Raw genomic sequence first — 139,650 nt, forward strand, 5'->3', positions numbered from 1 at the left:
GCTCTAGTATAATGCCTGTAAAGTGTGGTGTAAAGTGTGCCTCGAGGATCAGTTTTAGGCCCCTTACTGTTCTCGATATACATGCTGCCCCTGGGGAACATTATTAGAAAGCACGGGGTTAATTTCCACAGTTATGCAGATGACACACAGCTATACATTTCATCTAAGTCTGATGAGTTATCAAAAATGTCTAAATTAACAGAGTGTGTTAAAGACATAAAAGACTGGATGACTAGAAATTTTCTTCTATTAAACTAATAAAACAGAGGTGCTTCTTATCGGCCCAAATTCATGTTTACAGCAAATTTCTGAGCTCAAACTACAATTAGATGGATGTGATATAAACGTTACTCCGACAGTTAAAGACTTGGGTGTGATATTGGACAGCAACCTGTCCTTCGAACACCATATCACTCATGTTACAAAATCTGCCTACTTTCATCTTAGAAATATTGCTAAACTCAGACACATGCTCTCTCTCTCAGATGCAGAAAAGCTAGTTCATGCATTCATGACATCTAGACTGGATTACTATAATGCGCTGCTCGCTGGTTGTCCAGCATCTTCAATAAACAAGCTTCAGTTAGTGCAGAACGCAGCCGCTCGAGTTCTTACCAGGACAAGGAGATATGAACATATAACCCCAGTTTTATCCTCCCTGCACTGGCTGCCTGTTCATTTCCGAATTGATTATAAAGTACTGTTACTGACCTACAAGGCTCTAAATGGTTTAGCCCCCATTTATCTGACCAGCCTTCTGTCTCGCTACAACCCGTCACGCTCTTTAAGATCTCAAAACTCAGGGCTCCTGGTAGTTGCTCGTATAGCAAAGTCCACTAAAGGTGGTCGAGCATTTTCACATTTGGCACCCAAACTCTGGAATAACCTTCCTGCTAATGTTTGGGGATCAGACACACTCTCTCAGTTTAAGTCTAGGCTAAAGACATATCTTTTTAGCAAAGCATACTCATAAAGATTCACATAAACCTATGCTACAGTACATTGTGATTCCCAATAGTATGAATGGCCGCTACGCTAATTATCCTTTTGTCTCCACCTCGGGATGCACATCCCGAGGCATCTAGGTACCGAGCCTCTCCAGTGGACCCAGTGAGGAGATGACCTTCCTGCGATGACGTCGAGGAAAACTCAACCTTCCGTCTGGACTAATTCTATCTTGAATTTTCTTGTATTGTAATTCATCCTGTTGTGTAGTGATTTGCTTTTGTTGTGTAATGATTTGCTTTTGTGCAGCTGCTTTGGAACAATAGCCATTGTAAAAAGCGCTATACAAATTTATGAATTAAATTAAAGAGTTAGCAAATCATGGCAGTTATCTTGCTCTAATTTTTTTCATATACACACATATCAATGACAAACACATTATATATGATGCATTATACATAATTTACCTAGAATATTGTTAAATATACTTAAGCACTAAAAATCTAGTCACAGCCACGCAAGATGGTTGAATTTTCACCATATACTGATATGTACTAGTTAAAACAATGGCTTCCTTTTTGCAGAACGTTATTTAAAATTATTTGTCCAATACTAACTAGTTCATTAACCAAACAATTGTTAGTAGCCATTCACTCCAGAGAAAAAAAAAATATATATTTCGCTACGAGCAAAAACCCTAAATATAAATTTTTCAATAAACTCAAAAATACAGGTTTAGTACAGGGTGTACAGCAACAATTTTTATTTTTGGGTGATCTTTCTCTTCAAAATTAACAGCCATTAGGGATACAGTAAAATTTAACAGTACAAATACTATATTATAAATTCAATGTGCATAAACCCCACTTTGATATAAAGATACAAGTTCAAAATGGAGACCAATACAAATGTCACTGAAAATTTATTACGAGCTTCGAACAAGAGAACATATAAAATATTTACAAGACAAAACAACATGTATAAAAAGCAACAACGAACAATGTAATGTGCAATAATATAACAAAATAAACTACAAAACCTGTTCACACAAATTTTAGTTTGTTATTGATCACTTTAAAAACAACGACCAACATAAAACAGTCTTTTTGCATGTATAAGCATCTAAAAAAAAAAAAAAAACCAACAACATCTAAGTAACTGAGTCTCATACAAACAGGCTACTTTAAGACATTTAACAGTCATCAGAATCAGAATCAAGAGTGTAGGTCACAGGTTTGGTGGTACGTGCAGCTCGGCTCCTGGGAGCTGCAGACGTCACAACTTTCTCTTCCAGCTGAAAGCTGTCATCGTCTTCCCAGCTCTTTGCTTTCTGGAATAGAAAATTAAATCAGGAAAAGCTTGTGAGTTTGATCAAAATTGAAAATTACTATAATTTGGCTACAATTCAATAAAACGTATTGAAAAATTCCTTGTACTAAAATATCTGTACAGCAGTTTAATATTGAATGCAACTGCATTACTCCGTTTAACTCCTTTATCTAACCTTTGTAAGCATTTATTGATATTCAAATACTTACCAAACACTGATATTGAAACATCAACTTCAAAGTAAAGTAAAGTGTCAAATTACCTTTCCAGTGGTGCTTTTGCCCTTGAGGCGAGCCATCAGATTGCCACTGTCAGAGTCAGAGCTGTCTGATTGGTCACTGCTCAGAGCGGTCTTCCTCTTTTTGGCTGGTCTCTTAACCGCAACGGCGCTTTCGTCATCCGAGTCAGAAGACTTTTTGACAGCAGCAGGCTTCTTGGTGGCTTTGGTTTTTTTAGGACTTTGCTTCGAGAGCACATCAAGGATTGAGGGCTGCTTTGAATCTAGAAAGATAAAAGCATAAATTAAGAAACGGCTATACTGACACTCATTACAATAAAATGTGGCCATTCATTACTAAAGTGTAGTTAATAAATAAATACAAATATCTTTACCATCCATGGAACTTTTCCAATGCAGTTTTTATTGTTGGGGGGGGGGGGATAATTACATTCACATACCTGTTGCTTTTTTCTTAGAAGCAGCACTTGTCTTTACGGGCAGTTTCTTGGTGGCTCCTACGGCTGTTTTTTTCACTGGTTTAGGGGCCGGTTCTTGGCTGGTCTCAGCTAGTTTAACAAGCACAGTGAACAAGTAAACCAGCTGACAAGCAATGAAGATACAGGCAAAGCTAAAGAATGATCTGTGATTGGCACACAGTTGTGTGGAGCTTACAGCCGGACTTGCTACTGGCTTCGGGTTTCTCTACTTTTGGTTTGCTGGCTTTTGCTGGGGCTTTTTTCCTGAAAAAAGAAAATAAATGTTCTAGAAAAATACAGATCACTATAGATTGTTGAACTCAGCATGCAGTACTAATCTAATTTTTATATTATTTTCTTTGAACACATTGTTCTGTTCTTACAAGATTTCATCCGAATATTACACATTATAATGAAATGCGTTCACTACATGTATTGTGATGTGTATACATGTTGAAATACTAAAACCGTTTAGTCTTATCAGATCTTAAAACCACATAAATTGCCTTGTCTCATGTGGTTAATGTTTCATGCTTCAGAAATGTGACCTTTCCGGTAAGGAGCATAGTGAGCACCAATGCTCCCTAGTTTTTGTGAAATTGTGTGTGTTTTTTTTTTAAGGAGCAAACATTCCAGAGCACTGGAAAGATTTAACGATTGAGACAGCACTTAAATGGGTGACTTCCTCTTTAGTACCCCAACAACTGACCAAGGGAGCTGATTGAGAAACAATAGAGATAGTCATAATAGAGAACAGATGACATCTGAAGCAAAAGGAGAAGGGTTGTCTGTCTTACACAACAGGTGCGGGAGGAGGAGAGTCAATGTCACTATCAGGTGCACCGCTGGGTTCTGGGAGGAAGGACTCGTCATCCTCAATGATAGCGCGCTTCTGTTTAGAGCTCTTTGTCCAGACATCAAACTCATCTTCACTGCTCGACAGACTGTACTTCTTTTCCACCGCAGCTGCAAAGAAATTTTTTTGGGGATAAAGCCTCAACTTTATGCAGTTGATATTGATATTGACACGGTCTAAAGGATTAAAACATGCATCAAGATTGTCACCTTTACGCTCTCTCTTTTCTCTTGGAGCCACTTCCTCAGGGATGAGCTCACTGTCAGACTCAGACTCTCCCTCATCAGAAGACCAGGGGTTTTTCTTCTGGACCGGTTTAAAGGAGAGAGTGGTCTGCTTGCCTGACTTTGTTCCTGGCGCAAAAGAAAAGATGAAACTTTCAAAAGGTCATCTGACGCAATACCAAATTCTTTTCTCTTTAGGTGTTACAAGCTCTTGGTGCATAGAGATCTGTAAAGTTTCGAGGCAGTTGTAAAACCAAAGAGATAGTCTATAAAAATGATGACTTGTGCACCCGACCAAAAAAAGCTAGTATAAACACGTCTCCGCCTTGAGACATCACGAAATATTTATAACTAGAAATCAGTGGTTAAGTTGTATTTACAACACTGTTTCAGAACGTTTCGCAAATATTAGTGTGTTCAAGGCATTTAAGGAGGACTATTTCGAACCTAAGAGCAGTCTATGCTAGCTGGGCCCAGAGGCTATAACGTGTTAATCCACAAAAACATTGCAATACAAAGATCAGAATTTGATGATACTGCATGAAGGCATCTGATAGTAAAAGAAATGGCACATTACAGAACTACAATATAATTCTTAAAGGAGATTTTAATTTAAAAGAAGAATCAACAGTTGATTAACCATTTCAGAATCACTGTCATGTAGAATGAGGGCATTTGAAATTCTGTATCAACTGCGTGAAGGTGCATTTGTAAGCATTAAAAGACTGAGGGTCATGTTTTTTCCAATGTTTTCATGGCAATTCATAAACCGTTTTGATGAGATTATGGTCAAAAATCATAAGAATTTGTATAATTGACTTGCATCCTACTGAGGATTAGGTTCAGGGGGTAACTTTAAAATCTTACAAAATCCTGTAATAAAATGGTTATGATAAAACTCTCTTTTTTCATATAGCACATAGTTGTCTTACCTTTTGCTTTGGCTGGCTCTTTCTTGACCTTCTTAGTGAGTCTTGCAGTCAGTCCCATCTCAGAGCTATTGACTGCTGCATCTGCTTCATCATCAAACTCCATCTTCATCACCACATCAGCCTCTTTCTAAAAAAAAACACAAGTACTCTTTCAAGATGTGCTAAACTTATAAAATGTCTGGCTATGAAAACAAGACTCAATTTGCTTCTGCAAAAAAAAATAAATAAAAAAAATAAAATGGGAATAAACCGTAACCTGAAGTGCAGAATGGTGACCAACCAGAGATTTACAGACTGTTTATGCATGCAAATCTCATTCTGCACACACATACCTTCACAGCTTTGCCTCGTTTGGCTCCCTCCTTCTTAACAGCCTGGACCTTCATGGTGCTGGTGATGCGGGGGATGACACGGCGGCCCTGTGGAGTGGGCATGGTCTCGTTCTTCATCTTCACCACCTTTGATTTGCCCACTTTACCCTTCACCACAGGCACTGCATTTTGTGACTCCATCTCTTTCTGTTCCAAACGCTACATGCAAACGACCATTGGTGACTTTAGAAATCGCACAGAAATTATAGTTTTGAAAATGCTAATTTCATTAAACCGACTAATACTTATTTTTTCAGACAAAGCAAAAGCAGTTCAAGATTGGTTCAGTTTGTTTTATCAGCTTCAAACTAATCCAAAAAAGGAACATAAAAAGCGTCTTGTTTACCTCAAGCTCCTCTGTAAAGTTTGCCAGATCCTCTTTCCACAGATCAGCAGGGGCTTTCATCTTGAGCGTGTTCAACTCGGTCATCTGCACAACAAAAGCATAAGAGCCTTTGTAAACTCCACTGCAATACTAAAAATCACAAGCCGGGTTTCCATCTATCACAGACTGATAGTCACCTTAGCATCTCTCTGTCGGCACAGCTCATCTTTCTTTTCTTTGGTCAGGTACCACATGGGCATGCTGAGTAGATAGTTATAATCAGGGCCAGATGCCTCCTCTTTATCCTTCTCCTCCTCGTCGTCATCCTCTTCTGCATCCTGCCAAACAAAATGAAAATTATATTGATGCATGTAACAAGTCAAAGGAAACCAAAACTATTTAAATTTCAGAAATGAGGCTGTTGTAGGGAGTACCTTCTCTTGAGCATCTTTCCAGCCCTTAACAGGGTCTGAGTCATAGCCCATCTGCTGAAGCATGCGGATCAGCTCCTTCTTAGGTTTATTTTCTGAAAATAAAAATAAGCTGATATCAAACACAAACATGCATATACACACACACACACACACACACAACCTCTGCGCTATATATATAGCGCCGTGGTGACTACGGATGCAATGATAGCGATTTCAGTAAATTATCCGATCCCAAAAATACTGATGCAATCTGATACCAGTGCAGTTTCTTTTAACTTAGTGTACAATTTCTCTGCTTGTGTTGACCTGATCGTCACACGTGTTAAACAATCTACTACATTGACAACACTTAAAGGAAATAAATAAATAAATAAATAAATAATATATATATATATATATATATATATATATATATATATATATATATATATATATATATATATATATATATATATATATATATATATATATATATATATATATATATATATATATATATATATATATATGACAAATATAAAAATGACCGGTCATTGCTATTAATAATGATATTAATAAAACATACAAATGAGCAAACAATATTCCATATGAAATATTCCCGAACTCCACAACAGAGATTTGTGCAGACGGTTTGTTCTGAACCAATATCTTCATTAATGTTCTATCAGCTTTTACATAGTCAAGTCTACGTATTTTTGCTATTTATCCCTGGCAGTTTCCTTATTATTTAAGGACTCTAAGGACTTCTGCATGTGGTGTAAAACCAAAGATAATGAGAGAAAACGCATTACTCACCAATGACCAGTGTGCCCTGGATCTTTTCCAGAATGAATCGGGCCTGGTTGGAAAGTTTGGCACTTTCAGCCCCCAGCATGCCTAGCAGCCAGTCTTTTCTGAGGACATAATACTTCATTCTGAGCTCAAAGAAATCCTTCAAGATGTCCTGAACAGACTCATACTTTTTCAGACTGCCCACATGATCAAACAACACCTGCATGAGAATGATGGAAAACAGAAGACAACAAATGACTTGATTTGGCAAAAAAAAAAAAGGTATGCATGTTGTCATAAAGAGTATGTGGTGTGGGATGTTCACCATGGAGTGACAGGTGAGCAGATTCTGTAGTTTGAAGACTTTATGTAATCCAGCTGCCTCAGCCTCTTTTAAGCGCTCCTCAGTCATCTTTATGACGAAACGCACCGTGGTGTCTGTATGATACTCTTTATAGTCTGTGATCAAAGAAGGAACCTTCTCCGTGCCATTCAGCATTGCCTCCAATACATTCTCCTTGTAGATCTAAGAAACGTCATGTTATTCATCATTTATTGCATAGAAAATGTTCTCCACCGCCCAGCTTTACACCAAGTTTCACAGATTTAAGTTTATACAGCACAAAACATGAATTTGCATTGAAGGAAAGATTGGTATAATCCCTAGAAGACACTGCTGAAAGTTTTAAAAAGGATGTAGTTACATTAATCTTACCAGCTAATCATGTTAGCTGAATTTCCAACCACTACAAGTCCTACAAGAAATCACGAACAAACTTTCTGAAGTAGTATAAAAACAGACTTCACGCACCTGTGTCCAGGTTTTGATTGGCAGTTCAGTGATCTCAATAGTAGTAGAGTCAATGATGGCCACCTCTCCATTATTCACATACTGATTCTTTGCCAATTCATCAATGGTGCCTTTGAAGCCCTTATAGCTTGGCAGCTAGACATAAATGGGTAAAGAAAGCATGTTAAGCATTTCTGATTTAGAACAACATGCATTATGACAAAAACGATGCATTTATGGCAATTACATTTAAAACATGAATTTATTTGTACCATGGGAAGTGGATCTTCTCCATTGAGCATTCTGTGAATATTGTTGATGATCTCCCTCACGTCATAGTTGGGGATGCGGCTGGCCCATCCTGTGCCGATGCCCTCACCTCCATTAGCCAGCAGCAGAGGAATGATGGGCATGTACCACTCCGGCTCCACTCGCAAATTATCATCGTAGTTATATTTCAAAAGGTTATCGTCCACAGCAGGAAACAGAAGACGAGCAAGTGGACTGCAAATAACAAAGATTTTGTTTAAAATTACTAGTTATGACATTGTATTTGTAAGCCATAACCACAGTGAATCTGTGTACCTGAGCATGGTAAAGATGTATCTGGGGCTGGCAGAGTCTTTGCCACCATGCAGACGTGTGCCAAACTGACCCATAGGCTGGAGCAGGTTCAAATTATTACTGCCCACAAAGTTCTGAGCAAGACCCACAATGGTCATCATCAGAGAGACCTGAAGAAAAGAAAAACATTAATAGTTGTATCATGTGAAAGCTACCAGGTTCACTGGTTTATATTAAATTAATGACAGTAGTTTGATAGAGACTTATCAGCACAAGTTTACTTTTGAATGTGTCTTTTCATATTTATAGAGGGGCAATGTCTTGCTAAAAACGAAAGCAATATGACAACATTTTCCATATACAGACTACATGACATCAAAAGTCATTATATACCGTTTGATAGAGTCCTCACCTCTCCATGGTGGTATGCTGACATCTCAGCCACTGATCCTGCCAATTGAGCCACTTTCACCTCCCTTTTATCATTCCTCTTAAAACAGCAGAACAGTACTTTCCTTTGGCCTGGTTTTAGACCTGAAACAGACATACATATTACTTCTCTGCATCTTTGTTCAGTAGTTCTCTGCTTGTATTCTGGAATTGTATTATGAATGCATGCAATGCTAGATATCGGTTGAGGTTATAAAAGTAGCATAATTGCATTATTTTAGCAACCACCCTTTGTCAGCCTTAAACTATACTAAACATAATTCAGCGATGACAACTGTAATGCTCGAGAAATTCAGGTTTCTCACCGTCCACCAAGCAGGGGAGTGATCTCTCATTGTCAGAGTTGGAGAACAACACAAGCTCTTTATTGATAAAATCATGGTAGGTGAGGGATGTCGTTTCCTGTCCGTACAGGTACTCCTGCACAGTAGAAAGTAGAAACAGGATCATGCTTAGTGGCACACTACTGTTTGAAACTATTTCCTATTTATAAAAAAAATAAAAAAAATTATATACTTTAAATTTTAACTTTTCTTTTTTAAAAAGGGTTATGGCACCTCAGGCAGGTTGTGTTCTCTGCGCTGACGTCTGTTGATCATGAAGCTGGTCAGCCATTCCTTCCTCTCATCTACCATTTTCTTACTAAAGGCCTGATAGATGAGAAAAAAAAAAAAGAAAAAAAAGTCAGAAATAACACTTTCAAAAATTAATATTAAAAGTTGTTCAATTGTGTCCACCACAAATTCAAACAAAGACATGGTTACCAGGGTGATAGCTTCATCATCAGCTGGCCCAGAGTACTTAAAAGGGATTCGGTGTCTTGTCATATCCGAAAAATACTCTTTGGCCTCCTTAGATGTGCTGGTACCCAAACCTGGAGAGAGGTAGACAGAAAACTACATTAGATATCTGCAAACGATTATGTATACAAGCATGTTTTAGAACCACTTTCAAATGTTACTGTTAACACAAGTGATGTACTTTCTAAATAAGGAAAAGCACTAATAGTACTGCTTACGTTTGCCAGTGGACTACCACAGGTGTTTGAGACAAACCTTTGTAGTATTTGATCTTCCAGGATTTTATGCTACTTTGTTTCTCCTTCCACTCATTGAACTCTGGGATACTGTAGAAAGAAAGCTCCTGCTTCTTATTGGATGCCTAGAGAGCGACAATACTGGCAGTCAATAAAATGTTCTCACAATTTCTCTCTCTCTCTCTTTTTTTTTTTTTTTTTTTTTTTTTAATACATATCGACCACAAGTACAAATCTGGAACCTACCTTGATGATAGGTGTGATAAACTCTTCTAGGAAGTTGTGGCGCAGCAGTGATGGCCAGTTATGATGTATGAAGTTGATGAGAAGACCTTTAATGTGAGATCCGTCTTGATCCTGCAGAAGTCACCCGTCATTACAAACTACACCCTATATGCTCTAATGGGTACATTGTTTGTAGACTGACCTGATCTGTCATGATCATGAGCTTGCCGTAGCGCAGGCTCTTGAGTGACTCAGGTGCACTGTAGTTCTTATTGTACTGCAGACCAAGGATCTTTATGATGTTGTTGATCTCAGCATTCTCCATGATCTGTATAAAAAAAAAAAATAAAAAAAAAAACCCTCAAAGTTAGCTTTTGTGGGGTCTATAAATTGATACAACTTCATAAAGTAGGACAGGGTGAAATTACCTAAACTAGACTTGATTAAAAAGGAAAACAAACGTTTCTCAGTGAGTGCACTTTTAAATTAAAAGTTCTTAAAAAGGTGATACATGTAGGATTGCCACCAAGTGGTTGAACTAGGTAACAATTCTAAATACTGAATACTTTTTTTATTTTTTGCTCCACCTGGCTTCTCCTCCGAATTGACGCACATGCAGGCTGCCAGACTGACGACACCAACAGGAACGAGCGCACATGGCAATGAAATTAAATATGCTATGTATTACGCCAACTGGCAAGCTGGGATCCAAAACGTTATTGGGTAAACTGGAAGTGGGCCAAAATTGTTTTTTTTTTTTTTTTTTTATTAAAAAGCAGTGCAGAATACCTCCGCCCTGTTGTAAAACAAAGCTTGCCAAGCAATCTGCTACTGTAAACAAACTCAGAGCTTGCCCCACCTCCGGGGTCTTCTGCTTGTAAAAGTCTAAATTATTTTAATGTGCGAGACATGTGGGCGCAACAGTCATACACACATGGTAAGTACCTTTTTAAGGGGAAGTATTAATAGGATTAAAAAAAAAAAAAAACACCCTGAAATAACTAACAAAGTTAGATTGTTAGAGGTTCTGAATTTCAGTTTTGCTTTCTTTTTAATTAACCCAGCCTTACCATGAAGCAATCAAAATGCTTTTTATTTACTGACCTGTTTATGTGATGCCTCTCGAACATTGAGAATTTTACCACGCAGAGGAAAGACACCATAGCGGTCACGTCCCACAACACCCAGACCCGACACAGCCAGAGTTTTGGCCGAGTCTCCTTCTGTCAGGATCAGAGTGCAGCTAGTGGAGTTCTTCCCACCTAAAACAAAGCAGCAATCCTAAAATTAGCTTCCAGGCTGATGGCGTTTTGATATTTTAACAGCACAACAAACCTTGTTACCTGCATCATTGGCGTCATCCAGCTTGGGTACTCCTTTAATCTTAGTGTGTTTGACAGCAGAGCATTTCTTATTGAGCTGAGCCTGGGCTTTAAACTTCACCCAGTTCATAATGCTTTCCACGATTCCACAGTTATTAGCCTACAAACAAGACCAATGCATATATTGGTATATCATCAATTTGGAATTATTTAACTACAACTAAATCATGGCAGCAGCAATTCACCAAATATTAAAAAGAGGAGCATTGAATCCAAATTATACAGCATCGGTAAGGCAATTCAAGATTAAGAGTCACCTACCTGTTTAACAAACTTGTCACTCAGAGAGCAGGTGGAGCCAAAATTCTTATGCTGTAATGTCATGTTCTCTTTGGTCTGAGAGTCAAAGCTGGGGTTCTCAATCAGACAGTTCACAAACAACCACATGTGGTTCTTCACCTGCATACACAGTCCAACCAGCACTTTACATCCGACCACAAAATTTGAGTGCCATAATCCTGAGACCTATAAGTTTTTAAAAAACATCAGGATGTACCTGAAAAGGTTTGACAACCACTCCAGCCTTGTTCTTCTTTTTCACAACTTCAATCAGTTTGGACACGATCTGGTCCGCAACATAGTCAGTATGTCTGCCACCCTGAAACGCACAACTACATATTTAAAGCACTTTCCACTGTCAACTAACCAAGGAAGATGTGTCCAACCTTGACTTAATAGTAAGAGGATTTTGCTTTTTCGGGTGGATTAACACTTTAATACCAGTTGGAAGCTTGTTTTGGAAAGGTTTGGTTAATGCACAAATATTATGCTGAACATAATGCCATATTGCAAACCTGAAGATGTTTACCTTAGTCGTGGCGATGCTGTTAACGAAGCTGACTTGCTGGAACCCTTTATCACTAAGGGTAAGACACACCTCCCAGCGTTCATTTACGATCTCATGGACTATTGTCAGGGGAGAACCGGTCTCATCCACCCTTTCCTTTAGGTACAAGTCCACATAGCTACGGAAACCATTAACCTGAAAAGGTAAATAAAAATAAACTTAGGAAGATGCAGTGATGTAAAAACAAAATGTAATGGAGATAAGACCAAAAAAGTCATACTCACAGCCAGCTTTTTGCCATTTAGAAAGACACGGACACCCTTAGTAGCCCCAGCGATATCATACGCTCTTCGAGTCAGCAGTGCGACAGTGTCTTTATCTAAAACTTGCATCTTAAACTTTGCCAGGTCCGGCTGGAAGGTGATGCAGGTATAGTCGTCGCCATCAAAGGATTTGATCTTGCACTCGCCTGCTCGGCCCATGTTATCAAACCATGTCTTTGGGGAAAAGATTAAAAGGTTCGAGATAAGGCACATCAGTACGGATCAATGCTTCCACTATGAAATCACACTGACTGTGCAATAACTGAAGCATCTCAATCTGACTGGATTGCTCACAGAATTCTAAACTACAGTAGTGTTCAAGTGACATTACTGCATTTTCCAACCACCAGAGGGCATCCTCTACTGACAACCAACATTTCTACCTAAAACTACCTGGTGTGCAATTGCAGAGGACTTAGCATTTAGGATTTATGCATGTATTGGGACACATGAGTCACAGCCAATCACCCTGCTACACTGCTATAACGAGCTTGAGAATTTAAAGCAGCAGACGTACATGTGTGGTGGTAATATAGTTATCTTTATGGTTATCATTCTGGGTGAAAACAGGGTTTATGACTACATTGCAAATATTACATCAAGCTAAAGTATAAATGATCGAAGTCTATACAGCCAGCATTACTCTGTAATAATCAATCTGATCTTTAATCGATCAGATTTCTTGTCATGAACTAACATAATGTACAAATTAAAGCAGTATATTTTAACAACTGCAGTCCCATTTTTTTAATTTCATTCAACAAAATGTGCAAAAAAAAAAAAAAAAACAGTATGGCAGCATGGTGGTATCACATGAAATGGCCAATCTAGTTTGTTATAGATCAGTGATAACGAAAATGACTACCATGTACAATACCACTCCCAGTGTCAATATGAATATTATACCTAATATTCAAAACAATAATATAGTAGTCAACATTTGAAGTAGGTCCTAAGACAAGACATTTTGGTTTTAGGACAACTCTGAAAGACTGCGATCCACTTCAAATGTTGATTACTGTATATTACTTTATATTAAAACACATTTGGTCAACATGCAAGTATCAAGCTTACCTGTTTAAAACAGTGTCTTGACTCTCGGCATGCAGTCTCCACTGTAAACTTGGTGCTGAAGATGTTACACAGCTTTGCACCATATCCGTTACGGCCGCCTGTTGACCACACACACACACATATTACAATCAATTCAAGTCCATTCATATCAATCCACGAGTTTCCAGCTCAACCTTACCTGTGACCTTCTTCTCATCATCATCGTAGTTACTGGAGGTCAGGAGTTGGCCAAAGATCAAAGCAGGAACATATACTTTTTCCACCTTGTGCTCAACCACAGGAATACCCTTTCCGTTGTTCCACACACTGATGGTGTTATTCTCCCTGCACACAGAGACATGCATCACTTTAAATGACTTCCCAATCTACAACAGTGAACAATCAGAGCATGGAAAGTACTTACGAGTCAATGTTGACCTTGATGCAGTTCATAGTTTTGTCCCTCTGTTTGTTATCAGCAGCATTCACTACGAAGCAAAGAATCAGGGTATTATACTCAAGCAGCAGCCGCGAGAGCACATCATCCCTACATAAGGTCCGAAAACAGAGTTGTCTTTCAAATGTTTGACCTGCATTTAACTATTTCACAACCTCTATGTATGTGCATTGATAAATGTTTATGTGAATAGCTTACATTAAATCTCTTTGGACTTTGAATTAATGCTGCAATATTATTTGTGATTTATGAAAGTTTTGGATTCACTGACTTTCAACAAAAGGGAAAGTAAATAAAATTAAATGTCAAATCTTCATTTATGTTATGAAGATGAACAAGTTTTTGGAGCGACATTTGAAACTAGTGACTCATGACATGGCAAGGACATTTTTAAAGATTATTTTCATAATACCATAAACTCACCGAGAATCTCGTCGAAGATCTTGTAGAGTCCTGGGACAAACGTGATGTCTCTGCAGTTCATTCCCATAGCCTCATCAAATACCCACATTTGCTAAAGGAAAGGAACATTGCGATATTCTACAGTTGTGATTTCATGATTTCTCAAGAAATTAGGTTTCTTGAAAGAATAAAAGATACCCAAACTTTTTTTGTATAGTTCAGCAAGTATTCTTGCCTTAATAAAAGGGGTGACCACTTTAGAACAACCATTGATTCTACTAAAAACATGTCATGGCTGGAATGCATTAATAAGTGGGTGCCGATAGCAAAAAAAAAAAAAAAGCAGCACATTTGTAAGATCTTTACCTGGGTAACAGGCTCCACAGAGCCTATGTAGGTGTCAGGCCGGAGCAGAATATGCTCCAGCTGGGTCTTCTTTTGATAGATCCTTTCCACAGACAGACGCTTATCATCTTTCTTGGTCTTACTGAGAGCCTTATTTTCAAACAAACTCTAAAAGAAGACACAAAAACAATATTACAGCAAATGAGAAGCATGGTAATATTGTTAAAAGAAACTAAAGCACTTATGGAAGTCAAGACATTTTGGTTGATGTGGGACAAAGAACTGAAATTTTGAAAGTTTAACTTTAAAGATCTGTATTCATTTTTTGAATGAGTTTGTGGGTTGTTAAATTCTATTTTGAAAACAGAAGGCTCGGGAGCTGTTATGGTGAAGGCCAGTATTAATCTATAAAGGGTTTTGGACAAAATTTACATGTCGCCATCAATACTGTGGACAATTTCGTTTGACAATTCATCGCCAAAATGTTGCAGTTCAACTTTCAGAAGTACACTGCTTACCTCAATGCTAACGAACATGGCAGATTGACAGCCAGAGTGTGCAAATCTTTTAACATTAAATCTAACTGAAAAAATAAAGCGTAACACTTCCTTTCTCTGTGACCTGCACCACGTTAGCGGTATATTGTAACTTGACCGTATGGATCTGTAGCGTAAATAATGGCTATCATGGTATGAAATGGTAGCGGAAACTATGGCTACTTCTTCGCAATGGTGAGGAATCCTAAGGAATTCGTGGATAAGATTCAATATCAGCTAAACTTTGGCAAAAGTATAGCCGTGAGGTATACTACAGTAAAACACTTAATATTTCAACCATAAATGATCTACTTATACTTAAATAACGATACTTGAACAATAATAACAAAAACGCAACATGACACTGTATCCCACAGAAACATCATGTGTTCTTTCAAATATTTTTTATACATAAAACAAACACAGATTAGACATCATTAAGGGTTCCGCTCCTTTGACGATGGTGTTGTAAAAATTTAATTTACCTTCAGAGGTCCTTCAGTTCCAGCCATTTTTTACTGTTTACCTCTCGCACGACCTAAGCGAATGAAACTATAATACGAACAAATATGCCTTCAACTATATCAAATCACTAGCTTTCCTAATTAAAGTTGTTTCAAACTATCTGAACTAACCTTACGAACACACGCGCGATTAAAACGAAGCAGTAGTAACCGATTTTCAAATTTCAAATCACACATGTGTCCTCCCGCCAAGGACACTGGCCAATCACTGTTAGGAGTGCGTTGAGTTTTTGGTTTTCTTAACCAATGATGTTATAGATTTTGAGCAGCGTCCCGCCTACTTATACAGGTCCAATAACAAAGGCGATAACACTTGTTAAGCCAATGATATTTTTGTTCCGGTCTCTCTCACGGTCGAACGGTCAAAACCTTAGATATATATATATATATTTTCTATGTCTATGGTCAAAACATTGGCATTATTGTAAACAGAAGAATATTTGCGTTGTTGTTATTATATTTCTGCACGGCATAAAATACAATGAGAAAATGTTCAGAAGAATTAGCGTTTGATAATGAAATATACTATATTATATGCTATAAATGTTTATAACGTTTATTCTTAATTCTTTCAATTCTAATTTAAAAACAACGGTAAATATAGTAAGGCACAAACATGTTTACTCTGTAGTCATATATTAAAATAATTTAATGAAAATAATACATTTATTGAGACAACAAATGCTGTTATTAATAGTATTCGTGTTTAAATTATACTTTACATGTATTTATTGCATTTTTTAAAGATTATCCACGTTAGTTCAAATATTGTCAGATTCACCTACGCCTTTTTAATTTAAATGTACTTGTAAGTGAAATGGAGGCAGACACACAGACAGATTTCCTCTGTGATGGGGTATAAAAGCTGATTGGTTGTTGGAGTGGTAATAACATTGATTCATGATGCACATGTGCCTCTACCTCCCTCCCCTTTCTGTCTCTCCCTTCCTCTCTCAGCCTCCTTCATTTCATCACTGTCCTTGGGTGTGTATAGCAGTGTCTGACATTCTGTTGCTGAGGACTATGTATGTGTGTGTGTGTGTGTGTGTGTGTGTGTGTGTGTGTGTGTGTGTGTGTACGCAGAGTAGCCCAATGACGTTGTAAATTTGTGCTCATCCAGGAACAGAAGTCCTCCAGCAGCATCCCGTGAGCAGGGCAGAGGAGCAGTATGTCAGTCCATCTCAGCAGCTGAGCTTTGCTGTGGGATACGCAACTACATAGAGGTGAGTCTGTTTATCCGTCTTTTTTTTTCCATCCTGTCCCCCTTCCATCCATTTGACTTAATGAAATATTCATGATTTACAGCCTCTGTTTGCCCTGATTGTCATCTGCGGCTATTATAGCAGAGGTGAGCTAGGTTAATGCTTTCTATAAAGAATGTAAGTACTTCTTTTCACACGTTTTTCTTGATCAGGCACTGTGTGTGTTGAATGCAAGGTTATGCATCTCTGCGTAGTCAAGGAAATGTTGATGAGCATGTATACCGTTTCTGTTGTTTTAGCCCTGCAGTGAAAGTAAGCTTTATTTGCTGATATGTGCACACAGGTCAGATTCGTCCCCTCCCATCTCCATATCGATTTGTTTGCTATTGCCATTCCCTGCCTGTCAGCTACTTAGCAGCCCTACCCCCCTTAATTCTTATAGATGGGATAATGTGTGTGGGGGGCAGTTTTATGGCCATTAGTTTCATATCTCCATCACAGTGAGATGACTTGTGAAAGCGAGGCCCTTAAAGTCATACAGAGTGTGTCGATAGCCTAGACGGTCAGATTACAGCAATGTCCTAATAAGTTAAATGTTTGTTGTATGTCGTAGTCCTGTCTTGTGTTTATTCTGTATTTAGTGCCCCAAAAAAGGAGCAAAAACTGTCACTAGGGAAGAATCATTTTACAAGGTACTAATACGTACCTTCTAGGGGTAAACAATGCATGAAAGCGACAGCTTTTTACCTTTTTTTCTGAGCGTTTAAAGAGGCCTCGGTTAATGGATCAGAGGTTTGAACTCAACCACAGGGGAGGTGAACCTTTTTCCACCACCTCTCCTTATCACAATTCTTCTCTACACACTATTCCATCACTGTTAAAAAGCTAAAAACCTTTTAATTGGTAAGTTATTTGATTAAAAACTATAATAGATCTAATTGGGCATTTTGTGTAATTTTAGGAAGTGAAAAAGAAGTAAATTTAAAGAAAACTGTGACCGCTCACGTTTGACGGTAGTCCTTTAAAATAAGTGTTTCTACTTGTGTTTTTATCAGTTGTGTATATTACATTTTATATTAAATAGAGATTAATGTTTGTTACCATGATGGTGTCTTGCGGAATACTTACTTGTGATGAGCTTATGCCTTGTGTTTTTTTTAAGGTGGTTGTCAGTATTTTGTGAAGGTAAAGCATATTTTAGTAATATCTTATAATATAAGATTTTTTTTTCCACTGTATATTTAATTTCAATCTGTAAACCTTAAAAATGTTCTAGGCTGCCTTTTTATTACCACAAAGGTTTGTGAAAGTAAAAATACAGATAAACATTTGCAGATCAGCCAGATAGATAGATAGATGTAATGAATGTTATGGTAAGGGCACTGACCGTTTTAAGGTGCTGGGCAGCAGATGGCAAAGTGGCCTGTTGCCTGGACACTGTGTATGTGGCAGCCAAATCCAACCTGGCCAACTGGTCTTTGCCGTTTATGCTTGTGTTTGTCTGCCCCTACTAAAAGAGTTTAAAACATAGCTGTAATTATTTTTAAAAAAGTTCTGAGCTCGGTCAATTATTTCCGGTTAATCTCATTTAGTGGTAGTTTCAGGAGCAGATTTTCGAATCAGCATGGCACACACAAAAACAACAGATTTGAATATTTCAAATGATCGGTGACTTGTGTGCTTCCCCACTTGTAATGCACAGACTGCCGCTGCTCTGTTTGTGGTTTTCTCGTCCATATGCAGTTAAATTTTATAGTTCCATTCTTTCAGATTGAAGATGTCCTCCACTCCGCTGGCCGAGGCAGAAGAGGATGTGTTTGGTGAGTGACCTCTCCCGTCTGCCCATTCCCCTCCCCCTTCCATTAATGTCCAGATCTTCATTTCCACACTCCCAATACACTGAGCGCATTACAGGAGAGAGCAGCTACAGTCTGGCCTCTAAAAGCACCAGGGGCTGTGATTCTCTCTGAGCGTGTGCTCTGGTTGGTTTTAGAGTCATTAATATTTTATTAAACATTTTTGTGAATTTTTTTAGATCCTATCTATCATGGTTGAGGAATAATGGTAGATGTAATGGGCACATTCAAAAGTTTGGCTTCACAGGATTTTTGTACAGGCTTTGAAGGTACAGCTTGCTGAGTCAGTGTCTACGTCACCGCAGGAATTAGTGCTGAGATCTGAAAACAAGTTGGGAGAAGAAAGGTTGCTATGGAATAGAGTAGATCTGTGTGACAAATTTTTATAAGCATGTTCCCTCTCCCCATAAGCAGCCTACAACAGAGAATGCATTAGTGCCCACACACTTTTTCTGTGGCATTGATTCTGGAAGTATTTTTTGCATTTATTTATTCTATGGGGATTTTAAAAAAGTCTGTTAAAGTGTTATAAGCCGTGAACCGAGCCAACCAGCTACAAGGTGAATCGCAATATTACATTTTTTTTTGAAGCAAAAATGACAAAAACAAATGACAAAAAGGCCTAGGTGCAAAATTGTGAAGGGGTCGTTCTTAAAGGGATTCTTCACTAAAAATTAAGTTTCTTCAATAATTGTATTAATTAAGATACATTTTCTAAGTGTATGAGTTATTATGTTGTAAATTGTGTATATTAGTACCTTTTTAAAGGTCAGCGACAGCTATTCTACTATCTTTTCAGTGTTTTCTTGCAATGTGGTAATCCTCAGTCCAGTGCTCTCAGTTGACCTTGACCATGTCATTTGACTACTTTTGGCTGCTTTTACTGCCTTTACCTGCCACTCACAATTAAAAATTCATTGTGATGAGGTCATGTGACAAACAGTGATGTAATGTGCCAGCAAAGCTGTATACTGACGTAGTACTAACTAAATGAATCATCTGTGACATGCACATATTATTTAAAAAGTACATTTTCCTTACAAAACACAATTCCTCTACATGATAGAATACTATTTTTTTTAAATAATACAGTACAGTATAAAGAATCCAAATTTTACAATTTATTTATTGGATTAACAGAGACCTGCTGATTAACAGAGACCGTAATACTTATGAATATAATCATGATTCATTTTTTTCGCAAACACAAAATATTGTAATATGAATACTAGTGCTGTCACAATGTTACATTGTCATTCAGTGTAACACAATATTTATGTAAAAATTCAAACAACATACTTATTCTGACTTGTACATATTAAAATATATAAAGGATAAGGAAGCATATTAAATGTTAATGTTTTAGTAAAGTAAAGAAGTAAAGAAATCTTACGGACTAATGGGTAAAATCTAGGATACTGCGCAATAATCATTCTGCCTAATCAGTATCTTGATATGCCACATCTGTGAAGTGGAGGAGAAGTGGTCAGATTTAGACAGATTTTTGAACAGAAAAATGGGCTGTACATAGAAAAAGTCTTTAAAAAAAATTGGGCAAAACCAAAAGTGCATTTCAAATTTTGTTGTGTATTTATATATAATAATATAAATCTCTAAATGTGTGTGTGTGTGTGTGTGTATATATATATATATATATATATATATATATATATATATATATATATATATATATATATATATTTGTCACGCATGTGGTAGGCAGGAGAGCTCACAACAAGAGTAAATGAAAATAAACGCTTTAATCCACATTCGGAGATGAAAGTAAACGATACAAATACAGCCAGGCAGAACAAAACCACACGAAAATAAGGCGAGATCGGACCAACGGAACTGAAAACACAGGACTTAAGTACACAGGTTAATTAACACGACACAGCTGAAGACGATGAAACGATTAACACAAACTAAAAGGGCAGGGCACACAGAGCACATGGCACACGACAAAAACAATAACAAAGTCCGGAGAACGTGACAATATTATATAAACATTTTTTTTTTTAGATGCGATTAACCACGACTAATCATTTGACAGCACTAATGAATACTTACATGAAGTTCTCGTTGATGGAGCCAGACTCTAAAGTGAGAGAATGGCACTGGGCAGTGTGTATTTGTTAGTGTGTGTTTGTGTTTGTACTTCCTGTTTCATTGACCCCTCACACACACACCCCCAGGGTGTACATGAGGAATGGCCCCCCATCATTTATATAAGTAATCTAGGCTGTTGACAGCTTAATAGAGCTTCAGGCCTGCTTTACGGTGTCACTGCATTTTATGGATTGTTACGAGAACACTAATGTGTGCATGAGTGTGTGTTGAGAGCAGTCCAGTACTCTTTTATCAGGATTTTCATCATATTCGTGGTGTTTGTCTTGGGCTTTTGTCTCCAAATGCTCAATTTCAAATGAGCTCAGGGAGTAAACATACATCTGTGTGTTTTATGCCACATTAGATCTGACGGAGGCGGTTCCAGAGACCGAACGGCTTGACAGCAGTCTACAGAAAGCCAAAGCACAACTGTCAATCAAAACCAGGAGACATCGGCCCTCCCGAACCCGTCTGAGAGACAGCGTGAGCTCGATAGATGGAGATGACAGCATTGATAGAATGGTTTGTGTATGTTATAGATTTCATGCATGTGTATGTTATGAATTCCAACGCAGTCTCATGACCAATTCATATGTTTTTCACGAGGTGGCTAATTCGTGCTTATTCGTATATCCTCACTCGTACGATTTTGTATGATTTGTCTAAAAACCCAGTTACGGGAAGGTTTAGAGGCAGGGTTAGATGTAGGTCATTCGTACAAATTCATACAAATTGGCAACTCATAAAATACATACGATTTGGCAAAACTCATATGAAATCGCATGAGAAAGGTCATACAAATTTGTACGAATTAGCCACATCGTAAAATATGTACAAATTGCAGTGAGATCAGGCTTGTAGTTCACCTAAAAATGATAATTTTGTCATGTGTCATATTATTTACTTACCCTCTTGTCATTCCAAGCTCATGATCACCATACATTTTATTTTCCTGACAGTCATGATTCAGTTAATGTCCTATAGGTGAGAAAATAATTGAGATACACATGATAAGCTATTAGATATAAAGCATTTCTTTGCTCAAAAATACACACAATTATAGGATATTACAATTTAAACATAACTGTTTAAAACATTTTTTTTTACTTATTCCTGGCAAAACTTAAATTCTGATCAGCTATTACTCCAGTCTTCAGAGTCACATTCTGAGCCATTGATATGGTGCTCAAGAAACATTTCTTATCATTATGTTAAAAGGGAAATATGCGATTTAAAGTTTTCCTTACTCTTTGGAGTGTCACAAGATGTTAGTGCATAGAGATGATTCCAAAAGTTGCAAAGACAAAATTCTCAAAAACAAAGAGATGTTCTTCATAAAAATGTTACGACTTATCCAAACTCCCCTAAAACAGCTCGTTTAAACACGCCCCCACTTTTCTAAGTCACAGAGTGGGTTTATTTTATAACACCACCCAAATGTGTACACAAAAAAGAAGACAGAACTATTATTCTAACTGTAGTTTTGCTGCAGTTTGCTTTAGATGCAGTGTTTCATTGTAAAAATGAAACTACTTTATGTTACCAAAAGTACACAAGAGTACACAAATAGAAATCAGTAGTTAAGCTGTATTTACAACACTGTTTAAGAACACAAATATTAGAGTGTGTTCAGCTCATTTACGGAGGACTATTTCCTGAACCTGGGAGCATCTTAAGCTGATTGTATACAAAGACTATATGGACAACCTGGCGCTTCTGACTCACAACCTTTAATCAGAAAACTTAAACGTAACTTATTTAAAAGAACCTGCTATTTACTATTTAAACGCGAGTTTTGAGCAGCAAGCTGTTGTCGCTTGTCATTTCATCAATCGTCAATGCAGAAATGGTGTTATGTTTACGAGACATGATGCAATGCGACACGTACAAAGACAGTACTAAATCATGATAATCAGTAATTATATCTCCACTGAAGGCAACAATTGCCTTGTTTGTAGTGTGTGTTATTGCTTTGGTGTCATAGTGCCAGAACGTGGCATCACGCTATGATAAGGGGCGTAACATTTCCGTCAAACGCTTGAGGTATTTGGCCAATCACGATGCACTGGATAGCTGGCCAATCAGAGAACACCTTGTTATGCTACATCATATGACCCCTTTAAAAGTAGTAGGAAACCATGATACCTTTCTAAGGAATTTTTGATGAGTAGAAAAAAAAATTACACTTTTTATCTATTTAATGCCTCCTTGCTTAATAAAAGTTTAAAACGTTTTTATTATTCACTAAAAACCTTCCCTTCTGCTAAAGCTCTTTATTTGAATTATTCATGGTGCTTTCTGGTGGTAATTTTCAATTAAAAAAAATAATTGAAAAGATCTGGCTTATTTATTTATTTTAAATAGTTTGTGTTCCACAGAAGAAAAAATAACAGCATATACATCCATTGTATTTATTTCATTAATATTTATTTTAAGTTTTTTAAGTTTTTTTTTTTTATTTACTTACTTGCTTATTTAGTTAGTTAATTTTAGGTTCAGTTGACCCTAAAAGCACACATTTTAGGCTCATAGGACATGATATGTCACTGTCTTTGTGCCTGCGCTCTAGAGTTTTGGTGGCTCTGTGCAAACCTCCTCTTCTCCAGTCCATCCTTCCTTTCGCTGCTCTTCTCCCTCCTCTGACCTGCTCCTTTCCTCCCCTTCCTCACGGAGAGACCGAACATTCACCTTTGACCCCTACACTGTGGTTGGAGAAAGGGAGGCACAAGATGAAAGACGAAGCTACAGGCACCTCCTGAACACCTCTTCTCAAGAGGCTTTGCCTCTCACCCCATCTAAGTCTCCCTCCAGACCCTGTGTCCATTCAGAGACATCTTCCCCAGCCCACCTTTGCCAGGCGGACCACCTCAAGTCACGTGAGGGCAGCCAGCCCCTTCTACATTATGGAGAATACTCACAAAGCGAAGGTTTGAACTGTGATCACCATCATTCAGATACAAAATGTACAGATCATTGAATCTAGATTACCAGTGCCCTAAATGGGACTACATATCACAATGTAGGAGCTATAAAATTTGACATTTTGTTTCTGAAATCCACCACAAATCCACCCATCTACTGATATCAACATAATCCAGATTTTTTAGATCAGAACTAAAAAATAAACAACACACACTAAAGGTTTGATACAGATCAAAACCAAGACTGGATTATGTGAACTAATTAAATTAAAGAATGTTTTTTTTCGTTGCATGAAATGTTTTTCCTTTTACAGAATACATCTGTATTATTCTGATCTATATTAGATGTTTCAAACACCTGGTCCAGATTCTGATGCTCATTTTGTTGATCTGTTTTCAGACGACAGTCATGACACAGGCCCTGATGAACCTGATAGTCCAACGGTGCTGCTGGACAAGAAAACCAGGAGACGTTTTCTTGATCTAGGGTTAGTATCCTACAAGTTTCAAGCAACAAAAAGCTGCAAATAATAGTTTTAGATGAAGATTGGATTTATCCTGTCTTTAACTACAGACTTTGTTGTGCCTCGAGTTTACTAACTATGTCTTTAAAAATGTTTGAACATTTGAAAGCATTTTGTAGGTATACCCTGGTAAAAAAAAAAAAAAAGTAATTTATTAAAAATAGATTTATTTCACACTAAGTATAGTTCAAATCTATTAGCATATTTACTGACTTATCACTTCGGACTTACTTTTATATAAAAATCATAATTAAACTGCATTTGGAGTACTACTTGTGCACAATGCATATTTCTTAAATATTAAGTCTAAAATGTGTTTTAATGTCACTATTGATAAAGATTGTTTAATCTTTGAATAATATTGGTCTTTAAATGCAAGATATTCAAATTGAACCTGAAAAAATATTTGTAATAGTTCTACTTTAGCACAATATATTTCACCGTTTCTTTAGTTGGACCTCAGCAGCACTACTTCTGTACAATTAATTGCATTAAGTACAAAATAAGTACCAATTAAGCATACTTTAAGTATACCAGTGCAGTATACTAAAAGTACAATTGCACAGTACATAACATGTAAATGTATTTATAGTATACATAGCATGACATAAATGCATTTCAAATCCATTTTAGTAATTATAATTATATATATCATATTTATTTTTCACTAGGGTACTTTTTGACAACGCAAACACTGTCCACACAGATGCTGTAGTAGCGGCCAGGGTTGTGCTTTAAAGGTTATCTGCTTGTTTTTCTGTGGGCAGGGTCACTTTACGTCGCACATATGGAAAGGTCAGGAAAGACAGATCCAACAGACTATCAGCAGGAAATCGGTATGTGTGTGCGTCTGTCCTGCATTTATTCAGCTAGTGCCGGAAACCGGACAACAACGATTCCTTGCATGCCTGTACAGATATTGTGTGTTTGCGTCCAGGGATTCGGAGAGAGCAGAGAACCGGTCCTCACGTTCCTCTGGTCCACCGTTTGTGCCTTTCTCCTGGTTTAGCGAAAGATTAAGAGGTTCTGGCTCCCCCAAGAACGTCCAGTCCCCCTCCAGACCTTTCACCCAGGTAACCTAACCTCAACTAACAGATTCTGTTCTTGTTGCATGAGGAACAAGAAAGTGCTGCAGTGATGATGATTCATACGGGCCAACCCGAGAGTAAAAACATAGTTCTTTGACCAACAAAAGTTGACTTTTTATGAAAACATTCACAATGAACACAACTTTTATCAAGTTAGAAACCTAAATACAATTGTCAGAACTTACCACCATTAAGCTTTCAAGTACAAATGAAAATAGAATTGATGCTCGCAGTGATGCTGTAAAACTAGTGAGTAAAAACCTGGAGCCGGTTGCACCAGCTGTACATAAATTACAACTTAGCCTATTTTGACGTAAAAATGTACACGCTACTAAATAATTTTCCCATTGCACCATTACATTTAGTTGAAATGTAACTCTCAAATAAATTAAATATTTACAGACTTGTCTGGTCAGGAGTAACGGTTGAAATAACAAACTGAGTGAACTACATTAATATGCTTTTCTTTTACCCAACAATCTTCAATCTTTTAGGCATTTATTGGCCTTTACACTGAAGAGAGAACAATGTAAATAAACATACTTTGATTCGTTTTTAGCAAGTCTTCTACAACCCATCTGCAGTGCCCCTCTGCATGCTTCGGTCTGTGTTGCACATGTCAGATGATAAATAAATGGCATTGCATGTGTTTTTTTCTTTTAGTATTTACGTTTAAAAATAGCTTGCATATAAACTAGTAAACTTGTTTTTACCATTAGCATACATGAGGCAAAGGAAATTAGAATGAAGCATAAATTAAAATTCAAAACAAACTGATTTAGGTTGATGGATCCAAAAGTTTATTATATTAATATAAATAGTTTAAGCAGCACGTTTGAAAGAATGAGGGTTTGAGCAGTTACAATATTGGTTTGATTACAATCCCACAGCCTCTGTGTATACAGTATTTCTCATTTCTCAAAAATTTGGTGTTTACGTAGAAAGTTTTAAAGGGGCAGCTGCAAAATAATTAAATGCACAGGTCAGAGAGACGTTAATGAAAAAATATATTATCACTGGTAGACCTCAGGGTAAAAAATAGGTACAATGAGTGAAATAACACACCGCAATTTTGATACATTATGTACATTAACAGCCTCTTTGACAGAGATGAATAATTTATTTTAAGCAGGCGATTATGGAGTATTACGGCACTGTAACACTCATTCCTCTTTCTTCAAGGGCTCCAGTACTGAAGAGGATTTTGATTCTTCAGTGGGTTTACTGGAAGACTGCAGACCCTGCAAAACTGAGTCATCACAACCTTATCAGACCCTTCCCGAGCATTCAGATGGGGTGAGAAAACAGAACCTAATCTCTATTGTACAAATTACTCATTCAAATGTTAAAAAGCAGCCATTACTCCAGTATCCAGAATGACATGATTCTTCAGAAATCATTACAGTATGCTGATTTGATGCTCAAGAAACATTTTTAGTAGTGCTGTCAAAAGAGTTATTGTGATTAAGGTTTTGTTTACATATATGTACGTGTACTGTGTATATTTCTATGTATATATAAGTACATATAAGTAAGGTTATGTTTATATATTAAACATATTTATATAAAATATAAATGATATGAATATAAATATTGAAATGCATGTAAATATACACTGTATGTGTGTGTTTTTATATATACATAATACATATACACAAAACACATATATTATGCAAATGATGTGATTAATGTTTTTGTAATTTTTTGTTATTATCGATGATGAAAACAATTTGTGCTTTCTTATATATATATATATATATATATATATATATATATATATATATATATATATATATATATATATATATATATAATGCATTTATTTATTTATATATTAAAACCTGGGATACCATTTAAAAGTTTGGGTTCAGTAGATGATTCAACAATTATAGAATTATTAATTACTTTATTCAGCAAGTACACATTTGGACAAAGTGACGGTAAAGGCATTCATAATGTTACAAATGATTTCTTTTTCAAATAAATTATGTTTTTTGTTTATCAAAGAAACTTGTATCATGTATCATCATGATCAAAAAATGTATCATCATTTCCACAAAAAAGACAAAAACAGCTTTCAACATTGTAACTAACTGTAAATTAATAATGATTAATATTATATGATCCATAAATCAGCATATAAGAATGATTTCCAAAGGATCATGTGACACTGAAAACTGGAATAATTAAGCTGAAATTTTTACTTTGCAATCATAGGAATAAATTACATTTTAAAATATTTAAATGTGTTAAATATGGATACATATTGCTGGATAAATATAAGTTCAGCTATTTAATGCTAATCCAAAAAAGGGCCAGAAAGGTTGCATAACTGCTTGCAAGAACATCTAATATACAGGTAGAACATTAATATAGATTTTTCATGTAGTGCTGGTTCAATCCTCTCAAATGCAAAGAGGAACATTTGGAGATCAATGACGCTGACACACTGCTACACAGCATCGTTCAGAAGGACAATCTTATTATTTTGAAGTGAAACAGATTCACACAAGCTTAATCATATTAAAGATGAGTTTGTGCCCAGTGAATCAATTGCTGTGTTGTTTCAATATGCTAAATTAAAGGTTTGCCATAGCGGTCATTCTTCGAACATTGCAGCTACACCAACAAATATATTTTGAGCCTTGTGTAAAAAAAACTATTGGTCTAAACCATTCTGTGTCTATTTATTCATTCATTTATTTTAGAATGACTGTGACAGCAGCCGTGGCACAGATTTCAGTTTTAAAAAGAAAATGCTTTCCGCTGCTGGTAAAGATAGGACAGAGAGACAGAACGGAGTTCACGGAAAACGGGACAGCGGGAAAAATGGACACAGTGAAGATGGACAAAAATTACTGACCACTTGATGGCGATTCTGAAAGACTGAATACAATACGCTGCAGGTGCCATTATTAATGTCAAACGTTGCGTGGGCTTTCACAATGTATTATTGATGGATATAGTAATAAAGAAAACTTGCAAACTTTGTTCATCTATTTATTTTATTCAAATGCTGATTCAGGAACGTGTACTAGGTGTCTGAAGGTAAAGTGTGACATTGTTGTTTCATTTTTTTGTAATTTATGTAATTTATTGTACATTAATGAGATCTCATCAGCATATTTGTCCTGAAAACATTCACAAAACAACAATTTTGACTTTTAAATATTGAGTTGATATGATATGTTTGAATCATCTGGATTATGGATAACATCTTGACCATTAAGTGAACCTCTTCAAAACCAGGCTTAGCACTTACACTTAACAATATAAATGACAAACTACAAGAAGTCATATTCATCAGAATATGTGAATATTCATATGCGACTTGTCATTACAGATTATTTAAGTGTTCTGGGATGGCATGTGTGGAGTGTTGTGGGACTGTAGGAAAAAAAATCGATGTCTTGGGAACCTGCTTCTGAATCTACAAGCTGACATACTGTAGCACGAATGGTTGATCTAGAATGAATCAGAAATATTGACATGACCAGTGTATTGTAAAAAATATAATTTGTCAATTAATGATCTATCGTACCTCCTCCTCACCCACTGAGACATTTTGCTTTAGACATCAAGATCTTCTGATTCAGCCGATTCAGTTGAACTGGTTCATAAAGCGAACTGGGACCAGTTGCATTTGCTTAGTCTTAAAGTTTTGGACTGGTCATAACTGTCTAATGTTAGTTACAAAGAAGTACATTTACCTTAATCAGAAAGTGAGACTGGTTATCTCTGGGGTAAATTCTTGGACAAGTTCTTAGGATACAGTACCAACAAGGCCTTTAACTAGCTCCAGAGTGAGGCATTTTCTAAATAAAAAAAAAAAAAAAAAAAAAAAAACGCTTCAAAAACGCTACAGTATTTACTTTAAATGACTATAGTATTTTTTCATGTGGGAATGCACTTAATGCAACTAATTTTGAGTTTTTATTGATAAAGATCATTGTTTATCATTTAAAAAAAAATATTTATCGGTGGGAAGCATTAAAATGACATAATTGTATTTACAAAATAGCACTGCGCTTGAAAACCTTTTTTTAAGAGTGTGGAGTATACTGATTTTTTTTTTTTTTTACCCTGAATCGTAATCACCAAATACACGTATCATATGTTTTTACATCAAAGAAAACCGTGGTATCGTAATGATGTCGTGTCAGGACATAGGAAAGTAAGTTGTGATATTACATATTTGATGATTAATGAAAACTTCTACATTTATACTTCGAGCATTTCTTCTAAATCAAAAGTGCAACACAATCTCCCGTCCAATCAAGAGACGCTACATCAGACCACCCAATCGGATTGATTTGTACTGACGCTCTCACCCAATCGGAAGACGTGTTCTTACAGACCAACATGGCGGCGTTGAGATGTAGGGAATTGTAAATGAACAAAAACCTGATTCATTTACTGCACAAACTGGACTGTTTTGTGGTAAGCAGGAGTTAAAAAATAATAAATAATTAATTCGCATTTTACACGTCATCTATATACAGTATAATACAAATATGTGTGTTTTTTAAATAAGATAAGAGATTACGAATATCATGAGCTGATATCTGACGTTCTCCTGGCATACACTGGGATGTGACTTTAAAATGATTTTGTTGGTGATTAATTAATCTTTTGATTCACAGTTTAAAAAACAGACAGAATGAAGGTGGTGAATTTGAAGCAGGCTATCCTCCAGGCGTGGAAGGAGCGCTGGAGTGATTATCAATGGGCCATTAACATCAAGAAGAACTGTCCTAAAGGAGCCACATGGGACTACCTCAATCTCGCAGGTAATATCGAAATGTCTCACCTAATATTTAGTAGAGAAATAACTGTATCATGTTATAAGCAACCCAATTTTAGCCATTTGAGAGCAATTTATTTTGTGAATACATGCACATAACAATGTCATAAGCTGTGGAGTATTTTACTTAATTAAACGTACAGTTTAGTGAAACGTATAGTGTGAAATACTACCAACAAATTAAAATGATTGTTTCTGTTTTTAAAATGTAGTTCACTTCCGTGGTAGCAAAGCTGATTTATCACTCCAGTTCTAAAATTATACATATACACATATGTGTATGTGGGTCAAAGACATCTGCATTAAAAGAAAGTGTCTACCTTTAATGTTTAAAATAGGTTTTTGGAGATTTAAAATGTAAAGTTGTGGTTGAAATAATGTTATATTGTCATTCAGTGCGACACAAAATACTGTCATTGTGTAAATTCAAACAGCATGCTTATTCTGACTTGTACATATTAAAACGTATAAAAGAATAAAGAAGCATATTAAATTTTTTTTCTTTATTAAATGAGTAGAACAAGCTTACTGACAGGTGGGCAAAACCTAAAACAGTTATTTTAAATTGCAATAATATTTCACAATAATACTGTTTTCACTCTATGCTTAATCAAATAAACGCAACATCCGTGATCATGAAACAATTTTTTATATACCCAATAACTACCAGGTGCTGAAAAATATAGAAAATTATTACATCATAAATTATTTCAAATCTAATGGGAAATTTCTTAAATCGATTTGCACATTTTTATTATTTTTCTTTGCTGCCCAAAACCCTGTCAGAACAGATTTCTTAGTCGCTGTGTTAGATAACACTCTGTGATACATGCAACCTGCCATGTGCTGTAGTTCTTAAGGTGTATTTACTGTTTCTCCTGATACAGAAGCTCTTCTGGAGCAGGCTATGATTGGCCCATCACCTAACCCTCTAATCTTGTCCTACCTGAAGTATGCCATCAGCTCACAGGTGAAAACAAGTCATATCAGTAGCCTATTTCTTCTTCTTCTTCTTCTTCTTCTTCTTCTTCTTACCAATACCACTTGCTTGACTTATCATAGCTTCTCATTTACTCAAATAATAAATACTTTAATGAATAGCAATTTTGTACAACACTGCCAGGAATTGTAATCTTGTGTGCCACAACACCACTAGGTGTCAGTGTATGTACACTATAGGTCCTGCACAACTTGACATTATATTGATGATATGATATCCTCTTTCCCGCCTGTAGATGGTGTCATATTCCAGCGTGCTGACCGCAATCAGCAAGGTTAGTGTTTTTTTTTCATTTATTTTTCATTTTAAACAAAGATTTTCTTAGCTGAAATGAAATGCCCACAGTATTTTCATTTATTCACCTACAGTTTGATGATTTTTCACGGGAACTGTGTATCAAATCACTGCTCGAGATCATGGACATGTTCTCCAACCGACTCAGGTGCGCATCCGTCCGTTCGAGAGTCAGTGGGATGCAGTTTTTCTAGAACGCAGGTAACCTGTTTTCTCTTTTGTGTTTCTCTCCTGTAGCTGCCATGGAAAGGCAGAGGAGTGTATCGGGCTGTGCCGTGCCATGCTGTGTACCGTGGTTTGGCTCCTGCAGGGCTGTGCGTGGTACTGTGAGAGACTGCGGGAGTCCGGCGCTCTGCCTGCATTGGAAAACAGTCTGAGAGCCTGCCTGGATCGCATGACCAATCTGTTACACAGTACCAAGAACAGAGCCCTGGTGCACATCGCACGCCTGGAGGAACAAGGTGTGTGCATTTACTGAGGATTATCTTTGATAACTACCTTTGACGTATTTACAAAGATTCTAAAATGAATCAACGTTGTTAATAATTCTGCTTATTCGTTTCATACATTTATTTGAAGGTTAAAAAACATTGTAAAACAAACAGTATAAGCTGTAGCAGGGATTCACAATTTTTTTTTTGTCAGTTGAACAAAATATTTGCTTGAAGCATCTATGTAAATAAATAAAAAAATAATAGCATGTTTACAGTTCTCTGATGTTGGTGATCACATGACATGCAATTTTTCTTTTAGATCATCTTGTTCATAAATACTCAGTGAAGACAAGTGTATAGATAGTTACAGATGCAGAGAAATACCTTTAATTTCCTTTACTGTAAAACTTTAACATTTGACTGCTGTCTCTGTTGGACAGTGTAGATTAGTATTAGTAATTTACTGCTTAATCTTATATTTCACGATATGACGCTATTTTTGTTTTATTTTGTCATCCGTTTTTTTTCCTACTCTGTCAATTGCAACATATTGAGACCATGTGACACTACAGCGTACTGCTGATTATTGCATAACGTCTGCTGTTTTTCACTTACTATTTAAAAAAAAAAATAGAAATCGTGTCCACATCACAGGGTTAAGTAAGTAGTCATCTAGTATTTCATTCCGAAGAAACTGCTTATTAATTCAGTGTGACTCTAAATAACAGTTGAGGAGTCTGACTAATGTTCACAAATCATTTCTTTTAAATGCCGTCTTTCAGAGAATCAAATTACCAATAAGTCAATCTTTTTGCACTGACACACAGTACACGCCTGTACACACACATATCATTATATATCGTTATATCATTATAATAATAAATTAATTAATAAGTTATATGCCAATTAAACTTCCATGTCTTTCTTGTCTCATAAGCATCCTGGACCAATGTAGAGCAAGCTTTGTTGAAGTTGTCAGAAAATCTCAATGCTGTGACCAATCAGACGCTAAAGGAAAATCTCGAAGAGTGTGTTTCATTGGTCAAAAGGTGAGAATCCAGAAAGAACACTCAAACCTGATCAAAAAATCGATAACTCACAGTGCGTTTGCAAAGATGTTGCTGGCGATTCTAAAATTACATTCAATGCAGTCAACGCCATTATGTAATTTGGCTAGTTTCACAATGCTTGTGATTTACTAGAAAGCATGGTCCCACTTTACATTAGATCATATGTTATATTAGGTGTGTACTTAACTTAAAAGCTTTTAAACATGTTATCCAATAAAATCACTGCTATCCACTGATATGCTCTTGATGAGTCTAGTATCATTGTAACATTTTATTAAACTGTGCACACAAAGAACTAAACGAAGAACTAAATAATGTAAATAATGACGTGTTTGATACATTTTTTGTGTTTTCATAGCATTCCTCAGATGTTGTGTCTTCAGAGCGATCCACCGGTCCACACCTCGTTTCCTTCAGTCCATGCCTTCATCATGCTGGAGGGAACCATGAACCTCACTGGAGAGACACAGCCCTTAGTAGAGCAGCTCATGATGATAAAGAGGATGCAGGTGACTTGAGACACAATTGTTTGTTCTTTGGATGAAGTTACGTCTGTGTGGTTTTGATAATGTGTTTTTCCCCCTTTATAGCGTATCCCAGCTCCACTGTTTGTGCTTGAGATATGGAAGGCCTGTTTCACTGGGCTCATTGAATCTCCAGAGGGGAACGAGGAACTGAAATGGACAGCTTTCACCTTTCTGAAGGTGCGTTTGAGTCACCAATCACTTTTGAACTTTGGATTGTAATTTTGGCTATGGTAAAAGAAAACTTTTCTTTTTTTTTAACTAGCATTCATGTCTCTTAAAAACAACATTCTAAAAATTTTAGTTAGGAATAGTTTGTATTTACAAAACAAATTTTTAGGAATGCTCTTTTTTTTTAAAGATTGTTGTAAAGGTTAGAAAATTAGAAACAAAATTTTAATGTTCTTAAAAAAACAGATATCACATATCATGAGAGCGCCCTTGCACAGGACGCATTTACTCTATTGAGAGAACAGGAAAGATAAAGTTCCACCTTGAGACAGACTATTTAAAAAGAACTTTCCAAATACAAAATATGTTAAAATGAATGCTTTGTACTGTACTCATACTGAAGTCAGTCATGACAAAAACTGTGTTCACACTTTTTATGGTTGGAAAAAAAACAGCCTTCAAATTGTTTTGATGGAGTTGTCAGTGAGTCTTTGCCAAGAGAATCAGATAAAATCACCTCTTTTCTTATACAAAATGATTCTTTGTTCTTAAATAAGACTACTGTGTGACCGACCACATTTTGTAGGCTACTAATAAGTTATTTTTGGTGCTTTTTGTCCTCTTTAAAGCTTGGCAACATCTGTCTGCATTTGTTGTCATTGTGTGGAAAAAGCAGCATCAGCTTCTCCTTTTGTGTTTTTGGGAAAAACACGAGTTCGGAAAATGACAAATTTTCTCAGAATTTTCTTTTTGTGATTTATTTATTTATTTTTTGCTCTGTGTTTTCAGATTCCTCAGGTTTTGCTAAGGCTGAAGAAGTACCCACAAGGAGAAAAGACACAGGTACCATTATTTGACTGTTTGCCTCACCCGCACCTCACCAGGGTTTTGAACTATTTTGGTTCCATTTCCAATTTGTGTCGCTCATGACACCTGACACCTCATATGACTGCCATCATAATGTTATTCCACATCGTCCAAAATGTTAATTACTCCATCTAACTAGCCTATCTTTGTTTGGTTTTCAGGATTTTATGGAGGATGTGAATGTGGCGTTTGAATATCTTCTGAATCTCACCCCACTACTGGATAAAGCCGACCAGAGATGCAAGTATGTCAACACCACCTGTATTAATCATGACTGGCTATGTGCTAAACCACAGGAAGCTAGAATTTTTTTTTTAATTAAAATTTAAAGCCATTTATTCACTGACAGAGCACTCAAACTATCAGTAACGCATGTTATAATGCTGTTGTTGTTTGTTTGTGTAGCTGTGACTGCTTGAGTCTGTTACTGCAGGAGTGTAATAAACTAGGCCTGCTTTCTGAGGCAAACACCGCCAATCTTACTGCAAAAAGGTATGGGGAGAATGTTTTATTCATACTTTTTTGTAAACATGTTTTATAAACATGCCTGTCTATTCAATACATTTTATTTTTTCTTCAGGAGTGAGGACAGAGAGCATGCACCCAGACTGAAGACAGCAGAAAACGCCAATATTCAGCCCAACCCAGGTCTCATACTGAGAGCTGAACCAACTGTCACCAATATCCTCAAGGTTCTCATCTGATTTTATATTATTTTAGGGTTACTATTTATTAGTTATGATAAAAGAATATTATAGCGAATGATTAATGCATTTAACACACCTGCCCTACCCCAGGTTTGTATATTTAATTTTACTTTTTATACAGTTAATTGGTATTGAACAACTTAATGTGCGATGTAGTCTAAACAATGCAGTTTTATGCCCCTAAAATTCAAGATATTGTGGCAGAAATGCCCTGTATGTGATTTTGCCTCATGTTTATATCGTATGACAAAGTAAAGCAAGTATAGTTTCGTTGTTAGTTAATGTTAAGTGATATAATAAACTAATGTTATCAGATCGAACCTTATTGTAAAGTGTTACCATTTAGAGTCACACGTTTTCTTTCTTTCTGGCTTTCTAGACAGTGGATGCGGATCATTCTAAGTCTCCAGAGGGACTGCTGGGAGTTTTGGGTCACATGCTCTCAGGAAAGAGTCTTGATTTGCTACTGGCTGCTGCCGCAGCGACTGGAAAGCTCAAGTCTTTTGCTCGCAAATTCATCAAGTAAGAAATTCTTAATAAAAAGGGATACATTGCATCAGCTTATATACTTAACCCAAATAGATACATGGACGGAGTGTTTAGGACATGTATATCTCTATCTGCTGTTTTCTTCCAGACTGAACGAGTTTCCAAAACACATCAGTGGAGAAGGATGTAAGTCATGTGTTTTTAATTTGCTGTGATGACATGCAGCCTGTTAATAAATACCTATTTAAATGGGTGTTAGGCTAATATGTTAAGATTAGCCAAGATTGAATTATGGGACCCTTCTAATTGTTATTTGTTTTGTGTGTGTGTGTGTGTGTGTGTGTGTGTGTGTTTGTTTTTTTTTTAATGATAATAGAAATATCAGATGCACTCTTGTTTTCATGCACTGAGATTTGTTATGACCATAACTGATGAACACATTTTAATTCTGTAGAAATGCTGTAGTGTGAACTTTTTTTGCTTTACTGTGTGAGAATGAGGATTTATTTACACACTGAGCAATTTCAGTCGTAACATCTGTGAATATACTTTTTTAGCGAAGTCTGCGTCAGTACGAGCTCTGCTGTTTGACATTTCCTTCCTTATGCTGTGTCATGTTGTGCAGACCTATGGATCAGAGGTCAGTTTCCACGCACACACATTTATTGTACAAAGCAAGTGTTTGAGCTGAAATGCAGATGGATGTTCTTTAATGTAATTCATAATAACATCCTGCAATGGCATACATTTTACTATATCTGAGTCATTGATTACATCATTCACCCAACCTGTCCAGGTGATTCTTTCGGATCCCAGCCCATCAAGCGAGACACCCTTCTTTGAGACGTGGTTGCAGACATGCATGCCGGAGGAAGGGAAGACCCTGAATCCAGATCACCCTTGCTTCAGACCTGAGTCTGGGAAGGTGGAGAGTCTGGTGGCCCTGCTTAATTCTTCTTCTGAGATGAAGCTTGTGTAAGTGCTGCTTCTTATCAGCTGCATCTGCCAATCACCTGTTACATTAACATCTTCATGACAACATTGATTTATTGAGTATAGCACCCACTTTAATAGTAATGTTAGACTCAGTTCAGTTAATTTCTGTGAATCGGTTTATGAATTGTTTATGAATACGTTTTTTACGTCATCACTCAAAAATATACATCCATACAGTACATCAGCAACTGAATGCATTCATGTATGCTAATGTAAGATGGCATGGGTGCATTAAAAGCATTAATAATTTGGTCACATTTTATATTAGGTGGCCTTAACTACTATGTACTTGCATCAAAAAATAGGTACAATGTAGTTATTGTGTTCATAATGTATTGCAAAACACTTCTGCTGCTATTGAGGTGGGATTTGGTGGTATGGGTTGGTTTTTAAGGATTGGTTAAAGTGTAAGGGTCAACAGTGTAATTGTAAATGTAATTACAGAAATTAATTACAGGTGTAATTACATATAGGTATTTTTATAAATAAAATGTAAAAACATGCATGTACTCAATAAGTGCATTGTACCACATCATTAATTTATTAATTTAAATTAAGGCCACCAAATATTTCTGTATTTAATTGCACCAAATAAAGTTTTGAGGTTAAATTAACATTCTAGTATTTTTATTAGAGTAACAAGTTAATGAACTCTTTACTAATATTTGTGTTTGTAACACACTTTAAACTTACTTTTTTTTAATGTATGTATAAAAAAACATATGTGGTCTTAAAATGATTCCATTTAAACATAACTACCTAAATACCACAACATTGTGCTTAATATAGAATGTTTTCTTGAATAAAATGTCCTTTTTTGGCAGACATTCAGACCAGGTACAGGGCCATCTTAAGAAGAATGTTTTAAAGGTGCTATATGTAGGATATTAACTCGGTATTGCAGACCAAATTAAAATATTAGAGACGGTTTTCTTCACCCGGCCTCTCCTACTCAGACTTGATGCACATGCAGGTTGCCAGATTTCCAATCTTACCCTTTTCGTTCGCCAGTATCCATAACTGAAATAAAATGCATGCTCTTTTCCACCAACTGACAAGTCGGGATTCCAAAAAGCATTTGATTAAACTAGCAGTGGGCGGGTTTACTGACTTTCCAAACATGTATGGGTTTCTTTCTTATGTTGAACATAAAGATATTTAGAAGAATGTTTAATTTCTGTGAAAGTCAGTGGGGACCAACAGCTATTTGGTTCTTCAAAATATCTTCTCTTGTGTTCAACACAGGGAAGAAACTTACACAGGTTTGGAACGACATAACAGTACGTACATGATGGCAAAATGTGAACATTTTAGGGGTCAGCTATTCCTTTAAGATCTGCTCTCTCTTCAGTCAGATGAAATGGCATGAAATATGTCTCAGTACACCAGCAGCTATACTGGAGGTTCTGAATGCCTGGGAGAATGGAGTTTTATCAGTGGAGGCTGTTCAGGTAAGGAGATTCATGGTGTCCAGTTGTGTCCTAAGCAGACACAGTGTTTCTTAAAGCAACAAGGCATTGTCAGAATCACATTACAATTCAAAAAGATTGTAGTTGATTATTTTTTTTTGCTGTATATAAAGAAGTCTCTTTCTCTGCAAGTGTAGAAGATCACCGATAACATCAAAGGGAAGGTGTGCAGTATGGCCATCTGTGCGGTGGCATGGCTGGTGGCGCACGTTCGGATGCTGGGTTTGGATGAGAGAGAAAAACCTCAGACTATGATTCGTCAGCTCATGACTCCTATGTCAGGAGAAAACACTTTACAGTTTTACCATGAGCGGTAAGGAATCTCTGCACACACCAGGCCACGTTACCACATCATGAGTTGGGAATTGCTAGTTGTTGTGATTGATTGGAGTTGGAATTAAACTCAGATCTTGGTCCCTGAATATCTTTCAAACACTGGTATCTCTCTCTCTCTCTCTATCTCACACTGTATCCAGTGTGGTAATCATGAGCTCTATCTTGGAGCACATGTGTGCTGATGTATTTCAGCAGACAGGACTCTCCCTGCTGCCAGCAGTTGAGGGTCAGGAGCCTATTCCCTACCGGAACCTTCTACCGGCCCGCCAGCCCATCCGCCAGGCTCTTCAGGCTCAATTTAGGGAGGTTCTGGAGAAGGGCTGGGTGGACTCTCACGCATTCCATCTCTTTGAAAACCTGCTACATATGGGAGGGGTGTTCTGGTTTACTAACAACCTGGTGAAGGTAAATGTGTCACTACAGTTTGTTTGTGCCACTACAGATTTGTGCCACCACATTTTACAGACTTGACTGTGTGTTTGTGTTGTAGGAGCTACTGAAGGAGACCCGTAAGGAGTGGGCTTCTCGGGTGGTTGAGTTGCTGTACAGTATCTTCTGCCTGGACACGCAACAGATCACCCTCACCCTGCTAGGTCACATTCTGCCACGTCTCCTCACTGACCCTGCCCACTGGCACAGCCTGGCAGACCCTCCAGGAAGAGCCCTTGCAAAGTATGAGCTTTTTATGGCATTCGCAAAAATGCTTTGGGTACACTAACAAAACCTTTTTACTTGCCTCTTGTAATTTCAGATATAATATTAATATTAACGGTAATTAAAGGATTCCTTCTAGACCTTAAAGGGTTACTCCACCCCCCAAAAAAAAAAAATTGCATTATTCACTTACCCACATGTTGTTCCACACCTGTAAAAGCATCATTCTTCTTCTGAACAGTTTAATACAGTTTAGTTTATATTTTGGACCATCTGCCATCAGTGGTTCAACTTTAACTTTATGAAGTGATGAGAATATGAATAAAAATAACTTTATTCAATAATTAATCTAATTTGCATCACTGCAGTGTCATTTTGGGGAATATCCAAATATTGGGGAAATAAATATTATGCCTTCAAACTTTAACGTTAAACATTCTATCTTTTTTAAATTTGTATACCTATTTAAAGTTATTATTTTATATTAATCATATAGCATTGTGTATTTTTATTCATATTGTTAATACTAATTGTATTATATTTTGTTGGAACTGATGCAGAATTGCCAAAAAATTATAAAAGGGAACATAAAATGTTCACAGTGCTTTTTCAAACTAGGCTATTTAAAAGCTCAAAAGACCTCTCCACCACAGTCACAAGCCTTACGATTTTTATCCAAAATATTTTAAATTGTGTTCCAAAGACGAACAAAGCTTTTACAGGTTTGGAACGACATGGGGGTAAGCAATTAATGACAAAATATAAATTTTGGGGTTAAGTAACTCTTCAACGCTAAAAATGGTACAGAATCTTAGTTTGTGGTTTTGTTTTACATTGACTTCAGAAACTTAAATAGTTACCATAGTGATGCATTAGTGCTTTATTTCTTTTGTGCCAGTTTGGTCAGAGGTCATTAGTGTCCCGTCTTTCACAATATCCTCTGACAATCTGTGTCCTTTCTATAGCTGACCCCATTATTGACGCCACAGGAAAGTCCATATTGTCATGTACTTGTGTTAATATGGAAAGACAGATGGATCCTTCGCAAACTGTTTGCATACTTTCATTGTTTAATACCTTTTTTTTAGGATTTGCAGGTCAGCAGCTTTTCTCAGAAAGGATTTCATGAATGAATGATGAATTTATGTATGAATGAACCCCTTACTCCCATTCCTCTTTTTACTTGATTTCTTTGAGCCACTTCCTTCTTTTTTCAGTTTTAGATTCAAAACAAACATCCTTTTTGATAGATATTGAAAAGGCTATTTCCTTCTGGGTTTCTCCTTCCTTTTTTTTTTTTTTTTTTTTTTTTTTTTTTTTTTTTTTTTTAAATACAGTAAGCTTAATCAATATTTTACATGAAATCAAACTTGCCTTATATGAATCTCCGTATTTTTTAAATTTTGCAGTACACTAGCATGTATGTTAACCTCAAAGCTAACAGAAAGAAGCTAAAAGGCATAAAAATGATGATAATGCATTTGTATATGTTTATTATAGGTTGTCAGTATGGTGTGCTCTTAGTTCTTACTCATCTCACCATAAGGGTCAAGCGTCAGCACGACAGCGCAAGAGACAACGCGAGGATATAGAGGTCAGTCACATGGTTTTTCTCACAGCTTTTGTTAACCATCAGTCTTTGTGTTTTCACACAGTCACATACTTAACACATGAATATCTTTCCAGTTAAGAATGTAATTGTTAAAACTTAAGCTTGGGTGTTATTAGTAATTAACACACTTCTGTTTTTTTGTAGGATTACACCAGTTTATTTCCTTTGGACGACACACAACCATCTAAACTGATGCGTCTTCTCAGCTCCAATGAAGATGAGACTGTCATGCTGTCCAGTCCAGGTAATTTCCTGCCTGCTTCAAAAGAAAAGCTGCACAAAAACAATAAGAGCTGCATTTCCATGCAGTTTTTATATATGCATTTTTAATCTATTAGTCAATCTAGAAACTGTTAACCAAAACTGCATATGCTGCAAAAATTCCAAAAAAAACTGCAACACAGCTCGTGATAGTTTCGAGCTTCCTGTGACAGTATCACTCAATATGCCACTGAATGAAACAAGGAATAAAAAAAAAAAGACACACATAGGCTAATTTACAAAAGACAAACCAGAAAATGCTTCAGTTCATTTAACACTTAACATATTAATAACTTTTGGAAGAAAAAAAATCTGTTTTTTGTGTCTTGTATAGTATATGACATAGGAGAATATGTAAATAATACTTCAGGAGGCAAAAGGAAAAAAAAGCCTCTTAATTTTATTTAGAGGCACAAACATAAAAAAACAATAATAATACATTTTATTTGGACAAAAAATAAGAATCAATGAAGCCTTTATTAAGATTATAACGCACTACTTGCATACAACATGTATTAATATACATTTTCATGCTATCTGCTAATAATACAGGTACATCTCAATAAATAAGAATATCATGGAAAAGTTCATTTATTTCAGCAATTCAACTCAACTTGTGAAATTTGTGTATTAAATAAATTCAATGCACATAGATTGAAGTAGTTTAAGTGGTCTTTGGTTCTTTTAATTCTGATGATTTTGGCTCACATTTAACAAAAAAGGAGCCCTACCAATTATTGAGTACATTTACAGTAAATGAACATGCATTTCAGAAGGCCAACAATTCACTAAAAATGTTAGTTTTTTTAAATTGGCCTTATGAAGTATACTAATTTGTTGAGATTTTGGTGGGTTTTTGTTAAATGTGAGTCAAAATCATTACAATTAAAAGACAAACTACTGAAGTCTGAGGGCAAAAATATATTTAATACACAAGTTTAACAATTTGAGTTGAATTACTTTTCTATGAAATGTTTTTCTATGTAGTTTTTATTGTTGGGGGCAAAACATATAATGCAATGAAATAAATGATGATTGAGAAAACAAACTACACAAATTTCTCAAAAGCCTGATGTATCACATTTGATTTTTCTAAATGGTCATGTATGGATAAACAAGTAAACCTACGTTACATATGTCCATCATGAAATATTACAAACAATGTTTATTTTAGAAAAATCATTAAAGATCACACAGCAAAACGACATGTGCCCTGACCTGAATATGGACATTTTCTCAATTATATTAAACTGTCTATAAAAGGCAATCAGACGGAAGACATGTAGTGGATTGTTTTCCATCAAAACATCACCAAACTTTAAACTTTGTTGAAAAATAAGGTTTACATTTTAACCATCATTTTGATCCTGGATTTTTTTTTTTTTTTAAGATAGATTAAATTTAATCTAGTTGCTCCATAACTTTAAACTTACAATTGAGGTGGTTTAAATAAAATAAAGTGCATCTATAGTTTCGGTATGTGGCTAATTGAATTGAAAAAGAGGTCTTAGAGAGGTGTTTATTATAAATTAAAATGAAAGTGCACTGAGCTGGCAGATTTTGAAGGTCCTGGCAGACCGTAGTAAACTTGTGCGCAGCTGTCATGAGTGGAGTTAGTCACTACGCAACAGTTTCTCTACATAGCGGTCAACCTTTATCCTTTATGCTTTAGTCCTTTATCGACAAAAGCAAGTTATGTCAGAGACAAAGGATAAGGACTACTAACATGGTTGCTGTTTAATTACATGACGAATCCATCATGGCGGAGAAATACTATAATACTAAACCCCCGATTTGTCCATCTAAGTTTAAAACGAACTGGTGCAGCACAACTCGATTTAAAATAAAACCCAGATCAACAAATCCTCTACAAATCGACCAAAACTTTGCTTAATTTAGTCCTTGTTGGTGCAACCCAACCACCGTTGCTTATTTTTAAAAAAGCAGTGTCTGGAAGCCAGGACTATTTAGTCACTTTCACTGAAAAAAGAAGGAAGAGCCTGAAGCGAAAGTGTTGATTTTATTAATGCAGTCCACCGAGAAAGGGAAGTTAGCAGGATGTGATTTTGTGAAATCTGCTTCGATAGCTACTGTGACTATGCATTTCCTTTTTTTAAAAAAATATGGTTTCTACATAAAATTTAGGTCAATAAGAGCTGACCAACTCAAAGTAACTGATGTGATCTTTTCTAGGTGACCGTTCCATGAGCAGTTCACTGTCTGCTTCTCAACTTCACACCGTCAACATGAGAGACCCTCTCAACAGAGTGCTAGGTCTGTACTGCGCCTCTGCTGATCGTTTAGTGCCACTATATTAGATTAATAGCGTGATTTTACTATCTGGTAGCATATTTGTACCACCACCATACTATGTATTTACTAGTCTTGCCGTTAGAGTCAAAGAAGATTCTTGTCTTTTTCTTTTTTTTTTTTTTCTTCTAGCAAATCTTTTCCTGCTGATTTCCTCTCTGTTGGGGTCTAAGACAGCAGGTCCTCACACACAGTTTGTTCAGAGCTTTGTCGAGGAGTGTGTAGAGTGCTCAGAGCAAGGCAGCCGGGGAAGCATCTTGCAATTCATGCCCTTTACCATGGTGAGAGAATTGTCTTGCACTTTACGCACTCATATACAAGCAGTATAGATCAAGTATTCTGCTTCTCTTGAACACGCAAGCATAGTCATCTGCTAAATCAACTTACTGTTTGTCATCCTGAGAACTTGTGTGTTTTTAATGTTTGACATTTTCGTTATCTTGCATTGGTAACAAACCTCCGAAGGCTTTCATGCTTTTTACTCTCTCCGCTGGAAGGGGGGGAGTGCTGATGATCTGAAAATGCTGACAAACATGTACAGTTGCAAATTGTTAACTTCCTGTCAAAGAAGCCATTCTGCTAGAGATTCCTCTTCCATGAACAAAATTTTATGAACTCGGTTCAACTGACGCATTATTAAATAATTATAGAAAGCTTATTAATTCACACTTCAATGAAGTTGATGGGAAAAGAAAAATATGGTAACAATTGAAGGACTAACTCCCACTATTAAGTAGTTACTTATTAGCATGCATTTTACAAACATATTGACGGTTTAGTATTTAAATAGTACATAATAATGCGTTATCATGTTTTAGGTCCCTAAAATTACCCCAAAACTAAACTTAACCTTACAAAAAAGATACAAAGACAAACAAACACACACACACACACACACACACACACACACACACACATATATATATAATATAAACATGCAGAAAATTTTTCAACCCCTGAAAGTTCAGTTTTGTAGAGAATTTTTATAACCTCCAATAAACATTGCCTCTTAAGCATTTACAATCTCTCTACAGGAGTCTTGGCCCATTGCTCGTGCAAATTTTTTCAGATCACTGATAATCTTTTGTTTTAATGAGATTTATTCCTGGAGACTGAACAGACCACTCAAGACCAATCTCTCAACCAAGCTTTAGTAAATTTGGATGTGTATAGTTGCTTTGGTGGAAATTCCAGTCATCACCAGCTTAAGTCTCTGCACTAAAGACATCAGTTTTTGACAAAATGGCCTAATACTTCAGAGAATCCATGATGTCCCTCATACAATCAAGGTTACACAGCAAAGTATTACCATAAGCGTAACAGGTCCGCCTTGATGTTTGACTCGAGGCTCATAAGCCTTGCTTTTTTTGCACCAGACATACTGCTGATACATGGATCCAGAAAGTTAGTTTGGTCTCATCTCCCCATATAACATTCTCCCAGAAATCACAGGGCAATCCTAAATCTGTCCTGTTATGTCCTTCATGGTCAAGTGTGAAATGATCGTGATTATTAGTTTAATCACACAGCCCAAAATAGCATGAAAAATGTTTTCATTCATCTTCACAGATTTCAGAGCTGGTGAAGCTTCAGGCGCTGGCAAAACCCAAAACTGTGCTATCCATCACAGACCTGAGCCTTCCACTGGGCCGGAGAATGGCAGCTAAAGCCATCGCTGCACTGTAGAGGCCAACGCGTCTCTAAGAAGACGTAGTTTTGGTAGGTGTGCGACGGAGAGGAAACTGCTTCGGCCTTCCTCCCCAAGAAAGACTTTTTTTTTTTTCCTTGTTCTTTACATATGATTCTTGTAACTGCTGGTGGGTTTTGATGTCGTTTTACGTCTGATGTCTCGAGGACAGCTCAGTGTTAGTTCTGATTTGACACATGTGGGCATACCTGTGAACTGAAACAGTCACTGACTGCTGACAGTGACTAATTTGCCATTTATTTCCATCAATCATAAGTAAACAGAAAGTAAAATTGTGGTATGTTTTTTTATATATATATATATATATATATATATATATATATATATATATATTATCAAAGTTCATGTAGTGTTGCATGATTGTGTTTTTATAAACAATGCAGTGATTTGAATTTGCTACAAAATATGAAACCCCAACATTGTATATTTTTGCTAAAACGCCAATAAAATGTAAACTGTTGGAGATGCTTTTTTAATCCATTTCTTTTGTTGAAATGTTTCTTCATTAGTGTGTATTTTACACCTGTCAACAAGCACGAGCAAAAGTGTCTGTTCAGCAGTGGTTACACATTAGATTTCCACTGAAGTCAGAATTTTCTTTGGTTTCACAAGATGAAATATCTTTGATTAGATATTATCTACGTACGTAGGAAAAAATAATGGGGGTGTATTTTGCCATTAGTTGGCCACATTAGTTTCTCAAAATGTTCTTTATTTGATGAAAATATGATTCACGAAATGTGTGTAACACTTTAGTATAGGGCCCGATATTTGCTATTAAATATTTGCTTACTGGCTTGCTTGTTATTGACACATTGGCTGTTTATTAGTACTCATAAAGCAACAACTTTAATCCTACCCAATACATGAATTTACCTTACTTACCAAGTGAACATCAAATTAAAAGTTTGAGGAAAAAGTCATAGTTGAAACATATATATATATATAGATAGAGATATATATGATAGATAGATAGATAGATAAAAATAGGACTTGTTACATCATATCCTGTATGTCAAGGAATGCCCATAACGTCAGCACGATGTCTGTCAAAGGGGATCCTATTTTTTTCCTCTTTCTGAGAATTGTAAGATGCATTGTCATTCAATTCATTGGACAGAATTCAACAAGTAAAATTAGTTTTGGGAGGGTTCGGAATAGCTGGGTAGTTTCTATGCTAATCCCTTTTCATTATTATTATTTAATACTTTATAGACATCATGTTATTATTATTATTAATTACAATGACAAAATATAATGTCCATTATTTCAGTAATGTTTTTATTATATTCAAGAAGATGACAACAAGATGGTACAATTAAAAGGGTCACATCATAAGGTCGCACATTTATCACATATTCTTTATTGCACACTGTCGGCAGGTAAATTGTCAACTTTGGCAACATTAAGTATATTTGTTCCTGTACCTCTACCGTTACCTCAGCTTGGGGATACTACTTGACATCCCCATGCACGCAGTTAGTGTTCACTCTCTGGACACACAACAAAAACCTTTAAGTTTTGCTTTGCAAGCAGGACAAACAGCTGCTTTGTGGCCCGGCTGCTGACAGTACAACAAAACAAACCTTTGGTCATTGCCTTTGGACCTTGTGCATTGTCGGATAGTTCAACACAACGCTTACAAACCTAGTGCTATGAGAAGTGCCACGTAGAGTACCTTTAAGTGGTTGATTGCGAGGACCGCATTCAGGTACTGCTGAGCCAACACCAACCTTGCTGTGTGTGTTAGTGCTGCTTCTTCAGTGGTTACAGCTAATGTGACTTTATCACTATATATATACACACATAAATATATACATAAATATAAATAAATCAATGTAAAGGTATGTTTATGAAACTGGATAGTGAGCAAAGAAAAGCATGTGTTCTGGTGTGTGTATATTTGTAGATTTGTTGTGGGCGTTTGAGTGATGTGGAAAATTAGATCATTTTATGTAGCCTAAAAGTTCATAAAAAAAGAATGAAGAAAAATAATTTAATAAAAAAAGATGGAAAGGCAAGTTAAACGTTTTGATTAAAGATTATGACAGCACATGAATAAAAAAATATTGACACCGATAAATGTATTTGCCACAATATTCCATAAAACAAAGCTAGAAATATATATATATATATATATATATATATATATATATATATATATATATATATATATATATATAATTGATGTAGATTGACTTTGTTTTAAAACTATAGATAATATAGATATAGAAAAAAATAAATAAAAATACTCCGCACCGGCAGCAACAAGTAACAAATTGAATCTGAACCGAAAAGCTAATGTCGGAAGGTGTTCCTTTATATAGTTAATTGGGCCAACTGTCTGATGACACAATTAAATCTCTAATACAGAAAGTAACATATGAGCAACAATAAATATTAAACACACTTTAGCTTAAAAAAAAAGGTTTTTATTATTAATAAGGTACATCATCAAATATTCCAAAAATATCATAACAAATAATGGCAAAAATAAATACATGTATGTTTAGTTAAATAAATAAATAAATAAATAATACTGAATTAACTCATCGGAAATATCAAGGGTAGCAAAAATAAAAACAAGGACATATCACATGAAATGACTAATAAAAAACAGTGTGTAGTTCTCACAGAGATCAGGAGATCAATCCAATGACCATGTTCTCATTTAGCAATTTATGAGACATGCTCATGTGCTCAGATTGTATGACACGGTAAAGTATTTCACAGTGAATTAAGTGAAACATTACTTTTAAGGGCGTTCCTAAATGGATAAATTAATAAATAATAAATAAAATGCTAAATGAGGCAGAAAATAAATAGCCTAATTATTAAATAAATAAAAATACAAAATCCGAAGAAAACAAATACCAGTACCTCTATTTCCTGATTGATTTATCAAGTTGCATCTGTTTTTCTGTAAAGCCCAAGTTATACTTTGCTTTTAACATGTATGCTAGGGTGCAATGCTGTATGTGCCCTTTTTCATCTATTCATACTCTATAGAGAACAATAGCCAGGTGGGTTCTCCATAGGGAAGTTGATTATTATTCCTACCATCTGTTTCAGTATATTTAGCATAGTATCAGTATTTTTCGAATGGCTATGTGTCAAAACTGAGGTATACTTCGGGCTTTACGGTCTAGGCTGCTCACAGGCCTCCTGCATTTACACAGAACTGTATAGTGTTAGGGGTCTCTGCCGTGCTGGAGCTCATACTGAGGATACTGCGGAGGATGTCACAGCTGAAGTCCTGAAGCTGTTGCAGGGTGAGGTGCGCTGCCACCTGGGTCTTGTATTTAGTCGTGAGATTCTTGGCTAGGCCATGAACGGTGGTATGCTCATCCGATGCCTGCTTTGTTGAGTTAAATCCCGCCTGGCTCTGCAACTGTCAAAATACATGAACATGTAAGTACACGAATGGAGTATTATTACAATACAGTTCGGTTAAAAACGTTAAAAGCTATCACACTGATGGTAAGGTTTACACTTTTGCCATCTTCTCGAAAGATAAGGTTGACCATTACTATTTATATTGCCATGGTTTAAACACATTACTTGACTGCTGTCCAAAGACGGGCCTTGTAATATGATGCCAGACATAAATTAAATTTAGCAGTACATGAAAGTGTGTGTCTAAATCGAGGCACGACTAAACAGGCTAACGTTTGTGGACTTGGTATTGGCACTACGACACAGTCAAAACTTTTAAATACACTTTTTAACAAAAGAGCGGTCTCCAAGTCAAATCCATACCTCTTCGATTAGATGCAGAAGTTCTTCAATTTTAGCTTCAAGGCTTTTGACATGGTCTGTCGGATCCAGTGTGTCTGCTTTGCCGATCTCTGTCAAGAGAATCAGATGCAGCTGCAGTCCCTTCATTATGTTTGCAAGGCAGAGTTCCTGTGACAGTAACAGAGAAATCTCACGGTTTATTTTGCTGTACTTACAAATATAGCAATGTTCTATTTTTGTCTTTCGATTCCACAAGTACTAACTCTTTTCCAGCTTTTATAATACGGCTAAGTAAATGCCAGTCCTAAAACAAAGAAACAGAATAAAGCTTACCAGGGTGGAGATAGTGGAGATGTTCTGAAGAACTGGGGCAGAGGGTATATTCATATCTTTCTTTAAGAACTGCAGCTCCAGCATAGTCTTGCTGTCGCCCAAAGTCATACTCTGAAAAAAAAAATGCATTTGACTTGTTTAAACACGACAAGACAAAGTTTCTTTCTCTTGTGTCAATGCTCTTCACTCACATGCCAGAGCAAATTTGCATTCAGTGGCCCCCAAAAGCATTTGACACATTGCAGTTGGCAAACACTGTGTACACAGTTAAACAAATGACTGCTCTGCAAGGACACCGGTGTGAATTTCGCATGTTCGAGAAAACACCTCAACACTGGTTAAAAATCATTTCAAAGTGAGGCTATTATGGGAAAAGTTTGGTGGGATTATTTTGTATCTAATGAAGTAACATTCCCACATGTGAATGGTCAATTATTTGGAAATTGATATATAGAGAGAGCTATGAATGTATATGAGAAAACTTTGTATTAACATTTGCAATAGTGATACGTTCAAAGAACATTTTGGAATCTCTTACGTTGACAGCCAATATCTTTGGCCACTTGAGTATCACAACCACAAGCCAATGAATATATGTGAAAAATACAGCAAACGTCGAAGATTGGGAGGACCAATTGCTGAAAACTGCATTCTGATTGACTGCTCTTCTGAATGCAGGAGACGGTGTCTGTGCTGGTTACACTCCTGAAGTACGCTTACCTTGCTGTTTATCCAGGCTGCATGAGTTGTAGGAATGTCTTGTAGAATTTTGTTGATTAAACTGTGAGCTTGTTCAATAGTATCCTTATTCATAATGTCCAGTTTGTCAGAGATTGGGGCAGATGCCACGATTCCCACAAGTGTGACTAATAGAGCCGCTGGAGGAGAGAGAGAGTGAGAGAGAGAAGCGATCAGAAGTGCGTAAGACTGTGACGCAGATCTCTTACACATGGCTTAAACTCTCACATGCTTTAGCCATGACTGGACAACCTGGACATAAATTAACCTGATGAAATTTTACTAAAAAGTTACTAAAGTTTCTTTATATATATTTTTTTTTTGTCTTTTCTTTTTTCTTTTTAAATAACCTCATGTGGAATAATGAATCATTGAAACCTAAACCATCTAAATTGAAAACCGTGTAAATAGTATAGCATAATTTAAAATTAATTTAAAGTAATGAACAAAATTCTTCAGAATCATATGATTCAAAACGACAGACAAAACTTACCCTGGAAGTTCATCATAACAACAGCGATCAAAAAGAAAATGCGCAAAGTCACCAGACTGCAGCAGTAACAAAGTCCCATCATGTTCACGATTTATATATCCTGCAGGGGAAATTCCTCTTTCTGACGTCGCCTTCAGTACATCTCAATGAACTGGTAAGCATGTAATGAAAGTTATTATATAAGCTAAACACTAATGAATTTAACTTTTAAATTTTACTGGACACTTCTCAGTGCCCTTAACTCTGTCCAAAAATAAAAATAAATAACATACAATATACAAATAACATAAGTACTATCTACTCATTACTGTATATTGCATTATTATTGCAACATCCAGCTGTACTTGTTATAGTTGTTAGTTTTTCTGTATGATTAGTTATACTAACAAGAATTATATATTCTTTCTATTCATTATTGAGTGGTTATATATATGTATGTATGTGTGTGTGTGTGTATATATATATATATATATATATTCACTCAATAATGAACTGATTATTACGTTGAGGCAGAATTTAATCAGTTAACTACAAAAATGTTTTGACTGTTTTAAACATACAAATATTGTATTATATTATATAAACCGTAAGCATGAAATTAATTATTATTTAAATATATTTTCTAGCTAAATGCTGATGAATTTGTTTATATATATATATATATATATATATATATATATATATATATATATATATATATATATATATATTACTAAACACTTCTAAATGCCAAAAAAGCATGTAAAACAATAAAAAAAATCAAGGCAAAATGTTTTTATGTACTATATACGTTGCTGTATATGTCACTGATCATAACTTTGAAACAGAATTTAATCAGTTAACCACAACTGATAACCACAATTTGACTGACTCCATTTCATAAGTGTAGATCGTCAGATGAAATCGCAAAATTCTGAAGAGAATAGCTCAAATGTGATTTTATATTATAATATATTCTTTAACTTTGTACAGCATAAGTATATTCACGTGTTCTCGCATTAAACATTTCTGTAACCAAAAAAAAGCACATTGATGTCAGTATTGTTCTCATTCACTCCTTTGTGTTTCACAATAGTGTGTATTTTTTGGACCACTGCATTTTTAGCTTTCACTCTCAAGCAGAAGCAAAGCTATAAATAGAAATTTTGATACACTCAAATAAATCTGTATTGCTTTGTGGTCTACGGTAACAAGCAACAAATGAATGCTCCCCTGAAATTCCATATTGCACTAACCTCAGCCTCTGCTGCCAACAGAAGTTATGCAATAAGATCTTGACGTAAAGTGGGATTTTTACTACTGATCTGATAACTGTGAGTGAATTGCTATGTATGAGTAATTATTTCCCAGTCCAATGAATCATATTTAAAATTCCATTACAATTATTAATTTAAATAATGACCTTCAGCCAAGACTGAATTCAAAACGTTACTTGGAGATTGTTGCTGAAAAAACTGAATAATGTAATTGTTTATTACTTTTTTATTTTACTGTAGAACAGACAAGCAGATAGATAGATAGATAGATAGATAGATAGATAGATAGATAGATAGATAGATAGATAGATAGATAGATAGATAGATAGATAGATAGACTTGATGATTTGCGTCAAAAAATCACTAATTTTTTCCAGTTCTGTCATCATTGCACCAAAACCACTGGTAGAAACACGTGGTGTTACGTATCATTGTGTAAGACAGCGTTTCCTTCAAAGGAAGAAGAGGGGCAGAGATAGTGTCAAACAGATGAGGGAAAGGGGAAGAAGCGTTTCTATGGAAACAAGCCATATCAATTGAAAGCACAGAATAATAATAAAAATGAATAATAAAAGTGACCTCACAATCACATCATGTACATGCACCGTGTGAAGAACTCTGATTTTTTAAGATAGATTCATGTTTTTATTGTTTGAGTGGGGGAGAAACAGAAACAGCTCCTCAGACAGAGAAAGGGGAAGAATAAGTGTTGCTAAATTCAGTGTGTTCCCACAAAACCCTCCATTATCGTGAACTCACTCATTCCTTTAGACAGATGGAACACAAGTGCTCATTCTTAACTGAAAGTGTTGCACATCGTGACGGCAGTGCGCTTTTCAGATTTCTTTTGACCATTTTTTCCCAAACAGCTCTGAATTTTATCCTGAATCAGATCTTTTGCATATGTCGATCATTCAGAGGACGACTGTTCAAAGAGGGAAAATTTAGAAGCGAATAAATCTAAATAGGATGCAGTCATGTGTCACTGATAGAGACGAAATGGGTCCCTTCCGTTACATGAGCTTAAAGTATTTGACCATTCACCTTCCTTTTTTTCGAGTTGCAAGTTTTTGGTAGTTTTTTACTATGTTGATTTACATAGACCCAAATAAGCTAGTTTTCTTTTCCATTGATTAATTAACCAATGGAAAAGAAAACAAACAAGAAAATATCTTTAGGTGCAAAATACAATATAGAGCAAAGAGGCAAATAGCAATAATGTGTAATTTTTAATTATATGTCAATTAATGAAACAGTTTAAAATGTAATATGTTTTAAGAAAAAGACAGCAGGAGCTGGAAAAGAAAACTGCTTAAAATTCATAACCAACCTTTCATTCTCTGAGGGTTTATTGTTTGATCAAAAACTTGTCTGACGAAGATGCGTCCTCAGCATGAATAAAGGACCTCGGGAGTTCTTTGAAGTTTTTAATTGCCTGACTCAAGCTGTGTGGATTTTTCTGAGCGTTTATGAAACGGAGCTCTGTCCCAATAATGAGACACATGAGCTTGTTTTGTGGGGTCTGTGGCTCTGCTTGGCTTTGATTATGGTCAACATAAAGAAAAAAAAAAGTTTTTGCGGCACCTTAAGTGAAGAACCACAAGAAATACACAAAATAATAAAGTTGCAGATGATTAAAATGACATATACTTGGTGGGAACGTCTAAGAATATCTGTCATTTGCATCTGTTATAATGAAGGGAACCTTCTTCTCACTCTCAAAAATGTGGATATTATTCAGTCAAGTGATTGGACAGAGCAGATGTTATTGTTCATCATGGTGCTCCAACTGTCCAGGTTATATGATCATAAGACACTTTTTTAATGTATTGTTTTATTATACCACTGATGCTGCCGCTGACAGTCTGACAGGTCACCTGTCACCAGATACAAATCTAAAGATTATATAGCCAAAGCAAATTTTTTCTTTCTTTCTTTTTTCCTTTTTTTTTTTTTTTGGTTCACTGTAGCCTACACAAGTTAAATTAATCTCTATAATAATGGGTGTTTACGTTAACGTTTAGTACTTACCTGTAGAGGGCAATGTTGTTTATAGAATCAAAGAGACAGAAAGCAGCCAAACTGATTGAGAAATTAAGAGAGATATGAAAATAATATGACCTAAGGTATCGTGTAAATAGAAATCAGGAATATTTATGTACTTTAATGACCTGCATGACAGACACTATGTTATGCCACATGTCAGGCACCAGAAAGAAGAGCATGCAGAACAATTTTAATCATGCTTACGTATTTACAAATGATTTATTTACAATTACAAGTTTTTAACTAATAGTCATTATTAAGCAGAAACGTTCACACACACACACACACACACACACACACACACACACACACACACACACACACACACACACACACAAGTGCAAGGTGAGCTAGTCTGAAATGTAAATGAACCTCAGGCAACAGGTGTGTGTTTGGTAGAAGACTGTAACATTACCTGTTAAACCAACCCCCCTCTACACACACACATACACACACACTCACCTGCTGGACCTGCTATTGAAGGACCTGCTATTGATGTCAGGGACAAATGTTTGTTGTCTTCAACTTCATACTGTACAATGTCTATGATGGCTTGTGTGTAAACATGTTGCTGTTGTGTTGCACATTGTCTGAAAATCTATATTTCAGTAGTACCGATACTTCATGGAAAATGATGGCTTCAGGAGGAAAGTATCTCTGCCAAAAATTAATATTCAGCCTTTCATTTGCTCATTATTAGTTAAGTTTTTTTCTATGTTATTAGGAGGACAAGATCAGCTGTATTTTCCAAACATTGGAGCTGTTGAGCTTTTGGAGAAAAATCATCATAGTTAATTAATTTCTGTAAAAAAGTCTTGTGAATCCACACAGCAGCATTTTAATCTCATTCAGCTGCAGTTTATTCAAACTTGCTGCCTCAAGGCATATGCCAGATTCTGACACACAAAATATTTAGGCCTAAATATAAGATTTTTTATTATTATTATTTCCCACCCAGTTGTTGTGGTTTTAACACACACACACACACAACTGTAATAAGTGTAAAAAGTGTAATATACTGTATATTTGTCAGTCATACATGAAACAGGTAACAAACAGCTATGATTTCAGCACCGATGCCATATTATATTATTAACTGAATTTGAATTTTTTAAATAATCACAAGTATACCAACCACCATTGATTTTTACTGATCTGACAACGCTGATATGATAATCATACTGTAGAACAACATGTAGCGTTATCACATAATTTAATAAATGAGACTAGACATTTGCCAAAGCAATCTTCAAATTCACAAGGTTATGAAATTCTGCTTTAATATGTTCACACTTTATGAAGTGTTTGAAATGCCTGCTGATTGTTTTGTTCACCCCAATGTGCTGTAACCACAAGATTCTGGAATTGCAATCTTGATTGCTTACACCTGCTCATCATTTTTCATTGTTGTGTATTTATAGCCACATTCACTCTCTGCACATTTTTGGTAAAGACTTGAATGTAATTGCTGCTGGGATTTTCTGTAATCATAGTCCTGTCTGTCATGGTTCACCTGACTCCTGTCTGGTTATCTTGTACCTGTGCTTTTAGACTGTGATTTGCATTTGTTTTCTCTTCATCATGCCTGGCTGCATATTTTGACCCTTTGGAAATTCTCTCATGATTCTGTGCTTAGACTTGTTAGCTATCGGTGTTGCTCATTAAATTCTCTCCACATGAATATAAACCCAGCATGTCTGTTCGCAATGCTACGAAAAATACACAGACTTGTTGGGATTCACCACATGATATTTTAGTGTTTTCAAAATGTTTGAAGATTGCAATGGGATTCGACATTTTTCGTGACGCACAATGAGTTAAACCGTCTTGTAAATTGCTTATTTTGTTGCAGGGCTTGACAGTGACAGTTGACAGTTTTTATACAAAGATAATAAATATATACAATATATTATATGTGAACAAAAACATTTATTTTGGATGCAATTAAAATATAGCAAAATGTTTTAGTGGTTTATGGAATGGGAGAAAAAGGTAAATTGGAACCACTGCTAAATGTGGAAAAGGATGTAAGAATGGCATAGATCTAATTTTACACTCCATTTTCACATTTTAAAGTTTAAATCCTATTTAGTAACTAAAAGTGCTAATCATTTTTCAATATAAAAACAAATAAAAATGCTGTAGTAGTGCATTGTCTGTCAAAAAGCAGTTTGTGTTCACCTTAAGATGCCCTCCTTAAAATCCTCTTCTATGCTGAACCAATATCTAAGCGCTCTAATTGAGGCAGAAATGCTTAGGTCTTTCATTATTCTACCAGTTTATAATACTGGTGGGACTCACACTATTTCAGGCTCTGTAACTAGACTAGGTCATGTTTTTCTTCTCTCGTGTTCGACTTTTTGGCCCCCATAGGAATACCCTTTCAGAACATCCTTAGCTGATGGGAAGATTCCTTGAGGTCCTCCGGGCAACAGTCCAGGGCAGGGAAATCTACCTCACAGCAACCCAGTAAGGGAAACACACGAAGAAGAGGGCCTCACCTCTGGCATCTTGATTGATTGGCATGCTAGAATAGTTCATGCATTATAAATGGCATTTATTGCACCTTTACAATGGTGTTTGGGGAATAATTCCAGAGGTTATTTCAAAAGTCAATCAAGGTTCTTCTGACGGGACCTGCAATCTCAAACAGATCAAGTCAAGTGTATCATACCAATTTCCTCTCCAGCTACTAAATATCAAGTCATTCCCAAGTTCTGAAGAGGATCTGTTTTTGCACATATATTAAAAGCATCTCTCAAATGCAGGTTAACTTTGAAGGACCATGAATTGATGTGACATAGCATGCTTTGATCACCCTCCAAGACTGCTTGTTTTTGTTTTTATGTACTTTATATTTCCATGTACATTATCAATTGGAAAACGGTTGTTGCGTTTGCCAGACATTTCTATGCAAAGCAACTCACACTATATCAAATTATAAAAGTTTATCCACCACAAATATAAGCCATAACCTTATTGTTGATCATATGCCCTATCATAAGAACATTCCAGTGCTCAGCATCACATTCGTAAGCATATTCACATTAACTAAGAATAATAAATGTGCATTTTAAATAACATGTATTTTTCATTGTTAGTTCGTGTTAACTAAATAGTAAACTACTGTTACTATGTTCACAAATGCATCTTGTGTTTTTGGAATATTTAAGGTTCAGTAAAAGCAGTAATGACATCATGTTGGTAGGAAAAAAGCTAATTTTTTCTTTTTTAAATCATTCAGTCAATCAATCAAACAATGTTATGCCATGCTGCACTAACAATGCATGAAAATGGTACCAGTTTGCTTACTGCAAACTTAAAGCTTAAAGTTTTATAAATCAATACCACTAAATTATATTTAATAATAATGATTTTTTTTCTGTTAAAATGGTATTATATAAGATATTAAAATATAAATATAAAATATAAGCCATGAGTATTTTGTGACCCTGGACCATAATTAAGATTATTTATCATAAATAAGATTTTCAGTGATGTGTGGCTTGTTAGGTTCAGGTAATATTTGCAAATCTGGATTCTAGGGTGCAAAAAAACAAGCTAAATACTTAGAAAATTGTCTTTAAAGTTCTTAGCAAGGCATTCTACTAAATGTCTTCAGAGAACATGATCTTTACCATATCCTAATGATTTTTGACATACAAATAAAAATAGGGGTGCTTCAAAAGGTTCTTCACAGCAATGCCATAGAAGAACAATTTTGGGTTCCACAAAGAACCATCACTTTCTTACCTTTTTGTAATCTAAAGAACCTTTTTTTTGCCACAAATAAACCTTCAGGTTCTTCAGACTTTAAAGGTTCTTTATGAAACCATTTAGCCAAAAGGTTATTCTATGGCATTGTGAAGCACCTTTAGTGTAAAACTAAGCAAAATCTATCAGTATTATTTCATACTCATGCAGTTTATTTTTGGTGACTTTACCTGTGCTACTTATGACTGTTTTGTGATCTAGGGTCACATATAAAGTTTTAACTTGTGCTGAAGATTTGCTAAATGCTTTTTATATCGCAAATATATTGCAATATTATGATTGTTGTTGTTTTTGTGGGTCATTTTGTACCAGGGTGAGCTTCATAGCTACTTGTGTACAGGCCATTGTGAAGATGGCCAGGGTGTTTTGACACCTTACAAAGATCTTGGCAATCTACCAAAGCACTTAGGATTCAATTTAGAAAATGCAGAATTTACACTATAATATATGGGATGGAGAAACAAAATGTCATTGTCTAATTTATTTTGATTGTTGTTATTACTTTAATGTATTTATTTGGTAAACCAGGCAATGAATGGGCTAAAGTGCATAATCCATATGGAAAGTAAAAAAACCAATGAGTATTACAGATGAAAATAAGGTTTAACTATAAGTTTACGTTTCATTTTCCACATGACATTTATATAATTCTTGAATAATGTTAGGATCAATGGGTTGAATACACAGTGTGACCACAGAGACCCTAAAAAACAATGCCTTGTTGGCACTCTAATGAGGATAACACTTTCAAACAAACCATATAATGCATACATTTTCTGTCGCTAAGACTGAAACAGAAAATTCAACATATGCACGATCAGCAAATAATTTCGCTAACATTTTGCAATAAGGTTGTATACGTTAATGTTAACTTAGACAGAATTTGAAAATATGAAAAAACACTGAACAAAACGGTGCTTTTGGAGTGTTTTAACTTCACATAGACTAATAGATTATAACTGCATGTGTTTTACCTTTTAAATTAAGCATAGCATTATATATTTATAAATTAGCACTAGCATAAAAGAAACAATTGCTGTAAAAAAATATTGTTCACTGTTTGTTCAGAATATATAGTGCATTAACTAATGTTAACGTTTAGAACCTTATTGTAAAGTGTTTTCTTTCTTTCTTTTTCCTTAATGTGAAAACTTAGAGCTTATGAACCAATTTACAACCACTTTTGGACTGAAGTTGCTGCCTAGTGAGCTGCCTTGTTATCTACTGTCTACATATCCAGATGCAAGCAAAATTATGCCTGCCTATCATCTGGAACAGCTTTCCTGTCAGGAGTGCCTATGATATGTTAATATGTCTTGCTAGGCAGCTCATTAGGTTTTGGAACAGAGTGCACTTTTCTAATGAACTCCATGACATCCTTCGCTGCCTTTTGTAAAAAAAAAAAATTAAATTAAATTCTTAATTTACAGATTTGACTGGTAAAACTTTGTAGACATTCAATCACACAGGCAGAACATTCAGGTGGATTTCAACTTAAGATTTATCTTGGCAGACATTCTGAATTATCCCTGCTGGCACTCAACATAAGAAACTGAACAATCACACAGTATTGGATGTGACATACCAAGGATCCGCTCTAACAGTGCAAGCACACTATGTGGTGGTCAACATCATCTCATTATCTTTAAACATAAAAGTTTGAAACGTTTTAATTCATTTTTTTAAAGTGTCTCAGGGGTTTCCTTAGAAACGACAACAGTGATTTATCTTACAGCTAGTGACTGATCACAAAAATAACAAGCTAACCTGTTTATTTCTTTTAAGACACAGAGTCAGTAAGACTGCAGGATTCACGAAGAAAATAATTAACCATTTTCTGTGCTCCCCTAAAAATCTAACCACTGAGTATCAAAGCAAACTACAGTGCTTTTTTCTTTTGCACAGTTTGTATATGTTTACTGAGACACCTGAAAAATCATTGATGCATGCAAAAATGTGTTGCTCTGTAAAATTTTGATGTTGCCTGCAGGGACAACAACAGTACTTTTTGTAAATACCCAGTAGGATGAGTGCTTTACGCTTCGTGTGCTGCCTGCCAAATGGGAATCTGACTGAAAAAAGAACCACTGGATGAAAAAAAACAGACAACGCCTCCTTTAAAAGCATGCAGAGCAGACAAACCTCTTAGTAAAGATGAGCCTCAAGCTCGGCCATTTCTGAATCAATTATTTATCTGAATTGGATTAGATGGCCCCTGTGATTTCCCTCCTTCTGTCTCCAGTCATCTCTGTCCATGCGTGCATATGTGGATGGTTTTAGCATGATATGTTTCACATTTCCCTATTGTGAACATTGCAATCCACTGACCACAAAGCATCCTACGTTAGAAGTTCTTCCTGGTTCTTTGGGAGGGTTCTGAACAATCCTGAGTGGTACCTTGAAGTGAGTTATCTGTTATTCAAGGGATACAAAGCCATTATTCTTTTTTTTCCTACAGGTTTGATCAATTTTATGTTTTAGAGACCGGAAGCCCAGTGTCCAATGTGCCATTGCCTTTTGGCAGCCTGAGAAGCTTCCTCCACATATCATAAGCACTTGACCTGGCACTATACCACAGTGCTAATGGTGGAAGACTCCTCAGACTTGCCCTGCCTGCTGGGCAGAGACTTGAGATACTCCAGGTGGCGCCTGGCATCTTCCTGATTGTGTCTCACATAGTAGACCAGATAGGAGATGACCATGGTGAACCATCCAAACATGGTCACCAACATGGCCACGTCCGTGGTCTTTTTGAGCACCACACACAGGTCCAGGTCTTTGGCCAGCAGGAAAGGCACGCCATTGGCTTCAGAGTCTGAGGGCTCAGATGTCTGACAGATAATGCCAGTCAAAGACACAGGCTCTAGGTCTAAGCGTGGAAGGGCTGTCTGCAGCCTGCAGTCACAGTGCCAGGGGTTTCCAGTGAGGTTGGATCGTGCTCTAACACCTTCAAAGGCATCTGGGTCTAGTGTCTTGAGCTGGTTTGACGACAGATCCAGAAATTGTAGAGAGACGCCCAAGCCTCTAAAGGCTCCTGGTTCAAGTAAAGCTAGTTCGTTATGGGAGAGATCCAATTCAGCTAGCAGTGGAAGATCATGAAAGGCATTGGCAGGGATACTAGTCAGGAGGTTGTAGTCCAGGTAGAGGCGTTGTGTGTCATTGGGAATGTCCTGAGGGATCTCAGTAAGATGCAGGTTGCTGCAGCGCATAGTCTTACCGCCAAATGAGCCCTCGCTGTCTGAACAGTAGCAGCGTTTGGAGCAGGAAGTCGCAGCATGGTGGAAACACAGTGTCATCAGCACTAAGCTGTGAAAAAGCAACCACATGACCACAGAGTGCCGAAGCAGCCAACCTGAAGGTAGCAGCATTGTGGGACAGCGGGCATAATCCCTTTAGAGTACAACCTGTGCTGAGAGCATCCAGGGGGCTGTACCCAACATCAAAATGCCCAACAGCTTGCAACCCTAGAAGATTGAAGAATACAGCCAGTTAATAAAATATATATATATTTCTTTACTGTTTCAGATATCAGAATATTCAAAGAGTTTGTGTTTTTTTTTAATGCCACTGTGCTCCCTGTGTGTGATAATTTTGTAGTATGAGAATGAGAGTTATTATGTCATTTAAAAAGATTCCAGTTTTGTTATAATACATTGTCTTAACATTACGAATGCCAATTAATCAAGCTATGCCATTGTTTAACTGTACATATCTCTTACTAAATCCAATTTTCATTTTCTTGCAACAATGTCTCACCAATCTGTGATTTAAGTATTTATACATAGCCTACTTTGATTGTCCCTTATTAACTTTCAGTGAAATACAAATACATTCTAAACAATGCAGGCTTTTTTGTTATTATTATTGGATTGTTTTTTATGTTTTTACCCAAGTGTTTTCTGCACTCAAAAAATGCAGAGGTCAGTTGTTGGGTCATTCTATTGGATTATTTGCTGGGTAATGTTTCCCTTAATATGCTGCTTTTTACATGCTTTGGTTACTCTTAAGTGGACTATCAAAATAAAATGTTTTTCATAAAGTGCATTTTTTTCTACCTAGCCACTGGGTTGAGCTTGCCTCCAATAAAACAGCCCAGCTGCTGAGTTACAGTCAGATTGATGGGGAATTTTGCATCTACTACAGGAGAGCAATTCTCAGCATTACTGTGTTGGTCACTTCTTCAGAGAAATAAAGGTTTGTATACATTATTTCATATAGCCATGTCTTTACTGTGTTTCAAATTATATTATTTTATGGACAGCAGCTGCCATTTCACATGAAGGTAACACCTCGGAGGACATTTATTTTATGCTGAATTAAATATAGGGTGATATTTAAATATGTTCTCTAATATCAGTACTGTTTATTTATGGCCAGGTTATGGATCCAGTCACAGCATCTTTCAGCTTTGAGCTCAGATTTTCAGCGGCATACAAAACTCTGGCAACCCAAACTTGAATTGGGTTGCCAAATAACTCAAGTTGGGTTGTTTTTAACCTATCGTTGTATCTTCGAGTGTCTATGTGTAGTATACACAGACAAACGCACAAAGAATATGCAAGTATGACAAACACATACAGCACAGAAATGAATATTAATAAGCTGACTCCTGCCTTAACCTATTTTAATTTCATAATCATTTTTATCATTAAAAATGATGCAGTAGATGCTAAAAGCAGTGTGGATTTAACTATTATTATTTTCCTGCTGGCTTCATACCCTTTTTACCAGACATACTAAGCAATGCTTTTGCCAAAAAAACCTTCAAAAAATATCCATTCTTATTTATAACATAAAAGTGGAAACCCTGCTATGATGGCCTAATTGAAAAGTTAAATGAAATCCAGGACTTACAAAAAATGACTTGTGAACAATATGTGTGTTTCTCAAAAAAACAGTTTTAATAGGTATATGTATAGATAAGATATATATATATATATATATATAATATATAAATATATATATATATATATATATATATATATATATATATATATATATATATATATATATATATATATATATATATATATATATGTATTGCTGAACCTCCCTGTGTTCACCAAAAAAAAAATTAAATGAGATAAGTACCTCTTACAAACTGTTATCTCACATAAGAACTATGCTATTTATTATATTCAAATTACCTAGATTAAGAGGCCCAGGTAAAGAATGCAATTCCAAGCCTTCCTCTAGAATTGTGACAAGCTACCTTATAAATTCTAAGAGTTATAAGAGTACTTTATACAGTGCATGTTGTCATAAAATAATTGAGCTGCTAGAGTGGACTGCCATGGTTTTGCAATAGGTGATTTTGCGGTTCACTGAAGAAATATTCATGAAATCTCTTATTAAAATCAAGTAGAAATGTAAAAGTATTTGCTTAATTCTATGCCTCTGTCCCTTCAATCACTTGACATCTATCAAAAACTCCACCCTCCAAAGACATATCCGCAAACCCAAATGTGATTGGTGACAGCTTGAAAGATGCTTAAAAATGTCATATTAATTTGGGAATGTTTCTTTGTTTTTTTTTTTTTGGTTTTTCAGATTGATATTTGTACATGTCAGACTTGCAACATATGTAATCTTATTCTGGGCAAATAAATCATTTGAATGCTTATATTTAACATAATTAGCCTTACCACAAACAATGGTCACTCTAAATATTGCACATGGAAAAGACAGCAGTCCAAATTATGTACAGTACAAGAGAGGGCAGGTAAGGAACACTGCCTGCTATTCGAACTGTGGTTGCCATTTTGGATATTTAATCCCACCAACGTTGTGGTCAGTAATCCATAATAATAGTTTCACTTAAGACGCAGCTAGTTCTGTCTGAAGAACAAACATAAACATAAACTTTTTGTTTTGAAATTCACAATTCTTTCATTTATTTTGTCCAATCTTCTAAAAATAGCTTCCCACCTTGGCTCATTAATATATCAGCAGCATATAAGAAGCGGCTATCCTCTTACAAATCTTCAGGGTAACATGCTCTAGAAGGCAGCTGCCTTGGTTGGCTCCAATAATTTCCAACCTTAACTATCATAAGAAAAACTACAAAACTGATTTCAACTCTGCACAAGCCTGCAGTTTTTTTTAACCAGTATATAAATATCACTAGTTCTCTGTTTATGTATTGCATCACCTCTTTTTACCAATAATTTTGAATTTTCAAATACCAAAAGTCTCTGGGTTTGTAGTTGACAAATGGCAGCGGACCCGCCACTGTCCACTTACACAGATTAAAAATGAAATCGATCTCTAAGTACCTCTTAGTATCACATAACAAGTGGGAGTCTCCTAAAGGAGGGACTGTTTGTTGAAGGGAGGGAGGAATAAGACGTTCTAGACTACAAAAGCAGCTGAAATGCCAAGCAAATAGATCCCTAACTGAAGGCTGAAGAAGGGAGAGAGAAAGAGAGAGAGGGAGAAAGGAAGACATTAGCTCAGCTTTCATGCTTCAGTGACCAAAGTCTTTCCCTGCCAAAAAAAAAAAAAAAAACAAACCAAGACAGTTATTTTATCCGGGGTTTAAAAGAAAAGTGATTCTAGCCTTGCTGTACCGTGAAGTTTTCTCTATTAAAGTGTGGAAGGGTGACCTAAGGATGAGCAAAGTGATGGAAGATAGGTTAGATAAGAGTCACAAACCCCCTGGAAAAGCTGTACCGCTCATGAATACACAACAGGGTTCTGTCATGACATTTTCGCAAGTGATAGTGTGGGCCGGACACATAAGGAGAGACAGACAGGCAGTGAAAGATGAGGACAACAAAAACCTAAAACACAGATCTGCAGAGAAATACAGCCGAGAGGGAAAGGTAAAAATAAATGATAGCTCAATGGCAGTTCAATGGACAGAGATGGACAAAATAAAGGTTGAAACAAGACATGAGAGGGAAGCATGTAGGGGGTGAGGAGAAACCACACAGGATGTTTACATGATTCAACAGAGAGAACAAGATAGGAAACAAGAGAATCTGAGGAGCAAGTCTTGCATTACAGAAGAGAAGAAAGAAGAGAAGGGTGAAAAATGAGGTTAAAAGGTTCAGGACAGAACATTTTGGGGAGAAAACTAATGTGACCTTGCCCCTGCAATGAAAGGCCAACGAACCCAATTAGACTGGATAAGGAAAAAAACAAAACAAAACAATGGGTTACTCATGCAAATGCTATTGATTAACAATGGACGACAAATTGCAGACACATACTTGATATGATTTATGATATGGCAATTTATACTCCAGCTTGATTGAAGAGTCATCAAGACGTGTGTTTTGGATTCATGCTGGCAGCATGGGATGTTTGTGTGCTAGTTTACCCACCACACTTCTTAACTAGTTAATGTACCATTACCTTTGACCATCAAATCACTAAACCGGCAACTCAAATCAGTATGAAAACGCATGCGATTTATAATCAGCCATGGACACATTGATATTTTTTGTCTTCAGCAACTCCTGACATGTTATGCTATGACTTTTCAGTCAACTTCCATAAGATTTGTGTCCAGACTCTCAAACAAGAATACAAATTACAGTGAAGAGAATACATTAGAGTGGGGATAGGAAAGACGCTTTGTCAAAGCCGAACTGGTCTGTACTGAATAACGTGTCATTAGATAGAACTTGACTGAGATGATAATTGGCCTGATATTGCCACTTTGTCACTTTATAAAACTTGTTGCTCATGCTGAATGTGTAAGCATTATAAGATGAGACGGTCTGGAAGATGGAAAGCTCTAACATTAAAAGCTGTAGTTAGATGAAAGTTAAACAGATATGTTTTAGCAACATCGCAGCGGCTATACTGTGCTAATGGATTGATGAAAAGAAGCATGCTTCACTATTTACCATGTAGACTCGCTGAGAAGCATGCTTTAACTTATTTTATAATAGGAGACTGTAAAATTGCGATATTACGATAGCTAACTTTATTCAACAGGACTGAATGGTATTTGTTACATGCATAAATGTAAAGTAATTCCCACGTAAGAAAATGTAAAATATGTGTGGGTGTAAGAGAACAGATAATGGTGATTAAAAAAACAACTAGGTTATAATAGCTGTTTGATATGCATAAAATATGTTTGAGGGAGCTCATAATTTGGTTTGGTCTTTGTCTTTTGAAACCGTCACAAGTTTTAATCTTGAGATACCGTTCTTAGTCTACAAACTGTTGTGCTTCCTCATCTCTAGTCTTGTTTAATAATTAATTTCAAACAATGTCTGAGTGCTCCTGGCTGCTGGCAGTGTGATAGTTTACACTGAGACTCTGCTGTCAACCTGTACTGTTCAACTATCTGAAAAAAAAAATAAAAAAAAAAAAAAAAAAAAAATATATATATATATATATATATATATATATATATATATATATATATATATATATATATATATATATATAAATAATAATCAATAATCTACAGAAACATATCAATAACCAGTAATCATAAATCACACAACATCATGCACATAAATAAAGAGCAGAATATCCACATATAATCACTGAATACAGTAATTACTGTCCACACTGAGTGAAAACTGCGCTGTAACAAATGTTTTGTTTTTTATTATATGTTGCAAAATCTACATGACTCCATAATACATTTTATTAATTCAAAAACCATATAAACCAACCTGACTGCATTCATTCATTTTTAAGTATGTGTATAAATGACCCCTTTAAGACGTTTTAAATCTGTACATCTCCATATTTTGTAGTGTATTAAATGATGAACATATAAGACACAATCTTTATAACAGATTTTTTTAAATATTTAAATTGAGCCTAAACGTATATCACATTTTAATATGTATGCAAGTATTTTATTTATTTTTGTATTGATAACATTTAATATTTAGTGATAAATAAAACAGTTTTTGCAAGTTTTACAAGAGTCACGAGTGTCTTTTAATTAGTTACGCATAGTTTTTCTTCATTCGCTTGACTCCTGAAAGAAAGTAACATTATAAATAAAAGCAAGAGTTCACGCTGTAATTGCAAATCTTGATCAAACAACAACAGACTGTCTAAAGCTAACTTAAGTGACCTTTTAAGTGCGTATTTCCTTATTTGAACGCGTTGAATGTACCGTTAGTGCACTTGTCGTTCATATGCAAGACTGACTCACATTTCTCCTCTCTGTCTTCTGAGATCACATCTGCTCTTTTCGGCATTCGCCTTCGCGGGATTGCTGAAGAAAAGGCAGTTCAGTGACATTTGCACAAATATTCCTTCTGGTTTAGTGCTGGAGATCCGCACGCAGCGCGAGCTTTGGACGCGTTTGGAAGCAGGGAGAGAGAGAGAGAGAGAGAGAGAGAGAGAGAGAGAGAGAGAGAGAGAGAAAGACAGAGAGAGAGAGAGCGCCGTGATCAGTTTCCACGCAACCAGCAGCACCACAGCATCAAGAGGATACAAGGAATTTAGTCTGATGATTCCAAACGACCTGGTATGGTAACTTCCATGAACTACAGATCATTCGTTCAGCGTTCATGACACTTGATTCAGATATTTTCCATATGCATTCATATTTTAATTTATAAATAACCTGCTCCTGGAACCAAACTGCTAATGTAATTATGTCATAATAAAGTCCTACTAATATTATTAAATTAGAATCGATGAATCAAAATAAGGTTCCGTTGGATGCACTGAAACACATAATAACAGAACATATAAATGGTTGAAAATTATAATAAACCATTAGTCTGTGTTTAAAATGTATTATTATACTGTTTTTACCATATTCATCACAAGTAACTGTGTTCTAAACACTTTACAGATTTTGAATTGTAAGTAGCTAGAATAAAGATTAACAGAGCGTGTATGAATACACTATTTATAACAGCTTGAGTTGATTTTTCTCATTGATATAATGTTAAGCCTGTGGTGTCTGTCCAGTCACATTTAAAGGTTAATCTGTGAAAAGATCACTGATGCCTGCCCCATGCTGAAACATGACTTGTTTCATATTATTTTCTTCTGCAAATGTAGCGTCAACATTCCGGCTTGACAGGCATATTGCAGTATTGTTTAATATTAACAAATTAATTGAGCATCGCCTCTAAACCCAAAGGCTATTTTTTTCCCTAATGCAGTCTCTGTAATTTAGTTTAGACAACAGAAAAAAATACAGCCTTTAGATTGATGAAAGTAATCTTTCATTTATTTCACCCGCCCGTGTTCTTTCTCTTTCTCTGTCTCACACTCAAACTAAATCAGACAGCTACTTAAAATGATGACCTGCGTGTGGGTGGGCTGCTGTTAATTCGGATTGATCTGTGGCCTGCTGGAGCACTTATGGACTTAATGTAACAAGATGTTTGTGCGTGTGTGTGTGTGTGTGTGTGTTTCTGGCACTCTAAATGATTGTCTAAAATGATTGTCTGTTATACTTTTATATTATCCTGTGACATTTTAACAAAGAGGAACAAAATGTATGTCGGAGCCGCACGGTATTATATTAAAAATCTTAATAACGGGGTTTTGTTACATAATTTATCTTCAACATTCTCAGCCACATCAGTATTTCGCCCCTAAAATGTGAGTCAATCATACTGGAGTTGCTTAATCTATAGAAGATTGTGTTTCACTCGATGCATGACCTTGCATGCTCCGTGATGAGGCCAAAACACCAGGAAAGAATATACACACCTTAAAACGTATTCTGTGCTCAAAATATGACAAATAATGATAGAACAGGCAGATAGTTCTACAAGATATTGCCAGTCACACTAACTTTCACCTCACATGGTTAAGTTTTGTTCATTAGTGGTGCAAGCATCACTGTTAGGTTAGGTTAAACATATGAAAATATGAACATATGAACTTTACACTTTGGCTTGTGACTTAAGTGTGCTATGCATCAGAATGAGACCGATTCATGCAGTTGAGAAGAGGTGCTATTATTGTACCTAAAATTCTTGCCTAGGAAAAAACTTTAGCAAAACAATGTACAATACCCACAAATGTACAATATTTGAAGGAGGGACCCAGGACTGGTCTTTTCAGCCAACAAACCACATTTAAACTCTAGACTGAAAGTAGATCAAAGCACTTCAGGCGGATAAGGAAGCGGATTAAAGTGGAGTCTCTTTCTCATCATTCAAATTCAATCTCACATAAAAAGGAAACACAATCTAGCCCTTACCTCAGTTGGACTCATTGATAGCAGTCTTGACATGGTGACCCAACTCCACTGTTCAGTGAGTGGTGACTGTAACGTTCAGGTGCTGTAGAAGTGTTTTGTATTCTAATGTTCCAGCTTCAGTTATGCTATCAGTTACCACAGATTTTTTTTTTTCAAAATTCTATTTACATTGTCAGAAAAAAACATGCACTAATTTATTTTTACCTTTAGGGGTAATGCTAATGTTAGCATCTGTTCATTTTTAAACAAACAAAGTATTCACAGAACAAAAGCTCATTTTAATATAAAAAGAAACATGCTCCCACTTTTTGACTGCTTTTATTTGTAACGTGTAAATATTTTCATTTAAAGCATTAAACGGCTGAAACATAACTGCTTCAAAGACATTTGATGTGTTGCCACCAGCTTCTTTAAATTCAACACTGAATCTCACCTTCATAAAATGCATCTGATTTGCAGGTTCTTGCTGTGAGATTTTCTACTAAGGCAATTGAAAGTTAGACATGGTTGCCAGCACAATGCCGAGCATTGAATGGAGTGGTGTAATGTAAAGCACATCAACACTAGAATCTACTTTTTTTGTATTTCACCTGACTGCCAACTGTAAAAGTTGTTAAAAAGGGATAGAGAGCTGTGCTATGCACCTCTCTGAGCAAGGTAGCCAATTCACAGTGATTCTGATGATAAACTGATGTGTCATCTTTTTTTCAAATTCTACTTTATTTACAAAATGAATATGTGTATATTCAAGAAGGTCTTTCACATACAGTACATGCATAATTATTAGACATTGTTTTTTTTGTTTTTTTTTACATTTTACAGTCTTAATTTATTTGATTATTTATTTACTTGCAGTTTCTGAACCTCATATTAGTCCATCAGACTTTTTAGGACAGGAGATGGACTAAAAATGACTTCCCAAAACTGCCAGATTCCGGAATATAAATTCTTCAAACAGTGGTTCAAAAGGATTTTTAACTTAAAGTTCAATCTCTTTTTTTGGCTCATTTTATCTGTAAATGAAAACCTGCCTAATAAAATAAGTTTTTGACTTTCAGCCTTCATGGAAAATTACATATCACTTATAAATGATTAAATAAAGAATCAATAGTAGTTATTATGATCGATGTGGTTTGATTGGTAAAATGTTCTAGAAAACTATGACCAGAAAATCAACTTAATAATTATGCACTCACTGCACATGTGGAAATAGGCAGAAAATTGATATATATCTTACTTCTGCAACCATACTTTCACTGTACAAACAATCTGGTGTAATGTGTAAAGGAAGTAAACGCTATTTTGTTCTGCTGCCCTTTCAGCATAAGGGTAACACTTTCCCAGGATGGTTTTAGAAAGGCAAACAAAGAAATTGCCAGGGTGGGGCACGGTTTCCTTAAGGTTGCTTAAATGCCCAATGCATGCTTCAAAAAATATTTTTTTACTGATTACGAAAAGGGGATTAAGGATTAATGGCATACAGTGATTTATATAAATACATCACAATGTAGGGGAAATGCTGTCATGGAAATGACTTACATTTTCTTTTCACTTGTCATAGTATCACTGACATCTAGCCTTAAAATACTGTTTTAGAATTGTCTTAGCGCATTTTTAAACAAAAGTTAGAATTTCATGTCAATATTTTTTTAACATTAACGCAACCATAAATCCACATATGTAACAACAAGCTTGGGGCTCCCTCTCTTGGCCAAATACAATATTTCTAGTAACACACATTGTTAAAAAGGCCAAGGAAAAGCCAAGGAAAGCTTTTTGTTGTTGAGTTTCCAAATGGCTGTCCTGGCAGCAGTGGGATTCAAACCCACAACCCCAAAGAGCAACCCCTTGGCACAAAGAATGCAGCCCATTCAAAAGTAACTTCAATAATGTAAATTTAACAATAACACAGCAGAGAATCATTTGTTAGGTGGTTAGGAGGCAAAATGTGCTGTATTTATTGAATTTGAATATGATCGTTCTTTCCTGGGGAGAAAACTCTGCCATTGTGGCTTGGAAGTAAGAAATTAACCATTTGTAATGTTTCCAAGGGACTCTTGTACACAAAAATTACACCACAACAAAAAGACAATAAGTCATATGCTTATATGCATGTCATGCCGTGTCATATTTTCTAAACTTAAGATCACAACCCTGTCTTAATCATTTTCTCTTCTATTTGGACCGTTCTGGTGAAAATATGGCTGCTGGGAAACTTAAAAGGGAAATGAAGCTGGTCTGTTGATTACTTTTGTAAATGAAGCAAAATAAATTGTGTGCAATGTTTTGTTTTTGACTTGGAAAGCATCATACATATTTTTATACTACAAAGCCGTTCAATGCAAAAATGTTCAATACATTTTAATACAATTAAGTGAAGGATGTCAAGCTCAGAGTTTAGATGTTTCGTGGTTTGTATGTCGGAGCAACTAAACTCTGTAGGGCTCTGTAGTTTGACACCTCTAATTAAGCACTAGTCATGCTGCGGTATCACACAGGACCACAAGGGGACGCCAAAAGATCACTAAACCTACTGGCTTGACCTGGCTAATATACGAATATCTAATATATCCAATTGCGACTGATAAAGAAGTCCGTATACTCAGTATAACTTCTTATACCCTCCACTACATCACTCACAGCATGTAACATGAGTAACGTTACACTGCATACTTCTCAAAATACACTATTTACCAACTGATTATATTAGTTTCACCCGCAATTGTTTCCCATTGTAAATGTAGGTTGTACTAGCCTTTTAGCTATTTTATTCGTAAATTCGTTTAACATTTTGTCGCAGATATAAAATAAATAAATAGCCTACGAGGCTACGAAAAGCTGGCATTTAAAATTATAGCCTACGACTTTACATGAATCTGAAAATGAACAAAAGTTGTGGTTATTTAAATTTAAAGAAAAAAGGCATTGTAAAATAGACATTACTATTTTAAATATAACATTTTAAATAAACATTATTGGTCATTACGTCATGTTGCTCTAAACTTGTATGAAACAAGTGCGTGACCAAAGTTTTATTTTTAAAAAAAAAAATAGACAATGACAGCATAAACTAACACAATCGCCGTCCGAGATAAAAACGTGGACATGGCAACCTTGTATTCATCGTCTAAAAATGTGAAGCCGGCCTCAAAATCGAGATACAAAACTTTCAGCTATAATATCAAAGAATTTATCGATTGCTCCAATGATCTCTCAGTGACTGTTTTCAAACACATTATTCCTTTAAGAGAATACATTATACGTGGGATATATTGGAAAAGTTAATTATGTTCATAGTAACATGATCCTGATAGCGCAGGTCATTCACAACTAGCATAATCCCAGTCCATGAATTAGAAATATCTTGATTCCTCGTACGTTTGGCAGCAGTGAAATAATAATAATAATAATAATAATAATAATAATAATAATAATAATAATAATAATAATAATAATAATAATAATAATAACAATAATAATAATAAATGTTCATTAAAATACAAGTTAAATGAGTTACATTTAGCATGTGCTTTGCTGTTGATTTATTTATTATTTTGGATAACTTGTGTTTTTCTAGCACAGCAGTAGATTTTTTTTTCATTAAATGCCTTCATAACTCAAAACTTTTGTATAGTAAGTAACTTATGGGCTAAGCTTAAAAGAGTTTTGCACACAAATAAATTAATACTATTTTTGAAATGTGTTTAAAATTATGTGCACGTCTGGAATGAAGACATTTTACTTTGGTTTTTTAAGCTGTTTTAATGTACTTGGCTCATAGGCACTGTCATGAAATCAGATGAGCCATCAAAACTGCCATGCTAGTATAATACATATTATTCCAGAATTGCAATTCTGTCTTTACATCTTACAAGACTAACTTTACAATGTTTTTCCTTTAACTATAAAGACTTTTATAAAGTGAATTCGGATTAAAGATATGGAGGATGAGCTTCCCTTCCTAATTGCAGCAAATATGAGGCCATGAGAAAGTTTGTTTATCGTTTATTGACCTTTTTTTAATACTTAGACTTAAATACAAAATATGTATAATGCAAAGTGAATGTAGTTATATGGATTATGTGTGACACAATAGTGTAGGGTACCTGTATGTCTTTGTTCTACGTTTCCAAATATATATATGGGACAGTTTATTTGTAGAAAGTTATAGAAGAAAAAATGGAGAAGACAAAAAGGAAGAAAGAATAATAAAATAAATTCACTTCGAAGGGACGGAAAGAAATAATTACATGGGTACATAAAAAAAGGGAAAAAAGTAATATTTATTAAAAAAATTAAATTAAGGAATTAATTTAATGAAGAGAAAACAGAAGAAAATAATATTTACATTTTCAACATCTTTGCGAGTACTAATGTGACATTAGAAAGACATATTACAAACATGATTTTCAAAATCTGTTCACATCAATAATCGCTAAATTCATTTTGTCAGTGGAGACAAAACATTGTATCTTTTTGGAAAGTGCAGTCATGATCTGAGAGAGTGACTCCTTGTTATCATTAAACATTATAGAAACTCTTACACTATGTGTGCACTGCATGTGCCTGTTGTTGTGCATGATGACTTGAAGCTTTCTGCAAAACGGTGTCAAACGTTTTAGATTCATTTGTCCTATTGTCTAAAGTAGGTTCGGAGTAAGTCAAATATTTTTACCCCCCATGACTGACTGAGGTTCTATGTGCTTTTGAAGAGGCACATACATATTACTAAGGCAAGGTGTTACATTGTATTTTTATTTGTACTATTTGTGTATTTCTGTTGATTTACTGACATGATGCTAATCCACAGTACTTTAGAAATATTAAGTAATTTGAATATGGTTCAGACAATGTATTTTTTTATTTTTGATCAAACGTACAATTACATATATTTGTTTTACTGTGCTCTTTTTATAACTGTAGTATTTACTGATTTCTGAGATTTAAATTTAGGATTGTCAAGTAACTTCAAAAAGTTACGGTTTGGCCTGATCCATCTCTTGTCAATGACATGGTCAAGGGCATCCTCCAGCAGAATTTCATGGTGGATCATAAGATATGCCAGAAAAAAAGCTCGGCCATAAGAGTCTTCGGAAAAAACACAGACACACTGGCAGCGGTGGGATTCGAACCCACGCCCCCGAAGAGACTGGAGCCTTAATCCGCTCGGCTACGCTACCCCTCATCTCGTTTACATGGGCTGATTTTTTTCACATCTAGTTACGGAGTGCAGATAGTTTTCTGTTCAAATGCACCTGGATGTGTGTCAAGAGCCTGACACAAGAGCCTTCCAGAGCCTCTCCAGAGACCCTACAGTGTCTTTTGGGCACGCACTGGTAGAGCAAGAGACTAGGAAAAGACATCTCCAGTGTCTTTGGGTAGGTGCTCCACTGGTAGAGGCGCTGGAGGTAGAGGATGAGACATCTGGTATGTCCCTGGCGGTCGTGGAAAGCCAAGTCTTTTTCCCTCTCGCATGTGGAGTGCAGATCTTAACCTGATCAAACACACCTGAATGGGCTAATCAAGACCTTAGGGTCTGTCCACAAAAGGCAGTCAGCTGTGTTGCCCTGAAACTCAAAATTGTTTGTTTTCAACCAAAAACTTTCAGTGAGTGGCCTTGGCTGTTTCCATTTTTTGGACGATTTATTGCCTTTAGCTATTGTTTTTTTATTCCAGTTATTTTTCAGCTTTTGCAGTGAAAAATTGATGTTCCGGGTTCAACAGGGTGCCTCTGTTAGAAAGGAGCAGGCTAAGGAAAGCAAAAGCGGCAGACTTTGTTCAGGCACAGCAACCACAAGAGCCACAAGCCGCTCTGGCATGTCCCGTAGAGACCGGGCCTTAGCGCTTACATCGCATGGCCACGCTTCGCACAGTGGGTAGGTGCTACAACATTTTCGGAAGTTCACATATGCGACCTTGCCTCAAGCACACCTCTTGGTTTTACTTGTTTAAAGTAAAAACAGCCCGGCAGATCGGATCAAGGACACCTTAATGCGGGTTCAAAGGGTCTGTCACAACATCACTGAGTGCACATGCAGCCTTGCTTGGCTAAACCGTTGCTGGCAGCGGTGGGATTTGAACACGCCCCTGAGAGACTGGAGCCTAAATCCAGCACCTTAGACCACTCGCCACGCTTACTCCCACACAACTGCCCACCGTGGGCGCTTTGCACTCTACTCTCGGCTCGCTCGGCCATAAGAGTCTTGAAAAAACCAAGACGCACTGGCAGCGGTGGGATTGAACCACGCCCTGAGACTGGAGGCTAAATGCAGCGCTGTAGACCACTCGCCACGCTACACGCAACTGCCCACCGTGGGCGCTTTTTGCCTCTCACTCTCGGCTCGGCCGTGAGAGTCTTCGAAAAAACACAGACGCACTGGGATTCGAACCACCCACACGAAGAGACTGGAGCCTTAATCCAGCGCCTTAGACCGCTCAGCCACACTACCCCACAAAGCTGACTTACTGGGGCTGACTTTTTTTCGCATCTAGTTACGGAGTGCAGATAGTTTTTTGTTCAAATGCACCTGGAGATGTGTCAAGAGCCTGACACAAGAGCCTTCCAAGAGCCTGCTCTGGCACGCACCCGAAGAGACTGGACCCTTAATCCAGTGTCTTTGGGTAGGTGCTCCACTGGTAGAGGCGCTGGAGGTAGAGGAAAAGACATCTGGCAGGGTCTTTGGGTAGGTGCTCCACTGGTAGAGGCGCTGGAGGTAGAGGATGAGACATCTGGTATGTCCCAATGCGTCGTGCAGATCTTAACCTGATCAAACACACCTGAATGGGCTAATCAAGACCTTAGGGTCTGTCCACAAAAGGCAGTCAGCTGTGTTGCCCTGAAACTCAAAATTGTTTGTTTTCGGCCAAAAACTTTCAGTGAGTGTCCTTGGCTGGTTCCATTTTTTTGGACGATTTATTGCCTTTAGCTATTGTTTTTTTTATTCCAGTTATTTTTTCAGCTTTGCAGTGAAAAATTGATGTTCCGGTTCAACAGGGTGCCTCTGTTGGAAAGGAGCAGGCTAAGGAAAGCAAAAGCGGCAGACTTTGTTCAGGCACAGCAACCACAAGAGCCACAACCCGCTCTGGCATGCCCCCGTAGAGACCGGAGCCTTAGCGCTTTACATCGCTTGGCCACGCTTCCCAGTGGGTAGGTGCTACACACTCCAAAATTTTAGGAAGTTCACATATTAGATTAGATTAGATTCAACTTTATTGTCATTACACATGTACAAGTACAAGGTAACGAAATGCAGTTTAGGGTCTAACCAGGATCACAATTGCAGCAAGTGCAGGATATGGTTACAAATATAAATATAAATTTACAAAGATAAATATGTACAAATTAAATTACAGATGAGAAGGGGAATTTACAGTGATTATGTGTAAGCAATTTACAGATCGTTATGTACATAAGAAAGAGCAGGATATACAGGATATGTATAGACACTTACATTTTGCAATGTATGTACAGTGGATGTGTACATACATTTACAAAGATGTATACAGTGGAGTGCAATGAATGTTAACAGTGCATTTTTGTATTTTTGTTTTTAATGGGGTGGGTGGGGCAGACATCAGTGGGGGTAGAATTCAGTAGTGGAGACAGCTCTGGTAAAAAGCTGTTCCTCACTCTCCGCCTGCCGCTACCGGATGGCAGGAGGGAAAACAGTTGTGGGCAGGGTGAGAGGAGTCCTTAAGAATACTGCGTGCTCAGACGCCAAACAGTGTCTCTTCTGGATCTCCTCAATGGATGAAAGTGGAGTTCCTGTGATGCTGGGCAGTTTTCACCACCCGCTGCAGTGCCTTGCACGCTCAGCAACAGAGCAGCTCCCATACCAGACTGTGACACAGTTTGTTAGGATGCTCTCTATTGTACAGCGATAGAAGTTCACCAGGATGGCTGAGGACAGCTGGTTCTTCTTAAGTTTCCTCAGAAAGAATAAACGCTGGTGAGCCTTCTTGACCAGGCTGGAGGTGTTGGTGGTCCAGGACAGATCTTCAGAGATGTGGGTTCCCAGGAACTTGATGCATGAGACAGCAATCCCATTAATGTGGATGGGATCATGTGTGCCTCTTCTCACCTTCCTGAAGTCCACAATGAGCTCCTTGGTTTTGGTGGTGTTAAGGAGCAGATTATTGTCTTTGCACCACATGGCCAGATGCTGGACCTCTTTCTCTGTAGGCAGTCTCATCGTTGTTGCTGATGAGACCCGATCACCGTAGTGTCATCTGCAAACTTGATGATGGAGTTAGATCCAAACACAGGCCTGCAGTCGTGGGTGAAGAGGGAGTAGAGGAAGGGGCTCAGCACACAGCCTTGTGGTACATCGGTGTTGAGAGTGATAGTGGTGGAACAGATGTGGCCTGACCTAACATGCTGAGGTCTGTTGGTCAGGAAGTCCATAACCCAGTTGCACAGTGAGGTGTTAATGTCCAGATCTCTGAGTTTGGTGATTAACTTAGAGGGTATGACCGTGTTGAATGCTGAACTGAAGTCAACAAACAGCATCCGTGCATAAGTATTTTTATTGTCAAGTGTGTGAGTACAGAGTGCAGTGCGATGGAGACTGCGTGCCTCAGTGCTCCTATTGCCTTGATAGGCAAACTGGTGGGGGTCCAGTGTGGAAGGCAGAGAGTCCTTCAGATGTGACAGGACTAGTCGCTCAAAGCACTTCATAACGATGGTGTGAGTGCTGCAGGGCGGTAGTCGTTTAGGCACACTGGGCTAGAGATTTTTGGCACTGGCACAATGGAGGTGGATTTGAAGCATGTTGGTACAGCTGCTTGGGCAAGGGACATGTTGAAAATGTCGCGAATACCCCAGCGAAGCTGCTCTGCACATGCCCGTGCACGCGTCCAGGGATACCGTCTGGTCCAGCAGCCTTTTTTACTGATCCGCTTAGTGCAGTGTAAACCTCTGAGGAGGTGGAGTGTGATGGGTGGGTCGGTTGAGGGGGTGATATTGGTGACCGTTTCATTATTATCCCTCTCAAAGCGAGCATAAAAGTCATTAAGCTCGTTCAGAAAGAAGACATTAGGTGCTGTGGGGTGGGGTGGTTGGGCTTGTAATCACTGATGGCCTGGATGCCCTGCCACATGCGTCGAGGTCAGAGTTGGAAAAGTGCTCCTCTAACTTCAGCTTGTAGCAGTACTTGGCCTTTTTGATGCCCCTCTTCAGATTTGCCCTGGAAGTGCTGTAGGCCTGTGCGTCACCTGATCTGAAGGCAGTGTTGCGTGCTTTCAACAGAAGGCGCACCTCCTTATTCATCCATGGCTTCTGATTTGGGTATGTGGTGATCTCTTTCTGGGTAGTAACACTGTCTATGGTGGTGTTGATGTAATCCAGAACAGAGGAAGTGTAGTAGTCTATATCTGTGTGAGAGCCACAGGTAGCCTGGGAAGCAAACATACTCCAGTCTGTGTGTTGAAACCTGTCCTGGAGTGTGGAGTCAGCCCCGCTGGCCAGACTTTGATGGTCCTCACTGATGGCTTCACACGGTTGATGAGGGGAGTACTTGGGGTGAGGAACAAAGAAAGGTGATCCGATTGTCCTAGATGGGGAGGGGGTCACAGCATAGGCTTCCAGCCATGTGTTTGTGTATACATGGTCCAAAGTTCTGTTTCCTCTGGTGTGACAGAAAACGTTTTGGTGAAATTTAGAGGAGGACTGCCTTCAAGTTAGAGTGATTAAAATCCCCGCAACAATAAATGCAGCTCCGGGTGAGCAGACTGTTGTTTACTGATGGCTGCATGAAGTTCTGTTCATAGCAAGCTTGGCATCAGCATCGGGTGGAATATAAGCAGCAGTTATGATGGTGGATGTGAACTCCCGTGGCAGATAAAACGGTCTACTCTTAACCATGAGAAACTCTAGGTTGGCTGAGCAGTGTCTCCCAACGATAACAGAGTTTGTGCACCAAGCATTGTTAATATAAATGCACAATCCTCCGCCTCTGGTCTTACGGAGTCATCCGCTGTTCTGTCTGCCCGGATGTGTGGTGTCCAGCTATGCTGATAGCATGGTCTGGTATACTGCTGTTTAGCCATGTTTGGTGAAGATCATGACATTGCAGTTCTGAAGCTTTTTGTTGTCTCTGATGCGGAGTCGAATCTCGTCCATTTTGTTCACAGTGACCGTGACATTGGCAAGGAAAATGCTGGGTAAAGAGAGCCGATGTGGTGTTAGCTTTAGCAGCTCTTAGCCCTCCATGCGCTTCCCCGCCTTTGTTTATGATCGCGCGTTCGCCGTCTTGAGCACTTCCGCCCGGCCGGGAAGAGTGCTCAGCCTCGGTTGTTCTGACGATCTCCGGGACGAGTTGAAGGTTGCCGTTAAAACTGTCTGAAAATGATGAACCAATATCCAAAAGCTCATGTCAGGTGTACGATGCAAAGGCACTGCTGTTCTGCACGAACAGACCCGAAATGAGCAGGTAAAATACTGCAAAATTGCAGAAACTGGAGAGACGCTGAGCCTCGCGATGTGTATGCGCCGCCATCTTAGTCATTAAATGCGACCTTGCCTCAAGCACACCTCTTGGTTTTACTTGTTTAAAGTAAAAACTGCCGGCAGATCGGATCAAGGACACTTTAACGTGGTTTTGTAGGGTCTGTCACAACATCACTGAGTGCACATGCAGCCTTGCTTGGCTAAACCATTGCTGGCAGCGGTGGGATTCGAACCCACGCCCTGAGAGACTGGAGCCTAAATCCAGCGCCTTAGACCACTTGGGCCACGCTATTTCCACGCAACTGCCCACCGTGGGCGCTTGCACTCTCACTCTGGCTCGGCCATAAGAGTCTTGAAAAAACACAGACACACTGGCAGCAGTGGGATTCGAACACACGCCTCGAAGAGACTGGAGCCTTAATCCAGCGCCTTAGACCGCTCGGCCACGCTTACCCCACAAAGCCGACTTACTTGGGCTGATTTTTTTCGCATCTAGTTACGGAGTGCAGATAGTTTTTTGTTCAAATGCACCTGGATGTGTGTCAAGAGCCTGACACAAGAGCCTTCCAAGAGCCTGCTCTGGCACGCACCCGAAGAGACTGGACCCTTAATCCAGTGTCTTTGGGTAGGTGCTCCACTGGTAGAGGCGCTGGAGGTAGAGGAAAAGACATCTGGCAGGGTCTTTGGGTAGGTGCTGCACTGGTAGAGGCGCTGGAGGTAGAGGATGAGACATCTGGTATGTCCCTGGCGGTCGTGGGAAAGCCAAGTCTTTTTCCCTCTCGCATGTGGAGCGCAGATCTTAACCTGATCAAACACACCTGAATGGGCTAATCAAGACCTTAGGGTCTGTCCACAAAAGGCAGTCAGCTGTGTTGCCCTGAAACTCAAAATTGTTTGTTTTCAACCAAAAACTTTGAGTGACTGGCCCAGCTGTTTCCATTTTGGGACGATTTATTGCCTTTAGCTATTGATTTTTTTTTATTCCAGTTATTTTTCAGCTTTTAGATAGTTTTTGTTCAAATGCACCTGGATGTGTGTCAAGAGCCTGACACAAGAGCCTTCCAAGAGCCTGCTCTGCACGCACCAGAAGAGACTGGACCCTTAATCCAGTGTCTTTGGGTAGGTGCTCCACTGGTAGAGGCGCTGGAGGTAGAGGAAAAGACATCTGGCAGGGTCTTTGGGTAGGTGCTCCACTGGTAGAGGCGCTGGAGGTAGAGGATGAGACATCTGGTATGTCCCTGGCGGTCGTGGAAAGCCAAGTCTTTTTCCCTCTCGCATGTGGAGCGCAGATCTTAACCTGATCAAACACACCTGAATGGGCTAATCAAGACCTTAGAGGTCTGTCCACAAAAGGCAGTCAGTTGTGTTGCCCTGAAACTCAAAATTGTTTGTTTTCAACCAAAAACTTTCAGTGAGTGGCCTTGGCTGTTTCCAATTTTTGGGACGATTTATTGCCTTTAGCTATTGTTTTTTTATTCCAGTTATTTTTTCAGCTTTTGCAGTGAAAAATTGATGTTCCGGGTTCAACAGGGTGCCTCTGTTGGAAAGGAGCAGGCTAAGGAAAGCAAAGCGGCAGACTTTGTTCAGGCACAGCAACCACAAGAGCCACAACCCGCTCTGGCATGCCCCCGTAGAAACCGGAGCCTTAGCGCTTTACATCGCTTGGCCACGCTTCCCAGTGGTGAGTAGGTGCTACACACTCCAACATTTTGGAAGTTCACATATGCGACCTTGCCTCAAGCACACCTCTTGGTTTTACTTGTTTAAAGTAAAAATGCCGGCAGATCGGATCAAGGACACCTAACGCGGTTTCGTAGGGTCTGTCACAACATCACTGAGTGCACATGCAGCCTTGCTTGGCTAAACCATTGCTGGCAGCGGTGGGATTGAACCCACGCCCCTGAGAGACTGGAGCCTAAATCCAGCGCCTTAGACCACTCGGCCATGCTACCCCACGCAACTGCCCACCGTGGGCGCTTTTGTGCACCTCACTCTCGGCTCGCCATAAGAGTCTTCGAAAAAACACACACGCACTGGCAGCGGTGGGATTCGAACCACGCCCCTGAAGAGACTGGAGCCTTAATCCAGCGCCTTAGACCACCTCGCCACGCTACCCCACGCAACTGCCCACCGTGGGCGCTTTTTGCACTCTCACTCTCGGCTCGGTCATAAGAGTCTTGAAAAAACACAGATGCACTGGCAGCGGTGGGATTGAACCCACGCCCCGAAGAGACTGGAGCCTTAATCCAGCGCCTTAGACCGCTCGCCACGCTACCCCACAAAGCTGACTTACTTGGGCTGACTTTTTCGCATCTAGTTACAGTGCAGATAGTTTTTGTTCAAATGCACCTGGATGTGTGTCAAGAGCCTGACACAGAGAGCCTTCAAGAGCCTGCTCTGGCACGCACCGAAGAGACTGGACCCTTAATCCAGTGTCTTTGGGTAGGTGCTCCACTGGTAGAGGCGCTGGAGGTAGAGGAAAAGACATCTGGCAGGGTCTTTGGGTAGGTGCTCCACTGGTAGAGGCGCTGGAGTAGAGGATGAGACATCTGGTATGTCCCTGGCGGTCGTGGAAAGCCAAGTCTTTTCCCTCTCGCATGTGGAGTGCAGATCTTAACCTGATCAAACACACCTGAATGGGCTAATCAAGACCTTAGGGTCTGTCCACAAAAGGCAGTCAGCTGTGTTGCCCTGAAACTCAAAATTGTTTGTTTTCAACCAAAAACTTTCAGTGACTGGCCTTGGCTGTTTCCATTTTTTGGGACGATTTATTGCCTTTAGCTATTGTTTTTTTTATTCCAGGGTGCCTCTGTTGGAAAGGAGCAGGCTAAGCAGGAAAGAAAAAAGCGGCAGACTTTGTTCAGGCACAGCAACCACAAGAGCCACAACCCGCTCTGGCATGCCCCGTAGAAACCGGAGCCTTAGCGCTTTACATCAGCAGCCACGCTTCCCAGTGGGTAGGTGCTACACACTCCAACATTTTCGGAAGTTCACATATGCGACCTTGCCTCAAGCACACCTCTTGGTTTTACTTGTTTAAAGTAAAAAATGCCAGCAGATCGGATCAAGGACACTTTAACGCGGTTTCGTAGGGTCTGTCACAACATCACTGAGTGCACATGCAGCCTTGCTTGGCTAAACCATTGCTGGCAGCGGTGGGATTCGAACCCACGCCCCCTGAGAGACTGGAGCCTAAATCCAGCGGCTTAGACCACTCGGCCACGCTACCCCACGCAACTGCCCACCGTGGGCGCTTTTTTGCACTCTCACTCTCGGCTCGGCCATAAGAGTCTTCGAAAAAAAACACAGACGCACTGGCAGCGGTGGGATTCGAACCCACGCCCCCGAAGAGACTGGAGCCTTAATCCAGCGCCTTAGACCTTCGGCCACGCTACCCCACAAAGCCGACTTACTTGGGCTGATTTTTTTCGCATCTAGTTACGGAGTGCAGATAGTTTTTTGTTCAAATGCACCTGGATGTGTGTCAAGAGCCTGACACAAGAGCCTTCCAAGAGCCTGCTCTGGCACGCACCCGAAGAGACTGGACCCTTAATCCAGTGTCTTTGGGTAGGTGCTCCACTGGTAGAGGCGCTGGAGGTAGAGGAAAAGACATCTGGCAGGGTCTTTGGGTAGGTGCTCCACTGGTAGAGGCGCTGGAGGTAGAGGATGAGACATCTGGTATGTCCCTGGCGGTCGTGGAAAGCCAAGTCTTTTTCCCTCTCGCATGTGGAGTGCAGATCTTAACCTGATCAAACACACCTGAATGGGCTAATCAAGACTTTAGGGTCTGTCCACAAAAGGCAGTCAGCTGTGTTGCCCTGAAACTCAAAATTGTTTGTTTTCAACCAAAAACTTTGAGTGACTGGCCTTGGCTGTTTCCATTTTTGGGACGATTTATTGCCTTTAGCTATTGTTTTTTATATTCCAGTTATTTTTTCAGCTTTTGCAGTGAAAAATTGATGTTCCGGGTTCAACTGGGTGCCTCTGTTGGAAAGGAGCAGGCTAAGGAAAGCAAAAGCGGCAGACTTTGTTCAGGCACAGCAACCACAAGAGCCACAACCCGCTCTGGCATGCCCCCGTAGAGACCGGAGCCTTAGCGCTTTACATCGCAGCCACGCTTCCCAGTGGTTAGGTGCTACACACTCCAACATTTTCGGAAGTTCACATATGCGACCTTGCCTTAAGCACACCTCTTGGTTTTACTTGTTTAAAGTAAAACTGCCGGCAGATCTGATCAAGGACACCTTAACGCGGTTTCGTAGGGTCTGTCACAACATCACTGAGTGCACATGCAGCCTTGCTTGGCTAAACCATTGCTGGCAGCGGTGGGATTCGAACCCACGCCCCCTGAGAGACTGGAGCCTAAATCCAGCGCCTTAGACCACTTGGCCACGCTACCCCGCAACTGCCCACCGTGGGCGCTTTTTGCACTCTCACTCGGCTCGGCCATAGAGTCTTGAAAAAACACAGACGCACTGGGATTCGAACCCACGCCCCCGAAGAGACTGGAGCCTTAATCCAGCGCCTTAGACCGCTCGGCCCGCTACCCCACAAAGCCGACTTACTTGGGCTGATTTTTCGCATCTAGTTACGGAGTGCAGATAGTTTTTGTTCAAATGCACCTGGATGTGTGTGTCAGAGCCTGACACAAGAGCCTTCCAAGAGCCTGCTCTGGCACGCACCCGAAGAGACTGGACCCTTAATCCAGTGTCTTTGGGTAGGTGCTCCACTGGTAGAGGCGCTGGAGGTAGAGGAAAAGACATCTGGCAGGGTCTTTGGATAGGTGCTCCACTGGTAGAGGCGCTGGAGGTAGAGGATGAGACATCTGGTATGTCCCTGGCGGTCGTGGAAAGCCAAGTCTTTTTCCCTCTCGCATGTGGGAGTGCAGATCTTAACCTGATCAAACACACCTGAATGGGCTAATCAAGACCTTAGGGTCTGTCCACAAAAGGCAGTCAGCTGCGTTGCCCTGAAACTCAAAATTGTTTGTTTTCAACCAAAAACTTTGAGTGACTGGCCTTGGCTGTTTCCATTTTTTGGGACGATTTATTGCCTTTAGCTATTGTTTTTTTTATTCCAGGGTGCCTCTGTTGGAAAGGAGCAGGCTAAGGAAAGCAAAAGCGGCAGACTTTGTTCAGGCACAGCAACCACAAGAGCCACAACCCGCTCTGGCATGCCCCCGTAGAGACCGGAGCCTTAGCGCTTTGCCAGCAGCCACGCTTCCCAGTGGGTAGGTGCTACACACTCCAACATTTTCGGAAGTTCACATATGCGACCTTGCCTCAAGCACACCTCTTGGTTTTACTTGTTTAAAGTAAAAACTGCCGGCAGATCGGATCAAGGACACCTTAACGCGGTTTCGTAGGGTCTGTCACAACATCACTGAGTGCACATGCAGCCTTGCTTGGCTAAACCATTGCTGGCAGCGGTGGGATTCGAACCGCCCCTGAGAGACTGGAGCCTAAATCCAGCACCTTAGACCACTCGGCCACGCGCTACACGCAACTGCCCACCGTGGCGCTTTTTACCTCTTGCTCTCGGCTCAAGCCATAAGAGTCTTCGAAAAAAACACAGACGCACTGGCATTCGAACCCACGCCCCCGAAGAGACTGGAGCCTTAATCCAGCGCCTTAGACCGCTCGGCCACGCTACCCCACAAAGCCGACTTACTTGGGCTGATTTTTTTCGCATCTAGTTACGGAGTGCAGATAGTTTTTTGTTCAAATGCACCTGGATGTGTGTCAAGAGCCTGACACAAGAGCCTGACACAAGAGCCTTCCAAGAGCCTGCTCTGGCACGCACCCGAAGAGACTGGACCCTTAATCCAGTGTCTTTGGGTAGGTGCTCCACTGGTAGAGGCGCTGGAGGTAGAGGAAAAGACATCTGGCAGGGTCTTTGGATAGGTGCTCCACTGGTAGAGGCGCTGGAGGTAGAGGATGAGACATCTGGTATGTCCCTGGCGGTCGTGGAAAGCCAAGTCTTTTTCCCTCTCGCAGTGGAGTGCAGATCTTAACCTGATCAAACACACCTGAATGGCCTAATCAAGACCTTAGGGTCTGTCCACAAAAGGCTGTCAGCTGTGTTGCCCTGAAACTCAAAATTGTTTGTTTTCAACCAAAAACTTTCAGTGACTGGCCTCGGCTGGTTCCATTTTTTGGGACGATTCATTGCCTTTAGCTATTGTTTTTTTTATTCCAGTTATTTTTTCAGCTTTTGCAGTGAAAAATTGATGTTCCGGGTTCAACAGGGTGCCTCTGTTGGAAAGGAGCAGGCTAAGGAAAGCAAAAGCGGCAGACTTTGTTCAGGCACAGCAACCACAAGAGCCACAACCCGCTCTGGCATGCCCCCGTAGAAACCGGAGCCTTAGCGCTTACGCCATCGCCAGCCCACGCTTTCCCAGTGGTAGGTGCTACACACTCCAACATTTCGGAAGTTCACATATGCGACCTTGCCTCAAGCACACCTCTTGGTTTTACTTGTTTAAAGTAAAAAATGCCTGCAAATCGGATCAAGGACACTTTACTTAGCGGTTTCGTAGGGTCTGTCACAACATCACTGAGTGCACATGCAGCCTTGCTTGGCTAAACCATCGCTGGCAGCGGTGGGATTCGAACCCCGCCCCTGAGAGACTGGAGCCTAAATCCAGCGGCAGCCTCGGCCACGCTACCCCACACAACTGCCCACCGTAGCGCTTTTGTGCACTCCACTCTCGGCTCGGCCATAGAGTCTTGCCGAAAAAAAACACACAGGCGCACTGGGATTAGAACCCCGCCTTGAAGAGACTGGAGCTTAATCCAGCGCCTTAGACCACTCGGCCCACGCTACCCCACGCAACTGCCCACGTGGGTGGGCTTTTTTCACACTCTCACTCTCGGCTCGGTCACCAGAGTCTTGAAAAAAACACAGATGCACTGGCAGCGGTGGGATTCAAACCACGCCCCGAAGAGACTGGAGCCTTAATCCAGCGCCTTAGACCGCTCGGCCACGCTACCCCACAAAGCCAACTTACTTGGGCTGACTTTTTACGCATCTAGTTACGGAGTGCAGATAGTTTTTGTTCAAATGCACCTGGATGTGTGTCAGAGCCTGACACAAGAGCCTTCAAGAGCCTGCTCTGGCACGCACCCGAAGAGACTGGACCCTTAATCCAGTGTCTTTGGGTAGGTGCTCCACTGGTAGAGGCGCTGGAGGTAGAGGAAAAGACATCTGGCAGGGTCTTTGGGTAGGTGCTCCACTGGTAGAGCGCTGGAGGTAGAGAGGATGAGACATCTGGTATGTCCCTGGCGGTCGTGGAAAGCCAAGTCTTTTCCCTCTCGCATGTGGGCGCAGATCTTAACCTGATCAAACACACCTGAATGGGCTAATCAAGACCTTAGGGTCTGTCCACAAAAGGCAGTCAGCTGTGTTGCCCTGAAACTCAAAATTGTTTGTTTTCAACCAAAAACTTTGAGTGACTGGCCTTGGCTGTTTCCATTTTTGGGACAATTTATTGCCTTTAGCTATTGTTTTTATTCCAGTTATTTTTTCAGCTTTTGCAGTGAAAAATTGATGTTCAGGTTCAACTGGGTGCCTCTGTTGGAAAGGAGCAGGCTAAGGAAAGCAAAAGCGGCAGACTTTGTTCAGGCACAGCAACCACAAGAGCCACAACCCGCTCTGGCATGCCCCCGTAGAGACCGGAGCCTTAGCGCTTTACATCGCAGCCACGCTTCCCAGTGGGTAGGTGCTACACACTCCAACATTTTCGGAAGTTCACATATCGACCTTGCCTCAAGCACACCTCTTGGTTTTACTTGTTTAAAGTAAAAACTGCCGGCAGATCGGATCAAGGACACCTTAACGTGGTTTTGTAGGGTCTGTCACAGCATCACTGAGTGCACATGCAGCCTTGCTTGGCTAAACCATTGCTGGCAGCGGTGGGATTGAACCCACGCCCCTGAGAGACTGGAGCCTAAATCCAGCGCCTTAGACCACTCGGCCACGCTACCCCGCGCAACTGCCCACCGTGGGCGCTTTTTGCACTCTCACTCTCGGCTCGGCCATAGAGTCTTCGAAAAAAAACACAGGCGCACTGGCAGCGGTGGGATTCGAACCACGCCCCGAAGAGACTGGAGCCTTAATCCAGCGCCTTAGACCGCTCGGCCACGCTACCCCACAAAGCCGACTTACTTGGGCTGATTTTTTCCGCATCTAGTTCACGGAGTGCAGATAGTTTTGTTCAAATGCACCTGGATGTGTGTCAAGAGCCTGACACAAGAGCCTTCCAGAGCCTGCTCTGGCACGCACCCGAAGAGACTGGACCCTTAATCCAGTGTCTTTGGGGAGGTGCTCCACTGGTAGAGGCGCTGGAGGTAGAGGAAAAGACATCTGGCAGGGTCTTTGGGTAGGTGCTCCACTGGTAGAGGCGCTGGAGGTAGAGGATGAGACATCTGGTATGTCCCTGGCGGTCGTGGAAAGCCAAGTCTTTTTCCCTCTCGCATGTGGAGTGCAGATCTTAACCTGATCAAACACACCTGAATGGGCTAATCAAGACCTTGAGGGTCTGTCCACAAAAGCAGTCAGCTGTGTTGCCCTGAAACTCAAAATTGTTTGTTTTCAACCAAAAACTTTCAGTGACTGGCCTTAGCTGTTTCCATTTTTGGGACAATTTATTGCCTTTAGCTATTGTTTTTTTATTCCAGTTATTTTTCAGCTTTTGCAGTGAAAAATTGATGTTCAGGTTCAACAGGGTGCCTCTGTTGGAAAGGAGCAGGCTAAGAAAGCAAAAGCGGCAGACTTTGTTCAGGCACAGCAACCACAAGAGCCACAACCCGCTCTGGCATGCCCCGTAGAGACCGGGCCTTAGCGCTACATCGGCAGCCACGCTTCCCAGTGGGTAGGTGCTACACACTCCAACATTTTCGGAAGTTCACATATGCGACCTTGCCTCAAGCACACCTCTTGGTTTTACTTGTTTAAAGTAAAAACTGCCGGCAGATCGGATCAAGGACACCTTTACTTGCTTGGTTTTGTAGGGTCTGTCACAACATCACTGAGTGCACATGCAGCCTTGCAGCTAAACCATTGCTGGCAGCGGTGGGATTCGAACCACGCCCCTGAGAGACTGGAGCCTAAATCCAGCGCCTTAGACCACTCGGCCACGCTACCCCACGCAACTGCCCACCGTGGGCGCTTTTTGCACTCTCACTCTCGGCTCGACCATAAGAGTCTTGAAAAAAAAACAGAGCGCACTGGCAGCGGTGGGATTCAGAACCACGCCCCGAAGAGACTGGAGCCTTAATCCAGCGCCTTAGACCGCTCGGCCACGCTACCCCACAAAGCCGACTTACTTGGGCTGATTTTTTTCGCATCTAGTTCACAGTGCAGATAGTTTTTGTTCAAATGCACCTGGATGTGTGTCAAGAGCCTGACACAAGAGCCTTCCAAGAGCCTGCTCTGGCACGCACCCGAAGAGACTGGACCCTTAATCCAGTGTCTTTGGGTAGGTGCTCCACTGGTAGAGGCGCTGGAGGTAGAGGAAAAGACATCTGGCAGGGTCTTTGGGTGGGTGCTCCACTGGTAGAGCGCTGGAGGTGAGGATGAGACATCTGGTATGTCCCTGGCCCGGTCGTGGAAAGCCAAGTCTTTTCCCTCTCGCATGTGGAGTGCAGATCTTAACCTGATCAAACACACCTGAATGGGCTAATCAAGACCTTAGGGTCTGTCCACAAAAGGCAGTCAGCTGTGTTGCCCTGAAACTCAAAATTGTTTGTTTTCAACCAAAAACTTTGAGTGACTGGCCTTGGCTGTTTCCATTTTTTGGGACGATTTATTGCCTTTAGCTATTGTTTTTTTTATTCCAGTTATTTTTCAGCTTTTGCAGTGAAAAATTGATGTTCGAGGTTCAACAGGGTGCCTCTGTTGGAAAGGAGCAGGCTAAGGAAAGCAAAAGCGGCAGACTTTGTTCAGGCACAGCAACCACAAGAGCCACAACCCGCTCTGGCATGCCCCGTAGAAACCGGAGCCTTAGCGCTTTACGCCGGCAGCCCACGCTTCCCAGTGGGTAGGTGCTACACACTCCAACATTTCGGAAGTTCACATATGCGACCTTGCCTCAAGCACACCTCTTGGTTTTACTTGTTTAAAGTAAAAAATGCCGACAGATCGGATCAAGGACACTTTAGCGCGGTTTCGTAGGGTCTGTCACAACATCACTGAGTGCACATGCAGCCTTGCTTGGCTAAACCATTGCTGGCAGCGGTGGGATTCGAACCCACGCCCCTGAGAGACTGGAGCCTAAATCCAGCGCCTTGAACCACTCGGCCACGCTACCCCACGCAACTGCCCACCGTGGGCGCTTTTTACACTCTCACTCTCGGCTCGGCCATAGAGTCTTGAAAAAAAACACAGGCGCACTGGCAGTGGTGGGATTCAAACCACGCCCGAAGAGACTGGAGCCTTAATCCAGCGCCTTAGACCGCTCGGCCACGCTACCCCATAAAGCCACGACTTACTTGGGCTGATTTTTTTGCATCTAGTTTCCAGTGCAGATAGTTTTGTTCAAATGCACCTGGATGTGTGTCAGAGCCTGACACAAGAGCCTTCCAGAGCCTGCTCTGTACGCACCCGAAGAGACTGGACCCTTAATCCAGTGTCTTTGTGTAGGTGCTCCACTGGTAGAGGCGCTGGAGGTAGAGGAAAAAGACATCTGGCAGGGTCTTTGGGTAGGTGCTCCACTGGTAGAGGCGCTGGAGGTAGAGGATGAGACATCTGGTATGTCCCTGGCGGTCGTGGAAAGCCAAGTCTTTTTCCCCTCTCGCATGTGGAGTGCAGATCTTAACCTGATCAAACACACCTGAATGGGCTAATCAAGACCTTAGGGTCTGTCCACAAAAGGCAGTCAGCTGTGTTGCCTGAAACTCAAAATTGTTTGTTTTCAACCAAAAACTTTGAGTGACAGCCTTGGCTGTTTTCCATTTTTGGGACGATTTATTGCCTTTAGCTATTGTTTTTATTCCAGTTATTTTTCAGCTTTTGCAGTGAAAAATTGATGTTCAGGTTCAACAGGGTGCCTCTGTTGGAAAGGAGCAGGCTAAAGAAAGCAAAAGCGGCAGACTTTGTTCAGGCACAGCAACCACAAGAGCCACAACCCGCTCTGGCATGCCCCGTAGAAACCCGGGCCTTAGCGCTTTACATCGCTTGCCAGCCACGCTTCCCAGTGGGTAGGTGCTACACACTCCAACATTTTCGGAAGTTCACATATGCGACCTTGCCTCAAGCACACCTCTTGGTTTTACTTGTTTAAAGTAAAAACTGCCGGCAGATCGGATCAAGGACACCTTACTTGCATGGTTTACGTAGGGTCTGTCACAACATCACTGAGTGCACATGCAGCCTTGCTTGGCTAAACCATTGCTGGCAGCGGTGGGATTCGAACCACGCCCCTGAGAGACTGGAGCCTAAATCCAGCGCCTTAGACCACTCGGCCACGCTACCCCACGCCAACTGCCCACCGTGTAGCGCTTTTTGCACTCTCACTCTCGGCTCGGCCATAAGAGTCTTGAAAAAAAACACAGAGCGCACTGGCAGCGGTGGGATCTCGAACCACGCCCCGAAGAGACTGGAGCCTTAATCAGCGCCTTGAACCGCTCGGCCACGCTACCCCATAAAGCCGACTTACTTGGGCTGATTTTTCGCATCTAGTTACGGAGTGCAGATAGTTTTTGTTCAAATGCACCTGGATGTGTGTCAAGAGCCTGACACAAGAGCCTTCCAAGAGCCTGCTCTGGCACGCACCCGAAGAGACTGGACCCTTAATCCAGTGTCTTTGGTGGGTGCTCCACTGGTAGAGGCGCTGGAGGTAGAGGAAAAGACATCTGGCAGGGTCTTTGGGTAGGTGCTCCACTGGTAGAGGCGCTGGAGGTAGAGGATGAGACATCTGGTATGTCCCTGGCGGTCGTGGAAAGCCAAGTCTTTTCCTCTCGCATGTGGAGTGCAGATCTTAACCTGATCAAACACACCTGAATGGGCTAATCAAGACCTTAGGGTCTGTCCACAAAAAAGGCAGTCAGCTGTGTTGCCCTGAAACTCAAAATTGTTTGTTTTCAACCAAAAACTTTCAGTGACTGGCCTTGGCTGTTTCCATTTTTTGGGACGATTTATTGCCTTTAGCTATTGTTTTTTTATTCCAGTTATTTTTTCAGCTTTTGCAGTGAAAAATTGATGTTCAGGTTCAACAGGGTGCCTCTGTTGGAAAGGAGCAGGCTAAGGAAAGCAAAAGCGGCAGACTTTGTTCAGGCACAGCAACCACAAGAGCCACAACCCGCTCTGGCATGCCCCGTAGAGCAGGGCCTTAGCGCTTTACGCCGGCAGCCACGCTTCCCAGTGGGTAGGTGCTACACACTCCAACATTTTCGGAAGTTCACATATGCGACCTTGCCTCAAGCACACCTCTTGGTTTTACTTGTTTAAAGTAAAAAATGCCCGGCAGATCGGATCAAAGGACACTTTAGCAGCAGTTTCGTAGGGTCTGTCACAACATCACTGAGTGCACATGCAGCCTTGCTTGGCTAAACCATTGCTGGCAGCGGTGGGATTCGAACCCGCCCCTGAGAGACTGGAGCCTAAATCCAGCGCCTTAGACCACTCGCGCCACGCTACCCCACAACTGCCCACCGTGCTTTTTGCACTCTCACTCTCGGCTCGCAGCCATAAGAGTCTTGAAAAAAAAACACAGGATGCACTGGCAGCGGTGGGATTGAACCACGCCCCGAAGAGACTGGAGCCTTAATCCAGCGCCTTAGACCGCTCACGACCACGCTACCCCACAAAGCCGACTTACTTGGGCTGATTTTTCGCGCATCTAGTTACCAGTGCAGATAGTTTTTGTTCAAATGCACCTGGATGTGTGTCAAGAGCCTGACACAAGAGCCTTCCAAGAGCCTGCTCAGCACGCGCCGAAGAGACTGGACCCTTAATCCAGTGTCTTTGGGTAGGTGCTCCACTGGTAGAGGCGCTGGAGGTAGAGGAAAAGACATCTGGCAGGGTCTTTGGGTAGGTGCTCCACTGGTAGAGGCGCTGGAGGTGAGAGGATGAGACATCTGGTATGTCCCTGGCGGTCGTGGAAAGCCAGATCTTTTCCCTCTCGCATGTGGAGTGCAGATCTTAACCTGATCAAACACACCTGAATGGGCTAATCAAGACCTTAGAGGTCTGTCCACAAAAGGCATTTAGCTGTATTTGCCCTGAAACTCAAAATTGTTTGTTTTCAACCAAAAACTTTCCAGTGACTGGCCTTGGCTGGTTCCATTTTTGGGACGATTTATTGCCTTTAGCTATTGTTTTTTTATTCCAGTTATTTTTTTCAGCTTTTGCAGTGCAAAATTGATGTTCCGGGTTCAACTGGGTGCCTCTGTTGGAAAGGAGCAGGCTAAGGAAATAAAGCGGCAGACTTTGTTCCAGGCACTTCCAACCACCAGAGCCACAACCCATCTGGCATGCCCCGTAGAAACCAGGCCTTGGCGCTTTACACATCGGCCACGCTTCCCCCAGTGGGTAGGTGCTACACACCAACATTTCGGAGAAGTTCACATATGCGACCTTGCCTCAAGCACACCTCTTGGTTTTACTTGTTAAAGTAAAAACTGCGGCAGATCGGATCAAGCACACTTTGCACTAGCGGTTTCGTAGGGTCTGTCACAACATCACTGGTGCACATGCGTACCTTGCTTGGCTAAACCATTGCTGGCAGCGATGGGATTTGAACCACGCCCCTGAGAGACTGGAGCCTAAATCAGCGCGCTTAGACCACTCGCCACGCTACCCCCACGCAACTGCCACCGTGGGCGCTTTTTACTCTCACTCTCGGCTCGGCTATAGAGTCTTGAAAAAAAACGACACAGGCCAGTGCGGCATTGAACCCACGCCCTGAAGAGACTGGAGCCTTAATCAGCGCCTTAGACCGCTAAACCCACGCTACCCCACAAAAGCCGACTTACGCCGGGCTGATTTTTCGCATCTAGTTCACAGTGCAGATAGTTTTTGTTCAAATGCACCTGGATGTGTGTCAAGAGCCTGACACAAGAGCCTTCAAGAGCCTGCTCTGTACGCACCCGAAGAGACTGGACCCTTAATCCAGTGTCTTTGGGTAGGTGCTCCACTATCAGAAAGCGCTGGAGGTAGAGGAAAGACATCTGGCAGGGTCTTTGGGTAGGTGCTCCACTGGTGGAGCGCTGGAGGTAGAGGATGAGACATCTGGTATGTCCCTAGCCGGTCGTGGAAAGCCAAGTCTTTTCCCTCTGCGCATGTGGAGTGCAGATCTTAACCTGATCAAACACACCTGAATGGGCTAATCAAGACCTTGGGGTCTGTCCACAAAGGCAGTCAGCTGTGTTTGCCCTGAAACTCAAAATTGTTTGTTTTCAACCAAAAACTTTGAGTGACTAGCCTTGTAGCTGTTTCCATTTTTAGGGTGATTTATTGATTGTTGCCTTTAAAGCTATTGTGAATTTTTTATTCCAGGGTGCCTCTGTTGGAAAGGAGCAGGCTAAGGAAAGCAAAAGCGGCAGACTTTGTTCAGGCACAGCAACCACAAGAGCCACAACCCGGCTCTGGCATGCCCCGTAGAAACCAGGCCTTAGCGCTTTACATACAGCGGCAGCCCACGCTTCCCAGTGGGTGGGTGCTACACCTCCAACATTTCAAGGAAGTTCACATATGCGGCCTTGCCTCAAAGCACACCTCTTGGTTTTACTTGTTTAAAGTAAAAAATGCCGGCAGATCGGATCAAAAAGGACACTTCGTAGCAGTTTCGTAGGGTCTGTCACAACATCACTGAGTGCACATGCAGCCTTGCTTGGCTAAACCATTGCTGGCAGCGGTGGGATTGAACCCACGCCCCTGAGAGACTGGAGCCTAAATCCAGCGGCTTAGACCACTCGACCCCACGCTACCCACGCGCAACTGCCCACCGTGGGCGCTTTTACTCTCTCTCTCGACAAGCCGCAGAGAGTCTTGAAAAAAAAAGGCCTCACAGAGCTTTCTGGGATTGAACCGCCTTGAAGAGACTGGAGCCTTAATCCAGCGCCTTTGACCGCTACAGCACGCTTCTACCCCACAAAGCCGACTTACTTGGGCTGATTTTTTTCGCATCTAATTCTAAGTGCAGATAGTTTTTGTTCAAATGCACCTGGATGTGTGTCAAGAGCCTGACACAAGAGCCTTCCAGAGCCTGCTCTGGCACACCGAAGAGACTGGACCCCCTTAATCCAGTGTCTTTGGGTAGGTGCTCCACTGAGCGTATTAGAGCGCTGGAGGTAGAGAAAAGACATCTGGCAGGGTCTTTGGGTAGGTGCTCCACTGGTAGGCGCTGGAGGTAGAGGATGAGACATCTGGTATGTCCCTGGCGTGATCGTGGAAAGCCAAGTCTTTTCCCTCTCGCATGTGGAGTGCAGATCTTAACCTGATCAAACCACACCTGAATGAGCTAATCAAGACCTTAGGGTCTGTCACAAAGGCAGTCAGCTGTGTTGCCCTGAAACTCAAAATTGTTTGTTTTCAACCAAAAACTTTCAAGTGGCTGCGCCTTAGCTGTTTCCATTTTTAGGACGATTTATTGCCTTTAGCTATTGTTTTTATTCCAGGGTGCCTCTGTTGGAAGGAGCAGGCTAAGAAAGCAAAAGCGGCAGACTTTGTTCAGGCACAGCAACCACAAGAGCCAACCCGGCTCTGGCATGCCCCCGTAGAAACCAGAGCCTTAGCGCTTTGCACCGGCAGCCCACGGCTTCCCAGTGGGTAGGTGCTACACACTCCAACATTTTCGGAAGTTCACATATCACGACCTTGCCTCAAGCACACCTCTTGGTTTTACTTGTTTAAAGTAAAAACTGCCCGGCAGAATCGGATCAAAAAGGACACTTTAGCAGCGGTTCCGTGGGTCTGTCACAACATCACTGAAAGTGCACATGCAGCCCTTGCTTGGCTAAACCATTGCTGGCAGCGGTGGGATTCGAACCCACGCCCCTGGAGACTGGGCCTAAATCCAGCGCCTTAGACCACTCAAACCCACGCTACCCCACCCAACTGCCCACCGTGGGCGCTTTTTGCCTCTCACTCTCGGCTCGGCCATAAGAGTCTTGAAAAAAAAAAAAAAAAAAAAACACAGACAACACTGGCAGCGGTGGGATTGAACTTACGCCTTGAAGAGACTGGAGGCCTTAATCCAGCGCCTTGGAGACCGCTCTGGCCACTCTACCCCACAAAGCTGACTTGCATGGGCTGATTTTTTCGCATCTAGTTACAGGTGCAGATAGTTTTTGTTCAAATGCACCTGGATGTGTGTCAAGAGCCTGACACAGAGCCTTCCAGAGCCTGCTCTGTACGCACCGAAGAGACTGGACCCATAATCCAGTGTCTTTGGGTAGGTGCTCCACTGAGTAAAGAGGCGCTGGAGGTGAGTAGAAAAGACATCTGGCAGGGTCTTTTGGATGAGGTGCTCCACTGGTAGAGCGCTGGAGGTGAGAGGATGAGACATCTGGTATGTCCCTGGCGGTCGTGGAAAGCCAAGTCTTTTCCCTCTACGCATGTGGAGTGCAGATCTTAACCTGATCAAACACACCTGAGATGGGCTAATCAAGACCTTGAGTCTGTCCACAAAGGCAGTCAGCTGTGTTGCCCTGAAACTCAAAATTGTTTGTTTTCAACCAAAAACTTTGGTAGTGACTGGCGCTTCAGCTGGATTCCATTTTTGGGACGATTTATTGCCTTTAGCTATTGTTTTTTTATTCCAGTTATTTTTTCAGCTTTTGCAGTGAAAAATTGATGTTCCCGGGTTCAACTGGGTGCCTCTGTTGAAAGGGCAGGCTAAGGAAAGCTAAAAGCGGCAGACTTTGTTCAGGCACAGCAACCACAAGAGCCACAACCCGGCTCTGGCATGCCCCGTAGAAACCGGGCCTTAGCGGCTTAGCATGCTGCCAGCCCACGCTTCCCCAGTGGAGTAGGTGCTACACACTCCAACATTTTCGGAAGTTCACATATCGACCTTGCCTCAAAGCACACCTCTTGGTTTTACTTGTTTAAAGTAAAAACTGCGACGAATCGGATCAAGGACACTTTTTAGCAGCGGTTTCGTAGGGTCTGTCACAACATCACTGAGTGCACATGCAGCCTTGTAGCTAAACCATTGCTGGCAGCGGTGGGATTCGAACCCACGCCCCTGAGAGACTGGAGCCTAAATCAGCGCCTTAGACCACTCGCCACTACCCACCCACGCAACTGCCCACACGTGGCGCTTTTTACACTCTCACTCTCGGCTCGGCCATAGAGTCTTGAGAAAAAACACACATGCAGCAGCTGGGATTCGAACCACGCCCCTGAAGAGACTGGAGCCTTAATCCAGCGCCTTGAACCGCTTCGGCCACGCTACCCCACAAAGCCGACACACTTTGGGCTGAGTTTTTTCGCATCTAGTTTCTGAGTGCAGATAGTTTTTGTTCAAATGCACCTGGATGTGTGTCAAGAGCCTGACACAAAAGAGCCTTCCAAGAGCCTGCTCTGGCACGCGCGAAGAGACTGGACCCTTAATCCAGTGTCTTTGGGTAGGTGCTCCACTGGTAGAGCGCTGGAGGTAGAGGAAAGACATCTGGCAGGAGTCTTTGGGTAGGTGCTCCACTGGTAGAGGCGCTGGAGGTTCAGGATGAGACATCTGGTATGTCCCTGGCGATCGTGGAAAGCCAAGTCTTTTTCCCTCTCGCATGTGGAGTGCAGATCTTAACCTGATCAAACACACCTGAATGGGCTAATCAAGACCTTAAGGTCTGTCCACAAAGAGCAGTCAGCTGTGTTGCCCTGAAACTCAAAATTGTTTGTTTTCAACCAAAACTTTGAGTGACTAGCCTTAGCTGTTTCATTTTTGGGACGATTTGTGCCTTTAGCCTATTGTTTTTTTATTCCAGTTATTTTTCCAGCTTTGCAGTGTTTTTATTCAACAGGGTGCCTCTGTTGGAAAGGAGCAGGCTAAGAGAAGCAAAGCGGCAGACTTTTGTTCAGCACAGCAACCACAAGAGCCACAACCCGGCTCTGGCATGCCCCGTAGAAACCAGCCTTAGCGCTGCGCCAGCAGCCACGCTTCCCAGTCGGGTAGGTGCTACACCTCCAACATTTTCGGAAGTTCACATATCACGACCTTGCCTCAAGCACACCTCTTGGTTTTACTTGTTTAAAGTAAAAAATGCCGGCAGATCGGATCAAAGGACACTTTACTTAGCGGTTTCGTGGGGTCTGTCACAACATCACTGAGTGCACATGCAGCCTTGCTTAGCTAAACCATTGCTGGCAGCGGTGGGATTCGAACCGAGCGCCCCTGAGAGACTGGAGCCTAAATCCAGCGCCTTAGACCACTCAGCCCACGCTACCCCGCGGCAGCTGCCCACCGTGAGCGCTTTTTACTCTCTCTCTCTCGGCTCGGCCACCAAGTCTTGAAAAAAAACACTGCCACTGGCAGGGTTCGAACCCACGCCCCGAAGAGACTGGAGCCTTAATCCAGCGCCTTAGACCGCTCGGCCACGCTACCTAAAGCCGACTTACTTGGGCTGATTTTTTTACGCATCTAATTCTGGAGTGCAGATAGTTTTTGTTCAAATGCACCTGGATGTGTGTCAAGAGCCTGACACAAGAGCCTTCCAAGAGCCTGCTCTGGCACGCACCGAAGAGACTGGACCCTTAATCCAGTGTCTTTGGGTAAGGTGCTCCACTAGTAGAGGCGCTGGAGGTAGAGGAAAAGACATCTGGCAGGAGTCTTTGGGTAGGTGCTCCACTGGTAGAGAAGGCGCTGGAGGTGAGGATGAGACATCTGGTATGTCCCTGGCAGTTCGTGGAAAGCCAAGTCTTTTTCCCTCTCGCATGTGGGTGCAGATCTTAACCTGATCAAACACACCTGAATGGGCTAATCAAGACCTTAGAGGTCTGTCCACAAAAGGCAGTCAGCTGTGTTGCCCTGAAACTCAAAATTGTTTGTTTTCAACCAAAAACTTTCAGTGACTGGCCTTACAGCTGTTTCCATTTTTGGGGCGAGTTATTGCCTTTAGCTATTGTTTTTATTCCAGATTATTTTTTTGGTTTGTTCCAGGTTCCAGAGGTGCCTCTGTTGGAAAGGAGCAGGCTAAGGGAAAGCCAAGCGGCAGACTTTGTTCAGGCACAGCAACCACAAGAGCCACAACCCGCTCTGGCATGCCCCGTGGAAGCCGGAGCCTTAGCGCTTTACACGCCCAGCAGCCCACGCTTCCCAGTGGGTAGGTACTACACACTCCAACATTTTCAGAAGTTCACATATGCAACCTTGCCTCAAGCACACCTCTTGGTTTTACTTGTTTAAAGTAAAGCTGCCGGCAGATCGGATCAAGGACACTTCAGCAGCGGTTTCGTAGGGTCTGTCACAGCATCACTGAGTGCACATACAGCCTTGCTTGGCTAAACCATTGCTGGCAGCGGTGGGATTCGAACCCACGCCCCTGAGAGACTGGAGCCTAAATCCAGCGCCTTAGACCACTCGGCCACGCTACCCCCATGCAACTGCCCACGTGGCGCTTTTGCACTCTCACTCTCGGCTCGGCCATAGAGTCTTGAAAAAAAAACAGGCACGCACTGGCAGCGGTGGGATTGAATACGCCCCGAAGAGACTGGAGCCTTAATCCAGCGCCTTAGACCGCTCGGCCACGCTAGCCCACAAAGCCGACTTGCCAGGCTGATTTTTCGCATCTAATTCCCGAGTGCAGATAGTTTTTGTTCAAATGCACCTGGATGTGTGTCAAGAGCCTGACACAAGAGGCCTTCCAGAGCCTGCTCTGTACGCGCACCCGAAGAGACTGGACCCTTAATCCAGTGTCTTTGGGTAGAGTGCTCCACTGGTAGAGCGCTGGAGGTAGAGGGAAAGACATCTGGCAGGGTCTTTGGGTAGGTGCTCCACTGGTAGAGCGCTGGAGGTAGAGGATGAGACATCTGGTATGTCCCTGGCGAGTCGTGGAAAGCCAAGTCTTTTCCCTCTCGCATGTGGAGTGCAGATCTTAACCTGATCAAACACACCTGAATGGGGCTAATCAAGACCTTGGGGTCTGTCCACAAAAGGCAGTCAGCTGTGTTGCCCTGAAACTCAAAATTGTTTGTTTTCAACCAGAAACTTTCCCAGTGACTAGCCTTGGCTGGTTCCACATTTTTGGGACGATTTATTGCCTTTAGCTATTGTTTTTATTCCAGTTATTTTTTTCAGCACTGCAGTGCAAAATTGATGTTCAGATTCAACAGAGGTGCCTCTGTTGGAAAGGAGCAGGCTAAAGAAAAAGCGGCAGACTTTGTTCAGGCACAGCAACCACAAGAGCCACAACCACGCTCTGGCATGCCCCGTAGAAACCGGGCCTTAGCGCTTTACATACGCCCGCGCACGCTTCCCAGTGGGTAGGTTGCTACTGCCTCCAAAATTTTCGGAGTTCACATATGCGACCTTGCCTCAAAGCACCTCTTGGTTTTACTTGTTTAAAGTAAAAACTGCCGGCAAAATCGGATCAAAGGACACTTTACTTAGCGGTTTCGTAGGGTCTGTCACAACATCACTGAGTGCACATGCAGCCCGCTTGCTTGGCATTGCGCGCTGCTTAGTGGTGGGATTGAACCCGCCCCTGAGAGACTGGAGCCTAAATCCAGCGCCTTGAACCACTCGCCCACGCTACCACCATAACTGCCCACACGTGGCGCTTTACACTCTCACTCTCGGCTCGGCCATAGAGTCTTGAAAAAAAACACAGGCACTGGCAGTGGTGGGATTGAACCACGCCCGAAGAGACTGGAGCCTTAATCCAGCGCCTTAGGCCGCTAAAGCCACGCTACCCCACAAAGCCGACTTACCAGGGCTGATTTTTTCGCATCTAGTTACAGGTGCAGATAGTTTTGTTCAAATGCACCTGGATGTGTGTCAAGAGCCTGGCACAGAGCCTTCAAGAGCCTGCTCTGGCACGCACCCGAAGAGACTGGACCCTTAATCCAGTGTCTTTGGGTAGAGTGCTCCACTGGTAGAGCGCTGGAGGTAGAGGAAAAGACATCTGGCAGAGTCTTTGGGTAGGTGCTCCACTGGTAGAGGCGCTGGAGGTAGAGGATGAGACATCTGGTATGTCCCTGGCGGTCGTGGAAAGCCAAGTCTTTTCCCTCTCGCATGTGGAGTGCAGATCTTAACCTGATCAAACACACCTGAATGGGCTAATCAAGACCTTAGGTCTGTCCACAAAAGGCAGTCAGCTGTGTTGCCCTGAAACTCAAAATTGTTTGTTTTCAACCAAAAAGCTTTGAGTGACTGGCCTTAGCTGTTTCCATTTTTGGGACGATTGCTGCCTTTAGCTATTGTTTTTTTTTGCCTTTTTAGCTATTGTTTTTTTATTCCAGGGTGCCTCTGTTGGAAAGGAGCAGGCTAAGGAAAGCAAAAGCGGCAGACTTTGTTCAGGCACAGCAACCACAAGAGCCACAACCCGCTCTGGCATGCCCCGTAGAAACGGAGCCTTAGCGCTTTACCACCATAGCAGCCCACGCTTCCCAGTGGGTAGGTGCTACACACTCCAACATTTCGGAAGTTCACATATGCGACCTTGCCTCAAGCACACCTCTTGGTTTTACTTGTTTAAAGTAAAAAATGCCAGCGAATCGGATCAAGGACACTTTACTTGGTTTCGTAGGGTCTGTCACAACATCACTGAGTGCACATGCAGCCTTGCTTGGCTAAACCATTGCTGGCAGCGGTGGGATTCGAACCACGCCCCTGAGAGACTAGAGCCTAAATCCAGCGCCTTAGACCACTCCGGCCACGCTATTACGCAACTGCCCACCGTGGGCGCTTTTTCACACTCTCACTCTCGGCTCGGCCATAAGAGTCTTGAAAAAAAAACACAGACGCACTGGCAGCGGTGGGATTCGAACCACGCGCCCGAAGAGACTGGAGCCTTAATCCAGCGCCTTAGACCGCTCGGCCACGCTACCCCATAAAGCCGACTTACTTGGGCTGATTTTTAGCATCTAGTTCACGAGTGCAGATAGTTTTGTTCAAATGCACCTGGATGTGTGTCAAGAGCCTGACACAAAGAGCCTTCCAGAGCCTGCTCTGCACGTACGCCGAAGAGACTGGACCCTTAATCCAGTGTCTTTGGGTGGAGTGCTCCACTAGTAGAGGCGCTGGAGGTAGAGGAAAGACATCTGGCAGGGTCTTTGGGTAGGTGCTCCACTGGTAGAGGCGCTGGAGGTAGAGGATGAGACATCTGGTATGTCCCTGGCGGTGCGTGGAAAGCCAAGTCTTTTCCCTCTCGCATGTGGAGTGCAGATCTTAACCTGATCAAACACACCTGAATGGGCTAATCAAGACCTTAGGGTCTGTCCACAAAAGGCAGTCAGCTGTGTTGCCCTGAAACTCAAAATTGTTTGTTTTTCAACCAAAAAACTTTGAGTGACTGGCCTTGGCTGTTTCCATTTTGGGACGATTTATTGCCTTTAGCTATTGTTTTTTTTAGTTATTTCCAGCTTTTGCAGTGAAAAATTGATGTTCAGAGTTGTGCCTCTGTTGGAAAGGAGCAGGCTAAGGAAAGCAAAAGCGGCAGACTTTGTTCAGGCACAGCAACCACAAGAGCCACAACCCCGCTCTGGCATGCCCCGTAGAAAAAGCGGGCCTTAGCGCTACATACAGCAGCCCACGCTTCCCAGTGGTAGGGTGCTACACCTCCAACATTTCGGAAGTTCACATATGCGACCTTGCCTCAGCACACCTCTTGGTTTTACTTGTTTAAAGTAAAAACTGCCAGGCAGAATCGGATCAAGGACACTTTACGCGGTTTCGTAGGGTCTGTCACAACATCACTGAGTGCACATACAGCCTTGCTTGGCTAAACCATTGCTGGCAGCGGTGGGATTGAACCCACGCCCCCTGAGAGACTGGAAGGCCTAAATCCAGCGCCTTAGACCACTCGGCCACGCTACCCCACGCAACTGCGCCCACCACGTGGCGCTTTTGCCTCTCACTCTCAGCTCGGCCATAAGAGTCTTGAACACAAACGCACTGGGCGGTGGGATTCAGACCCACGCCCCGAAGAGACTGGAGCCTTAATCCAGCGCCTTGAACCTCTCGACCACGCTACCCCATAAAGCCGAGGTTACGCCCGGGCTGATTTTTCGCATCTGAATTCACGGAGTGCAGATAGTTTTTGTTCAAATGCACCTGGATGTGTGTCAAAGGCCTGACCCTGAGAGCCTTCAGGCCTGCTCTGGCACTTGCACCCGAAGAGACTGGACCCTTAATCCAGTGTCTTTGGGTAGGTGCTCCACTGGTAGAAAGCGCTGGAGGTAGAGAAAAGACATCTGGCAGGGTCTTTGGGTAGGTGCTCCACTGGTAGAGGCGCTGGAGGTAGAGGATGAGACATCTGGTATGTCCCTGGGCGGTCGTGGAAAGCCAAGTCTTTTCCCTCTCGCATGTGGAGTGCAGATCTTAACCTGAGTCAAACACACCTGAATGGGCTAATCAAGACCTTAGGGTCTGTCCACAAAGAGCAGTCAGCTGTGTTGCCCTGAAACTCAAAATTGTTTGTTTTCAACCAAAAACTTTCAGTGACTGGCCTTGGCTGGTTCCATTTTTGGGATGATTTATTGCCTTTAGCTATTGTTTTTTTATTCCAGTTATTTTTCCCAGCTTTTTGCAGTGAAAAATTGATGTTCCAGGTTCAACAGGGGTGCCTCTGTTGGAAAGGAGCAGGCTAAGGAAAGCAAAGCGGCAGACTTTGTTCCAGGCACAGCAACCACAGAGCCACAACCCGCTCTGGCATGCCCCGTAGAAGCCGGGACCTTAGCGCTTTACATCGCTTAGTACGCTTCCCAGTGGGTAGGTGCTACACTCCAACATTTCGGAAGTTCACATATGCGACCTTGCCTCAAGCACACCTCTTGGTTTACTTGTTTAAAGTAAAAATGCGGCAGATCGGATCAAGGACACTTTATGCTTGCGCGGTTTCGTAGGGTCTGTCACAACATCACTGAGTGCACATGCAGCCTTGCGGCTAGCTAAACCATTGCTAGCAGCGGTGGGATTCGAACCACGCCCCTGAGGAGACTGGAGCCTAAATCCAGCGGCTTAGACCACTCGCCCGACACGCTACCCCACACAACTGCCCACCGTGGGCGCTTTTTACCTCTCACTCTCGGCTCGGCCATAAGAGTCTTGAAAAAAAAACACAGACGCACTGGCAGCGGTGGGAATTAAACCACGCCCCGAGAAAGAGACTGGAGCCTTAATCCAGCGCCTTAGACCGCTCGGCCACGCTACCCCTATAAACCCGAGTTACTTGGGGCTGATTTTTACGCATCTAGTTACGGAGTGCAGATAGTTTTTGTTCAAATGCACCTGGATGTGTGTCAAGAGGCCTGGCACAAGAGCCTTCCAGAGCCTGCTCTGTACGCACCCGAAGAGACTGGACCCTTAATCCAGTGTCTTTGGGTGGAGTGCTCCACTGGTAGAGCGCTGGAGTAGAGAGGAAAGACATCTGGCAGGGTCTTTGGGTAGGTGCTCCACTGGTAGAGCGCTGGAGGTAGAGGATGAGACATCTGGTATGTCCCTGGCAGTCGTGGAAAGCCAAGTCTTTTCTCTCGCATGTGGAGTGCAGATCTTAACCTGATCAAACACACACCTGAATGGGCTAATCAAGACCTTAGGGTCTGTCCACAAAGGCAGTCAGCTGTGTTGCCCTGAAACTCAAAATTGTTTGTTTTCAGCCAAAAACTTTCAGTGACTGTGTAGCTGTTTCCATTTTTGGGCTGATTTATTGCCTTTAGCTATTGTTTTTTTATTCCAGTTATTTTTTCAGCTTTTGCAGTGAAAAATTGATATTTCGGAGTTCAACAAGGTGCCTCTGTTGGAAAGGAGCAGGCTAAGAAAGCAAAAAGCGGCAGACTTTGTTCAGGCACAGCAACCACAAGAGCCACAACCCGCTCTGGCATGCCCCCGTAGAAACCCGGGCCTTGGCGGCACCACGCCGGCTTGCTGCACGCTTCCCAGTGGGTAGGTGCTGCACACTCCAACATTTTCGGAAGTTCACATATGCGACCTTGCCTCAAGCACACCTCTTGGTTTTACTTGTTTAAAGTAAAAAATGCCAGGTAGTCGGATCAAGGACACTTCCCAACACGGTTTCGTAGGGTCTGTCACAACATCACTGGGTACAGCAGCTTGGCACAAAGCCTTGCTGGCAGCGGTGGGATTCGAACCCACGCCCCTGAGACTGGAGCCTAAATCCGGCGCCTTAGACCCACTACCCACGCTACCACACGCAACTGCCCACCGTGGGCTTTTTTACTCTCTCACTCTCGGCTCGGCCATAAGAGTCTTGAAAAAGCACAGGCGCGCGCAGCTGGCAGATTTCGAACCACGCTCCCTGAAGAGACTGGAGCCTTAATCCAGCGCCTTAGAGCCGCTCGGCCACGCTACCCCACAAAGCACGACTTACTTGGGCTGATTTTTCGCATCTAGTTACGAGTGCAGATAGTTTTTTGTTCAAATGCACCTGGATGTGTGTCAGAGCCTGACACTAAGAGCCTTCCAAAGAGCCTGCTCTGTACATACACGAAGAGACTGGACCCTGTAATCCAGTGTCTTTGGGTAGATGCTCCACTGGTAGGCGCTGGAGGTAGAGGAAAGACATCTGGCAGGAGTCTTTGGGTAGGTGCTCCACTGGTGAGGCGCTGGAGGTAGAGGATGAGACATCTGGTATGTCCCTGGCGGTCGTGGAAGCCAAGTCTTTCCCTCTCTCATGTGGAGTGCAGATCTTAACCTGATCAAACACACCTGAATGGCCTAATCAAGACCTTAGGGTCTGTCCACAAAAGACAGTCAGCTGTGTTGCCCCCTGAAACTCAAATTGTTTGTTTTTCAACCCAAAAACTTTCCAGTGACTAGCCTTGGCTGTTTCCATTTTTGGGACGATTTATTGCCTTTAGCTATTGTTTTTTTATTCCAGTTATTTTTCAGCTTTTGCAGTGCAAAGGTGATGTTCCGGAGTTCAACAGGGTGCCTCTGTTGGAAAGGAGCAGGCTAAAGAGAAAGCAAAGCGGCAGACTTTGTTCAGGCACTGTAACCACAGAGCCACAACCCCAGCTCTGGCATGCCCCCGTAGAAACGGGCCTTAGCGCTTTACGCCAGCAGCCCACGGCTTCCCAGTGGGTAGGTGCTACACTCCAACATTTTTGGAAGTTCACATATCGCGACCTTGCCTCAAAGCACACCTCTTGGTTTTACTTGTTTAAAGTAAAAACTGCCGGCAGATCGGATCAAGGACACTTTAACTTAGCGGTTTCGTGGGTCTGTCACAACATCACTGAGTGCACATGCAGCCTTGCTTGGCTAAACCATTGCTGGCAGCGGTGGGATTGAACCCGCCCCTGAGAGACTGGAGCCTAAATCCAGCGCCTTGAACCACTCGGCCACGCTACCCCACGCCAACTGCCCACCATGGCGCGCACTCACTCTCACTCTCGGCTCGGCCATAAAGAGTCTTGAAAAATAAACACAGGAGCGCACTGGCAGCGGTGGGATTGAACCCACACTTGAAGAGACTGGGCCTTAATCCAGCGCCTTCACGAACGCTCAAGCCACGCTACCCCCACAAGTCGACTTACTTGGGCTGATTTTTCGCATCTAATTGCCGAGTACAGATAGTTTTTGTTCAAATGCACCTGGATGTGTGTCAAGAGCCTGACACAGAGCCTTCCAAGAGCCTGCTCTGTACCCATGCACTGCCGAAGAGACTGGACCCTGTAATCCAGTGTCTTTGGGTAGAGTGCTCCACTAGTAGAGCGCTGGAGGTAGAGGAAAAGACATCTGGCAGGAGTCTTTGGGTGGGTGCTCCACTGGTAGAAGCGCTGGAGGTAGAGGGGATGAGACATCTGGTATGTCCCAAAAAGCGAGTCGTGGAAAGCCAAAGTCTTTTCCCTCTACGCATGTGGAGTGCAGATCTTAACCTGATCAAACACACCTGAATGAGCTAATCAAGACCTTTGGGTCTATCCACAAAAGGCAGTCAGCTGTGTTGCCCTGAAACTCAAAATTGTTTGTTTTCAACCAAAACTTTCAGTGACTGGCCCCTTGCAGCTGTTTCTACATTTTTGGGACGATTTATTGCCTTTAGCTATTGTTTTTTTATTCCAGTTATTTTTCCAGCTTTTGCAGTGAAAAATTGATGTTCGAGGTTCAGCTTAGGGTGCCTCTGTTGGAAAGGAACAGGCTAAGGAAAGCAAAGCGGCAGACTTTGTTCAGGCACAGCAACCACAAGAGCCACAACCCGCTCTGGCATGCCCCATAGAAACCGGGCCTTAGCGCTTTACATCGCCAGCAGCCACGCTTACCAGTGGGTAGGTGCTACCTCCAACATTTTCCGGAAGTTCACATATGACCTTGCCTCAAGCACACCTCTTGGTTTTACTTGTTTAAAAGTAAAAACTGCCGTAGATCGGATCAAGGACACCTTAAGCCCGGTTTTCGTAGGGTCTGCTCACAACATCACTGAGTGCACATGCACAGCCTTGCTTGGCTGAAACCATTTGCTGGCAGCGGTGGGATTGAACCACGCCCCTGAGAGACTGGGCCTAAATCCAGCGCAGCAGACCACTCGGCCACGCTACCCCACGTAACTGCCCACCGTGGCGCTTTTTGCACTCTCACTCTCGCTCGGCCATAAGTCTTGAAAAACACAGGCGCACTGGCGGTGGGATTGAACCGCGCCTTGAAGAGACTGGAGCCTTAATCCAGCGCCTTAGACCGCTGCCACATTACGCTACCTACAGCCCGACTTACTTGGGCTGATTTTTCGCATCTAATTCACAGTGCAGATAGTTTTTGTTCAAATGCACCTGGATGTGTCAAGAGCCACACAAAGAGCCTTCCAGAGCCTGCTCTGTACGCACCGAAGAGACTGGACCCTTAATCCGGTGTCTTTGGGTAGGTGCTCCACTGGTAGGCGCTGGAGGTAGAGGAAAGACATCTGGCAGGAGTCTTTGGGTAGGTGCTCCACTGGTAGTGAAGGCTGGAGGGTAGAGGATGAGACATCTGGTATGTCCCTGGCGGTGTCGTGGAAAGCCAAGTCTTTTCCCTCTGCATGTGGAGTGCAGATCTTAACCTGATCAAACACACCTGAATGGGCTAATCAAGACCTTAGGAGTCTGTCCACAAAAGGCAGTCAGCTGTGTTGCCCTGAAACTCAAAATTGTTTGTTTTCAACCAAAAACTTTCCAGTGACAGCCTTAGCTGTTTCCATTTTGGGACGATTTATTGCCTTTAGCTATTGTTTTTATTCCAGTTATTGGCTTTTTTCAGCTTTTGCAGTGAAAAAAATTGATGTTCCCAGGTTCAACAGGGTGCCTCTGTTTGGAAGGAGCAGGCTAAGGAAAGCAAAGCGGCAGACTTTGTTCAGGCACAGCAACCACAAGAGCCACAGCCACGCTCTGGCATGCCCCGTAGAAACCCAGACCTTAGCGCTTTACATGCAGCAGCCACGCTTCCACAGTGGGTGGTGCTACACACTCCAACATTTGGAGAGTTCACATATGCGACCTTGCCTCAAGCACACCTCTTGGTTTACTTGTTTAAAGTAAAAACTGCCGGCAGATCGGATCAAGGACACACATACTTGCGGTTTCGTAGGGTCTGTCACAGCATCACTGAGTGCAATACACAGCCTTGCCCGGCTCAAACCATTGCTACGCGCGGTGGGATTCGAACCACGCCCCTGAGAGACTGGAGCCTAAATCCAGCGCCTTAGACCACCTCGGCACGCTACCCCACAAGAGCAAGCACCCACAGGGTGCTTTTCCAGGCGCCTCTCACTCTCGGCTCTGGCCCATGCCGGGCGTGAGTTTTGAAAAAAACACAGATGCACTACTTGGCGGTGGGATTGAACCACGCCCGAAGAGACTGGAGCCTTAATCCAGCGCCAGACTAACATTTCGGCCACGCTACCCCCATAAAGCCGACTACAATGGGCTGATTTTTCGCATCTAGTTCACGGAGTGCAGATAGTTTTTGTTCAAATGCACCTGGATGTGTGTCAGAGCCTGACACAAAGAGCCTTCCAAGAGCCTGCTCTGGCACGCACCGAAGAGACTGGACCCGCCTTAATCCAGTGTCTTTGGGTGGAGTGCTCCCACTGGTAGAGAGCGCTGGAGGTGAGGAAAGGAGACATCTGGCAGGGTCTTTGGGTAGGTGCTCCACTGGTAGAGGCGCTGGAGGTAGAGGATGAGACATCTGGTATGTCCCTGGCGGTCGTGGAAAGCCAAGTCTTTTTCCCTCTCGCATGTGGAGTGCAGATCTTAACCTGATCAAACACACCTGAATGGGCTAATCAAGACCTTAGGGTCTGTCCACAAAAGGCAGTCAGCTGTGTTGCCCTGAAACTCAAAATTGTTTGTTTTCAACCAAAACTTTGAGTGACTAGCCTTGGCTATTTCCATTTTTTGGACGATTTTTGGGCTATTGTTTTTATTGCCTTTATCTATCAGCTTTTGCAGTGAAGAAAAATTGATGTTCCAGGTTCAACAGGGTGCCTCTGTTGGAAAGGAGCAGGCTAAGGAAAGCAGCAAAGCGGCAGACTTTGTTCAGGCACAGCAACCACAAAGCCACAACCCGCTCTGGCATGCCCCGTAGAGACCGGAGCCTTGGCGCTTTACGCCGGCTTGGCCACGCTTCCCAGTGGGTGAGTGCTACACACTCCAACATTTTCAAGAAGTTCACATATCACGACTTGCCTCAAGCACACCTCTTGGTTTTACTTGTTTAAGAAGTAAAAACTGCCGGCAGATCGGATCAAAAGGACACTTAACGCGGTTCGTAGGGTCTGTCACAGCATCACTGAGTGCACATGCAGCCTTGCTTGGCTAAACAATTGCTACAGCAGCGGTGGGATTGAACTTACGCCCCTGAGAGACTGGAGCCTAAATCAAGCGCCTTAGACCACTCGACCCCGCTACCCCGCGCAACTGCCAACCGTGGCGCTTTTTCACCTTTCCTCCTCTCACGGCTCAACCATAAGTCTTCAAAAAACACAGAGGCCTTTTCAGGTGGGATCGAACCCACGCCCGAAGACCTGGAGCCTTAATCCCAGCGCCTTGGAGCCCGCTCGGCCACGCTACCCCCACAAAGCCGACATATACGCCAGGCTGTTGCATTTTTCGCATCTAATTGCCCAGTGCAGATAGTTTTGTTCAAATGCACCTGGATGTGTCAAAGAGCCTGACACAAGAGCCTTCCAGAGCCTGCTCTGCGTACACGCACCGAAGAGACTGGACCCCTTAATCCAGTGTCTTTGGGTGGGTGCTCCACTGTGGGAGAGCGCTGGAAGTAGAGGTAAAGACATCTGGCAGGGTCTTTGGGTAGGTGCTCCACTGGTAGAGCGCTGGAGGTAGAGGATGAGACATCTGGTATGTGTCCCTGGCGATGGGTGGAAGCCAAAGTCTTTTTCCCTCTCTACGCATGTGGAGTGCAGATCTTAACCTGATCAAACACACCTGATGAGCCTAATCAAGACCTTAGGTCTGTCCACAAAAGGCATTTTAGCTGTATTGCCCTGAAACTCAAAATTGTTTGTTTTCAGCCAAAAACTTTGAGTGACTGGCCTTAGCTGAGTTCCATTTTTGGGACGATTGATTGTTGCCTTTAGCTATTGTTTTTATTTCCCATTATTTTTTCAGCTTTTTGCAGTGTAAAATTGATGTTCCGAGGTTCAACAGGGTGCCTCTGTTGGAAAGAGCAGGCTAAGAAACAAAAGCGGCAGACTTTGTTCAGGAACAGCAACCACAGAGCCACAACCCACTCTGGCATGCCCCGTAGAAACCCCCGGAGCATAGCGCTCCGCTACCGGCAGCCCACGCTTCCCAGTGGGTGGGTGCTGCACACTCCAACATTTTTGGAGTTCACATGTGCGACCTTGCCTCAAGCACACCTCTTGCGGTTTTACTTGTTTAAAGTAAAAAATGCCAGCAGATCGGATCAAGGACACTTTACTTAGCGGTTTCGTAGGGTCTGTCACAGCATCACTGATTGCACATCTGCAGCCTTGCTTGGCTAAACCATTTGCTGGCAGCGGTGGGATTAGAACCACGTCCCTGAGAGACTGGAGCCTAAATCCAGTGACTTAGAACCCTCCTGACACGCTACCCCACGCAACTGCCCACCATGGGCGCTAAGGCGCACTCTCACTCTGCGGCTTTCGGCCATAAGTCTTGAAAAAAAAAAAAAACACAGACGCACTGCTTGGCGGTGGGATTCAGTCCACGCCCGAAGAGGCTAAGGCCTTAATCCAGCGCCTTAGACCCTTTCAGACACACTACCCCATAAAGCCCGACTTACGCCGGGCAGATTTTTACGCGCATCTAGTTCTGCCAGTGCAGATGATTTTTGTCCAATGCACCTGGATGTGTGTCAAGAGCAGCACTTCAAGAGCCTTCCAAGAAACCTGCTCTAGCACGCGCCCGAAGAGACTGGACCAGCAATCCAGTGTCTTTGGGTGGAGTGCTCCACTGGTAAGGCGCTGGAGGTAGAGGAAAGACATCTGGCAGGGTCTTTGAGTAGGTGCTCCACTGAGTAGAGGCGCTGGAGGTAGAGGATGAGACATCTGACATGTCCCTGGCAGTCGTGGAAAGCCAGAGTCTCTTTCCACTCTCGCATGTGGAGTGCAGATCTTAACCTGATCAAAACACACCTGAATGGAGCTAATCAAGACCTTGGGGTCCCATCACAAAAGGCAGTCCAGCTGTGGTGCCCACAAACTCAAAATTGTTTGTTTTCAACCAAAACTTTGGGTGACTGGCCTTAGCTGTTTCCATTTTTGGGACGATTTATTGCCTTTAGCCTTGTTTTTTTATTCAGGGTGCACTGTTGGAAAGGAGCAGGCTAAGGAAAGCAAAAGCGAGACTTTGTTCAGGCACAGCAACCACAGAGCCACAACGCTCTGGCCACTTGCATGGAAACGGAGCCTTAGCGCTTTACATCGCTCAGCCACGCTTCCCCAGTGGGTAGGTGCTACACACTCCAACATTTTCGGAAGTTCACATATGCGACCTTGCCTCAAAGCACACCTCTTGGTTTTACTTGTTTAAGTAAAAAATGCCGACAGATCGGATCAAGGACACTTTAGCAGCGGTTTCGTAGGGTCTGTCACAACATCACTGAGTGCACATGCAGCCTTGCTTGGCTAAACCATTGCTGGCAGCGGTGGGATTCGAACCACGCCCCTGAGAGACTGGAGCCTAAATCCAGCGCCTTAGACCACTCGGCCACGCTACCCAACTGCCCACCGTGGGCGCTTTTTGCACTCTCACTCTCGGCTCGGCCATAGAGTCTTGAAAAAAAAAACACAGATGCACTGGCAGCGGTGGGATTCGAACCACGCCCGAAGAGACTGGAGCCTTAATCCAGCGCCTTAGACCGCTCGGCCCGCGCTACCCACAAAGCCGACTTACTTGGGCTGATTTTTTCGCATCTATTTACAGTGCAGATAGTTTTTGTTCAAATGCACCTGGATGTGTGTCAAGAGCCTGACACAAGAGAGCCTTTCAGAGCCTGCTCTGGCACGCACCCGAAGAGACTGGACCCTTAATCCAGTGTCTTTGGGTAGGTGCTCCACTGAGTAGAGGCGCTGGAGGTAGAGAAAGACATCTGGCAGGGTCTTTGGGTAGGTGCTCCACTGGTAGAGGCGCTGGAGGTAGAGGATGAGACATCTGGTATGTCCCTGGCGGTGAGTGAAAGCCAAGTCTTTTTCCTCTCGCATGTGGAGTGCAGATCTTAACCTGATCAAACACACCTGAATGGGCTAATCAAGACCTTAGGGTCTGTCCACAAAAGGCAGTCAGCTGTGTTGCCCTGAAACTCAAAATTGTTTGTTTTCAACCAAAAACTTTGAGTGACTGGCCTTGCAGCTGTTTCCATTTTTGGGACGATTTATTGCCTTTAGCTATTGTTTTTTTTTTTATTTTTTCAGCTTTTGCAGTGCCTCTGTTGAGTTCAAAGAGCAGGCTAAGGAAAGCAAAAGCGGCAGACTTTGTTCAGGCACAGCAACCACAAGAGCCACAACCCGCTCTGGCATGCCCCGTAGAAACCAGACCTTAGCGCTTTACATCAGCTTAGCCACGCTTCCCAGTGGGTAGGTGCTACACACTCCAACATTTTCGGAAGTTCACATATGCGACCTTGCCTCAAGCACACCTCTTGGTTTTACTTGTTTAAAGTAAAAACTGCGGCAGAATCGGATCAAGGACACTTTACTTAGCGGTTTCGTAGGGTCTGTCACAACATCACTGAGTGCACATGCAGCCTTGCTTGGCTAAACCATTGCTGGCAGCGGTGGGATTCGAACCACGCCCCTGAGAGACTGGAGCCTAAATCCAGCGCCTTAGACCACTCGGCCACGCTACCCCACACAACTGCCACACGTGGCGCTTTTTACACTCTCACTCTCGGCTCGGCCATAAAGTCTTGAAAAAACACAGATGCACTGGCAGCGGTGGGATTGAACCACGCCCGAAGAGACTGGAGCCTTAATCCAGCGCCTTAACCGCTCGACCACGCTACCCCACAAAGCCGACTTACTTGGGCTGATTTTTTCGCATCTAGTTACGGAGTGCAGATAGTTTTTGTTCAAATGCACCTGGATGTGTGTCAAGAGCCTGACACAGAGCCTTCCAAGAGCCTGCTCTGTACGCACCCGAAGAGACTGGACCCTTAATCCAGTGTCTTTGGGTAGGTGCTCCACTGGTAGAGCGCTGGAGGTAGAGAAAAAGACATCTGGCAGGGTCTTTGGGTAGGTGCTCCACTGGTAGAGGCGCTGGAGGTAGAGGATGAGACATCTGGTATGTCCCTGGCGGTCGTGGAAAGCCAAGTCTTTTCCCTCTACGCATGTGGAGTGCAGATCTTAACCTGATCAAACACACCTGAATGGGCTAATCAAGACCTTAGGGTCTGTCCACAAAAGGCAGTCAGCTGTGTTGCCTGAAACTCAAAATTGTTTGTTTTCAACCAAAAACTTTCAGTGACTAGCGCAGCTGTTTCCATTTTTGGGGCGATTTATTGCCTTTAGCTATTGTTTTTATTCCAGTTATTTTTTTCAGCTTTGCAGTGGGGCCAAATGTTCCCAGGTTCAACTGGGTGCCTCTGTTGGAAAGAGAGGCAGACTAAAGAAGAAAGCAAAAGCGGCAGACTTTGTTCAGGCACAGCAGCAGCAGCCACAAGAGCCACAACCCGCTCTGGCATGCCCCCGTGGGAAAGCAGAGCCTTAGCGCTTTACGCCGGCTTGGCCACGGCTTCCAGTGGGTAGGTGCTACCTCCAACATTTCGAAGTTCACATATGCGACCTTACCTCAAGCACACCTCTTGGTTTTACTTGTTTAAGTAAAAAATGCGGCAGATCGGATCAAGGACACTTTAACGCGGTTTAGTAGGGTCTGTCACAACATCACTGAGTGCACATGCAGCCTTGTAGCTAAACCATTGCTGGCAGCGGTGAGATTCGAACCACGCCCCTGAGAGACTGGAGCCTAAATCCAGCGCCTTAGACCACTCGTACGCTACCCACGCAACTGCCCACGTGGGCGCTTTGCACTCTCACTCTCGGCTCGGCCATAGAGTCTTGAAAAAACACAGGCGCACTGCAGCGGTGGGATTGAACCACGCCCCGAAGAGACTGGAGCCTTAATCCAGCGCCTTAGACCGCTCGGCCACGCTACCCCACAAACCAACTTACTTGGGCTGATTTTTTCGCATCTAGTTACGGAGTGCAGATAGTTTTTGTTCAAATGCACCTGGATGTGTGTCAAGAGCCTGACACAAGAGCCTTCCAGAGCCTGCTCTGCACGCGCCGAAGAGACTGGACCCTTAATCCAGTGTCTTTGGGTAGGTGCTCCACTGGTAGAGCGCTGGAGTAGAGGAGAAAAGACATCTGGCAGGGTCTTTGGGTAGGTGCTCCACTGGTAGAGGCGCTGGAGGTAGAGGATGAGACATCTGGTATGTCCCTGGCGGTTAGGTGAAAGCCAAGTCTTTTCCCTCTCGCATGTGGAGTGCAGATCTTAACCTGATCAAACACACCTGAATGGGCTAATCAAGACCTTAGGGTCTGTCCACAAAAGGCAGTCAGCTGTGTTGCCCTGAAACTCAAAATTGTTTGTTTTCAACCAAAAACTTTCAGTGACTGGCCTTGGCTGTTTCCATTTTTGGGACGATTGCCTTTAGCTATTGTTTTTATTCCAGTTATTTTTCAGCTTTTGCAGTGAAAAATTTTTCCGGGTTCAACAGGGTGCCTCTGTTGGAAGGAGCAGGCTAAGGAAAGCAAAAGCGGCAGACTTTGTTCAGGCACAGCAACCACAAGAGCCACAACCCCGCTCTGGCATGCCCCGTAGAAACGGAGCCTTAGCGCTTTACATCGGCAGCCACGCTTCCCAGTGGGTAGGTGCTACACACTCCAACATTTCGGAAGTTCACATATGCGACCTTGCCTCAAGCACACCTCTTGGTTTTACTTGTTTAAAGTAAAAAATGCCGGCAGATCGGATCAAGGACACTTTACTTAGCGGTTTCGTAGGGTCTGTCACAGCATCACTGAGTGCACATGCAGCCTTGCTTGGCTAAACCATTGCTGGCAGCGGTGGGATTGAACCACGCCCCTGAGAGACTGGAGCCTAAATCCAGCGCCTTAGACCACTCGGCCACGCTACCCCCGCAACTGCCCACCGTGGGCGCTTTTTGCACTCTCTCTCGGCTCGGCCATAGAGTCTTGAAAAAAAAACACAGATGCACTGGCAGCGGTGGGATTGAACCCACGCCCCGAAGAGACTGGAGCCTTAATCCAGCGCCTTAGACCGCTCGACCACGCTACCCCCACAAAGCTGACTTGCCCGGGCTGATTTTTCGCATCTAGTTTACAGTGCAGATAGTTTTTGTTCAAATGCACCTGGATGTGTGTCAGAGCCTGACACAAGAGCCTTCCAAGAGCCTGCTCTGTACGCACCCGAAGAGACTGGACCCTTAATCCAGTGTCTTTGGGTAGGTGCTCCACTGGTAGAGCGCTGGAGGTAGAGGAAAGACATCTGGCAGGGTCTTTGGGTAGGTGTTCCACTGGTAGAGGCGCTGGAGGTAGGGGATGAGACATCTGGTATGTCCCTGGCGGTCGTGGAAAGCCAAGTCTTTTCCCCCTCTCGCATGTGGAGTGCAGATCTTAACCTGATCAAACACACCTGAATGGGCTAATCAAGACCTTAGGGTCTGTCCACAAAAGGCAGTCAGCTGTGTTGCCCTGAAACTCAAAATTGTTTGTTTTCAACCAAAAACTTTCAGTGACTGGCCTTAGCTGTTTCCATTTTTGGGACGATTTATTGCCTTTAGCTATTGTTTTTTTATTCCAGTTATTCAGCTTTTGCATGTTCGGTTCAACTGGGTGCCTCTGTTGGAAAGAGCAGGCTAAGGAAAGCAAAGCGGCAGACTTTGTTCAGGCACAGCAACCACAAGAGCCACAACCCGCTCTGGCATGCCCCGTAGAAACCCGGAGCCTTAGCGCTTTACATCGGCAGCCCACGCTTCCCAGTGGGTAGGTGCTACACACTCCAACATTTTCGGAAGTTCACATATCACGACCTTGCCTCAAGCACACCTCTTGGTTTTACTTGTTTAAAGTAAAAACTGCCCGGCAGATCGGATCAAGGACACCTTAGCAGCGGTTTACGTAGGGTCTGTCACAACATCACTGAGTGCACATGCAGCCTTGCTTGGCTAAACCATTGCTGGCAGCGTGGGATTGAACCACGCCCCTGAGGACTGGAGCCTAAATCCAGCGCCTTAGACCACTCGGCCCGCTACCCCACCCAACTGCCCACCGTGGGCGCTTTTTCTCACTCTCGGCTCGGCCATAGAGTCTTGAAAAAAACACAGACGCACACTGGCGATTGAACCACGCCCCGAAGAGACTGGAGCCTTAATCCAGCGCCTTAGACCGCTCGGCCACGCTACCCCCACAAAGCCGACTTACTTGGGCTGATTTTTCGCATCTCTAATTCTGGAGTGCAGATGGTTTTTGTTCAAATGCACCTGGATGTGTGTCAAGAGCCTGACACAGAGCAGCCTGAAACCTGCTCTGGCACGCACCAGAAGAGACTGGACCCTTAATCCCGTGTCTTTGGGTGATCTCCTGTAGTGAGCGCGCTGGAGGAGGTAGAGAAAGAGGCACTCCTGGCAGGGGTCTTTGGATAGGTGCTCACACTGAGTAGAGGCGCTGGAGGTAGAGGATGAGACATCTGGTGTGTCACAGGCGGTCGTGGAAAAGCCAAGTCTTTCCACTACTTGCATGTGGAGTGCAGATCTTAACCTGATCAGCCTTACACCTGAATGGAAGGCCTAATCAAGACCTTAGGGTCTGTCCACAAAAACGATCAGCTGCGTTGCCATGAAACTCAAATTGTTTGTTTTCAACCAAAAACTTTTGAGTATTTAGCCTTAGCTGTTTCCATTTTTGGGAATGATTGTGCCTTTAGCTATTGTTTTTATTCAGGGTGCCATCATTGCAGTGAAAAATTGATGTTCCCAGGTTCAACAGGGTGCCTCTGTTGGACAGCAACCACAAAAGAAACAACCAGGCTCTGGCATGCCAAAGCCATAACCGGCTCTGGCATGCCCCGGCGTAGAAACCGGAGCCTTAGCGCTTTAGCGGCAGCCCACGCTTCCCAGGTGGGTAGGTGCTACACACTCCAACATTTTGGAGAAGTTCACATATGCGACCTTGCCTCAAGCACACCTCTTGGTTTACTTGTTTAAAGTCAAAAACTGCCGACAGATCGGATCAAGGACACTTGTGCAGTTTCGTAGGGTCTGTCACAGCATCACTGAGTGCACATGCAGCCTTGCTTGGCTAAACCATTGCTGGCAGCGGTGGGATTCGAACCCACGCCCCTGAGAGACTGGAGCCTAAATCCAGCGCCTTAGACCACTCGGCCACGCTACCCCACGCAACTGCCCACCGTGGCGCACACACTCTCACTCTCGGCTCGGCCATAGAGTCTTGAAAAAAAACACAGATGCACTGGCAGCGGTGGGATTCGAACCACGCCCGAAGAGACTGGAGCCTTAATCCAGCGCCTTGAACCGCTCGGCCGACGCTACCCCACAAAGCCGACTTACTTGGGCTGATTTTTTTCGCATCTAGTTCACAGTGCAGATAGTTTTGTTCAAATGCACCTGGATGTGTGTCAAGAGCCTGACTGACAAGAGAGCCTTCCAAGAGCCTGCTCTGCACGCACCGAAGAGACTGGACCCTTAATCCAGTGTCTTTGGTGGAGTGCTCCACTGGTAGAGGCGCTGGAGGTAGAGGAAAAGACATCTGGCAGGGTCTTTGGGTAGGTGCTCCACTGGTAGAGGCGCTGGAGGTAGAGGATGAGACATCTGGTATGTCCCTGGCGGTGCGTGGAAAGCCAAGTCTTTTTCCCTCTCGCATGTGGAGTGCAGATCTTAACCTGATCAAACACACCTGAATGAGGCTAATCAAGACCTTAGGGTCTGTCCACAAAGGCATTTAGCTGTGTTGCCCTGAAACTCAAAATTGTTTGTTTTCAACCAAAAACTTTGGTGACTGGCCTTCAGCTGGTTCCATTTTTGGGACGATTTATTGCCTTTAGCTAGCTATTGTTATTTTTCAGCTTTTTTTGATTCCAGGGTGCCTCTGTTGGAAAGGAGCAGGCTAAGAAAGCAAAAGCGGCAGACTTTGTTCAGGCACAGCAACCACAGAGCCACAACCCGCTCTGGCATGCCCCGTAGAAACCGGGCCTTAGCGCTTTACGCCGGCAGCCACGCTTCCCAGTGGGTAGGTGCTACACACTCCAACATTTTCGGAAGTTCACATATGCGACCTTGCCTCAAGCACACCTCTTGGTTTTACTTGTTTAAAGTAAAAAATGCTGACAGATCGGATCAAGGACACTTTACTTGCAGTTTCGTAGGGTCTGTCACAACATCACTGAGTGCACATGCAGCCTTGCTTGGCTAAACCATCGCTGGCAGCGGTGGGATTGAACCCGCCCCTGAGAGACTGGAGCCTAAATCCAGCGCCTTAGACCACTCGGCCCACGCTACCCCACGCAACTGCCCACCGTGGGCGCTTTTTGCCTCTCACTCTCGGCTCGGCCATGAAGTCTTGAAAAACACAGGATGCACTGGCAGCGGTGGGATTTGAACCACGCCCGAAGAGACTGGAGCCTTAATCCAGCGCCTTGAACCATTTCATACCACGCTACCCCACAAAGCCGACTTATGTGGGCTGATTTTTCGCATCTGATTCACAGTGCAGATAGTTTTTGTTCAAATGCACCTGGATGTGTGTCAGAGCCTGACACAGAGCCTTCCAGAGCCTTTTCTGGCACGCACCGAAGAGACTGGACCCTTAATCCAGTGTCTTTGGGTAGGTGCTCCACTGAGTAGAGGCGCTGGAGGTAGAGGAAAAGACATCTGGCAGGAGGTCTTTGGTAGGTGCTCCACTGGTAGGCGCTGGAGGTAGAGGGATGAGGACATCTGGTATGTCACCAGCGGTCGTGGAAAGCCAAGTCTTTTCCCTCTCGCATGTGGGTGCAGATCTTAACCTGATCAAACACACCTGAATAAACTAATCAAGACCTTGGGGTCTGTCCACAAGAGAGCATTTTGCTGTGTTGCCCTGAAACTCAAAATTGTTTGTTTTCAACCAAAACTTTGGGTGACTTTGGCGCAGCTGATTTCCATTTTTGGGACGATTGTACCTTTAGCTATTGTTTTTATTCCAAGTGCCTCTGTTGAAAGAGGCAGGCTAAGAAAGCAAAGCAGCAGACTTTGTTCAGGCACAGCAACCACAAGAGCCACAGCCCGGCTCTGGCATGCCTGTAGAAACGGGCCTTGGCTTTACGCCGCTTAGCCCGCACTTCCCAGTGGAGTAGGTGCTACACATAGCATTTCAGAAGTTCATATCACGACCGCACCTCAAGCACACCTCTTGGTTTTACTTGTTTAGTAAATACGACGAATCGGATCAAAGGACACTTTACTTGCGGTTCGTGGGGTCTGTCACAACATCACTGAGTGCACTGCTACAGCCTTGCTTGGCTAAAGCCATCGCTCAGCAGCCGGTGGGATTGAACACGCCCCCAGAGGAACTGGAGCCTAAATCCAGCGCCTTAGACCACTTTCGACCCCACGCTACCCACACACAACTGCCACCCACACGTGGCGCGTTTTTACACACTCTCCTCTCGGCTTTCGGCCATAAGAGTCTTGAAAAAAAACACGAACAGACTGGCAGCGGTGGGATTGAACCACGCCCCGAATAGACTGGAGCCTTAATCCAGCGCCTTGAACCATTTAAACCCGCGCGCTACCCCACAAAGCCAGACTTACTTGGGCTGATTTTTCGCATCTGAGTTCACAGTGCAGATAGTTTTTGTTCAAATGCACCTGGATGTGTGTCAGAGCCTGACACAAGAGCCTTCCAAAACCTGCTCTGTACGCTTTTAGAACTGGACCCATAATCCAGTGTCTTTGGGTAGGTGCTCCACTGGTAGTGCGCTGGAGGTAGAAGGAAAAAGACATCTGGCAGGGTCTTTGGAAGTGCGGTGTTCCACTGGTAAGAGCGCTGGGAGGTAGAGGATGAGACATCTGGTATGTCCCTGGCCCGATTAGTGGAAAGCCAGAGTCTTTTTCCCTCTCGTATGTGGAGTGCAGATCTTAACCTGATCAAACACACACTGAATGAGCTAATCAAGACCTTAGGGTCTGTCCACAAAAACCAGTCAACTGTGTTTGCCTGAAACTCAAAATTGTTTTGTTTTCAACCAAAAACTTTATAGTGACTAGCCTTGGCTGTTTCCATTTTTGAGACGATTTATTGCCTTTAGCTATTGTTTTTATTCCAGTTATTTTTCAGCTTTTGCAGTGAAAAATTGATGTTCCCAGTTCAACAGAGTTGCCTCTGTTGGAAGAGCAGGCTAAGGAAAACAAAAGCGGCAGACTTTGTTCAGGCACAGCAACCACAAGAGCCACAACCCGGCTCTGGCATGCCCCGTAGAAACCGGAGCCTTGTGCTTCGCCATGCGTGGCACGCTTCTACAGTGGAGTAAGGTGCTACACACTCCCAACATTTTCGGAAGTTCACATATCGCGACCTTACCTGCAAGCACACCTCTTGGTTTTACTTGTTTAAAGTAAACTTTACTTGACAGATCGGAACAAGGACATTGCTACTTAGCGGTTCGTATTGAGGTCTGTCACAACATCACTGAGTGCATGCAGCGCCTGCTTGGCTAAACCATTGCTGGCGGTGGGATTCGAACCTGCACGCCCCTGAGAGACTGGAACCTAAATCCAGCGCATGTGAAACCACTACGACACGCTTCTTACACAACTGCCCACCGTGAGGCGGCTTTGCACTCTCACTCTCGGCTCGGCCATAAGTCTTGAAAAAGCTTTCCACAGAGCGCACTGGCAGCCCGGTGGGATTGAACCACGCCCGAAGAGAGACTGGGCCTTAATCAGCGCCTTGGAACCGCTTCTGACCACGCTACCCCACAAAGCCCGACTTATGGGCTGATTTTTTTCGCATCAATTTAGAGTGCAGATGATTTTTGTTCAAATGCACCTGGATGTGTGTCAAGAGGCCTGACACAGAGCCTTCAGAGCCTGCTCTGTACGCACCCGAAGAGACTGGCCCTTAATCCAGTGTCACGGATGGAGTGCTCCACTGGTAGAGCGCTGGAGTAGAGAAAAGACATCTGGCAGGGTCTTTGGGTAGGTGCTCCACTGGTAGGCGCTGGAGTGAGATAGAGACATCTGGTATGTCCTGGCGATCAGGTAAAGCCAAGTCTTTTCCCTCTCGCATGTGAGTGCAGATCTTAGCTCTGATCAAACACACACCTGAATGGGCTAATCAAGACCTTGGGGTCTGTCCACAAAGGACAGTCAGCTAATATTTGCTAAAACTCAAAATTGTTTATTTTCAACCAAAAACTTTTAGTGACTGGCATAAAACATTTCATTTTTGGGACAGTTGTTGCCCTTTGCTTCTGTTTTTTTATTCCAGTTATTTTTCCAGCACTGCAGTGAAAAATTGATGTTCAGGTTCAGCAGGTGCTCTGTTGGAAGGAGCAGAGCTAAGAAATAAGCTGGCAGACTTTGTTCAGGCACAGCAACCTGAGAGCCCCCAACCGCTCTGGCAGCCCCCGTAGAGACCCGGGCTTTAGGCGCTTTGCCAACAGCCACGCTTCCCAGTAGGTAAGTGCTACCTCAACATTTGAGTTCACATATGCGACCTTCCTCCGGCACCTCTTGGTTTTCACTTGTTTTAAAGTAAAAACTGCAATGGGTCCAGATCAAAGGACACCTTATAGCGGTTTGTGAGTCTGTCACAACATCACTGAAGTGCACATACAGCCTTGCGTAGCCTAAACCATTGCTGGCAGCAGTGGGTTCGAACCCGCCCCTGAGACTGGGCCTAAATCCAGCGCCTTAGACCACTCAGCCCCGCTACCCCCACGCAACTGCCGTGGGCGCTTTTTCACTCTCCTCTCGGCTCAGCCATAAGAGTCTTGAGAAAAAACACAGAGCCAACGCTGTAGCGGTGAGATCGACCACGCCCCAGAGACTGGAGCCTTGTCAGCGCCTTAGACCGCTCGTACGCTACCCGCCGAAAGCACAGCTTGCCAGGCTGGATTTTTTTGCATCTAGTTACGAGTGCAGATAGTTTTGTTCAAATGCACCTGGATGTGTGTCAGGCCACAACTGAGCCTTCCAAGAGCCTGCTCTGGCACGCACCCAGAAGAGACTGGACCCCTTAATCCAGTGTCTTTGGGTAGGTCACTCCACTAGTAGAGCGGCTGGGTAGAGGAAAGACATCTGGCGGGGTCTTTGCAGGTAGGTGCTCCACTGGTAGGCGCTGGAGGCCCAGAGGATGAGACATCTAGTATGTACAAGCGGTCGTGAGCCAAGTCTTTCCTCCTCGCATGTGGAGTGCAGATCTTAACCTGATCAAACACACACCTGAAGAGGCTAATCAAGACAGTCAGGGTCTGTCCACCAAAGGCAGTCAGCTGTGTGCCTTGAAACTCAAAATTGTTTGTTTTCAACCAAAACTTTCAGTGACTGACGCAACATTTCACATTTTTAGGATGATTTATTTGCCTTTGCTTCTTGTTTTTTTATTCCAGTTATTTTTTTTCAGCTTTTTGCAGTGAAAATTGATGTTCAGGTTCAACAGGGTGCCTCTGTTGGAAAGGAGCAGGCTAAGGAAATAATGACAGACTTTATTCAGGCACAGCAACTTCAGAGCTAACTCCCACTCTGGCATGCCCCGGCTAAGAGACCAGACCTTAGCGCTTTCGCGCCAGCTTGGTGCCTTTGATGGGTAGGTGCTGCCTCCAACATTTTAGGAAGTTTACGCGCCTGACCTTGCCTCCAAAGCACACCTCTTGGTTTACTTGTTTAAAGTAAAAAACTGCCCGACGAATCGGATCAAGGACACCTTAGCAGCGGTTTCGTGGGGTCTGTCACAACATCACTGAGTGCACATGCAGCCTTGCTTGGCTAAACCATTGCTGGCAGCGGTGGGATTGAACCCCGCCCCTGAGAGACTGGAGCCTAAATCCAGCGCCTTAGACCACTCGGCCACGCTACCCCCACGCAACTGCCCACCGTGGCGCTTTTACACTCTCACTCTCGGCTCGGCCACCAGAGTCTTGAAAAAAAACACAGGCGCACTGGCAGCGGTGGGATTCAGGCCACACCCCGAAGAGACTGGAGCCTTAATCCAGCGCCAGACCGCTCGCCACGCTACCCCACAAAGCCGACTTACTTGGGCTGATTTTTCGCATCTAGTTACGGAGTGCAGATAGTTTTTGTTCAAATGCACCTGGATGTGTCAAAGAGCCTGACACAGAGCCTTCCAGAGCCTGCTCTGGCACCGCACCCGAAAGAGACTGGACCCTTAATCCAGTGTCTTTGGGTGGGTGCTCCACTGTAGTAGAGGCGCTGGAGGTAGAGGAAAAGACATCTGGCAGGGTCTTTGGGTAGGTGCTCCACTGGTAGAGGCGCTGGAGGTAGAGGATGAGACATCTGGTATGTCCCTGGCGGTCGTGGAAAGCCAAGTCTTTCCCTCTCGCATGTGGAGTGCAGATCTTAACCTGATCAAACACACCTGAATAGGCTAATCAAGACCTTAGGGTCTGTCCACAAAAGCAGTCAGCTGTGTTGCCCTGAAACTCAAAATTGTTTGTTTTCAACCAAAAACTTTCAGTGACTGGCCTTGGCTGTTTCCATTTTTGGGGCGATTTATTGCCTTTAGCTATTGTTTTTTTATTCCAGTTATTTTTCAGCTTTTGCAGTGAAAAATTGATGTTCCCGGGTTCAACAGGGTGCCTCTGTTGGAAAGGAGCAGGCTAAGGAAAGCAAAAGCGGCAGACTTTGTTCAGGCACAGCAACCACAAGAGCCACAACCCGCTCTGGCATGCCCCGTAGAAAGCGGAGCCTTAGCGCTTTACGCCGGCAGCCACGCTTCCCAGTGGGTAGGTGCTACACACTCCAACATTTTCGGAAGTTCACATATGCGACCTTGCCTCAAGCACACCTCTTGGTTTTACTTGTTTAAAGTAAAAACTGCGACAGATCGGATCAAGGACACCTTGCCGCAGCGGTTTCGTAGGGTCTGTCACAACATCACTGAGTGCACATGCAGCCTTGCTTGGCTAAACCATTGCTGGCAGCGGTGGGATTCGAACCCACGCCCCTGAGAGACTGGAGCCTAAATCAGCGCCTTAGACCACTCGGCCACGCTACCCCACGCAACTGCCCACCGTGGGCGCTTTTTTACACTCTCACTCTCGGCTCGGCCATAGAGTCTTGAAAAAAAAACACAGGCGCACTGGCAGCGGTGGGATTCGAACCACGCCCGAGAAGAGACTGGAGCCTTAATCCAGCGCCTTAGGCGCTTTCGACCACGCTACCCCACAAAGCCGACTTACTTGGGCTGATTTTTTTCGCATCTAGTTCACAGTGCAGATAGTTTTTGTTCAAATGCACCTGGATGTGTGTCAAGAGCCTGACACAAGAGCCTTCCAAGAGCCTGCTCTGGCACGCACCCGAAGAGACTGGACCCTTAATCCAGTGTCTTTGGGTAGGTGCTCCACTGGTAGGCGCTGGAGGTAGAGGAAAAGACATCTGGCAGGGTCTTTGGGTAGGTGCTCCACTGGTAGAGGCGCTGGAGGTAGAGGATGAGACATCTGGTATGTCCCTGGCGGTCGTGGAAAGCCAAGTCTTTTTCCCTCTCGCATGTGGAGTGCAGATCTTAACCTGATCAAACACACCTGAATGGGCTAATCAAGACCTTAGGGTCTGTCCACAAAGGCAGTCAGCTGTGTTGCCCTGAAACTCAAAATTGTTTGTTTTCAACCAAAAACTTTCAGTGACTGGCCTTAGCTGTTTCCATTTTTGGGACGATTTATTGCCTTTAGCTATTGTTTTTTTATTCCAGTTATTTTTCAGCTTTTGCAGTGAAAAATTGATGTTCGGGTTCAACAGGGTGCCTCTGTTGGAAAGGAGCAGGCTAAGGAAAGCAAAAGCGGCAGACTTTGTTCAGGCACAGCAACCACAAGAGCCACAACCCGCTCTGGCATGCCCCGTAGAAACCGGAGGCCTTAGCGCTTTACATCGCCAGCCACGCTTCCCAGTGGGTAGGTGCTACACACTCCAACATTTTCGGAAGTTCACATATGCGACCTTGCCTCAAGCACACCTCTTGGTTTTACTTGTTTAAAGTAAAAACTGCCGGCAGATCGGATCAAGGACACTTTACTGTAGCGGTTTCGTAGGGTCTGTCACAACATCACTGAGTGCACATGCAGCCTTGCTTGGCTAAACCATTGCTGGCAGCGGTGGGATTGAACCACGCCCCTGAGAGACTGGAGCCTAAATCCAGCGCCTTAGACCACTCGGCCCACGCTACCCCACGCAACTGCCCACCGTGGGCGCTTTTTGCACTCTCACTCTCGGCTCGGCCATAGAGTCTTGAAAAAAACAGGCATGCACTGGCAGCGGTGGGATTGAACCACGCCCCGAAGAGACTGGAGCCTTAATCCAGCGCCTTAGACCGCTCGACCACGCTACCCCACAAAGCCGACTTACTTGGGCTGATTTTTCGCATCTAGTTCTACGGAGTGCAGATAGTTTTTGTTCAAATGCACCTGGATGTGTGTCAAGAGCCTGACACAAGAGCCTTCCAAGAGCCTGCTCTGTACGCACCCGAAGAGACTGGACCCTTAATCCAGTGTCTTTGGGTAGGTGCTCCACTGGTAGAGGCGCTGGAGGTAGAGGAAAAGACATCTGGCAGGGTCTTTGGGTAGGTGCTCCACTGGTAGAGGCGCTGGAGGTAGAGGATGAGACATCTGGTATGTCCCTGGCGGTCGTGGAAAGCCAAGTCTTTTCCCTCTCGCATGTGGAGTGCAGATCTTAACCTGATCAAACACACCTGAATGGGCTAATCAAGACCTTAGGGTCTGTCCACAAAAGGCAGTCAGCTGTGTTGCCCTGAAACTCAAAATTGTTTGTTTTCAACCAAAAACTTTCAGTGACTGGCCTTAGCTGTTTCCATTTTTGGGACGATTTATTGCCTTTAGCTATTGTTTTTTTTTCCAGTTATTTTTCAGCTTTTGCAGTGAAAAATTGATGTTCGGGTTCAACAGGGTGCCTCTGTTGGAAAGGAGCAGGCAGGCTAAGGAAAAAAAGCGGCAGACTTTGTTCAGGCACAGCAACCACAAGAGCCACAACCCGCTCTGGCATGCCCCGTAGAAACCGGGCCTTAGCGCTTTACATCGGCAGCCACGCTTCCCAGTGGGTAGGTGCTACACACTCCAACATTTTCGGAAGTTCACATATGCGACCTTGCCTCAAGCACACCTCTTGGTTTTACTTGTTTAAAGTAAAAACTGCCGGCAGATCGGATCAAGGACACTTTAGCAGCGGTTTCGTAGGGTCTGTCACAACATCACTGAGTGCACATGCAGCCTTGCTTGGCTAAACCATTGCTGGCAGCGGTGGGATTCGAACCACGCCCCTGAGAGACTGGAGCCTAAATCCAGCGCCTTAGACCACTCGGCCACGCTACCCCACGCAACTGCCCACCGTGGGCGCTTTTTGCACTCTCACTCTCGGCTCGGCCATAAGTCTTGAAAAAAAAAACACAGGCAGCACTGGCAGCGGTGGGATTGAACCACGCCCCCGAAGAGACTGGAGCCTTAATCCAGCGCCTTAGACCGCTCGCCACGCTACCCCACAAAAGCCGACTTACTTGGGCTGATTTTTCGCATCTAGTTCACGGAGTGCAGATAGTTTTTGTTCAAATGCACCTGGATGTGTGTCAGAGCCTGACACAAGAGCCTTCCAGAGCCTGCTCTGTACGCACCCGAAGAGACTGGACCCTTAATCCAGTGTCTTTGGGTAGGTGCTCCACTGGTAGAGGCGCTGGAGGTAGAGGAAAAGACATCTGGCAGGGTCTTTGGGTAGGTGCTCCACTGGTAGAGCGCTGGAGGTAGAGGATGAGACATCTGGTATGTCCCTGGCGGTCGTGGAAAGCCAAGTCTTTTCCCTCTCGCATGTGGAGTGCAGATCTTAACCTGATCAAACACACCTGAATGGGCTAATCAAGACCTTAGGGTCTGTCCACACAAAGGCAGTCAGCTGTGTTGCCCTGAAACTCAAAATTGTTTGTTTTCAACCAAAAACTTTCAGTGACTGGCCTTGGCTGTTTCCATTTTTGGGACGATTTATTGCCTTTAGCTATTGTTTTTATTCCAGTTATTTTTCAGCTTTTGCAGTGAAAAATTGATGTTCCGAGTTCAACAGGGTGCCTCTGTTGGAAAGGAGCAGGCTAAGGAAAGCAAAAGCGGCAGACTTTGTTCAGGCACAGCAACCACAAGAGCCACAACCCGCTCTGGCATGCCCCGTAGAAACCGGAGCCTTAGCGCTTTACGCCAGCAGCCACGCTTCCCAGTGGGTAGGTGCTACACACTCCAACATTTTCGGAAGTTCACATATGCGACCTTGCCTCAAGCACACCTCTTGGTTTTACTTGTTTAAAGTAAAACTGCCGGCAGATCGGATCAAAGGACACCTTGCTAGCGGTTTCGTAGGGTCTGTCACAACATCACTGAGTGCACATGCAGCCTTGCTTGGCTAAACCATTGCTGGCAGCGGTGGGATTCGAACCCACGCCCCTGAGAGACTGGAGCCTAAATCCAGCGCCTTAGACCACTCGGCCACGCTACCCCACGCAACTGCCCACCGTGGGCGCTTTTTACACTCTCACTCTCGGCTCGGCCATAAGAGTCTTGAAAAAAAAACACAGATGCACTGGCAGCGGTGGGATTCGAACCACGCCCCGAAGAGACTGGAGCCTTAATCCAGCGCCTTAGACCGCTCGGCCACGCTACCCCTAAAGCCGACTTACTTGGGCTGATTTTTTTCGCATCTAGTTACGGAGTGCAGATAGTTTTGTTCAAATGCACCTGGATGTGTGTCAAGAGCCTGACACAAGAGCCTTCCAAGAGCCTGCTCTGCACGCACCGAAGAGACTGGACCCTTAATCCAGTGTCTTTGGGTGGGTGCTCCACTGGTAGAGGCGCTGGAGGTAGAGGAAAAGACATCTGGCAGGGTCTTTGGGTAGGTGCTCCACTGGTAGAGGCGCTGGAGGTAGAGGATGAGACATCTGGTATGTCCCTGGCGGTCGTGGAAAGCCAAGTCTTTTCCCTCTCGCATGTGGAGTGCAGATCTTAACCTGATCAAACACACCTGAATGGGCTAATCAAGACCTTAGGGTCTGTCCACAAAAGGCAGTCAGCTGTGTTGCCCTGAAACTCAAAATTGTTTGTTTTCAACCAAAAACTTTCAGTGACTGGCCTTGGCTGTTTCCATTTTTGGGACGATTTATTGCCTTTAGCTATTGTTTTTTTATTCCAGTTATTTTTCAGCTTTTGCAGTGAAAAATTGATGTTCGGGTTCAACAGGGTGCCTCTGTTGGAAAGGAGCAGGCTAAGGAAAGCAAAAGCGGCAGACTTTGTTCAGGCACAGCAACCACAAGAGCCACAACCCGCTCTGGCATGCCCCGTAGAAACCCGGGCCTTAGCGCTTTACATCGGCAGCCACGCTTCCCAGTGGGTAGGTGCTACACACTCCAACATTTCGGAAGTTCACATATGCGACCTTGCCTCAAGCACACCTCTTGGTTTTACTTGTTTAAAGTAAAAACTGCCGGCAGATCGGATCAAGGACACTTTTAGCGGTTTCGTAGGGTCTGTCACAACATCACTGAGTGCACATGCAGCCTTGCTTGGCTAAACCATTGCTGGCAGCGGTGGGATTCGAACCCGCCCCTGAGAGACTGGAGCCTAAATCCAGCGCCTTAGACCACTCGGCCACGCTACCCCACGCAACTGCCCACCGTGGGCGCTTTTTACACTCTCACTCTCGGCTCGGCCATAAGAGTCTTGAAAAAAAAAAACACACAGGCGCACTGGCAGCGGTGGGATTCGAACCACGCCCGAAGAGACTGGGCCTTAATCCAGCGCCTTTAGACCGCTCGGCCACGCTACCCCACAAAGCCGACTTACTTGGGCTGATTTTTTCGCATCTAGTTACAGTGCAGATAGTTTTTGTTCAAATGCACCTGGATGTGTGTCAAGAGCCTGACACAAGAGCCTTCCAAGAGCCTGCTCTGTACGCACCGAAGAGACTGGACCCTTAATCCAGTGTCTTTGGGTAGGTGCTCCACTGGTAGGCGCTGGAGGTAGAGGAAAAGACATCTGGCAGGGTCTTTGGGTAGGTGCTCCACTGGTAGGCGCTGGAGGTAGAGGATGAGACATCTGGTATGTCCCTGGCGGTCGTGGAAAGCCAAGTCTTTTCCCTCTCGCATGTGGAGTGCAGATCTTAACCTGATCAAACACACCTGAATGGGCTAATCAAGACCTTAGGGTCTGTCCACAAAGGCAGTCAGCTGTGTTGCCCTGAAACTCAAAATTGTTTGTTTTCAACCAAAAACTTTGAGTGACTGGCCTTGGCTGTTTCCATTTTTGGGACGATTTATTGCCTTTAGCTATTGTTTTTTTATTCCAGTTATTTTTTCAGCTTTTGCAGTGAAAAATTGATGTTCGGGTTCAACAGGGTGCCTCTGTTGGAAAGGAGCAGGCTAAGGAAAGCAAAAGCGGCAGACTTTGTTCAGGCACAGCAACCACAGAGCCACAACCCCGCTCTGGCATGCCCCGTAGAAACCGGAGCCTTAGCGCTTTACATCGCAGCCACGCTTCCCAGTGGGTAGGTGCTACACACTCCAACATTTTCGGAAGTTCACATATGCGACCTTGCCTCAAGCACACCTCTTGGTTTTACTTGTTTAAAGTAAAAACTGCCGGCAGATCGGATCAAGGACACTTTAGCAGCGGTTTCGTAGGGTCTGTCACAACATCACTGAGTGCACATGCAGCCTTGCTTGGCTAAACCATTGCTGGCAGCGGTGGGATTCGAACCCGCCCCTGAGAGACTGGAGCCTAAATCCAGCGCCTTAGACCACTCGACCCACGCTACCCCACGCAACTGCCCACCGTGGCGCTTTTTGCACTCTCACTCTCGGCTCGGCCATAGAGTCTTGAAAAAAAAACACAGATGCACTGGCAGCGGTGGGATTGAACCACGCCCCGAAGAGACTGGAGCCTTAATCCAGCGCCTTAGACCGCTCGACCACGCTACCCCACAAAGCCGACTTACTTGGGCTGATTTTTTCGCATCTAGTTACGGAGTGCAGATAGTTTTTGTTCAAATGCACCTGGATGTGTGTCAAGAGCCTGACACAAGAGCCTTCCAGAGCCTGCTCTGCACGCACCCGAAGAGACTGGACCCTTAATCCAGTGTCTTTGGGTGGAGTGCTCCACTGGTAGAGGCGCTGGAGGTAGAGGAAAAGACATCTGGCAGGGTCTTTGGGTAGGTGCTCCACTGGTAGAGGCGCTGGAGGTAGAGGATGAGACATCTGGTATGTCCCTGGCGGTCGTGGAAAGCCAAGTCTTTTCCCTCTCGCATGTGGAGTGCAGATCTTAACCTGATCAAACACACCTGAATGGGCTAATCAAGACCTTAGGGTCTGTCCACAAAAAGGCAGTCAGCTGTGTTGCCCTGAAACTCAAAATTGTTTGTTTTCAACCAAAAACTTTCAGTGACTGGCCTTGGCTGTTTCCATTTTTGGGACGATTTATTGCCTTTAGCTATTGTTTTTATTCCAGTTATTTTTCAGCTTTTGCAGTGAAAAATTGATGTTCAGGTTCAACAGGGTGCCTCTGTTGGAAAGGAGCAGGCTAAGGAAAGCAAAAGCGGCAGACTTTGTTCAGGCACAGCAACCACAAGAGCCACAACCCGCTCTGGCATGCCCCGTAGAGACCGGAGCCTTAGCGCTTTACATCGGCAGCCACGCTTCCCAGTGGGTAGGTGCTACACACTCCAACATTTTCGGAAGTTCACATATGCGACCTTGCCTCAAGCACACCTCTTGGTTTTACTTGTTTAAAGTAAAAACTGCCGGCAGATCGGATCAAGGACACTTTGCTTAGCGGTTTCGTAGGGTCTGTCACAACATCACTGAGTGCACATGCAGCCTTGCTTGGCTAAACCATTGCTGGCAGCGGTGGGATTCGAACCCACGCCCCCTGAGAGACTGGAGCCTAAATCCAGCGCCTTAGACCACTCGGCCACGCTACCCCACGCAACTGCCCACCGTGGGCGCTTTTTTGCACTCTCACTCTCGGCTCGGCCATAAGAGTCTTCGAAAAAAACACAGATGCACTGGCAGCGGTGGGATTCGAACCACGCCCCGAAGAGACTGGAGCCTTAATCCAGCGCCTTAGACCGCTCGGCCACGCTACCCCACAAAGCCGACTTACTTGGGCTGATTTTTTTCGCATCTAGTTCACGGAGTGCAGATAGTTTTTGTTCAAATGCACCTGGATGTGTGTCAAGAGCCTGACACAGAGCCTTCCAGAGCCTGCTCTGTACGCACCCGAAGAGACTGGACCCTTAATCCAGTGTCTTTGGGTAGGTGCTCCACTGGTAGAGGCGCTGGAGGTAGAGGAAAAGACATCTGGCAGGGTCTTTGGGTAGGTGCTCCACTGGTAGAGGCGCTGGAGGTAGAGGATGAGACATCTGGTATGTCCCTGGCGGTCGTGGAAAGCCAAGTCTTTTCCCTCTCGCATGTGGAGTGCAGATCTTAACCTGATCAAACACACCTGAATGGGCTAATCAAGACCTTAGGGTCTGTCCACAAAAGGCAGTCAGCTGTGTTGCCCTGAAACTCAAAATTGTTTGTTTTCAACCAAAAACTTTCAGTGACTGGCCTTGGCTGTTTCCATTTTTTGGGACGATTTATTGCCTTTAGCTATTGTTTTTTTATTCCAGTTATTTTTTTCAGCTTTTGCAGTGAAAAATTGATGTTCGGGTTCAACAGGGTGCCTCTGTTGGAAAGGAGCAGGCTAAGGAAAGCAAAGCGGCAGACTTTGTTCAGGCACAGCAACCACAAGAGCCACAACCCGCTCTGGCATGCCCCGTAGAAACCGGGCCTTAGCGCTTTACATCGCTTGGCCACGCTTCCCAGTGGGTAGGTGCTACACACTCCAACATTTTCGGAAGTTCACATATGCGACCTTGCCTCAAGCACACCTCTTGGTTTTACTTGTTTAAAGTAAAAACTGCCGGCAGATCGGATCAAGGACACTTTAGCAGCGGTTTCGTAGGGTCTGTCACAACATCACTGAGTGCACATGCAGCCTTGCTTGGCTAAACCATTGCTGGCAGCGGTGGGATTCGAACCACGCCCCTGAGAGACTGGAGCCTAAATCCAGCGCCTTAGACCACTCGGCCACGCTACCCCACGCAACTGCCCACCGTGGGCGCTTTTTTGCACTCTCACTCTCGGCTCGGCCATAAGAGTCTTGAAAAAAAACAGATGCACTGGCAGCGGTGGGATTGAACCACGCCCCGAAGAGACTGGAGCCTTAATCCAGCGCCTTAGACCGCTCGGCCCACGCTACCCCACAAAGCCGACTTACTTGGGCTGATTTTTTTCGCATCTAGTTACAGTGCAGATAGTTTTTGTTCAAATGCACCTGGATGTGTGTCAAGAGCCTGACACAAGAGCCTTCAAGAGCCTGCTCTGGCACGCACCGAAGAGACTGGACCCTTAATCCAGTGTCTTTGGGTAGGTGCTCCACTGGTAGGCGCTGGAGGTAGAGGAAAAGACATCTGGCAGGGTCTTTGGGTAGGTGCTCCACTGGTAGGCGCTGGAGGTAGAGGATGAGACATCTGGTATGTCCCTGGCGGTCGTGGAAAGCCAAGTCTTTTCCCTCTCGCATGTGGAGTGCAGATCTTAACCTGATCAAACACACCTGAATGGGCTAATCAAGACCTTAGGGTCTGTCCACAAAAGGCAGTCAGCTGTGTTGCCCTGAAACTCAAAATTGTTTGTTTTCAACCAAAAACTTTCAGTGACTGGCCTTGGCTGTTTCCATTTTTGGGACGATTTATTGCCTTTAGCTATTGTTTTTTTATTCCAGTTATTTTTCAGCTTTTGCAGTGAAAAATTGATGTTCGGGTTCAACAGGGTGCCTCTGTTGGAAAGGAGCAGGCTAAGGAAAGCAAAAGCGGCAGACTTTGTTCAGGCACAGCAACCACAAGAGCCACAACCCGCTCTGGCATGCCCCGTAGAAACCGGAGCCTTAGCGCTTTACATCGCAGCCACGCTTCCCAGTGGGTAGGTGCTACACACTCCAACATTTTCGGAAGTTCACATATGCGACCTTGCCTCAAGCACACCTCTTGGTTTTACTTGTTTAAAGTAAAAACTGCCGGCAGATCGGATCAAGGACACTTTACAGCGGTTTCGTAGGGTCTGTCACAACATCACTGAGTGCACATGCAGCCTTGCTTGGCTAAACCATTGCTGGCAGCGGTGGGATTCGAACCCACGCCCCTGAGAGACTGGAGCCTAAATCCAGCGCCTTAGACCACTCGGCCACGCTACCCCACGCAACTGCCCACCGTGGGCGCTTTTTGCACTCTCACTCTCGGCTCGGCCATAAGAGTCTTGAAAAAAAACACAGCGCACTGGCAGCGGTGGGATTGAACCACGCCCCGAAGAGACTGGAGCCTTAATCCAGCGCCTTAGACCGCTCGGCCACGCTACCCCACAAAGCCGACTTACTTGGGCTGATTTTTCGCATCTAGTTCACGGAGTGCAGATAGTTTTTGTTCAAATGCACCTGGATGTGTGTCAAGAGCCTGACACAAGAGCCTTCCAGAGCCTGCTCTGGCACGCACCGAAGAGACTGGACCCTTAATCCAGTGTCTTTGGGTAGGTGCTCCACTGGTAGAGGCGCTGGAGGTAGAGGAAAAGACATCTGGCAGGGTCTTTGGGTAGGTGCTCCACTGGTAGAGGCGCTGGAGGTAGAGGATGAGACATCTGGTATGTCCCTGGCGGTCGTGGAAAGCCAAGTCTTTTCCCTCTCGCATGTGGAGTGCAGATCTTAACCTGATCAAACACACCTGAATGGGCTAATCAAGACCTTAGGGTCTGTCCACAAAAGGCAGTCAGCTGTGTTGCCCTGAAACTCAAAATTGTTTGTTTTCAACCAAAAACTTTCAGTGACTGGCCTTGGCTGTTTCCATTTTTGGGACGATTTATTGCCTTTAGCTATTGTTTTTATTCCAGTTATTTTTTTCAGCTTTTGCAGTGAAAAATTGATGTTCCAGGTTCAACAGGGTGCCTCTGTTGGAAAGGAGCAGGCTAAGGAAAGCAAAAGCGGCAGACTTTGTTCAGGCACAGCAACCACAAGAGCCACAACCCGCTCTGGCATGCCCCGTAGAAACCGGGCCTTAGCGCTTTACATGCCGGCAGCCACGCTTCCCAGTGGGTAGGTGCTACACACTCCAACATTTTCGGAAGTTCACATATGCGACCTTGCCTCAAGCACACCTCTTGGTTTTACTTGTTTAAAGTAAAAACTGCCGGCAGATCGGATCAAGGACACTTACTTGCGGTTTCGTAGGGTCTGTCACAACATCACTGAGTGCACATGCAGCCTTGCTTGGCTAAACCATTGCTGGCAGCGGTGGGATTCGAACCCGCCCCTGAGAGACTGGAGCCTAAATCCAGCGCCTTAGACCACTCGGCCACGCTACCCCACGCAACTGCCCACCGTGGGCGCTTTTTGCACTCTCACTCTCGGCTCGGCCATAGAGTCTTGAAAAAACACAGGCGCACTGGCAGCGGTGGGATTTGAACCCACGCCCCGAAGAGACTGGAGCCTTAATCCAGCGCCTTAGACCGCTCGGCCACGCTACCCCACAAAGCCGACTTACTTGGGCTGATTTTTTTCGCATCTAGTTACGGAGTGCAGATAGTTTTTGTTCAAATGCACCTGGATGTGTGTCAAGAGCCTGACACAAGAGCCTTCCAAGAGCCTGCTCTGTACGCACCGAAGAGACTGGACCCTTAATCCAGTGTCTTTGGGTAGGTGCTCCACTGGTAGAGGCGCTGGAGGTAGAGGAAAGACATCTGGCAGGGTCTTTGGGTAGGTGCTCCACTGGTAGGCGCTGGAGGTAGAGGATGAGACATCTGGTATGTCCCTGGCGGTCGTGGAAAGCCAAGTCTTTTCCCTCTCGCATGTGGAGTGCAGATCTTAACCTGATCAAACACACCTGAATGGGCTAATCAAGACCTTAGGGTCTGTCCACAAAAGGCAGTCAGCTGTGTTGCCCTGAAACTCAAAATTGTTTGTTTTCAACCAAAAACTTTCAGTGACTGGCCTTGGCTGTTTCCATTTTTGGGACGATTTATTGCCTTTAGCTATTTTTTTTATTCCAGTTATTTTTCAGCTTTTGCAGTGAAAAATTGATGTTCCAGGTTCAACAGGGTGCCTCTGTTGGAAAGGAGCAGGCTAAGGAAAGCAAAAGCGGCAGACTTTGTTCAGGCACAGCAACCACAAGAGCCACAACCCGCTCTGGCATGCCCCGTAGAAACCGGAGCCTTAGCGCTTTACATCGCGGCAGCCACGCTTCCCAGTGGGTAGGTGCTACACACTCCAACATTTCGGAAGTTCACATATGCGACCTTGCCTCAAGCACACCTCTTGGTTTTACTTGTTTAAAGTAAAAACTGCCGGCAGATCGGATCAAGGACACTTTAGCAGCGGTTTCGTAGGGTCTGTCACAACATCACTGAGTGCACATGCAGCCTTGCTTGGCTAAACCATTGCTGGCAGCGGTGGGATTCGAACCACGCCCCTGAGAGACTGGAGCCTAAATCCAGCGCCTTAGACCACTCGGCCACGCTACCCCACGCAACTGCCCACCGTGGGCGCTTTTTGCACTCTCACTCTCGGCTCGGCCATAGAGTCTTGAAAAAAAAAACACAGGCGCACTGGCAGCGGTGGGATTCGAACCACGCCCCGAAGAGACTGGAGCCTTAATCCAGCGCCTTAGACCGCTCGGCCACGCTACCCCACAAAGCCGACTTACTTGGGCTGATTTTTCGCATCTAGTTACGGAGTGCAGATAGTTTTTGTTCAAATGCACCTGGATGTGTGTCAAGAGCCTGACACAAGAGCCTTCCAAGAGCCTGCTCTGCACGCACCCGAAGAGACTGGACCCTTAATCCAGTGTCTTTGGGTAGGTGCTCCACTGGTAGAGGCGCTGGAGGTAGAGGAAAAGACATCTGGCAGGGTCTTTGGGTAGGTGCTCCACTGGTAGAGGCGCTGGAGGTAGAGGATGAGACATCTGGTATGTCCCTGGCGGTCGTGGAAAGCCAAGTCTTTTCCCTCTCGCATGTGGAGTGCAGATCTTAACCTGATCAAACACACCTGAATGGGCTAATCAAGACCTTAGGGTCTGTCCACAAAAGGCAGTCAGCTGTGTTGCCCTGAAACTCAAAATTGTTTGTTTTCAACCAAAAACTTTCAGTGACTGGCCTTGGCTGTTTCCATTTTTGGGACGATTTATTGCCTTTAGCTATTGTTTTTATTCCAGTTATTTTTCAGCTTTTGCAGTGAAAAATTGATGTTCAGGTTCAACAGGGTGCCTCTGTTGGAAAGGAGCAGGCTAAGGAAAGCAAAAGCGGCAGACTTTGTTCAGGCACAGCAACCACAAGAGCCACAACCCGCTCTGGCATGCCCCGTAGAAACCGGGCCTTAGCGCTTTACATCGGCAGCCACGCTTCCCAGTGGGTAGGTGCTACACACTCCAACATTTTCGGAAGTTCACATATGCGACCTTGCCTCAAGCACACCTCTTGGTTTTACTTGTTTAAAGTAAAAACTGCCGGCAGATCGGATCAAGGACACTTTAGCAGCGGTTTCGTAGGGTCTGTCACAACATCACTGAGTGCACATGCAGCCTTGCTTGGCTAAACCATTGCTGGCAGCGGTGGGATTCGAACACGCCCCTGAGAGACTGGAGCCTAAATCCAGCGCCTTAGACCACTCGGCCACGCTACCCCACGCAACTGCCCACCGTGGGCGCTTTTTGCACTCTCACTCTCGGCTCGGCCATAGAGTCTTGAAAAAACACAGATGCACTGGCAGCGGTGGGATTGAACCACGCCCCGAAGAGACTGGAGCCTTAATCCAGCGCCTTAGACCGCTCGGCCACGCTACCCCACAAAGCCGACTTACTTGGGCTGATTTTTTCGCATCTAGTTACGGAGTGCAGATAGTTTTTGTTCAAATGCACCTGGATGTGTGTCAAGAGCCTGACACAAGAGCCTTCCAAGAGCCTGCTCTGGCACGCACCCGAAGAGACTGGACCCTTAATCCAGTGTCTTTGGGTAGGTGCTCCACTGGTAGAGCTGCTGGAGGTAGAGGAAAAGACATCTGGCAGGGTCTTTGGGTAGGTGCTCCACTGGTAGAGGCGCTGGAGGTAGAGGATGAGACATCTGGTATGTCCCTGGCGGTCGTGGAAAGCCAAGTCTTTTTCCCTCTCGCATGTGGAGTGCAGATCTTAACCTGATCAAACACACCTGAATGGGCTAATCAAGACCTTAGGGTCTGTCCACAAAAGGCAGTCAGCTGTGTTGCCCTGAAACTCAAAATTGTTTGTTTTCAACCAAAAACTTTCAGTGAGTGGCCTTGGCTGTTTCCAATTTTTGGGACGATTTATTGCCTTTAGCTATTGTTTTTATTCCAGTTATTTTTTCAGCTTTTGCAGTGAAAAATTGATGTTCGGGTCAACAGGGTGCCTCTGTTGGAAAGGAGCAGGCTAAGGAAAGCAAAAGCGGCAGACTTTGTTCAGGCACAGCAACCACAAGAGCCACAACCCGCTCTGGCATGCCCCGTAGAAACCGGAGCCTTAGCGCTTTACATCGCAGCCACGCTTCCCAGTGGGTAGGTGCTACACACTCCAACATTTTCGGAAGTTCACATATGCGACCTTGCCTCAAGCACACCTCTTGGTTTTACTTGTTTAAAGTAAAAACTGCCGGCAGATCGGATCAAGGACACTTTAGCGCGGTTTCGTAGGGTCTGTCACAACATCACTGAGTGCACATGCAGCCTTGCTTGGCTAAACCATTGCTGGCAGCGGTGGGATTGAACCCACGCCCCTGAGAGACTGGAGCCTAAATCCAGCGCCTTAGACCACTCGGCCACGCTACCCCACGCAACTGCCCACCGTGGGCGCTTTTTGCACTCTCACTCTCGGCTCGGCCATAAGAGTCTTGAAAAAACACAGATGCACTGGCAGCGGTGGGATTCGAACCACGCCCCGAAGAGACTGGAGCCTTAATCCAGCGCCTTAGACCGCTCGGCCACGCTACCCCACAAAGCCGACTTACTTGGGCTGATTTTTTTCGCATCTAGTTACAGTGCAGATAGTTTTTGTTCAAATGCACCTGGATGTGTGTCAAGAGCCTGACACAAGAGCCTTCCAAGAGCCTGCTCTGCACGCACCCGAAGAGACTGGACCCTTAATCCAGTGTCTTTGGGTAGGTGCTCCACTGGTAGAGGCGCTGGAGGTAGAGGAAAAGACATCTGGCAGGGTCTTTGGGTAGGTGCTCCACTGGTAGAGGCGCTGGAGGTAGAGGATGAGACATCTGGTATGTCCCTGGCGGTCGTGGAAAGCCAAGTCTTTTCCCTCTCGCATGTGGAGTGCAGATCTTAACCTGATCAAACACACCTGAATGGGCTAATCAAGACCTTAGGGTCTGTCCACAAAAGGCAGTCAGCTGTGTTGCCCTGAAACTCAAAATTGTTTGTTTTCAACCAAAAACTTTCAGTGACTGGCCTTGGCTGTTTCCATTTTTGGGACGATTTATTGCCTTTAGCTATTGTTTTTATTCCAGTTATTTTTCAGCTTTTGCAGTGAAAAATTGATGTTGGTTCAACAGGGTGCCTCTGTTGGAAAGGAGCAGGCTAAGGAAAGCAAAAGCGGCAGACTTTGTTCAGGCACAGCAACCACAAGAGCCACAACCCGCTCTGGCATGCCCCGTAGAAACCGGAGCCTTAGCGCTTTACATCGGCAGCCACGCTTCCCAGTGGGTAGGTGCTACACACTCCAACATTTTCGGAAGTTCACATATGCGACCTTGCCTCAAGCACACCTCTTGGTTTTACTTGTTTAAAGTAAAAACTGCCGGCAGATCGGATCAAGGACACTTTAGCAGCGGTTTCGTAGGGTCTGTCACAACATCACTGAGTGCACATGCAGCCTTGCTTGGCTAAACCATTGCTGGCAGCGGTGGGATTCGAACCACGCCCCTGAGAGACTGGAGCCTAAATCCAGCGCCTTAGACCACTCGGCCACGCTACCCCACGCAACTGCCCACCGTGGGCGCTTTTTGCACTCTCACTCTCGGCTCGGCCATAAGAGTCTTGAAAAAAAACAGAGCGCACTGGCAGCGGTGGGATTCGAACCACGCCCGAAGAGACTGGAGCCTTAATCCAGCGCCTTAGACCGCTCGGCCACGCTACCCCACAAAGCCGACTTACTTGGGCTGATTTTTTTCGCATCTAGTTACAGTGCAGATAGTTTTTGTTCAAATGCACCTGGATGTGTGTCAAGAGCCTGACACAAGAGCCTTCCAGAGCCTGCTCTGCACGCACCCGAAGAGACTGGACCCTTAATCCAGTGTCTTTGGGTAGGTGCTCCACTGGTAGAGGCGCTGGAGGTAGAGGAAAAGACATCTGGCAGGGTCTTTGGGTGGGTGCTCCACTGGTAGAGGCGCTGGAGGTAGAGGATGAGACATCTGGTATGTCCCTGGCGGTCGTGGAAAGCCAAGTCTTTTCCCTCTCGCATGTGGAGTGCAGATCTTAACCTGATCAAACACACCTGAATGGGCTAATCAAGACCTTAGGGTCTGTCCACAAAAGGCAGTCAGCTGTGTTGCCCTGAAACTCAAAATTGTTTGTTTTCAACCAAAAACTTTC

General features: G+C 42.8%; 5 protein-coding genes and 34 non-coding genes across 45 annotated transcripts; 2 read left to right on the forward strand and 37 right to left on the reverse strand.

Moving 5' to 3' along the window:
• Positions 1 to 1,684: 1,684 nt before the first annotated feature.
• On the reverse strand, positions 1,685 to 15,924 carry top2a (DNA topoisomerase II alpha). The gene is made up of 35 exons (XM_043254134.1): positions 15,719 to 15,924; positions 14,719 to 14,865; positions 14,374 to 14,464; positions 13,918 to 13,981; positions 13,693 to 13,838; positions 13,515 to 13,612; positions 12,402 to 12,614; positions 12,139 to 12,312; positions 11,827 to 11,928; positions 11,592 to 11,729; positions 11,292 to 11,430; positions 11,053 to 11,210; positions 10,151 to 10,276; positions 9,970 to 10,080; positions 9,743 to 9,848; positions 9,452 to 9,561; positions 9,245 to 9,337; positions 8,993 to 9,107; positions 8,650 to 8,771; positions 8,259 to 8,407; positions 7,946 to 8,177; positions 7,695 to 7,829; positions 7,209 to 7,409; positions 6,908 to 7,103; positions 6,113 to 6,204; positions 5,876 to 6,016; positions 5,700 to 5,783; positions 5,315 to 5,512; positions 4,983 to 5,109; positions 4,036 to 4,179; positions 3,768 to 3,936; positions 3,167 to 3,234; positions 2,953 to 3,060; positions 2,537 to 2,775; positions 1,685 to 2,275 (listed from the first exon to the last, which is right to left on the reverse strand). The coding sequence occupies exons 1-35, from the start codon at positions 15,743 to 15,745 to the stop codon at positions 2,138 to 2,140; spliced, it is 4,701 nt and encodes a 1,566-aa protein (XP_043110069.1). The 5' UTR covers positions 15,746 to 15,924; the 3' UTR covers positions 1,685 to 2,137.
• An 802-nt stretch (positions 15,925 to 16,726) lies between these two features.
• Positions 16,727 to 28,446, forward strand: samd14 (sterile alpha motif domain containing 14). Of its 7 annotated transcripts, none has more exons than XM_043254141.1 (12): positions 16,747 to 16,782; positions 16,878 to 16,980; positions 17,063 to 17,136; positions 18,122 to 18,144; positions 18,730 to 18,779; positions 21,289 to 21,446; positions 23,494 to 23,851; positions 24,246 to 24,333; positions 25,137 to 25,205; positions 25,307 to 25,442; positions 26,640 to 26,753; positions 28,166 to 28,446. In XM_043254141.1, exons 5-12 carry the CDS (start codon positions 18,737 to 18,739, stop codon positions 28,325 to 28,327), a joined length of 1,128 nt encoding a protein of 375 aa, XP_043110076.1. In that variant the 5' UTR covers positions 16,747 to 16,782; positions 16,878 to 16,980; positions 17,063 to 17,136; positions 18,122 to 18,144; positions 18,730 to 18,736; the 3' UTR covers positions 28,328 to 28,446. The 7 variants fall into 7 exon arrangements, with proteins under 7 accessions (XP_043110074.1, XP_043110070.1, XP_043110076.1 ...); XM_043254142.1 differs by having other exon boundaries at positions 17,063 to 17,105; XM_043254139.1 differs by lacking the exons at positions 16,747 to 16,782; positions 18,122 to 18,144 and adding an exon at positions 16,727 to 16,741.
• A 1,304-nt stretch (positions 28,447 to 29,750) lies between these two features.
• On the forward strand, positions 29,751 to 45,623 carry med24 (mediator complex subunit 24). The gene is made up of 26 exons (XM_043254376.1): positions 29,751 to 29,897; positions 30,101 to 30,247; positions 31,149 to 31,231; positions 31,497 to 31,535; positions 31,630 to 31,703; positions 31,793 to 32,016; positions 32,927 to 33,038; positions 33,418 to 33,568; positions 33,650 to 33,763; positions 34,544 to 34,597; positions 34,783 to 34,865; positions 35,027 to 35,113; positions 35,202 to 35,313; positions 35,708 to 35,850; positions 35,966 to 36,003; positions 36,375 to 36,457; positions 36,614 to 36,792; positions 38,165 to 38,264; positions 38,420 to 38,595; positions 38,759 to 39,023; positions 39,109 to 39,290; positions 40,773 to 40,866; positions 41,029 to 41,128; positions 43,339 to 43,419; positions 43,588 to 43,736; positions 45,025 to 45,623. Exons 2-26 carry the CDS (start codon positions 30,118 to 30,120, stop codon positions 45,139 to 45,141), a joined length of 2,970 nt encoding a protein of 989 aa, XP_043110311.1. The 5' UTR covers positions 29,751 to 29,897; positions 30,101 to 30,117; the 3' UTR covers positions 45,142 to 45,623.
• Positions 45,624 to 47,579: 1,956 nt separating this feature from the next.
• Positions 47,580 to 50,567, reverse strand: csf3a (colony stimulating factor 3 (granulocyte) a). The gene is made up of 5 exons (XM_043253248.1): positions 50,466 to 50,567; positions 49,955 to 50,112; positions 49,235 to 49,345; positions 48,923 to 49,069; positions 47,580 to 48,554 (listed from the first exon to the last, which is right to left on the reverse strand). The coding sequence occupies exons 1-5, from the start codon at positions 50,545 to 50,547 to the stop codon at positions 48,318 to 48,320; spliced, it is 735 nt and encodes a 244-aa protein (XP_043109183.1). The 5' UTR covers positions 50,548 to 50,567; the 3' UTR covers positions 47,580 to 48,317.
• An 8,457-nt stretch (positions 50,568 to 59,024) lies between these two features.
• On the reverse strand, positions 59,025 to 66,822 carry lrrc3ca (leucine rich repeat containing 3Ca). Its single transcript, XM_043253277.1, has 2 exons — positions 66,678 to 66,822; positions 59,025 to 61,005 (listed from the first exon to the last, which is right to left on the reverse strand). Exon 2 carries the CDS (start codon positions 60,907 to 60,909, stop codon positions 60,109 to 60,111), a length of 801 nt encoding a protein of 266 aa, XP_043109212.1. The 5' UTR covers positions 60,910 to 61,005; positions 66,678 to 66,822; the 3' UTR covers positions 59,025 to 60,108.
• Positions 66,823 to 79,355: 12,533 nt separating this feature from the next.
• Positions 79,356 to 79,450, reverse strand: trnal-uag. Its single transcript has one exon. It is a non-coding gene; the product is annotated as a tRNA-Leu (tRNA).
• A 65-nt stretch (positions 79,451 to 79,515) lies between these two features.
• Positions 79,516 to 79,597, reverse strand: trnal-aag. The gene has a single exon. It is a non-coding gene; the product is annotated as a tRNA-Leu (tRNA).
• Positions 79,598 to 81,015: 1,418 nt separating this feature from the next.
• On the reverse strand, positions 81,016 to 81,095 carry trnal-uag. The gene has a single exon. It is a non-coding gene; the product is annotated as a tRNA-Leu (tRNA).
• A 1,195-nt stretch (positions 81,096 to 82,290) lies between these two features.
• On the reverse strand, positions 82,291 to 82,372 carry trnal-uag. Its single transcript has one exon. It is a non-coding gene; the product is annotated as a tRNA-Leu (tRNA).
• An 86-nt stretch (positions 82,373 to 82,458) lies between these two features.
• Positions 82,459 to 82,539, reverse strand: trnal-aag. Its single transcript has one exon. It is a non-coding gene; the product is annotated as a tRNA-Leu (tRNA).
• A 921-nt stretch (positions 82,540 to 83,460) lies between these two features.
• trnal-uag lies at positions 83,461 to 83,542 on the reverse strand. The gene has a single exon. It is a non-coding gene; the product is annotated as a tRNA-Leu (tRNA).
• Positions 83,543 to 87,048: 3,506 nt separating this feature from the next.
• trnal-uag lies at positions 87,049 to 87,128 on the reverse strand. Its single transcript has one exon. It is a non-coding gene; the product is annotated as a tRNA-Leu (tRNA).
• An 84-nt stretch (positions 87,129 to 87,212) lies between these two features.
• On the reverse strand, positions 87,213 to 87,292 carry trnal-aag. The gene has a single exon. It is a non-coding gene; the product is annotated as a tRNA-Leu (tRNA).
• A 915-nt stretch (positions 87,293 to 88,207) lies between these two features.
• trnal-uag lies at positions 88,208 to 88,287 on the reverse strand. The gene has a single exon. It is a non-coding gene; the product is annotated as a tRNA-Leu (tRNA).
• A 1,084-nt stretch (positions 88,288 to 89,371) lies between these two features.
• trnal-uag lies at positions 89,372 to 89,452 on the reverse strand. The gene has a single exon. It is a non-coding gene; the product is annotated as a tRNA-Leu (tRNA).
• Positions 89,453 to 90,535: 1,083 nt separating this feature from the next.
• On the reverse strand, positions 90,536 to 90,615 carry trnal-uag. Its single transcript has one exon. It is a non-coding gene; the product is annotated as a tRNA-Leu (tRNA).
• Positions 90,616 to 98,595: 7,980 nt separating this feature from the next.
• trnal-uag lies at positions 98,596 to 98,676 on the reverse strand. Its single transcript has one exon. It is a non-coding gene; the product is annotated as a tRNA-Leu (tRNA).
• A 2,373-nt stretch (positions 98,677 to 101,049) lies between these two features.
• trnal-aag lies at positions 101,050 to 101,130 on the reverse strand. Its single transcript has one exon. It is a non-coding gene; the product is annotated as a tRNA-Leu (tRNA).
• Positions 101,131 to 102,035: 905 nt separating this feature from the next.
• On the reverse strand, positions 102,036 to 102,118 carry trnal-uag. Its single transcript has one exon. It is a non-coding gene; the product is annotated as a tRNA-Leu (tRNA).
• A 9,256-nt stretch (positions 102,119 to 111,374) lies between these two features.
• Positions 111,375 to 111,454, reverse strand: trnal-uag. The gene has a single exon. It is a non-coding gene; the product is annotated as a tRNA-Leu (tRNA).
• Positions 111,455 to 112,502: 1,048 nt separating this feature from the next.
• Positions 112,503 to 112,582, reverse strand: trnal-uag. The gene has a single exon. It is a non-coding gene; the product is annotated as a tRNA-Leu (tRNA).
• Positions 112,583 to 117,068: 4,486 nt separating this feature from the next.
• Positions 117,069 to 117,149, reverse strand: trnal-uag. Its single transcript has one exon. It is a non-coding gene; the product is annotated as a tRNA-Leu (tRNA).
• Positions 117,150 to 123,909: 6,760 nt separating this feature from the next.
• Positions 123,910 to 123,989, reverse strand: trnal-uag. The gene has a single exon. It is a non-coding gene; the product is annotated as a tRNA-Leu (tRNA).
• Positions 123,990 to 126,232: 2,243 nt separating this feature from the next.
• Positions 126,233 to 126,312, reverse strand: trnal-uag. Its single transcript has one exon. It is a non-coding gene; the product is annotated as a tRNA-Leu (tRNA).
• A 1,078-nt stretch (positions 126,313 to 127,390) lies between these two features.
• trnal-uag lies at positions 127,391 to 127,471 on the reverse strand. Its single transcript has one exon. It is a non-coding gene; the product is annotated as a tRNA-Leu (tRNA).
• An 85-nt stretch (positions 127,472 to 127,556) lies between these two features.
• trnal-aag lies at positions 127,557 to 127,636 on the reverse strand. The gene has a single exon. It is a non-coding gene; the product is annotated as a tRNA-Leu (tRNA).
• A 911-nt stretch (positions 127,637 to 128,547) lies between these two features.
• trnal-uag lies at positions 128,548 to 128,626 on the reverse strand. The gene has a single exon. It is a non-coding gene; the product is annotated as a tRNA-Leu (tRNA).
• A 2,234-nt stretch (positions 128,627 to 130,860) lies between these two features.
• Positions 130,861 to 130,942, reverse strand: trnal-uag. Its single transcript has one exon. It is a non-coding gene; the product is annotated as a tRNA-Leu (tRNA).
• Positions 130,943 to 131,027: 85 nt separating this feature from the next.
• On the reverse strand, positions 131,028 to 131,107 carry trnal-aag. Its single transcript has one exon. It is a non-coding gene; the product is annotated as a tRNA-Leu (tRNA).
• Positions 131,108 to 132,025: 918 nt separating this feature from the next.
• Positions 132,026 to 132,105, reverse strand: trnal-uag. Its single transcript has one exon. It is a non-coding gene; the product is annotated as a tRNA-Leu (tRNA).
• Positions 132,106 to 133,176: 1,071 nt separating this feature from the next.
• trnal-uag lies at positions 133,177 to 133,257 on the reverse strand. Its single transcript has one exon. It is a non-coding gene; the product is annotated as a tRNA-Leu (tRNA).
• A 1,078-nt stretch (positions 133,258 to 134,335) lies between these two features.
• Positions 134,336 to 134,414, reverse strand: trnal-uag. Its single transcript has one exon. It is a non-coding gene; the product is annotated as a tRNA-Leu (tRNA).
• An 81-nt stretch (positions 134,415 to 134,495) lies between these two features.
• trnal-aag lies at positions 134,496 to 134,576 on the reverse strand. The gene has a single exon. It is a non-coding gene; the product is annotated as a tRNA-Leu (tRNA).
• A 913-nt stretch (positions 134,577 to 135,489) lies between these two features.
• On the reverse strand, positions 135,490 to 135,569 carry trnal-uag. The gene has a single exon. It is a non-coding gene; the product is annotated as a tRNA-Leu (tRNA).
• An 85-nt stretch (positions 135,570 to 135,654) lies between these two features.
• trnal-aag lies at positions 135,655 to 135,734 on the reverse strand. The gene has a single exon. It is a non-coding gene; the product is annotated as a tRNA-Leu (tRNA).
• A 2,066-nt stretch (positions 135,735 to 137,800) lies between these two features.
• On the reverse strand, positions 137,801 to 137,880 carry trnal-uag. The gene has a single exon. It is a non-coding gene; the product is annotated as a tRNA-Leu (tRNA).
• Positions 137,881 to 137,962: 82 nt separating this feature from the next.
• Positions 137,963 to 138,042, reverse strand: trnal-aag. Its single transcript has one exon. It is a non-coding gene; the product is annotated as a tRNA-Leu (tRNA).
• Positions 138,043 to 138,953: 911 nt separating this feature from the next.
• Positions 138,954 to 139,033, reverse strand: trnal-uag. Its single transcript has one exon. It is a non-coding gene; the product is annotated as a tRNA-Leu (tRNA).
• Positions 139,034 to 139,116: 83 nt separating this feature from the next.
• On the reverse strand, positions 139,117 to 139,195 carry trnal-aag. Its single transcript has one exon. It is a non-coding gene; the product is annotated as a tRNA-Leu (tRNA).
• Positions 139,196 to 139,650: the final 455 nt, after the last annotated feature.

Source organism: Puntigrus tetrazona, chromosome 12 (genome assembly GCF_018831695.1).
Source record: "Puntigrus tetrazona isolate hp1 chromosome 12, ASM1883169v1, whole genome shotgun sequence".
Taxonomy (NCBI): Eukaryota; Metazoa; Chordata; class Actinopteri; order Cypriniformes; family Cyprinidae; genus Puntigrus; species Puntigrus tetrazona.

Bases quoted from the DNA above. Each gene is read 5' to 3' on its own strand.
- med24 (XM_043254376.1), top strand. From the start codon at position 30,118: ATGAAGGTGGTGAATTTGAAGCAGGCTATCCTCCAGGCGTGGAAGGAG. The intron at 33,039-33,417 runs GTGAGAATCCAG...GTGTTTTCATAG, and splicing joins TGTGTTTCATTGGTCAAAAG to CATTCCTCAGATGTTGTGTC. The intron at 36,004-36,374 runs GTAAGTCATGTG...ATACTTTTTTAG, and splicing joins ACACATCAGTGGAGAAGGAT to CGAAGTCTGCGTCAGTACGA.
- samd14 (XM_043254139.1), top strand. From the start codon at position 18,737: ATGTCCTCCACTCCGCTGGCCGAGGCAGAAGAGGATGTGTTTG. The intron at 24,334-25,136 runs GTTAGTATCCTA...TTCTGTGGGCAG, and splicing joins AGACGTTTTCTTGATCTAGG to GGTCACTTTACGTCGCACAT. The intron at 25,443-26,639 runs GTAACCTAACCT...TCTTTCTTCAAG, and splicing joins CCTCCAGACCTTTCACCCAG to GGCTCCAGTACTGAAGAGGA.
- csf3a (XM_043253248.1), bottom strand. From the start codon at position 50,547: ATGATGGGACTTTGTTACTGCTGCAGTCTGGTGACTTTGCGCATTTTC. The intron at 50,113-50,465 runs GTAAGTTTTGTC...TCTCTCCTCCAG, and splicing joins TGTTATGATGAACTTCCAGG to CGGCTCTATTAGTCACACTT. The intron at 49,070-49,234 runs GTAAGCTTTATT...TTACTGTCACAG, and splicing joins TCTCCACTATCTCCACCCTG to GAACTCTGCCTTGCAAACAT.
- lrrc3ca (XM_043253277.1), bottom strand. From the start codon at position 60,909: ATGCTGCTACCTTCAGGTTGGCTGCTTCGGCACTCTGTGGTCATGTGG.
- top2a (XM_043254134.1), bottom strand. From the start codon at position 15,745: ATGGCTGGAACTGAAGGACCTCTGAAG. The intron at 7,830-7,945 runs GTACAAATAAAT...ATTTATGTCTAG, and splicing joins GAGAAGATCCACTTCCCATG to CTGCCAAGCTATAAGGGCTT. The intron at 4,180-4,982 runs GTAAGACAACTA...CTTTTGCGCCAG, and splicing joins AGAGCCAGCCAAAGCAAAAG to GAACAAAGTCAGGCAAGCAG.